Source organism: Clarias gariepinus, chromosome 22 (genome assembly GCF_024256425.1).
Source record: "Clarias gariepinus isolate MV-2021 ecotype Netherlands chromosome 22, CGAR_prim_01v2, whole genome shotgun sequence".
NCBI classification, from domain to species: Eukaryota; Metazoa; Chordata; class Actinopteri; order Siluriformes; family Clariidae; genus Clarias; species Clarias gariepinus.
The window spans coordinates 13,971,886-14,116,064 of record NC_071121.1 but is presented as its reverse complement, the minus strand read 5'-3'; the positions used below and the strand labels follow the sequence as shown (position 1 = coordinate 14,116,064).

The following is a 144,179-nucleotide window of genomic DNA, read 5'->3' as shown; positions in this document are numbered from 1 at the left end:
AATCATTAAATGATAAATCTTTTTTCATTGAAACTGTCATGCACACTCAATACGCGACCGGCACTAAGACCCGGGAGTAAGGCGGTCGCAAACAAACCACGGCTTAGCGCTCAGTCATTGAGTTTGGCCCATGTCGGTTCAGGCTGTTCGTCTACCAATTCGTGAGTACTCACCTTTTTGGGTTTTGCTTTTTGATTTAAGTGTGTGTTATAGGACGCGGGTTAAATTTGTGTTTTTCCCTTGCTCCCCTTTTGTGAGAGTCCTTAGACCAACTCGCGTGGTTATCCTGCCTACCGATTGCTTCCAGTTTAGGTTTACCAATCACGCTACAACAGTGGCGGCTGCTAGCTTTTGAAACAGGGGAAGCTCATATTAGGACTTCATCATAAAATTCATTATGTTATTTGTACGTAAATTCTGGCTAGTTTCCCCTTCCACGAGCTACTTTAATTATATGAACGAACTAACTTTACAATGCTGAAACACTGAGCAAAGTCAAGAAGGCTATAATATGTTTTTTAAAATTATTTAAAGAATGATTTGTACAAACAAAAATGGTTTATATCACCAGCAAACAATACAGAGTGCAGCAGTTCATCGTAGCACTTCACCTGCAAATCCGCATGGGCAGTGGCGGACTGGCCATCTGGAGTACCGGGAGTTTTCCCGGTGGGCCGCTGGCCAGTGTGGGCCGGCCCAGTCAGTACGCAAATATACTGTATAAAAAATGACGAAAACCATAATATTGCATCTTTTTCCTACTCATATGAATGAATGCGTCGAGCATATGAATGAGAGCCTGAGTTTTGTTTTCTTTTCAGTACTTTTTAGTTGGATTTAAGTGTGGGAGCCACCCGAAAGTTTGTACTATAACCTGACAATGGGACTGAACTTGAATCTCTGTAGTGCTGAATTATACTTAAGACCTGCTGTCAATCAAAAAAGGGGTTCCGCCCTTTAAACAGCTCCTCCAATCATCATGCAGCAGCCCAGCGTCCTGGCGGGACATAGTTTATCCAATGACCGTCTAGTTTCAAAGCACTGAAAAAAATACGTTTAAAGCAGCCGCATTGAAGTCAAGAAACGCTGGGCTTCAACGAGAAAATGCACTGTGACGCTACGGGAATGTATGAGAAGAAAATCAAGTCAGCCGACCTGCTATATCTAATTGATTCTGAACAAACATCGTCTTTGAGATGAACGTTTTCTAACGCATTTTTAGTCAATAAAGTGTTAATACAATAGTACATAATTTGACCATTAATTTTGTGACATTATGGGGGAAGCTAAGCTTCCCTTACAGTCTTAAAGAAATTGCCACTGCGCTACAAAGGGCTAACCGCTAAAGCTAAGTCTTCTGGTTACTTCAGGTTAGTTCACTGACAGAATGACTGACTGAGCCGACCGCGGTAAACCCAGCGGACCATGCGCGCCTCTGCGAGGTGGTGGACCAGCATGCCGAGCTTATCAATAAGCTAAGCGGAGAGATCGCTACTCTGCGCCAGGATGTCCAAGACGTCATGGCCTTGCGGTGCGAGGTCGCGGAGCTCAGACGGGAGAATGCGGATCTCCGCGCGGCTGTTGCTTGTGCGGCTAGCCGTCCTCCCCTCACAGTGGCCACGGCGCCGCACCAACCCCCCTCCCCCCTTCTGATGTTTTTCTTTCCTTACCAGAGAAGTGGAATGGCACGGACGGGAAGTGTAGTGTGTTTCTAACAGCGCTCGATCTGGTGTTTGAGTTTAATTTCACCAAGTACTCCACCGATTGGGTCTCGTTGCTATCAGGGCAGGCAGCTGGGCCACGGCAGTTCTTTGGTCAGATACAGACACCGCTCACTCATATAATGAGTTCACCTGCCAACTCAAGCTCACTTTTGAACACCCAGCGGGCGAGGTGGAGACCGATGCCAAGCTCTATCACCTGCGGCAGGGAGGATCGTCCGTGAGCCGTTACACAGCGGAATTTCAAACCCTCGCTGTGCAGACATCCTGGGGAGACGCCGCGCTCCGGACATCCTATTTCGAAGGGCTGGCGTCATGTATTAAAGACGAACTTGCCAGAAGAAAGCTTCCTCCCACCCTGGAGGGTCTGATCCAGCTAGCCCTCCGCATTGATCAGCGTCTTCTCTCTCGTCCGAAGCCAGCCCCAAGGACCCTGCCGCCTGCTTCCATCCACTACTGCACTGCACCTCAACCACCGTCCACGTTCACCACTGCTAACACCGGTTTTGTCAGATCTCCACCTCCTGCCGTGGTTGACACCGGAGTCAGGGAACCCATGCAATTAGGACGCGCCTCTTTGACCGCTGCAGAACGGGAGCGGCGATTTAAAGAGGGACTCTGCGCTCACTGCAGGTCGGCTACGCACCATCGAGCGATTTGTCCTCTTCAGCCGGGAAACGCGCAGGCCCGGTGAGAGATGGGAGTCACTCACCAGGTCAACAACTCCTCTGCACCGTCACAACCAACTCCTCCCGTCTCACGGTCCAAGTGCACCTCCAATTTGGCCACAAACGGGTCAGAAGTACCGCATGATGGGTTGAGTTTGGGTGGTGATGGGACTGGTGGATAGGGGCCGACCGTCGACAGATGTAATAGCGATGTAAACGCCGTAGCGATAGTCGACACATGGGCGGGGGTGGTACTGTGCCGGGTTGGAGATCTATGGCGAGGTCATATGGGCGATGTGGAGGAAGGTGTGTGGCTCGTCATTTGCAGAATACCTCTGCCAGGTCTCGATATGCCTCTGGAATGGCGTTGGTGTCGACGTCGGGGGCCTCGGACTCCCTAGAGCACGCCCAGCCGACGCCCTTAGGCATAGTTTGGTGCAGGTGGCGCCCCACTGTATAATATGGTTTTGTCTCCAGGAGATCATGGGTCATGTTGAAGAAGCCACGGATGTCCAAGGATAATGGGAGGAGAGGAGATGGTGGTGACGTGAAAACTGATGGGCATTTGCATATCTAGATGATATCCTCATCTACTCCCGTAGCGCTGAGGAACACACCCAGCACGTCAGGGCGGTCCTAAAGAGACTACTCGCCCATCAGCTGTACGGTAAGTTGGAAAGGTGCGCTTTTCACGAGCGCTCCACCCCATTCCTGGGTTTTGTAATGTCGTCCCAGGGTGTGGCTATGGACCCGTAGAAGCTAGAGGTTGTGCGTCATTGGCCCCTACCCAAGACTCTTAAACAACTTCAACGGTTTTTCGGGTTTGCCAATTTAAATCGTCGCTTTATCCGGGACTACAGTACAGTTGCCGCGCCCCTAACCGCCCTGACTCATCCCTCATCTCTCCCTTTTCACCTCAACCCTTCTGCCATCTCCGCCTTCAGAAGACTCTGCCACCGTTTCACCACCGCTCCCATTCTTCTTCATCCTGACGTCAGTAAACCATTCGTTGTGGAGGTGGAGGCTTCAGATGTGGGCGCTGGAGCTGTTCTCTCCCAACGAGGTCCAGATCAGAAACTACACCCATGTAGTTTCTTCTCCAAAAAATATGAGCCCACTCAGCAGCGATACGGGGTTGGGGACCGCGAGCTACTGGGCATAAAGTGGGCTTTGAAGGAATGGCGTCACTGGCTCCAGGGCGCCAGAGAGCTATTCATTATCTGGATGGAACCTCATAACCTCATCTCCATCAGGAACCTGAAGCAGCTAAATCCCCAACAGGAGCGGTTGGCGTTGTTTTTTGAAAATTATAATTTTCATTTCTCATACCGCCTGGGATCCAAAAACACTAAAGCTAATGCTCTCTCTCGGCAACTTGAGCTGAATCCTCCCCGGGCGGACCCCGCGCCTGTTTTTCCTTCATCCAAAATCATCGCACCACTTTAACTGGACTTGGAAACGAGGGTCCGCCAGGCGCAGACCACAGAGACCGAATCGGCAGGTGTACCGCCTGGACGACTCTACGTACCTGATACCATGAGATCCGAGGTCCTCCAATGGGGCCACTCCTCCCCCTCTTAGGACACCCAGGCACAAGACGCTCCCTTCAGTTTCTCCAGCAAGACTTCTGGTGGCCATCTATGGCTCGGGACGTCAAAGAGTTCGTTTAGGCGTGTCCAGTGTGCGCCAGGGCCAAGGACACTAACCAACCTACGCTAGGAGACCTTCAACCCCTTCCGGTTCCCCGTCGACCCTGGACGCACATTGCCGTCGAATTTGTCGTGGGCCTTCCGGTCTCCGAAGGAAAAGACACCATCATGACCATCGTCGATCGGTTCTCTAAGGCCATGCATCTGGTGGCCCTCGGCGGACTCCCGTCAGCCAAACGTACAGCCGAGCTAATATTAGAGCACGTAGTCCGTCTGCATGGGTTCCCTAAGGACATTGTCTCAGACAGAGGGCCCCAGTTTACTGCCAAATTCTGGAAGGCCTTCTGCCATCTGATCGACTCCACCTGCAGTCTATCGTCGGGATACCATCCACAGATTAATGGTCAGACGGAACGCTATCTGAGATGTTTTATCGCCGACTGTCAGCGCTCCTGGGCTCGCTACCTCATCTGGGCTGAACTTTCACACAATCTCAGCCACAAAGCTAAGCCCATTTGAGGTGTGCTACGGCTTCCAACCTTCAATGTTCAACCATCAAGAACCAGAGGTTGATGTGCCGTCAGCCCAACAGTTGGTCTGTCGACACCCTCCGGGACGATTGTACCACGTAGGTGACAAGGTATGGCTTTCCACGAAACATCTCCATCTTCACACTAAGTCAAAAAAACTATCACCCCGATTCATCATACCATACCGCATCACTCTCCGGATAAACCCAGTCACCTACTGGCTCCAGCTGCCTGCGGCGCATCCATCCGGTATTTCACCTCTCCCATGGTCCCCAGTTACGCTGGGATATAAGAAAAAGGAATTTCACTGTGATGTAATGTATATGTGATAAATAATGGCTTAACTTATATAAATAAATAAATATACACACATAAATACGCACACAAAAACACAGGGTCAGCCAAGAAATGTATATACACTTCAGGAAAAGAAAAATAGTACGATTTTTATGTTTAGGATATTTATTATATTATATGAAGTTTTAAAAATTGGATGGTTAGTATTGGAAGCAGGTTAGTCAATTTTATTTGATTTCATCTAAAATTTCAGATGTTGGTAACACAGTTTACATTTTTTACCCGAGGGTTACTCTCACAGTGATAACAGCTGAGACAGCTACAGATGTTACATCAGTCAGCTTAACATATTACATATGTCCATATTTATTTGAATTTACACTGTTATAAATGTTATAAATTGCCCTACATTACACGTGATGCAATCGTCATCATACGGTTACCAGACACTTTATTAGGACCACAATGTTAATAAATTACTCTCAGAACAGCATTAATAGGGGGATTTTCAATAAACAGACTGCTATAAACTTTAAAAGGTCTGTATTGTTCCCCATTAACAACTCTGTCATTGGGTTACTGTTATACAGTCTGCTCAGATTGTAATTTTTGTGTCTACCCACCAAGCCCCTTCTGCAATATATCTGATGGTCTAATTTAAAGAATGCTAAAAGTCATACATTTTATGAAGGTGACAATCAAATATATTTTTCAGATGTATTCTTCAGGCTTCTGATATCCTTCTGATGTGCCAGACCTGTATTCGGTGAGAATCCAGTGTCATAATTGGCCCTGGTCTCTGGGTAAAGAAAATAGTTTGCCATTATCACACTTTAAATAAAGTATGAATGCCTGCCAGCTAATGTGTTTGGAAGAGCACTGTTTAATCTCTTTACTAGGCACGTTCAGCTACAAGAGTTAAACGTTCTGATGAGAACTTAATAAAATAGTTCTTAAAAAAATAGGGATAAGAGGTTTATTGATGGCATTCTTCATTGTTTACATTCTTCAGTTCTTCTGGAGTCTTTAAATAATCTGAATTGTTTCCAGACTACTACAATAACAATAGGCTTTGAACCAGCCTGTAAGTTAATAAAATAAAAAGGTGTACAGGTGTACATGCTACAAAGCCTTTATAGCAGGCATGGTACTGCACTTAACAAAAAAAAATCAGCCACAGACAGACAACGCTCCTGTCGCCAACTAACAACGTCATAAACCTGAATGTTGCCATTGGTTATTTGATTGGTAAATAAACTCAAGGATTTTAACACTAAAATGCCAAAGTGGGCAAAGTTATAATCAGGTGGTCAGCAGTGGGGGGTTTTTCCCTGTATAATCAGGTGGTCAGCAGTGTTTTTTCACCAGAATGTTAAAGTTGCACCTGACGGTTTGTTCTGCATGTAAGGGTAAGAGCAGTGGCGGATTTAGCAATTTGGGAGCTCAAGGTAAACATGGATATGGGGCCCTCTGCATTCAGTCCTTTTTTTTTTTTTAAGTCTTACCTTAAACACCCATTCACTCATCATCCCACAGCAATCTTATCCAGCTGTCTAGAACAGCCCTGTAGAGAAAAAAACAACAACTAAACATTAACAGGTCAACTAATGCACAAACAATTTTCTACAATTAGAATGTAACACATTGTCAGTTTACATATCTGATACAGATAACTTTGTATTTCAACATGATCAGCAGATTAATAGTTGACAATTGGCCTCTTTATCCTTGCATTCCCGTCTTTGTCCTACTCTTCTTCACTCTGTTTGTCTTCTTTTATCCCTTTAATGCTTTTAATTTTATGTATTTCTTATGCTACTTGACTGCTTTCTTTTTCTCCTTCCAATCCTTTTAATGCATTTTACTGTTTCTCTTCATCATCACTATATTTACTTTCCTCTTTTTTTGTATTTTGTCTTTGCATCTCTCTCCTTCTCTTTTATTGATTTTCTTTAAATTGGAGGTCTCTCTTTCTTCTTTTTGCTTCTCCACCTAATGTTATTTTCATGTCTTTCCTTCTCTTCTCCCCTTTTAACACTGTATTTCTCTAGCTTTTATTCTTTCTTCCTGATTTTTTTTATTATTTACTTTTTAAAAATAGCTTAGTCTTCCGTCATCAAAAGAGATTTAGTGGGTGGGAAAACATGAATATTGGGGTGTTGGATTAAGAATAATGTGAAAATAATGTTAATTTAAAAAATATTTTAAATAATTAGTCTTATTGTGCGCAGGGCTGGGGTAAACAATATGGTGGAGAGAATAGCAAGGGCAGACAGCCTCTCTTGTGACATTGTTGACCTGATGTGACTATCTGCTGCACATGCGTGAAAATGTGTTATCTTTGCCAAAGATCCCATTAATTGACTGTTCTCCTCCCGTTATTTCCGTTTTTTTCTGCACCACTTGGGTAACTTTGTTTCATGGCTGTAGATGGAAGTCTCCCGCTCCTCTATTAAACTGCAGTGAATAAGCTTCCGCTTTCGTCACACGGAATGTACCATTGTATTGTGTGTTTGGTGGGGTGGGGGACTAAAACGCTTCAACTCAAATCGCGTGGCTTAATGGCGTTCTAATTTAATGTTCGAATCATTTTAGTGACTCGGTTCTTTGAATCTCGTTCATCAAAATGAACGAGTTATTTCGTTCATTTGATCAGAAATAAATTAAAATGTTACGTATTTAATAAAAAAATACGTCTACATGTCTACATACAAAAAATGTGGTATATACAAAAATATAGTTCCAGTTATAAAAAACATTACAATGCAACTAAGGACATATTTTAATAAGCAGAATGAGTAGCTCAACATCATATCTTCCAGTCTGAGTCGTTCGTTCTTTTGAATCAATTGCACCGCATAGCGTCTATGGGAGTCACGTGTCAAAAGGACGAACGAATCGGGACTCGAAGACTCACCAGCTGAATTGTTCAATACTGTTTTTTTTTTATTTTTTATTATTGAACAAAAACAGAACAAAATATACATTTATATTTATACAGTTGTGTAAACGTTGATCAAAAAAACAAGGCACACATAAATTATTCAAAAATAAGTATCGAAACAAGGAAATGATAGTAAAAAAATATATAACAAAAGAAATAGAGAAAAAAGAAAAAAAAGTAAATGAAAAAGGGTCTCTTTATTCTTCTTCTGATAAACCAAATTCTCTTATTATTTCAGCAAATTTTTTGGCCTTTTTACCTTTCATATGTTCCAATGATGGAACATAATTGCAAATAAAATCCTTTTTAAATACTGAAAAATAAGGTTTAGTTTTTATACACTTGCATTTATGAATAAAAAATTTGCCTAAAATCAGTATTATATTGATGAGAAAGTTATTATTCTTATCATCTAGTAGTATTCCAAATATAATATGTTATATTATTATTAATGTAATATATAATTCTTTCAAAAGCGGGCAGTGATTGCATCTTTGGCTCCAACCAATAAGACATGTTTTCCCAAAAGATAGCAGAGTACTCACAGGAAAAGAAAAGGTGATCAGTAGTCTCAATGTCAACTTTACAGAAAGTACAAGCATTTTGTTCAAAATTAAACCGGTGTCTTAAAAACTCAGATGATGGATAAATACCATTAAATATTTTGAAATGGGTTTCCTTTGCTTTAGGATCCACTGGAAAGGCAATATATTGTGTTCGTAGTATTTTAATAAGTTTGTAAATTATTGTTATAATATAATGAAGTTGGATATGGTTATTACCATTAAAAAGAAGTGATGGGAGATCACATGAACCATCTAAGATGTCAGTAAAGCTGTTTTGTACAAGGTTTATAAAACTTTTTGGAATAGCTTTTAATACTCGCTCAAATTGTTTGCGTTCACCATGCAAGTTGTATTTTAAGCAGAAACCACTGAATGATAACCAGCTCCCGTCCTCATTCATCAAGTGATGAACTGACCAAACACCTTTTTCAAGCCAATCAAGAATGCGCAAGGATTTATATCTAAATAAAACAAATCTATTGTTCCATATTGAGGTTTGGTGTGGAGTGAAGTTATGATTGTATAATAATTTCCAATATAGCAAAACCTGTTGGTGAAATAAAGATAATTTAATTGGTAGTCTAGAAACAGTAAAATCACATCCTAATAGAAAATCAATTCCACCCAATTTTTTAAATAAACCTCTAGGAACGTAAAACCAAAATTTATTTTTACTCCTTACAAAATATTTTAGCCATTTAATTTTTAACATACCATTTATACAGGTAACGTCGAAGGACTGTAATCCCCCATTTTCATAATCTTGTACAAGTTGTGCTTTCCTGATATAAAGCACACGTTTTTTCCATATGAAGTTAAAATTAATTTGGTTGGTAGTCTTAATGGCTTTATTAGAAATAGAAAGGCAAGATGCAGGATAGATGCATCTAGACAGACTTTCCATTTTAGTTAAATAAACTCTACCAAATAGATAAATCTCTCTGCATCCATACCTGAAATCTATTTTTACACTCATTCCATCTATCCCAGACATTTTGCTTCTCCATCTTGATCTCATCTTTAGAAATGTGTATGCCTAAATATTTAACATTTGATTTAATGGGGAGTTTATATGCAGTTGTAAGATGACATTCATGTATGGGAATAATTTCACATTTATTTAATATTAAGTTTTAAGCCCAAAAAGTAATCAACTATCTCAATTGCTTTAGGGATCTGATCAATGTTTTTTTAAATAATGTTGTATCATCAGCTAACTGACTAAGTACAATTTCCTGACCAAATACATTAAATTTCTCAATTTTGGATTTTTTGATAAGGAGGGCCAACATCTCGGTAGCCAAAATAAATAGTGAAGATGAGACGGGGCAGCCTTCAATACTGTTTGCTGTGTACTGCACTGCATAGCGTCTATGGGAGTCACGTGACAAAAGAACGAACGAATCGAAGACTCACTAGCTGAATTGTTCAATACTGTTACATGTGTACTGCACTGCATAGCGTCTATGAGAGTCACGTGACAAAAGAACGAACGAATCGAAGACTCACTAGCTGAATTGTGCAATACTGTTACATGTGTACTGCACTGCGTAGCGTCTATGGGAGTCACGTGACAAAAGAACGAACGACTCAGGACCGAAAAGACTCAAAGGTAACTACTTATTTCTGTTTCCTGTATATAACATATACATATGAGTTTTTGCGATGATTTGCGCATGCGCGCCCCATAGTAAATGAACGAATCACTCTCCGAGACTACTCGTTCATCTGAGTCATGTTAAAGATTCGTTCAAAAAGAACGAACCGTTCATAAACGACCCATCATTACTACATAGATAGTTTATATTTTTGTTTATAGCTACTTCTGTATCATTACACAAAGCGTATAAACGATTATAAATGTATGTGGCGGGATATTTTTGTATTTTAGTCTTTCCTGTATTTACACGCTGTGTTGTGCTAACTGCTCTTTGCTAAAACTGGTTAAGGTAATAAATTCCGCGTCCGGTAAAGCCGTCTATGCTGTCATGTTTCCCGGAAGAGACATGCTTAACACGTTTCGTATATAGTTTATATACGATTACCGTGTAATAGAAATAGAAACCGAAATATTCCGCGAACCTGTCCTTCTTGTTGTTACTTACAGTGAAGCCTGGGCTATAAACCGGTCCTACAGGAACACTTAGACTCGGGGCTATAAGTAACTAAGAACTTCTCAAGATGACTTCTCAGCCTCCAAAACACAGAAAAAAGGGTCAATCTAAAACCAGATCAACTGTGAGTCGATTTGTTTTCTCTTCTATTCCCCCTCATTATACTATTATTTTGTCACTTAATGTGATTATGTTACATGTGAGTGTGTGCGCTTGTGTGCCCTGCGATGGACTGTCACCCCAGCCCTCCAGGCTTTCCGTGACCCTGTACAGGATAAACGGTATGAAGAATGATTGGGTGAGTGAGTGTGACTAGGTTTTGGTAGTGATCAATGAAACAGCGTTTCCCAGAATATCTTCACCCCTTAGTGATTATTTCACTTTTCAATCTGTTGAAAAAAGTCAGATTTGAGTATGTTGGAATTAGATTCTCCACAGAATAAAAATGAACTTATTAATTGATGCTCACACAATGATTTAAAAAATGGAGAATGTTGGTAGATGGATTTTCAGGTCATGTTGCATGTTGTCATGTTTAGCTTTAATGTAAACTTCTAATTTCTGGCTGCGTTTCTGTTGCTTGACCAATGGCGGATTGATGGGTTTCCTCTGGGTGCACCAGTTTCATTGACACAGTCAGAAGACATGCAGATTAGCTAATTAGCATTTCCAAATGGCCTTTTTCTGTCCCAAATTGCCTAAAGACTGGCATCACATCCACTGGGTATTTCTGCTTTGTGTCCTGACTGTCCTGAGACAGGCACCATGCTGCTGGCAACCCTGTACAAAATAAGTGGCATAAAGAGTAAATTACAGTGAAACCTTGGAGTAATGTGGTTTGCGAGTGTTCTGCAAGACAAGCAAAGATTTTTAATAAATTCTGACTTGAAAAACAGGCAAGTCTTGGTTTACGAGTACCGAGTATCATGTATCAATGCATGCACTTCTTGTTTTGACGCTGAGCGTCACATGATCACGACCAAGTCAATGGTTTTTCTCCCTCTTGCGCTGCGGAATTGTGGATTATCGTTTCCCCTGCTGGGTCTTATTGCGCATCTCTTACTGGTATAATCAACATCCGTGCACGCGTGTACTGTTTACTATAACACTGTGACCACGTGTGTGTGTCTGTGTGTGTGTGTAAAACATATTTTATTTTGTGTTTGAAAGCGCATGTGTACAGCGCGCGTGTACTGGTTCTTATAACACACGTGTGTGCATGTGTGTAAAGCAAAAGAAAGTCTTATTAAAGGTTACAAATCTATTTTTTTCCTCTCTGTCGTTGTGTGTGTGCGTTACGTGTGCGCGCGCATAATTTGACTCCGTGCCGGTTCACACACTCTCTCTCTCTCTCTTGCCTTTAGTGTGTGTGAGTGTGTGTGTGTGTGTGAAGCACTCATATAACGCACACAGATAACGACAGGCTGAGGAGCAGAAAGTAAGCGTCTACTCTCACTTTAGCTTCACACACGCGCATAAACACATATCTGTCGGGATTTATTTTTACTTTTTTTAAAGGTAATGTGCAGGTTAGTTTGTTTTATTTTTACTTTATAGTTTGTATGAATTATTTTTATGTATTAATTTTTTTGGGCTGTGGAACGAATAATTTGAGTTTTCATCATTTCCAATGGGAAAATGCTTTGATTTATGAGTGTTTTCCAAAGTGAATTAACTATAAATCAGAAATATCTAAGCCTGCTTATATTGGCTCTATCCATGTTGCCCTTAATGGCAACAAGATTTTCTTTTTTCTCCTGCTGAAGACTGTAACCTCTTTCTTTAAATATTTTTTGGCTAAACTGTATGGTTAATCTTTGTTCCTCTGAAATATTATATTTTCCATGTTGTCCACAGTGTCCAGAACTTCCTCTTAATGTGGTTGAGGAAATTCTTCTAAACCTACCTGGTCAGCAGGTAATTTGTGTGTGCCGCCTGGTGTGTTATGCGTGGAAGTCGGTGGTGGACAGCACTGCATTTTGGAAAGAGCGATGCCGTAGGGAAGGATACAAGCCTCTCAATAACCACAGAGTCCCAAAAGATTGGCGGACCTTCTTTTTCCTATGTAAGAAACGCAGGAATCTGTTGAAGAACCCCAATGCGGAAGGTGAGTAAAAAAACTAATTAGACAGTTGTTTCCCTTAACAGGTCAGAGGTCACTGTGATGTGGCTTGGGAAACATTTGTAAAGGATATACAGTTTAAGATAAAAGATCTGAGTATGGGAGAATATGTATATCATTTTATAGTAATATATAGTTTATAACAATTACACTCGTTCTATATATACAATCACTTACTCGCTCATCTTCTACATAGCTTTATCCTGTATTCAGGGTCACGGGGGGTCTGGAGCCTATTACAGGAGGCTCAGGGCACGAGGCAGGGTACACATTTACATTTACATTTAGGCATTTAGCAGACGCTCTTATCCAGAGCGACTTACATTTTTATCTCATTACACATCTGAGCAGATGAGGGTTAAGGGCCTTGCTCAAGGGCCCACCAGTGGCAACTGGTGGTTGTGGGGTTTGAACCTGGGATCTTCCGAACCGTAGTCCAATGCCTTAACCACTAAGCTACCCCTGTCCCCCTGTACACACTGGACAGGGTGCCAGTTCATCGCAGGAGTCATATGTAACTGTATTTATGTTGCTTGTAAATTTGACCAAGGGCGGATTGATGGGTTTCCTTTGGGTGCGCCAGTTTTCTTCCCAAAGTCTGAAGACATGAGATAAGCATTTCCAAATTGCCTTTGGTGTCCCAAATTGTCTAAAGACCACATCCACAGTGTATTTCCTGCTTTGTGCCCTGGCTCCATGCTGTCGGCAACACTGTACAGGATAAACATTTTGGCATAGAGAGTAAATTTGACTATAAATCAGAAATATATACAGTGGTGTGAAAAACTATTTGCCCCCTTCCTGATTTCTTATTCTTTTGCATGTTTGTCACACAAAATGTTTCTGATCATCAAACACATTTAACTATTAGTCAAAAATAACATAATTGAACACAAAATGCAGTTTTTAAATGATGGTTTTTATTATTTAGGGAGAAAAAAAATCCAAACCTACATGGCCCTGTGTGAAAAAGTGATTGCCCCCCTTGTTAAAAAATAACTTAACTGTTGTTTATCACACCCGAGTTCAATTTCTGTAGTCACCCCCAGGCCTGATTACTGCCACACCTGTTTCAATCAAGAAATCACTTAAATAGGAGCTATCTGACACAGAGAAGTAGACCAAAAGCACCTCAAAAGCTAGACATCATGCCAAGATCCAAAGAAATTCAGGAACAAATGAGAACAAAAGTAATTGAGATCTATTAGTCTGGTAAAGGTTATAAAGCCATTTCTAAAGCTTTGGGACTCCAGCAAACCACAGTGAGAACCATTATCCACAAATGGCAAAAACATGGAACAGTGGTGAACCTTCCCAGGAGTGGCCGTCCGACCAAAATTACCCCAAGAGCGCAGAGACAACTCATCCGAGAGGCCACAAAAGACCCCAGGACAACATCTAAAGAACTGCAGGCCTCACTTGCCTCAATTAAGGTCAGTGTTCACGACTCCACCATAAGAAAGAGACTGGGCAAAAACGGCCTGCATGGCAGATTTCCAAGGCGCAAACCACTTAAGCAAAAAGAACATTAAGGCTCGTCTCAATTTTGCTAAAAAACATCTCAATGATTGCCAAGACTTTTGGGAAAATACCTTGTGGACCGACGAGACAAAAGTTGACCTTTTTGGAAGGTGCGTGTCCCGTTACATCTGGCGTAAAAGTAACAGCATTTCAGAAAAAGAACATTATACCAACAGTAAAATATGGTGGTGGTAGTGTGATGGTCTGGGGTTGTTTTGCTGCTTCAGGACCTGGAAAGCTTGCTGTGATAGATGGAACCATGAATTCTACTGTCTACCAAAAAATCCTGAAGGAGAATGTCCGGCCATCTGTTCGTCAACTCAAGCTGAAGCGATCTTGGGTGTTGCAGCAGGACAATGACCCAAAATACACCAGCAAATCCACCTCTGAACGGCTGAAGAAAAACAAAATGAAGACTTTGGAGTGGCCTAGTCAAAGTCCTGACCTGAGTCCTATTAAGATGTTGTGGCATGACGGTTCATGCTAGAAAACCCTCAAATAAGGCTGAATTACAACAATTCTGCAAAGATGAGTGGGCCAAAATTCCTCCAGAGCGCTATAAAGGACGTGTTGCAAGTTATCGCAAACGCTTGATTGCAGTTATTGCTGCTAAGGGTGGCCCAACCAGTTATTAGGTTCAGGGGGCAATTACTTTTTCACACAGGGCCATGTAGGTTTGAATTTTTTTCTCCCTAAATAATAAAAACCATCATTTAAAAACTGCATTTTGTGTTTACTTGTGTTATCTTTGACTAATAGTTAAATGTGTTTGATGATCAGAAACATTTTGTGTGACAAACATGCAAAAGAATAAGAAATCAGGAAGGGGGCAAATAGTTTTTCACACCACTGTAGTTTGCAGGAATACACTGGTTCTATACACATACACACATTCCATATATATTTGGATTTTCTGCATTAATAAGATCTTCATCTTAGTCAAGAATAATGTCTCTAAAATAGTAAGTTCACATACTTATTTGCTACTGTGTATATACAGTCAAACCTTGGTTAGCGAGCATAATTCATTCCAGAAGCATGCTTGTATATACACCCATATATCAAAGCAAATTTTCCCCTTAAGAAGTAATGGGAACTCAGATGATTCATTCCACAACCCAAAAATATTTATATAAAAATAATTAATATAAAATATAAAGTAAAAATAAAACAACTTAACCCGCACTTTACCTTTAAAAAGAATCCAGACAGAGTAGTGTTTCTGCCCGTGTGTATGTATGTGTGTACTGTATGTGTGTGTTTGTGTGCGCACGTGCATGTGTGAAGCTGAAGTAACAAGAGGACGGAGGGGGCTACTGTGTAGAACGACTCCCTCACTCCTGTCTCTCAGTAGCTCGCTTCACTCTATTTACAGTAAGAGAAGGGAAGAAGCCTACTGTGTTGGACGAGAGACAGGAGTGAGACACACATACACGCACACTCTAATAGAAACACTGCTCTGTCAGGAAACTGTAAGGTCCACAGTTTGTTTGTTTTTTTCTGAAGTTTTGACCGATTTCTTTGTGATTTTCCCATGATGTTAAACAAAGAGGCAGCTCCTTAAAGCCATGACATAATTTTCTGGAATTTTCTATGCTGTTTAAAGGCAGGGTCAACTGAGTGTAAACTGCTGTCCCACTGGAATTGTGATATAGTAAGTTATAAGTGAAATAATCAATTTGTAAACAATTGTTGGCAAAAATACTTGTCATGCATAAAGTAGATGTCTGAACCGAGTTGACAAATGTATATTTATTAACATGAAATCAGTGTATGTAAACTTCTGCCATCAACTGTAGCCTCAGCCTCATCAGCCTCATCCTGACAATAGTTGGTCTATTATGATAACGTTATTGCTAATTAATGTCAGAAATGTTCTTTCATGTAGAGGAATTCAAAGACTGGAAAATCATAGAAAATGGTGGTGACCGATGGGCTGTAGAGAACCTGTTCAAACCTCATCCAGATGAGACTGTAATAAAATGCTTTGTTACTTCTTATTGGTAAGATCATTGCATTTAATTTAGAACATGTTTCCGTACCACGTATCCTAATTATTTTATAATAAGGATACGCAGGTTTTTTTGTTTATTATTATCTTGACCTAGAGAGTTACAAAAGTAAGGAGATTACATATCCTACAACTTACTATGAATCTTTTTCATATCTTTATGTATGATTCATATCAGGCCATGCATAAAGGCACAACTGATCAACCTAGAGAAAGAAGGCTACAGCCCTGCGTTTATGGATGAAGTACAGCCTGACATTGTGATAACAGACTGGTGAGTATGTCTTAAGCTTTCCTCTATTATCTCTCTCCTGTAATTAGTAATCTGTAAATCTAATCGTCTTCTACTTCTCTATCAAATCCTTAATGTTTTCTTATTTGCTCAGGTATGCGCCACGGTGGGACTGTGGCAGTGTGTATCAAATTTGTGTTGAGTTACTTAATCACAAGAAGAAGGTAATCCAGGTCTTTCAGCCTGAACAAGTGACATTTCCACAATGGAATGATCAGGAATGGAACAAGGTGAGTTACATTTATTTGGTTGCATTTATATATTTTATGACAGTTTTCATGCTTGGGGCTGGGTTGAGAGGAACACCGTTACTGAACCTGTTTTTTAAATTTTCATTTTGCTTGGTATTTGAATATCAAATTTCACACTTAAATTAAAATTAAATGCTTCAGATAAGTATTACTAGTACTCTCTCAAATGTGAAAGAAGTATATAACCTTCTACTCTAAGGAAGCGAATGAATACAAAAAATATTTACCGAATATATAATAGAGGACTAACCTCACAGTAAAAATAGCAGAGGAAGCTATGATAATACATCAGTAAACCTTGCATATTAAAAATGTCATACATTTCTGTACATTACAAAGGATGCAAATGTCAGCATACCAGATGCTTTATCTAATGCTAATACTAGGGCTTCACCATCACTCCCAAAACAGCTTAAAAAGCAGTACTCAGACTATGACAGTTAAACCTTGCGTGATTTGAAACTAAGGGGCCCAGTATGTGTCAAAAATAATTTCTCACACCATTACACCTAGTGCTGGACAAAGTACACAAATCTGTACTTGACTAAAAGTGGAAATATCCCAGATGAAATATTACTCAAGCAAAAGTAAAAATTATATATTTACAGTATCCCTTAAGACCTAGTCTCTCTGTCTCTCTACCTTTCTCTCTCTCTCTTCCCCTCTCTCCCTCCCCCTTCTTACCAAATTGTTATCGTGCTGTTTTTATAAATGTAGTGAAGTAGAACAACTATTTGTTGTAGGATGTAGTGGAGCAAAAGTAAAAACTATCCACTAATAAAATCACTAAAGTATTGTATATATACAATAATAAAGTTACGGTGGCCCTGAAGTGCAAAACAAATTAACAAAACTGAAAACAAAATAACAAAACCCAAAACAAAATAACAAATTCAAAACCAAATTAACAAAACGGAAAACAAAATAACTAATACCTGACTGGCCGAGAAGTGCAATACAAATTAACAAAACGGAAAACAAATTAAAAACCAAATACCGTAATTTCCGGACTATAACCCGCACCTGGCTATAAGCCGCACCTAGTACATATTTTAAAGGAAAAACCATTTTGTACATACATAAACCGCACCTGACTATAAGCCGCATGTGCCCACATTGAAACATGGGATATTTACAAAGAAAGACGGTACACAAAAAGAGTTTTCAATGTTTTAATAACATAACTTAGCTTTTCTTTTTTTTTCGACTTTTTACATTGCTCCAGTTCTTCCCGCTGCCGTTTCCAGCGTCTCACCATCGACTCATCTATGCGAAATTCACGTGCTGCAGCTCTGTTTCCTTCTTTATCGGCCAGCTCGATTACTTTTAACTTGAAAGCTGCGTCATATGCTTTTCTTTTTGCATTTTCCATGATGAGGGTAGGCTTATGCTAATTTTATTCATGTACAAAGCGCGCGAAGTTACCGGACGTTAAATTTCTTCTTCTATGGTGTTTATTAGCGGTTGTGACTTGCGTCTTCCTCGACAACACATGTCTCACTCTTACCTTTTCTGCTCGAGCGCCCCTGGCGGCCGTTAGAAAAAATGCATACATTAGCCGCATCTCTGCATAAGCCGCAGGGTTGAAATAGTGTAACAAAAGTCGCGGCTTATAGTCCGGAAAGTACGGTAACAAAACCCAAAACTATTTTTTTGGAGGGGGGAGTTTTGTTTTTGTTTTTGTTATTTTGTTTTCGGATTTGTTAATTTGATTTTGAATTTGTTAATTTGTTTTCCGTTTTGTTAATTTGTATTGCACTTCTCGGCCAGTCCGATACAAACCGAAAAAAGGTAGGTATAGTTAGCAAATGAAATGCTTACCGCTAATTGGACGAGACATCTGTCACTCAAGATATACAGGAAGTACTGTAGTAGCAATAGATTTGTGTGTGTATGAATGTGCAAACATTATTGTGGTTTCAAATATGGCGTACTTACGGTGGCCCTGAAGTCAGTTTTGTTAATTTTTTGGCACTTCACGGCCATCATAGTTTAAAGTGAAGCAGAACACACAAGAAACAAAGATAGTGAAACAAGTTCCTACTTCCTGTATATCTTGAGTGACAGATGTCTCGTCCAATCAGTGGTAAGCTTTTCATTCGCTAACTATACCTACCTTTTCCGGTTTGTATCGGACTGGTCGAGAAGTGCAATACAAGATCACGTACAACCTCCGCAATTATTACAAATAACTAGTGGTCACCAGGTAATACTAATCCCATGCGAATAGGACTTTAGTCAAAATGAAAATTTCAGATCTTCACAATAACTCTCCTATCCACAACTGTTATTTCAGATATCCACAACATCATTCTTCGTAGGATGAATTACATCACTATTTCTATTTATGTCTATGGATTTACCCATGACAGATATCTTTACTGCAGTTGTAGATATTCATAATGTGAAATGTATCTTGAAGCCTAGTCAGTGAGTCTAACAAAGGGAGTCTTACACCAGTATCTCTACTACATAAAGTGAGCGCGTTTTTTCACAGTTCCTGTAACTGTAACCATTGGTGTTCTGGTTCCGCATTATAGTCTGCACCTTCAAATCACAAGAGAATCCTTCCTGCAGCGGGGTCATGCAGGAAGTTGGCGCAGGGGGGACAACACTGCATGATGTATATTTATCCATTAACTTACACACTCCCTGACAACCACAAATCATATACAGAATCCTTTGAATCAATGTTTTAAGACGGAATGAGCATGCATGTGCGAGAGAAAGAGAGAGTATATTGATTTATTTTGTGCTAAGTGAACTTATCACTGATCTTAGTGGGTGGGGCTTTACATTCAACCTCTCTGTCTCTGTCCATCCATCCATCAGTTATATGTCTCATGCAGCGCAGTGGCTAAAACGCGAAATCACACAAATCTACTCCTGCTTAGCAGTGAAAATAATGGCGGTTTTAGACACTGTATTTTTCTATTAACCATGAAGCGTTCAGTGGATGTAAAAGACATGTTAAAGTAAGCCTTATTCATTTTATACATTTGATATCTACCAGCTAGTCAGCTAGTTCAAATAACGCTATTCTGTATTCAGACCCTGTGTGATGAGATTAGACTTCCTGATTCTTATCACATTTTCTGCAGATCCAAAGGTGGTAAAATCACTAAACAAGGTATAGTATAATAAGTACACAATGAGGATACACTTTATTTTTTTAGGGAAAACAAAATATCAGGTGAGCTCAGTCATAGGGAAGCTGCTCAGGCATTTCATATTTTTCCTCCCACAGGTCACAAGAGCTAACATACTTTAGTTCTTTCATCTTCAAGCACATTCCAGGTGTAAGCCACGTACTATGTTTCAGTAAACAAATCAGTTTCCAAATTTTCATTTGTATGTGGGTGGGTTGTCAGGGGTTGTAGTGGTAGTTTTTAAAAGGTAGGATGTGTACTATCATTTTGTGAGCTGAAGAAAGTAGTTACCCATCTTTGTAGTCAAGACAATCAGGGATTGGGCGAATCACATGAGAATCAGATTTCTCTGGTGAAGTAAAACACATGTGGATGGATTCGGTGGATGGTACATTGTACACAACAAGTACTTTTGTATTTTTGCTCAATTACAATTATCAATGGAGGAATTCTACTTTTACTTGAGTAATATTTTACTGAAGGATTTGTGTACTCCTACTGCCTAATGCTGGTATTCACTCATCATCTAGCAAAGCACAGCTAAATATCTTTCTTGTAACTACGGCTCCAGTTCAAACCAGCGAGACTACACGAGTTCACCTTGTTACATTATGAAACAAGTTACTTTTGGCTCCTATAAATTGCATTTCTAAATTTAGTTTGGAGCCATGGTTTTGCTGTTGACTGTCTAACACATTCAATTCCAACACTGCTTTATAAAACTTGGTGTGATATCTATTTGTATGATATTCTATAAACATACCATTATGAACTTTACTTTGTTATTTTGTTTTTCCAGTGTGAACCCTTTATCATTTGCTCACACACTACAGTGTGTTTAGATTTATTATTTTTTTTTATCTTGATTTCAAGCTTTGGCTGTCAGTAGAAGCTTACAATAGCGTTGAGTTTGAGTTTCCACAATTCTGGAATAATAAAAAGATTCTTTAAATTAATATAAACGTAAAATGCAATGGGGATGTTCACTTATGTCCTGTTGACATTCTTAAGTGTTTCCAGACAGCTACAATAAGATTAGACACACACATAATAACACATTGAAACTATCTGTAAGATGAATAAAGTTTTACAGGTCCACATGCTAGGGGCATGTTACCACAGTTTTCTAAATTCTTTATAAGTAAAATCTTTTCTTATCTATCTTTATATGTCTTTTTTATTGTTATGTTTTTATTTTAGATGACTCATGTGTTTAAGGACTATGGACCAGGTGTTCGATTCATCCATTTTAAACATGGAGGGAAGGACACACAGTTCTGGGCCGGACACTATGGAATTAGGGTCACTAACAGTAGTGTGGAACTCTTTCCAGCAAATGAAGAATAATGCCTAAAATAGCCTTTACTGTATATAGGTAATTGCAAGAAATTTTTTCATGTCTTAAAATTTCTTTGTCTTGTTTTAAATATACATAACACATTTGATTATTTAATTGCCCATTACAAAATTTACAATTTAGAGTCTTTGTCTTACACATGATTGTTTCTAAATTTGTCTGTGGTTGAATAAAAAATAACATGTTTTTGATTACTGTCCAAAACAGAAGGAATTGTAACTGATATTCTTTACCTTGCATAATAAAGTGTTTTTGATTTAATTTCTTTCCTGTAATACGTGTTTCTTTTAAATACAGATCCTGCTTAAGTAGTTATAGTGCTCATTCTCTTTCCATCACTAGCGGACTAGAGCCGACCGACCAGAATAGGTGGCATGCCAAAAATACATGTCAAATTATTTTCTTTATTTACTTCTCTGTTGGCCTTGTTTGTTGGATCCACTGCAGCATAAGAAGTGCCAAAAGGTTCCTCCAGGTTCTCCATCAGGTCCATCTTTCCACACTTTCCTTATGGTCTCTGTCATGCCAGACTCTGATGCTACTGTATTTGTGTTTCACTGGATATTTTTTTCTGTGATGTTTGAACAAAACACAGAACAAAGTACCATTTACTTTATTTTACTTCAAATTTTTACCTTTAGTCATCGGCTTCAGTTCCAATTTTCAGCTGCCTATTGCTCCAAATATTAAAAATATTATAATATTATTATAGGGAAATAGCTCAGAGTAGCCTGAAAAGTCCAGCTGTCTGTTATTAGGGAAATTTCATCTGCTTTCCAGCTTTCCCTATCATTTCTCTGTGGAAAACCCAGTGTTTAGCAGCAACACTCTAAGCAACTTTCTAAACCCACTGATTTTGACTATAGAAATAGTTTCAAGGTTGGTTGCAGTGAAGAAGCAACCTGTTATGTCCAGATCTCTTGTTATTGCTGTATGGCTTGCATTGTAGCAGCAGCATATGGTCAGCTTCACCTGGCTGTGCAAAATGAAATGTAATTTATATTAAATACTCCTGTCGTGAAGGCTGGTAATGTATTTGTAAGCAACGATGCTGGGCCCAAGCATCCTGTGTCATCGCCAGACCAGGCGCACCGCACTACCTGTGTGTTATTTGAGTGTGTTAAAACCTTGAAAAAGTCATCGTCACCCGGTTTCAATGCACAATTTGCACAAGTCACACAAAATACAGGGCTAATGTCAGTTTGAGCCCTAAATATTTGTTAAGTGCAGTTAGAGTGTGTGAGGGTTAGTGTGAGTGAGAGAGAGATGTGTGTGTGTGTGTGTGACGTGTATATGTGTAAGTCTGTGTTTGACGAGTAAGTATGTTTGTGCATGTTTGTGTGTGTGTGGTGTTTGAGTCTGTGTGTTAACATTTGTATTTCTTAGTATGTGGGTGTGTGTGTTTCTGCGTGCTGGCGTGTGAGAGATGTGAGTGTTAAAATTTGTGATGTGTGATATATCAGTGTATTCGTGTGTGCGTCTGTGTAAGTGTGAGAGTGTACAACAATTGTAATATGTGTGTGATATAAGTGTGTTTGTGCATGTGTGTGTGTGTGTAAGTGTTAACATTTGTGATGTGTGTACAATAGGCTGCAGATGCTGGAAAATAAGCATCACACTATGATGTTACTTAATGTGGTGTCACTGAATACAATTTCACTCTATAAATGCCACACAGAAAGTTATTAATAATTTTTCAGCGTAAGTTTAAGACATTATTATGACTGACCCGTTTAAGATATCAAAAGTATCTGAAATTTTACATTTCCAATGTCTTTAGATCACATCGGCCCGGTTATTTGACGATCGTATAAATTCCCTAGGTGGAGTATATCAAAATCCATCAGGTGCATTTTGCGAAGGACCCAAAATAACTGGCCTCCTGTTAGGTTAAGCCCAGGACATGCAGTGCAAAAGTTGTTCGGCTCAATGAGCTCTAAATGTGTACTGAGTTTTGTGTGCCTATTTGAGCATGTTACAAAGGTGGAAAAAGGTGGATTTTTTTTTAATTATTATATACTGTGCACTTTCCATAGTGATGATGCCCAACACCAAGCGATTCACAACAGGCCTTACAGGATGCACCACCTTGCAAAACAAATGACATTTTAGCAAAAAAATATATATATATTAAATCTAGTCAAATTTACCTAATATTTCTTACTATAAGATTGCAGTATACCAAATATAACATAATGTATGTGTGAGGTATGTGTGTTTCTGCGTGTATGCGTGTGTGAGTGTTAACATTTGTGATGTGTGTGTGTGTGTGTGTGTGTGTGTGTGTGTGTGTGTGTGTGTGATATACTGTATGAGTGTGTTTGTGTTTGGTGGCGATCGTATAAGTTCCCTAGAAGGAGTATAACAAAATCCATTGTGTGCAGTTTTGTGAACTACCCAAAATAACTGACTTACTATTGAGTTGAGCCTAGGACATGCAGTGCAAAAGTTGGTTACCTCAATGAGCTCTAAATGTGTACTGAGTTTCATGTGTATACGTGAAAATCTCATTTGGGGGTCCTGAGGGCCTTGTGCAACGCGACTCTCAGGCATCCTAATGGCAGCAGATTCCAACCTGTCTGCCAATTTTCATGAGTGTTTGAGCATGTTGAGACCCCCAAAAAGCCAAAAAGGGTGGGAAAAAAATCCTTAGGAAAACAAGAGGGTCCTGCACACCCTATAGAGCTTGGGCCCTAATTACATACAGTCCATATTATAAAAAATATTTTGTTGTAAAATTTCAATTTTGGATCATTATAATTGGGAAACCATTCCTTACATTATTTGGCTCATAAATTTATCAATATGGACCAAAAAATCTCAAGCCATGCATATTCCATGCGCAAATGTGTGAAAGTGCCACTAGGTGTCCTTGCAATCTCTCTGAATGACAGTACTGTACAACCTTCTACAGTAAATCCAGAGCATTTTCAAACTATGCTATACTATAATTGCAACATGATTTAAAGAGTCTTTGTTACTTGAAATCAGTGAGAGGCTTATGTTAAACCATATGTCATACACTGCCATCTTTTTCATTGCTTCAACACATTTTCTTAGAGCTTTTCTTAAGGAATAGCTGCCATATCCTGAACACTATGACAATTTGAAGGGTACAGTGCTCCTTTTCACAGTTTAGTAGTTTGGTGGAAATATGTTGTCACTGTAAGTCTTTTACCACAACTCTTTCAGCTAGCATAATTACAAATTCATCATTTTCACTTGGTAATATTCTTCAACAAAGCCAAGAGAACTACTACAGTACTGGCCATATGGGGACATTTAGCTAAACCCTGCACAGTATGTTTTACACATTTCACATTTTTATGCAAAAAAATAATGCCTTCCTGTTTTATGTATGAAGAAAGTGCAATAAGATTGCACTACAGTGCATCCGGAAAGTATTCCCAGCGTATCACTTTTTCCACTTTTTATGTCATGTCACGGCCTTATTCTAAAATGGATTAAATTCATTTTTTTCCTCAGAATTTTACACACAAATAATAAAGTTTCCTTTAGATTTTTGCAAATTTATTAAAAATGACTAAGGCCCTTCTCCCCCGATCAATACGGATGATGGAGACCACTGTGCTCATTGGGATCTTCAAAGCAGCACAAATTATTCTGTAACCTTCCCCAGATTTATGCCTCGAGACAATTCTGTCTCGAAAGTCTACAGACAATTCCTTTGAGACTCATGCTTGGTTTGTGCTTTGACATGAATAGTGAATAGAACTGTGGGACCTTATATAGACAGGTGTGTGCCTTTCCAAATCATGTCAAATCAACTAAATTTACCACAGGTGGACCCCCATTAAGCTGTAGAAACATCTCAAAGATAATCAGGGGAAACAAGATGCACCGTTATGTACATGTGCTTGCTCAATTTTTAATAAATTTGCAAAAATCTCAAGTGAACTTTTTTCATGTTGTCATTATGGGGTGTTGTGCGTAGGAGTAAAAAATAAATGTAATCTATTTTAGAATAAGGCTGTGACATAACAAAAAGTGGAAAAATTGATGCGCTGTGAATACTTTCTGTATGCACTATATATAATTTTTATGTATACATAAAACAGAACTGAATATTTAGCACATGTAAATTGTGCGCTGTGCATTAGCATAATACAACATTCCTCGATGCTGTGTACTAGCCTAACACATGACATCCACTGACACTGCAAACTAGCTCTAAGGGTTTTTGGACATTGTGTGAACTTTTCCATGCCTGTATCTTCAATATCTCTCTTTGTACTTTGTCATATTTTAATACAACAACAACCTTGTTGCGTTTACTCATTCTTTATATGGTAATACTTTTCATGGCTTGCCAGAACCTTTTTGTCTACCTAGATCTTGCTACTGTGCTTCCTGTTGTATGTTTGTCTCTGGGTAATATACAACTTCCACTCTTTGTTCTCCCAGGTACATGTTAATATCTTTTGTTGTTTAGATGTAAGGGATGTACGTGACACAGGGCATTTGGCCAAAGGCTTATATATGCTCTCTTTGACAATAAACAGAGATTATCGGACACTGCCATAGTGCATGTTGTGTTGTACCTCTCCGGGCCGGTAACTTAAGCATATGGGAGTGTGGTGGACACATCAAGATATTCTCCTTCCTTCAATTAATGTTACTTAAGTTTAGTCTAACTCGTGACTTGCATTAAGGTGCATGTGTTCCCTATTCATTAAGTGCTTACCCATGTATTGTATATGCAGCAGGATATAGAATTTCATATCATTTTTATGTATACATAAAACAGAACTGACTATTTAACACATAAAATGTGTTGTGCATTAGCATAATACAACATTTCTCTATGCTGTGCACTTAATAAGTTGCCAAGTTGAATATCAGTGGGAATGTGTATGTCTGATCAAAATAAGTCAAAATTAAGACCTACATACATCCATTGGCCCACAATTTTCTACACCCAGCCAACCAGGATGCATACAGGATGTCTCTGAAGACACTACAAGAAATTCTTAATTTTTTTATAATAGCTAGGATATTCTGGGGCAGCTATAGAGAATTTCCTCATCTATCTGAATGAGTTGAATTTAGATCAGGGATAAAAGCAGGTTTTTAGATCATAAAAAGCTCTTTGGGTCCTCAGCACACTGTATGTAGCAATAGCAGGTATGGGTGGAATTTGACACACTAGCCACACCTGTCTCACCAAAGGTGCCATGAGTTTTCATGAGCAACATGACAAGAGCTGGAAATGTAAGAACTTCGAATCGGCAGTGTGGCATAAACTGGTTTGTGACTGCATTAGAATGAAGAGCCAGGAAGAAGACGATAGGGAAGACATGGACTCTATAGATTGCACACGATAGAGGAAGAGGAGTCTGCCAAATGACTAAATGTAGGAGTTGCAATAGGGAAAACTGCTTGTAGCTTGGATGGAAGCAAAAAGGTTGTTCATTTAAAGGTTGTGATGAAAGGAAGGTAAACATATCAGCCATAGCCTTATAACATTGTCTAAGGAACTGAAAAGAAACTTAGAGATGTGGAAGTGGCCAGGATTTTCAAGGAGCTTGTTGATAATACACAAAACAGAAGAACAGAGAAACAAACCAATGCATATTGAAAACATTTGCAAAAAAACCTTTATGTGAAAGAACAATTATCGGAGGAAATAAAGTGAGTCGGGGAGTGATCAAAAAAAAAATTTAGAACTCAAACAGATTATCAGGTAGGTGAGGTGAATAGAGTAAAGAAGTTTTAAAGAACCTAAATGGGCTGAAAGGTGAGCTTCTGGAATTTTAAAAGATGAATTCACAAGAGAAAGTTAAATGTATGATGTATGAGCCACCCAGTGAGACCCTACAGTCCCTTTCAAAAGTTTCCATACCCCTTGAACTTCTCCACTTTTCATGTTACAACCATTATTTTTTTGGGAAAGCGTATGGCACAGCTGCAAACATACCAAGACATGGTTTAATAAAGCAGAAATGAAGGCAAAAGCCTTTGCAAAAATTCACACCTCAAATAATATAAATGAAAAGGGACTAAAAGGAAGGGAAGCTACAATAGCAGAAAATCAAGAACTACTACACCAGGATGCAGATATTGATGATCTACTAAATATTCCATTTACAAAGACAGCAATAACTTGAGCTCTAAGCTGGAAAACAACGGTTTTATCACCAGGCAAAGACCAGATTTGTTATACAATTATAAACCATCTTAGTCATTTATTCACGGACACTTTGTTGGAGCTTTACATAACATAGGGTGTAATTTCATTTCTCTTTTCACAAAAGAAATTATTTTCGCAATAATTGATAGATTTAGATTTTTTTTACTACAAAACATAAATAAGCACATAATATTTATCAATTTATTTTTAGGACATACATGCTATATACAATTTTTACAAATATCTTACAAGTGAACGTGTCTGTCTACGTGCTGTCCAGCACATCAGGCGAAAGATACTCCCGTCCCTGGAGGTATATACGTCGTTTCTGTCATTTTTGTCAGTGTTATTCCGGTGGGGCAGGGGTAGCTTGTTGGTTAAGGTGTTGGACTACTGATCAGGAGGTCCCTGATTCAAGCCACGTCACCATCAAGCTGCTACTGTTGGAACCTTAAGCAAGGTCCTTCACCCCCAAGTACTCAGATACAGTTGAGCATCGAGCTAGGAACCTGACCTTGTAAGTACCACAAAAACTAAGGCTATTAAAGGATATTTAAGCATTGTGGAAGAAAACAGATTTAGTGCTGAAATGCTAATATGATCTGGTTAGACTTTGACTCTTTAACTCATTTTTCATCTTTTTTTGCTTTTTTATTAATGTTTTGCATTTGTTTCAATTTATAATTTGCATGGTCATTCATGTTGAACTTCTCCACTTTTCATGTTACAACCATTATTTTTTTGGGAAAGCGTATGGCACAGCTGCAAACATACCAAGACATGGTTTAATAAAGCAGAAATGAAGGCAAAAGCCTTTGCAAAAATTCACACCTCAAATAATATAAATGAAAAGGGACTAAAAGGAAGGGAAGCTACAATAGCAGAAAATCAAGAACTACTACACCAGGATGCAGATATTGATGATCTACTAAATATTCCATTTACAAAGACAGCAATAACTTGAGCTCTAAGCTGGAAAACAACGGTTTTATCACCAGGCAAAGACCAGATTTGTTATACAATTATAAACCATCTTAGTCATTTATTCACGGACACTTTGTTGGAGCTTTACATAACATAGGGTGTAATTTCATTTCTCTTTTCACAAAAGAAATTATTTTCGCAATAATTGATAGATTTAGATTTTTTTTACTACAAAACATAAATAAGCACATAATATTTATCAATTTATTTTTAGGACATACATGCTATATACAATTTTTACAAATATCTTACAAGTGAACGTGTCTGTCTACGTGCTGTCCAGCACATCAGGCGAAAGATACTCCCGTCCCTGGAGGTATATACGTCGTTTCTGTCATTTTTGTCAGTGTTATTCCGGTGGGGCAGGGGTAGCTTGTTGGTTAAGGTGTTGGACTACTGATCAGGAGGTCCCTGATTCAAGCCACGTCACCATCAAGCTGCTACTGTTGGAACCTTAAGCAAGGTCCTTCACCCCCAAGTACTCAGATACAGTTGAGCATCGAGCTAGGAACCTGACCTTGTAAGTACCACAAAAACTAAGGCTATTAAAGGATATTTAAGCATTGTGGAAGAAAACAGATTTAGTGCTGAAATGCTAATATGATCTGGTTAGACTTTGACTCTTTAACTCATTTTTCATCTTTTTTTGCTTTTTTATTTATGTTTTGCATTTGTTTCAATTTATAATTTGCATGGTCATTCATGTTGAATTCATTTTTTTTTTGCTTCAAACTTTTAGTGAGGAACGAGATGTTTGCGTGAGTGGTTAGCTGGTAGTGAAAACCAGCTGTTTTTTATGGCAGTGATTTCTTATATTCTTATATTTCTTATATTCTTATATTTCTTATATTCTTATATTGCCTATTATGCCTAGCTTGCCACTGCATGTGACAATGCTAACAGGGCTTTCATGTTAATTTCAATGAATGAAAATCGAAAGGTTCACAATGTTATTTGTGAAAACGCACTTTTTTAAGACATTTGAAGTTTTTTGCCATTTAAAAAATTTCTTGCCGTTTCTTGAAGTTGTCTGATAATTTAAAGCATGGATCTGTTGATTACATATCTTTTCCCTCAGATCCTTGTACACGGTATCATGGACACGATAATATATATATTCCATGATCTTGTAAAATGTCCCAATAAGACAGGAAATTTCAGTGGACGTTGGGAAGATTTTAAAAATGACATTTTACAGAGTGCGATATTAATTTACTTGATAGAAGCTTTTCTTTTGTTTCTTGGGCTCATTGTAAGCAAAACTATTTAAAAACACTGACTAAATGTAATACTCTCAATCTATTATAAACATACTTATATTATCTGGAAATTCTGTGGCTAAAACATGACCATACAGTTTGCAGAATGCTATCCAGTAAACTGGGCCAACAACTGGGCCGACCCACTCACTCTCTCTCTGGGTGGCTTGTTACCAAGTTCCTGAAGTGGCATAACCAGATTCTGGAGGAGAATGCCGTGAAGCTGTGTAAGATCCAGCCTGATGAGACGGTGTTAGAGCTGGGCCATGGTCCAGGCCTGGGTTTGCAGCAAGCTGTCCAGCAACTTACAGGTTCTGGCGGAAAGCTGCTCGGGGTGGATTACTCCACATACATGCACCACATGGCAAAAGAGAGGATGCAGGAGCACATTGCCCGTGGGAAGGTGGATCTGTACAACTGTAATATAGAAGCAATGCCATTCAAAGACAACAGTGTGGATAAAGTGTTTCACTGCAATTGCTACTACTACTGGCCTGACCTGAAGGTAGCAGCCTCGGAGATACATCGAGTGATGAAACCAGGTAAAGTATGGAAACATTCGAATAAAGCCTTTTATTTTATCTTAGCTTGGTAATGTACTGTATTGTAATATTTTTAGCTGATGTTTCTGTTATGATATTGTATAATAACATTCCTCATTGTTTTACTCCATCAGGTGCACTCATGGTGACGACCCTTAGACTGGATAGTGTCATTTTATTTGCATCTAAAAAAATCTTGTCTGGAGAGAACTGGAAACCTGAAGCCTACATGGAGGCGCTGCAGTTCTGTGGTTTTACAAATGTTCAAATGGAGAAGAGAACAGAGAACCGTATTCCATTTCAAGCAATTTATGCCACTGCTGCAAAGTAAAGCAGCTATCTATCATGTCTTTTACCACTTAAACACAAACACACACACACACACTCCTTCCCTCACTCACACTTAAATCACTTTTGCCTTTAAACAAGAATATTTAACTGCAACACTACTGTGTACTACCCATATGCAAACATATCATATAGACATGTATGGATTTGAAATATGTGCCATATATGGTGTATATACGTAATTGCACCTAAAAAAAAGAAAGAAAGAAAAACGATGTAAGAATGCATTTAATGTTATGGCTGATTAATATATAAACCTTATGTATGTATGTAACCTTAATATGTAAACCAAGCAACTTATATTCTGTGCCTCACAGAAATTCAAAATTTACCTTCAGCACTGGTCCAGAAGACGTAGGACACAAGGAAGGGTACACTCTGGATGGGGTGCTAATCCATCACAGGGCACACACATACATACAGTACATTCACACAATCATTTACACACTAGGGGCAAGTTGGGAATGTCAGTTATCCTAATCTGCATGACTTTGGAATGTGGGAGGAAACCGGAGCACCAAGAGAAGACCCCCAAGCACAGAGAGAACATGAAAATTTGCACACAGGCTCGAATCGAACACCCACCCAGATTTCCAGTAGTAAATAGCATACCACCTGTTGGGAAGAGATTTTTTTGTTGTTGACAAAATTGTTGGTGGGTCTTTTACTCTTCTTCTTTTCACTATAAGTTGATGTCACTATAAAGTGCCTTTGGTCTCCTCGGAATGTCCACCCTGTCATTTTTGGTTAATGTCTTCCTTGAGAAACTGGGAGATGCAATCAGGACCATCATTTTGTCTTTTTCCAATGGAGGTGAAATGAAATAACTGCGGTAGGGTCCTCTGCTAAAAAATCCAGTATAAACCAGCATGATCACACTGGTGAACCAGCATAACTGTGCTGATAAGTACTACCTGATAAGATACTTTTGTATTTGTGTATTGTTTGTGTCAGGAAGGGCATCCAACATAAAACATTTGCGAAATCAATGATGTGAATCACAAATATAATTCACATACCGGATCGGTCATGGCCTGGGGTTAACAATAGGACAGTAGTGAGACCAGCAATGCTCTACGGCTTAGAGACAGTGGCACTGAAGAAAAGACAGGAGGCAGAGCTAGAGGTAGCAGAGCTGAAGATGTTGAGGTTCTCTTTGGGAGTGACAAGGATGGATAGGATCAAGAATGAGTTCATCAAAGGGACAACCCATGTTAGATGTTTTGGAGATAAAGTCAGAGAGGCCAGATTAAGGTGGTTTGGACATGTTCAGAGGAGAGATTGTGAATATATCGGTAAAAGGATGCTGAGGTTGGAACTGCCAGGCAGGAGGTCTAGAGAAGGACCAAAAAGGAGATTTATGGATGCAGTGAGAGAGGGCATTAAGTTAGTTGGTGTAAGAGAAGAGAATGCAGAGGATAGGGTTAGATGGAGGCAGATGATTCGCTGTGGCGACCCCTGAAAGGGAACAGCCGAAAGACAAAGAAGAATGTGATAAACAGTACACAGGCACCTTCAACAGTGAACCATTTTGATAACCCATGTCCTGCCGTGTGTTTATTGAATGCAGTTATTTCATGTGATGCCTTCCATGACAGGGTGGGCATGTGTATAATCTTCTCATCTTCCCGATTTTCCCGATGCACAGTAAGAAACAGGAGAGATTTGGCTCAGATTTGGACACACCAGACCAAACAGCACACTACTGCTACTACTAGAGCGTGTCATGCTGCACTGTCAGTGTAATCAAACAAAAGGAAGGGAACTAATGTAAAAATTAAGACTAATTAAACAAAACTATGTTTTATTAGACATTACAGTATAAAGAAAGACTCAGGGCATGAGAGCAAGCTAAGGATATATGCTACAGGTTCCTAGATTCACCAATATAATAAAGAGAATATGATAAGGGTGTTTTTTTGTTTGTTTTAGGAAAGTAATGTACAGTAGGTAACACAATCTTGAGCCTACACCTTACCAGTTGGTGCCAGTAAAGAATAATCTTATTGGTTGGTAATGGGCAAAAAAACAAACAAAAAAAAAACCCAAAGGAGTAAAAGTTGTGTCAAGTATTCAGGTGTGCCACTAAGGAAGCGAAAGTAGGTGAGTACAACACTTATGTTAACATACCTTGCTGTGTCACTAGCTTACATAACATTGAGTGTAATTTCATATTTCTTTTTACAATTTCTTTAAAAACAAATCAGTTGTCTGCAATAACTGATAGTTACACTGTGAATACTGTGATTATTTTACTATAAAACTTAATAATATTAAAATATAAAAATAATAATAATAATAAATTTTTCGCTATTTAATTTGTTTTGCATTTGCTACTTTCGAATTTGCATGGTCATTCATGTTGAAAATTGTTATTTTGCTCCTAAACTCCAACCTGAAGACATTCAGTGAGAAACATAATGTCCACACTGAGTTGGTTAGCTGGGAGGGCTTTTGATAAGCTGTTGTTTTAATCACAGTAATTTTTTTAAAAATTGTTTATTGTGTGTTGCTTGACTGAATAAGCTGCATGAGTTAGTTTACTGCAGTGGTCTTTAAAAAAAATCAGTTGTCTGCAATAACTGATAGTTATACTGTGAACACTGTGATTATTTTACTATAAAACTTAGAAACCAAATGAGTAGCACATAATATTTACTAATTTATTTATTATACATACATGCTATATAAAATGATTACAAATATTATACAAGTTAAAGTTCCAGTTTATTCTAGGTTTTATACATTATGCACAAATCCACCAGTATATCAGCATTGTTGATGAAAAATTTAGCCTTGAAATGCAAATGTGATATGATTAGACTTTGACTCATAAATACTTTTTTTTATTATCATTTTTTGCTCTTTCATTCATGTTTTTGCTGCTATAAAATATGTATGGTCATTCATGTTGAAAATTGTTATTTTGCTCTTAAAATCCAACCTAAAGACCTAAGGAACCTAAGGAGCATGACGTCCACACCAAGTGGTTAGGTGGGAATGCTGTTAAAGCTGTTCTTTTATTTATTATTGAATCTTTGCTGCACATTAGTCATCTTATTATGCAAATAGGAGGGGAGTTGCATGGAATTTTGAAAAGTTTGTCAATAAATGCAAGCATTGGTATGTGCAGATGTGTTGCAGCAAGTTTTTGAGCATAAGAGCAAGTTTTGCAGAGCAAGCAGTGCAGAATTCTCTTTTCAAAATAGTTACAATGCAATGTTATTCGTTAACACAACAAGTTGGCTGGCCAATCACCCACAGTCATATGGTTATATGGTCAGCAAACCAGATAGTGGTAGTTTTGGCATTGTGGGCAGGTGCTGAGTCCTGCTGGAAACTGAAATCTCCATAAAACTTGTCAACAGACGAAGTGCTCTAAAAACCTCTGGTAGGTAGCTGCAATGACATTGGGCTTAATAAAACACAGATCACCATTAGGAGCATCCCAAATCGTCAATGACTGTGGAAACTTCACACTGGTCTACAAAGAAACTTATAGTCATCACTTTGCTTGACAATCTTCTTAAGTCTGCATTCATGCATGTTGCATGTGGACCTTTTCCTACCACATTTTTTCATTCCAGTCAAATTTTTTGCCAGTTTTACCCTCTTTTTGCATGCATGTACTGAACTAGACCGAAAGGTACACAGTAGAATAGGGCCTCCAATTGCATGTAATACATTTCTATTTAACCTATTTTTGAATATGAGACATTTTCCTATTGTAGATGTTGACATACAGTATGTTTATACTGCTAGGCATCTTAAAGTTGCCATCTCTGAATACAGCCCTTAGAGTATGAACTTACCATCAAGAAGAAAGCGTAAAGCTGTACACCTCAACTCACTTTTTTTCTGACTTTAAAAAGCCCTCAGGGTATTTATTATGGCCTTTATAGGCCACAATGTTTTTTATAAAGTGTGGGATCCATTGCAGCTCTTTTTAATTTTTGTTTCACTTGTAAGCTATTAGAAAAGCTCCGCTTTGGCTACATCATCTACCTCGCCCCTTAGTTGGTTAGCAGATTGGCTCAGTGATGAATTTGGACTTTTACCTTTCGCATCGATGTGATGCCAAATGACAGGGGATAACATAATATATGATCCCAGCTTCATATAAATTCAGCCACATAAACATAGGACATAGACCAGTAAGTGGTGGAGGTTTGGTGTCTGTGACCTTTTCCTAATCAGAGTTAGACAGAGTTGGCCCCTCCAGTTACACTCTACTTAGATATTGAACAGAGGGTAGTTTATTTCTGTTCTCTCCATCCTATTTTTTAGCTGAAGAAATAATAGTAAGTTTTGGTAAGTCTGGGTTCTTTTTCTTTCCAGCCAGTGTTGGGTAGGGGCAGGGGAGCATCATGGCAGGATTAGTGTAATTTTACTTTTTTTACCCATGCTGCATAAGAAAAGAGTCATGACAAATTTGTTACTTTTAATAACGTGATGTTTGATTTGATGTTATATAATTTCCAAGTTTGATGGTGTTGATTATACTTTGAGTGCATTTATACGCGTGATGCGAATAGGAAGTAAATAAACATGTATCAATGCAAAGAGAACAGAGCTGCGAATTATTAAAGTAATATAAATTCAACAAAGTGTGATTATAATGGTTGTTGTTGCTGTTGTTAAGGGAATTGATTCCATCATGTTAAGTGAAAACATTCGCCAATGCATTCTTTGAAGATTGCATAATGGGGGCAATTCATGGCAGGGGGGGCGTTTTAGGGCATAACAAAATGCAAGATTTACCTTCATCTGAATAGAAAACTTTGGACCACTGAGCAACGGGCCAGTACTTTTTCTTCTTAGCCCAGTTAAGATGTTTCTGATGTTATCTCTGGTTCAGGAGTGGGTTAATACTAGGTATGCAACAGTTGTAGGTCATTTTCTGAAGACATCTGTGCATAGTGGCTCTAGATGCTTTGACTCCAGGCGTGTAAAGCTCTTCCAAGTTCTTTGCTCTTCTATGCTTGCCAATCTCCTTAAGTCTGCATTCATGCCTGAGGCTTTTGCACCTTTTTCTACCAGACTTTTTCCTTTTAGTCAAACTGCTAGCCAGCCCTTTCAGTAATAACCTTCTGCAGTCTACTCTAGTTTTGGAGGGTGTCGATCATTTTCTGGATAACTGCTGTTTAGTCAGCAGTTTTTCCATGTGTGTACTGAACTAGACCAAGAGTAAAATAGTCATGCAATAGAAGACATGTAATATAGGGCACCACTACAATTTAACCTAGCTTTGAATATGAGAATTTTTTCCCATTCCATTGTAAATATTGACATATCTTTATGCTGCTAAGCATCTTAAAGTTGAAATCCCCAAATACCAGCTCTTAGAGTATTGTAATCAAAGGATGTATGTACTGTATCATGCACTGATAATTTCATGATCACATTTATAAATTTCTGTGTCCCTACCAGTTAAATTATTAAGCATTAAGCAAAAATTAAGCATATATTACAAGTCAATATATACATTTGTTAGATGACATAAGTACTTAAGCTTTATTTCTCTGATATTTATGTCTTAATGTGTTAAATGATTTGTTACATTTAGCTACAGTATATACTATGCTTTAAATATAGAGCTAAGCTCAGTCACAGATGTTAAATCGCTCTTGGTGAACTTAACTTGCAATATCACCATGGCTTTCTTTTAAATATATGAGAGAACATTTCAGTATGATGTAGTACGACATCTACAAGCTCTGCCCTTTCAGTGACACAAAAAGAATTACTTTTCCAATGTTGGACATGCAGATCTGTGGGTGATTTTTATGTTGATGAGTACTGAAGATTGCACACCTTCACTAAAATAAGCAGGAGTTCTACTCCGCACTTTTTGTGAGGGTATAACATGTTCGTTATTTTTAAAAGCAAAAAGAAATTCTGTAAATATTGTCTATGTCTGCTCAAGGGTGTGACAGCACCAAATTTGCATGTGTCAATTAATTTGTTGTTTTATGTGTTTCCCTCAGTTTACACCATTAACTTTAATTAGATGTCCACCTTTTTGAGTTTTGGATAATGTCCCCTCTGAGAAACTGGACGATGTAATCATTACCATTATTTTGTCTTTCTTCCATGGGAGGTTGAAACAACTGCTGTATGTACATTAAGTATTTACACTTTTATTTCCTAATTTCCATACACACGTATCTTCTTAGAAGTTCAGACAATATATCGTACATGTTAAAAAAAAAAGTGAAAAAAAAAAAAAAAAAAGTACACCGTCACCTTCAACAGTTATTAAATACTAACTTTATACTGTATCATGCTTTTCATGATAAGGTCAATTTGTGATGTACAGTATAAAATCTTTCTGTTTCTAACAATTCTTACATACTTAATTAAGGTAAACTCAGCTATTTTCATTTACATTTTATTTATTTACAGTAATTATACGTTATTTACAGTACTTTTTGGTGATTTGACCCTGTTTTAGCTGCAGTTACTGCGTGCATGAGGCGTAGTGGACGCAACCAAGTCTCTCACAGGCACGGGGGGGAATTGTATTCCCTGTTTGTCAAGTACATTCAATTGAGAAAGCCATGCACTTTATTATACCCTATAACAGGTTTTACATTTTCTTTATCGTTATTTGATATGACATTTGAGGGCTGAAGTTGTTGGATTGTATCGCTTTTGAGTATTGGAGGTGCTACAAATCCCCCTCCCACATGTCTACGCCTATGTGCTTACTCTAGATTTGGCGATTTGTGTGCAGTGCTACTGCAAACTCTATTCCAAAGTCCGCGCAACAAAACTCAAAACAAAACAGTTTTTGCTGTAAGTGCTAAAATTTAACTCTTCTTCAAATCAGCTTATTGTACAGGGTTATATAATTTTTTAGTGTATATACATCTTGGAGCATATCTTTGTACTGACGGATGTAGGGACCCTGGATCAAACACCTGGCCCAAAAGTCTGGTTTATTTCGATCAGTGAGAACATTCGCGTTGTGCGCTCGGGTCGAGTACAAGGGGGAAAGGTGCTCCCTGTTAAACGTGACGTCATCCGTGCCGTTTGTCTCCTCCGAATCTCCGTATGATGAAATCTCATCATCTGACCTACACAGCCATATTATAAAATAGGAAGACACGAGAGCTTTGCTATTGACATTTATATTCGAAATATCAGTAATATTAGGCAGTGTGGAGGTTTACCTTCTCGTTCTCTTAGTGCTGAATGGCGGCGCACAAACCAACCAAGGTGCATACTGCCACCTGTTGTATCAGAATGTAACGTGAAGGCGTCCCAAATTACACCAAATAAACAAAAGTATTTGAGCAAACCTGTAGATTCAGGTGTTTCAATCTGCCACATTATCCCTAGGAAAGAGCAGCTTGGACAATGCTATGCATCCATCTTTGTGGCAACACAAGGGGAGGTTTTGAGGAAGGCCCTTTTTTATTCCAACATGACTGTGCCCCAGTGCGCAAAGCAAAGACTAATGGTTTAATACGCTTGGTGTGGAAGAATTCAACTGGCCCGCATAGAATCCTGGCCTCAACCCCATTGAGCAACTTTGGGATGAACTGGACCAGATATTGCAAGCCAGGCCTCCTCATCCAACATCAGTGCCTGACCTCATAAACACCCTATAGAATAAATGGGCACAAATTTTTTCCGACAGAAACACTTCAAATTCTTGTGGACAGCCTTCCAAAAAGAGTGGAAGCTGTTTTAGTTGCAAAAAGGTAACCAACTCCATATTGAAGTATACGTATTTGGTTACAATGTCATTTTTTAGGTTTGTCCGAATACTTTTGTCCATAGTGTAGCTACAAAGTCGAGTCAAGTAGGCTTTGTACAGTGTAACTAAACAATTTTTCTCCACCCTTTAATGTTAAAATTGTTCCTTGATGTTAAGCATTTCACACATTCCTGATTATGTTTACTTGAGCTATGCAGTGTCATTGCACTAAAAAAAAATTATAATTGATTAATCTCGATTAATCAAGTTACAAATAGTATGTTTACTAATTTCAATTGCTCTTATTTAGCTTGTGGTTGTTTTGTCCATGTGGTAACTAAAAAGATAATAAAGATGATGACTTCATTACAAATATGCCTTTTAATGAACAATCTTGATGAAACTCCAAAGCCAAGGAAAGTAGCCAAAGTAACATAAATAAAATATAACTATGAAATAAAGCTTGGCAAAAAAAATTGACTGATGGCGTTTGGATGAGTTAAATTGAAATGTTAAGAAAAATTAAATTAAGTCTGTGGTGAAAGGTCTGAGAGTGAGGCGAGTGGGCGCAGGACAAACACCTACAGTGGTGTTTAAAAGTAAAGCTCCATATCCATATAATAACTTTTAATTTAAATCACATAAATGCATTGGACACCCTGTACATTCTATTCTGAATCACAACATGAAGAAAAATGTGCTAAATGTATTATTAGTTTAATGTAAGTAAAGAAAAACAAATATTAGCCTGTTCAAAAAATCACTTATGTCATCACTTATCTTGTATACACTTTATATATGCAAATAGTGTGTATGCCATATACAAATATAGAATTCATAAGATAGGATTAGAAGAATGTGGATCTGCAAACGTTTTTGATCCTATGAAATTCTGTAGCTTAATCATTAACCATACATATATTCCCTGACCATACAGTTGCAGAATGCTATCCAAAAAACTGGGCGAACAGCTGGGGCGACCCACTCAGTCCCTCTCTGGGTGGCTAATTAGCAAGTTCCTGAAGAAGCATAACCAGATCTTGGAGGAGAATACCGTGAAGCTGTGTAAAATCCAGCCTAATGAGACAGTGTTGGAGCTGGGTTATGGTCCAGGCCTGGGTTTGCAGCAAGCTGTCCAACAACTTACAGGGTCTGAAGGAAAGCTGCTAGGAGTGGATTACTCCACATACATGCACAGCATGGCGACAAAGAGGATGCAGGAGCACATTGCCCGTGGGAAAGTGGATCTTTACTGCTGTGATGTAGCAGCAATGCCATTTGAAGACAGCAGTGTGGATAAAGTGTTCCACTGCAATTGCTACTACTTCTGGCCTGACCTGAAGGCAGCAGCCTCAGAGATACATCGAGTGATGAAACCAGGTTTTTCCGCATTGCTGAGAATTTTCTGAGATGTCGTGTATTTTAGACGAGCTTAAGATTTTAGCTGGCTAAATTATAGAGTAACTGTGTTTACCTCCATCAGGTGCGCTCATGGTAACGACCCTCAGATTGGACCGTATTGCTAGCCTTGCATCCAGGAAAGTGTTTCCAGGAGAGAACTGGAGACCCGAAGCCTACATGGAGGCGCTGCAGTCCTGTGGGTTCGCAGATGTACAAATGGAGAACAGAGCAGAAAAACTCATCTCATTTCAAGCAATTTATGCCACTGCAGCAAAGTAAAGAAGGAACAGATCTACCTGTCTGTCTGTCTGTGCCTGTCTCTCATACACTAACCCCTATCCATTCCCTGTCTTTCTCCACACCCTCTAGTCACACATCTATCGCTTCTTTCAACCCCCCCATTTTACATTACACACTCAAACTCCTTACTTACATATTCCACCCTCACTAACACCACGTACTCTCACTTCCTCCTTCACTAAAACGAATTACAACTTTCACAAGAAAGTGATGATAAATCATAGTTAAGATTTTCTGAAAATTCATTTTGTTATTGTCATCCCACATGTTGTAACTCACTTTTCTCTTTTTAGATGATGGACAGGTGACCTGCTGTTATGCCCAGGGTTACCAGTAGAGGATCTGGATATGCAACAACCCTGACCAGGATTAAGGCCAAACAAATAATTGCGCAAAAACATAAAGCAAACTTTGAAAATTAATTAAAAGAAGCTGAGACGCAGAAGATTTTGCCTCGATCATTTTTAGTAATCGCATTACTCCAGGGATCGTTTCAGTCCTAATTAATATATAACAATATATTGAAAAATACATAAGGAATTGCTGTTTTTCATATATATATATATATATATATATATATATATATATATACTGAACAAAAATATAAACGCAACACTTTTGTTTTTGCTCTCATTTTTTATGAGATGAACTCAAAGATCTGAAACATTTTCTACATACACAAAATAACCATATCTTTCAAATATTGTTCACGAATCTGTCAAAATCTGTGATGGTGAGCACTTCTCCTTTGCCGAGATAATCCATCCCACCTCACAGGTGTGCCATATCAAGATGCTGATTAGACAGCATGATTATTGCACAGGTGTACCTTATACTGGCCACCTGTAAAAGGCCACTTTGAAAGGTTCAGTTGAATCTCACAGCACAATGCCACAGATGTCGCAATTGGCATGCTGACAGCAGGAATGTCCACCAGATCTGTTGCTCGTGAATTGAATGTTCGTTTCTCTACCATAATCCGTCTCCAAAGGTGTTTCAGAGGATTTGGCAGTACATCCAACCAGCCTCACAACCGCAGACGACTACACCAGCCCAGGACCTCCACATTCAGCATGTTCACCTCCATGATCGTCTGAGACCAGCCACTCGGACAGCTGCTGAAACAATAGGATTGCATAACCAAAGAATTTCTGCACAAACTGTCAGAAACAGCCCCAGGGAAGCTTATCTGCATGCTCGTCGTCCTCATTGGGGTCTCGACTTGACTCCAGTTCTTCATAGTAACAGATTTTGACAGATTTGTGAACAATATTTGAGAGATATGGTTATTTTGTTTATGTAGAAAACGTTTCAGATCTTTGAGTTCATCTCATTAAAAATGGGAGCAGAAACAAAAGTGTTGCGTTTGTATTTTTGTTCAGTGTATATATATATATATATATATATATATATATATATGCGTTTCTTTATTACATCACTTTTTCCACTTTGTTATGTCACAGCCTTATTCTAAAATGAATTAAATTACATTTTTTCCCTTAGATGTCTACACACAACACCCCATAATGACAACAGATTTTTGCAAATTTATTAAAAATAAAATATACCATATAGGCCTGAGTGATGGACTGCTGCAGAGATGGTTGTCCTTCTGGAAGGTTCTCCTCTCTCCACAGAGGACCTCTGGAGCTTTGACAGAATGACCATCGGGTTCTTGGTCACCTCCCTAAACTAATGCCCTTCTCCCCCCATCGCTCAGTTTAGCTCTAGGAAGAGTCCTGGTGGTTTCAAACTTCTTCCACTTACAGATGATGGAGGCCAATATGCTCATTGGGACCTTCAAAGCAGCACAAATTTTTCTGTAACCGTCCCCAGATTTGTGCCTCGAGAAAATCCTGTCTCGGAGGTCTACAGACAATTCCTTTGACTTCAATTCAATTTTATTTGTATAGCGCTTTTAACAATTGGCATTGTCCCAAAGCAGCTTTACACACTCAAAGAACTATTTAAGTTTGTATGGAATGTGAATGTGTATGAATCAAAATGGTCAGATAGTCCCTGGTGAGCAAGCCGAGGGCGACAGTGGCAAGGAAAAACTCCCTGAGATGGTATTAGGAAGAAACCTTGAGAGGAACCAGACTCAACAGGGAACCCGTCCACATTTGGGTAAAACAGAAAGCAGGAATTGATCTGCATTCATACTGTGTGTTAGTTGGCAGGCAGTTCAGCATAACAGTTGATGTTAATTGATGTTAATATGGAGTCTAGTTAGTTATTGAAAACTCAGGTAGACTTGTAGAAAATTCCAGTCCTGAACTATTGAACAGTCAAGTCCTCAGAGAAATAGCTGCCAACACCAGTCGAGGCCAGAACAATTTTCTAGGTAGAGAGAATCATCCCCAGACACCAGACGCATCCCAAAGAGACACACGGGGCATCCATGTGACGAGATCTTCAACCAGAAGCGGGGCACCAAGATGGGTCAGACAGGTCCGGAGGGCAGAGGGAGTCTGGTTCACTGGCAGCTCAGGAACAACATGTGTAGCTCGACAGAGAGAGAGGGAAGGAGAGAGAGAGAGGGAAGAGAAAGAGCAGGAGAGAGAGCAGAAGAGAAGAGATAACAGTTATACTTCATGCTTGGTTTGTGCTCTGACATGAACTGTCAACTATGGGACCTTATATAGACAGGTGTGTACCTTTCCAAATCATGTCAAGTCAACTTAATTTACCACAAGTGGACTCTAATTAAGCTGCAAAAACATCTCAGGGATGATCAGGGAAACAGGACGTGCCTGAGCTCAATTTTGAGCTTCATGGCAAAAGCTGTGAATACTGTACATGCACTTTCTCAATTTTTTTTATTTTTAATAAACTTGCAAAAATCTCAAGTTAACTTTTTTCATGTTGTCATTATGGGGTGTTGTGTGTAGGAGTCTGAGGAAAAAAAATAATTTAATCCATTTTAGAATGAGGTTGTGACATAACAAAATGTGGAAAAAGTGATGCGCTTTGAATTCTTTCCGGATGCACTGTACATAAAATCTTATCTTGGAATTTCCTTACTCAGAGCACACCGACAAAGTAAAAGTTTGTGTATTATTCTAAAACATGCATAAAGTTTCAATATTGTTTCAATAAAACAGTGATGTTTAAAAATATTGTTTTTGTCAGCATTGCAATATACATGGTCCATTCATGTATTGCAATATATTAACAAATATAAGCACTAGTTTCCTATATCTGGAAATTTATTATTTATTATATTGCATTATATTGTACAATATATCGCCATATTTTTTTTCCGTAAGGGCTTCTGTGGATGTTGGAGAGCCTGCACCTCTCCGTCATCGAGAACTTAAAGAAACAAAAACAGAAAGAGGAGGTACTATAGAGAAAGAGTTTCTCTAACCTAATGATATTAGGTGTGCGCGCATCATTTCTGTTGTAGTGCTTTGTGAGAGCTCATTGGTGTATTTGTATTACATGAGCTACACTAAACAGAATAAAGAACACCTGCAGACTTAATTAACATGGATTATCATGGTCATTGCTTTGTTTATTTAATTGCAAGCATGAGAGATTGACAATTGTCATATTACTGGACATGCCACTAAACTCATATAGGACTCAGTCTGTGTTACTTAGAAATTGGAAGGTGCAATCAGTTCTGTCCTGAAAACCCCAAACTTGTACGTTTCATAACATTAAACATTTCAAGTGTGAGATGTTCATTATTTAAAAAAATAAAATAAAATCATTTGTTGTTTACATAGCTCATAAAGTTGTTGCTGTTTTTATTATCATCTGACACAATATTCCTAGGAGGCCATCTATCAATTGTGTTATCCATAGTGATATTAATTACATTAATTTACAGAATAAATTGTAATCATACAGTATATGTAACTGAGTAATCCTTTTACAGTCTAAAACATAATTTTCACACACGCACACCGTTTCCATCATTTTATTTTAACACCCGCATCAAAGGCGTTTATTTTTAAGTACTTTGTTCATCCCTAACTCAGTTCACCCTAATGTTTCTTTACAGGATATGACCTACATTTTACTTTTATTTTGCAGCACCACGTTTTTGTTTAGTCCGCATTAAAACAGTACAGAATCCTTCCGGGGCTCTTATGCGCTCTTCGTCACAAATTCTTTAACACCCATGAGGCTTTGCGCTGGACGTAGGAACGCGCGTGCGCATGACGTACTAAATTTCAGCCGGGAAAAATCAAAGCAACGTTCAGCAAAACAACGTCCTGAAGCCCGGTAAAGTTAAATCAGAAACTAACAAACAAAATAATGTCTGTATTTATTAAGTAATAATTGAAACCAATTTAAACTACTAACAAAGGCTGTCAATGTTACTAGCTTGGAAGAGAGTTTAGTGGCGATATCATAACATCGCCGTAGACTCAACTCTCGCGATAACTACAGTCGTTACTTTATTTTGTCACGAATGTTTTAAGTTTTCAATCTTGTTTGTGTTGGTACTGTTCCTCCCAGACAACATGCAGAGAAGCAGTCGTCTAAAGCGTGAGCTGCAGATGTTGAGCACTGAGCCACCGCCTGGGGTTTCCTGCTGGCAGCTGGAGGACAGAGTGGAGGAGCTGCAGGCCCGTCAGTTCTCACCTCACATTTATTGCAGCACTAGTGTCTCTAGTTCCTCTGTCCCTGTGCAGTTTTTCTGTAGTACACTATTGACCAGATTAATATTTATTTTGCATGACAGATTCAACAAACTGTGTTGCACTGGTAAGAGTGCATCAGCCAGGGGATTCATCCACTCAAAGATAATTGAAATTACGCACTTCAAACAGCACACATAGCATCATGCCTGTGTTTCCCAGCTCTTCCCTATTTACTTACTGGACATCTAGTAAACACAGTGATGTACAGTACACTACTGGTTCAAAGTTTGGACACACCTTCCTAATTCTATGGCCGTTCCTGATATATATATATTCTTTCTACATTACAACTTTTTTTTTGGATAAATGCATCCAAAATATGCACTAATCTATTTTGAACAGTTGATATTAAGATGTGTCTACTTCTTAAGATCTAAATGAATTACTTCTCTGCAGAAGAGGTACAATTTGGTTTTGCTTTCCTGGGCAGGTCTTCATGAGGGCCCGTTTTATCCTGGTACTTGATGGCTTTTCCATTTTTACTTGACAATACTGTTTTTGCAGGATCTGTCCCCGGACAGCTGAACTCCCTGTCTTAAGATAACAAATAATTGTTGTTACTTAACTACCTAATGCCATTTGTGTTATTTCATATTGTTTGAAAGAATCTAGTGTTGTTCTAGAATGTAGAAATAGATCCCTTAAAAAAATTATAATTAGAAGCTGTGTTCTAACGTTTAGTACTTTATAGTGCATACTCCCTGAAAGGTAATTGCAGCATTTTGCAATGAACTATTTGATCATTGACATATTGTAATTTAGATTTTATTGTGATTGTGCAGCACTATTCTGTAACTTTTACAAGAGAGGGTAGCTATTTAGCATTCATTTTAGATGCATGAGGACAAGTAAGAATTAAGTAAGCCTGGTCATCACTGTGTTTAATAATACAGTACCATTAAATAGAATTAGGGGATAATGATAGAATGGTGGCATAATATTCTTGTAATTTTTCTATCTTCTTAATGTGATTACTATTGTAGGATTTACTATGTTCCTCTGTTTAAATAATGCAGTGCAGATGACAAAGTACAGTCAAGTAAATTTTTATGATTGCTGATTTTACTAAATCCTTCATGTTGTGCAGAAATCGTTGGGGGCGCCAACACTCCGTATGATGGTGGGCTGTTTACACTGGAGATAAAGATCCCTGACAGGTGAGTGTTTGTGATTTTTTATTTTTTGTGATAATGACATTAGATTTGTCATGTACTGAGTTCTCATAAGTACATAATCTTTTTGTTTGAAGGTATCCATTTGAACCTCCCAAAATGCGCTTCCTGACACCTATCTACCACCCCAATATTGATAATGCTGGCCGGATTTGTCTTGATGTGCTGAAATTGCCACCCAAAGTGAGTGTGTGATTAAAAAAAGGTTTTACTAATTTAATTTATTATTATTTTTTAAGATTTTCTTAATTTCTTAACAACTTATCTCAGGTCAGTTTTACTTTCCAGATAAGCTAACAAGCTTCGTTTAAACTCTTGTAATTTATTTACTAAAATATTTTCCTGAAAAACTTTCTAAATAAACAAGACATGTTAGATGAATAATCACTCAGAAGCCATGGCATTGGGCCACTGCTCAAATACGAATTTTAAAAATCCTGCCCAACAAGACAAATGCTGGGATAATATTTAAATAATATAATAATATTAATCTATTTATTTCAATTGTAATAGTTTTTTTAGCTGGTTGTACTGAATATCAAGACAACCTGATATACAGTACATGCTAAATTTGTGAGCTGCAAATTTCTAGGGAGCATGGAGGCCATCGCTGAACATCTCCACAGTGCTAAGCTCAGTACAGCTTCTTATGGCAGAGCCAAATCCAGATGACCCATTAATGGCAGATATTGTGAGTTTGGAGACTTACTTCTCCCCTTTTTTTTTTTTTACCCAGTTTTTTTTTTCTTTGTTAAAAATGTTTTTTTTTTTTTTTTTTTCAGTCGTCAGAATTTAAATACAACAAAGCATTGTATATGGAGAAGGCACAAAGATGGACGGCAAAATATGCAACACAAAAGAACAAGGTTAGTATTTATTTACTTAAACACACTTTTTGGTTTAAATAATATTAGAATAGACAATAAAAATAAGATTTGCTCTTTTGCTTAGTTAAAGAGACAGTTAAAACGTCTGTCTTATACAGCTCCAGAGTTAAAAGCCTAAACTCTGGCTGTCTCTCTACCAATAGGATATGGCTTAGCCTTGTGGCCATTGAAACTCGGAAGAAGAATAGCAATTTTGGGAAAAACGTCTGTTCAGTTCCTTTTTTGTAAGAACAAAGAAGTTTTGTCTAAACGGTGAGTTTTCTTTCCTGTACTTGTAGGGTCATGTGGAAGCAGAACAGAAGATTCCTGAAGACAGAAAAGATAAAACTGCACCAAAGAGAGAAGCACTTTCAGAAAAAGAGAATTCAGAACCCCCCAAGAGAGTGTGCATGTAAAGGTGTTAGTCTACTAGTTGTCTTAAGATCACTATTTGCGTTCATGTTTTATTTTCACATTAATAAAGTCTTTCAAACCATATTTACTCTGATAGTTGCAGTGGGTGTCCATAATAGAAATGAGTGTTGATAAATTTGGTTTAAAGGTGACACATTTTGTACAATAAGGATTTGCTTCACACACAAAATTGTGTTAAACATTGAAAATGTTTATTTTGAGGTAATATTCACATGTGATAACTTTCTGTAACGAAACAGTCCACCATATAAAAATATATATTAAAAAACAAAACCTAGAATGTATTCGAATGGCAAAAGACCAACTTCACACACAATTATGATAAACTCAGTCAGGTGATGGAAAAAACACTAAAACAAGGTTATTAGGGACAACTGGCATTTGTAATATCAGATTAAATTTAGGATTGATAATGTAATACATAAGGTAAAAAGTACAACCTGGTCTGCAATGAATCCAAATGTAATCGGTCATCACACTTATGTAAATAGTTTTGTTTGTTTTTTAAAATATTTTGGAATGAAGGTTTTGTTTTGTGTAACCACATGTGACTGTCAAATTACTTTTTTTTTTTTTTTTCTTTTTGTATGGCTAAACAAGCCTTTGTGGTAAAAATAAACAGAATGGTATCAGTGGGTAATTAACTTAACTATGCTGTGGCTAGTTGAAAGCAAATGGATTTAAGGAAAAAAGCGAGCTTTGGTTCACCTGTTGCTTGTATTTTTAGCCTATTAAGCCATTTTTCTTCAGGTCCGGCAGTTAGAGCTACAGCACAGCCAACAGTTAAGGATGCTCTGATAGATCAGTTATGCCTCTAAATGAAATCATATGCAATAACACTGTCCTGGTTTTCTGTCGAAAAGAAAAAACCTAATATTTTACAGATACATGACAATTTGTACAAAATAACACCATTTCAATAGTTTTAAATTCATTAGTTACTCTTATGATTTTGTGTTTATCTATTTCAGCAAACTAAACAGGTTAATATTGTCACAATATTGAGCAGGAATAAATAACTGAATTTAAAAGTCTTCGGTAGCCGTAACGATGTCTTCTTATTACCATTTGAGATAAATATACTAATGAAATATAACCTTAAATTAAGATAACCTTTGTGACAAATTTCTCTCTTAACTTACGCTTATTCTATTAATTTTTCTTAATTCAGATGACAATTCAAGGCAAAAAAAGACAGAAAAAGCATAATAGTTGCTATAGTTAGTCCTTTCCTCAATGCAAACTAGAACTGATTTAGATCCAGATAGATAAATGGTCATAGAGACGGTTTATGCCTGAAAGGACCTATGGCAAAGTTGAACTCATAAAAGAACACATTTGGGCTTCTTCTTGGGCTCTGGCGGCTCCAGCGCAGCGAGTATGGCTTCATCAAACACATTCTTTAGCCCTTTCTACAAATAAAAAAGAGGAAATAAACTGTTAGAAATTTCACTGTCTAATAAAGAACTGAAGAAGGTCAGAATAAAGCTTGCATTAGGGCTGTACAGCAAATCGTAGTGGTACGATATGAAAGTTTTGTTTCAGTGCTGATATCTTTATGAACGTTACTTCTTAAAGTAACTTATTACATTACAAAATTATTGTATTTAAAAAGTAATCAGTTACATTAACTAGTAAGTAACTAGTTAGAGTACTTTTCTATTGCAGAAAATGAAAACTTCTTTGTGCTCTCATGTATTCTCAGGCATGTTGTTTTAGTCAAGACCTTTAAAATTATTCTACCATCATCACTCAGTGATGTTTGGCCCATGATCTGTTAACTACTAATATTCCTATCTTACCTACGCGGTTTGGCGATGTGATTAGGTTTCCATCTTTCAGCGCGTCGGCCCTCGCAAAGTCGAACCGCATAGGTGAGATAGGGGTATAACAGCAGGAATAACAAAGGAGGACAGCCTTGTAGGACGACTTACACACACACACTAACGGATTGAGGATGACTGCTGTCTGGCTCAGGTAATTCATTACATGAATTGTCTAAATAACGGATTAAATAAAATCGATCTAACGATCTAACGCATTAAATTACTCGCTACATCAAAAAAGTAGTCCAAGTACCCTTTATTTATATTTATAACGCTTTATCTTGTTCATGAATTTAGCACTTCAATGCATTCTCTAAAAGGAAGGCACTAACTGCCAAAAAGTATGTTGAGTTATACACTAAATGCTGCATCGGTAAGCTATTGCATTGAGGCCTGTGGCAATGCTGACGCATTATTAAAGACCAGCCTACAGCTCATCTGTATTGTTGGATCAGGTGTTTCTCTTCTTCCTCAACAATACCCCCCTAGATTCTCTATTGGGTCTTAGGTCAGTTGACTTGGCTGGCTAATCAAGCACAGTAAAATCACGGACAGTTAGTGGTAGTTTTGCCACTCTGGGCAGGTGCTAAGTCCTGCTGCTAGAAAAAGCATTAAGTTAGTCAACAAGAAGATAAAACACAGTGAACCAACACCAGCAGATGACATGGCACCTCAAATGATCACAGACTGAAACCTCACACTGAACTTGGATTCTGCACCTATCGACTCTTCCTGCAGACTTTACATAACTACAGAATTTACTTTGGACGACTTAGCAATGGTCCCGTTTTTTTATTCTCCTTAGCCCAGGTAAGACCCTACTGACATTGTCTGTGGTTCAGAAGTGTCTAGGAATAGGACAGATGTAACCCCTTCCCTGAAGATGTCTATGCATATAGGCTCTTGATGCACTGACTCCAGCCTCACTCAACTATAAGCTGTAAGCAGTCATCAAATTTTATACTAAAAAGGCATGAAATATTTCACTTCACACATAATGACTCTAGAATATGTGTGACGTTCACTTTTTTTTTTTGGATGCAGTTGTACTTGTTCAGGGTTTTTCCCCATAAAATATGATCAAAACGTTTTGAAAAAGGACATGGAAATTATTTATCATACAGAATTGTTTCCCTTTTGACCCAAATGAAATATGTTCAAAATAATTATGTCTAATTTTGTACTTTTTGTGAGTATAATAGCTAAATAACGTCAAACAACTAACACCAGCCAAGGGTGACTAAATCACACTGCAGTTCCGGTGGAAAATTAAATACATTTTTAAGACGCCATTTAGTTTGGTAAAACTCACTTGTGTTAAAGCAGAACATTCTACGTATTTCACTGCTTTTAAATCCTTGGCAAGTTTCTCGGCAGTCTCTGGAGTTATAGGCTTCTGCTTGTTCTTGGCAAGCTTCTCAATGGTTGAGGGATCGTCTCGTAAGTCAATCTGAGTTCCAACCAAAAGGAATGGAGTCTTTGGACAGTGATGAGTAATCTCAGGCACCCACTGTATGCAAGAGGAAGAAAAGAAATGCTTAGAAACAATTTCTTTAATTATTATCAATATATTAAAATAAAATTTTGTATTTTGAAACCATGATTTTGTTTTTGCTGAAAGAAAACATACTTTTTCCTTGACATTTTCAAAGGATGATGGTGAAACTACAGAGAAACAAACTAAGAAGACATCAGTTTGGGGATAGCTGAGGGGTCGCAACCGATCATAGTCTTCCTGACCTGAAAAAAGAAAAGACATCTAGATTTTCAGTCTTTTGCTTTAGGTGCTCCTCTCTAACCTCTATGAAACTGTAACTGTAGAAATATAAATTTCTACATATATTACCTTTAATATGACCTTCTATTAGTTTTGAGCAGTTAATTGTTTTTAAAAAGTAAATCACAAGCAGGAAAAGAATATTGAGCCAAGTGGGATACACAAAGACAACACGATACCTGCAGTGTCAAATAATCCAAGAGTGTAAGGTTCGCCGCCAATCATTACAGTAACAGCATAGTTATCAAACACCTGAAAATGAAAAGAAAACCATTACATAAGAAACATTTTTTGTTTCATTTAGATGTTAAAGTTGTGGAAGTTTAATATTAGAATCTATAGATAATTACCTATTTGCGGGCACAAATACAATACTAGTAATACTACACAGAGAGGAGGAAGAAGAGGAGAAAACCGCTCACATACTTACTGTTGGTACGTACTCCGATGGGAACTTGTTTGTGGTGTATGAAATCAAGAGGCAGGTTTTACCCACAGCACCATCACCAACTACTACACATTTAATTGTCTGCATTGTTGCACTAGGTTATCTATAAAATTCAAATGAAGGAAAAAACAAACTTAATTTAGGATTAGGCTTAAATAACAAACTCATTCATAAGCTCATTCAATTGACATAAGACGTTGAAAACCATGAATTAAAAATAAGAGGCGACAACCACTAACCTAGAATACAGCATTATATCATTAAGACAGTGATGGAAAAAAAAACAGAAATTGGGGAAAAAACTGACTCCATGTGAGGCAGTGAAGTGTAATTCTCCTGGAGCAGTGGGAGTGATGGGGTGAAACACGATCTGTGTGAAAAGGGAGAACCCCATTGCTGAACTGAGGTCTGACATTTTGAGATGTGTCATATGTACTGTAAATGACACACCTTTGGGAGTTTAAACAAAAGTAAACTGTTAACGGATATCTAGGGCTGCACAATAGGATAAAAAAATTCACATTGTGAATATTTTGACACATGTTGCAATTGTGATTTACACACACACCATGTGCGATGGAATATTTAAATAAACAATTATCTGTTTAATTAAGGTCGATTTTCAGTCAGTCTATGATTCATTTTCCTCCATACAGTCCTGTTGATCACCGCTTCTTCTAGTTTATTTTAGTTTATGTTGGTATTTGATTTGCTTGTACAGTAGCAAGCCAGCCAGTTCCTGGGCAACCTTTTCTTTTACTTCCAGTACCCATTCTTGAGTCAATTGTTGCACATGACAGTCAAAATAGGATAATTTCTGCTTAGTGTTCTTGGCCTCCGGCAAGGTGTTTGGCTTGATACGCATCAAAACATCTTTGTTGATTTTTTTTTGTCAGGATGCGCAACAGTTTCTCCTAGCATCACACTTTAAAAATCTTTCTTTTGTCTGTCCTCTTGAGTCTTGCAACCATAGACACCTATGGGGAAGACCATTATGCTGACTAGCCAGACTTTAGGTGCAGTGCTGATATGCATTTTCAACTTTTCCAGATGACCTCATGCTCACCATTGCATTCTGTCCGATGGCAAGCCAGCACTTAATTTCAGCTGTATATAATTTACTCAACCTTAAACCAAAGGAATATAAAGTCTCTGTTTCTTCATTGTGGAATTTTATGCTGCATCTTATAGTCTGTCATTATCTTCGTTTTTTTCTTGACATTTAGGCATAACAGTCCCTCTGCTCTTTCAGGATGAGTTGCTCCATATCGTCTCAGCCCTTAGCTTGTAGGGTCGTATTGCCAGGAAAGACTTCTGATATTCCTAACTGTAATTTTCACTTTAAATTTGCTGTCTTCTGGTATTTCTTTTGACTCCTTCTGCAAACAGGTAGAAACGTGGTGGCGATAGAATGTAGCCCTGTCTTGTTCACTTTCCTAAGTTAAATTCATGCCGTATCACCATACTCCGTTCTCAGTGTGAGTTCTTGAACCACATAAAGCGATCTAATTAGTTGGACATGATGAGCAGGTGTTTCCATTTCTAGGAGGCGGAACCACAGTTTTTCAAGTTCAATATAATCGAAGGCCTTTCTATCATCGACGATGTGTATATGTTTTTTTTCTGATATTCTCATGTCTTTACCATGAGGCATCTGGGGTTGGCAATGTGATGTTTAGTGCCTGAAAATCAGCATGTACATCTGGCATTTCTCCACCAACGACTGTACTCAGGATTGTTGAATTATCTGCAGGAGGATCTTACTAGCGTGTGGTATAAAGGCGGTATTGCAATAATTACAGCAGCCTTTAGGCCAGCTTTTTTGGTATTGGGACAAACACTGGCCTTTTCCACTTCTTTGGCCACAGACATGTTTTTTTAGATGCATTAACAGTGTTAGTGCCGCAGTTGATACTCAACTCCTGGTGCCTTTGGGATGACTATGCAGAAATTAATAAACACATGATACAGGAAACAAGTTTCCCTCATGCAACTGCTTTTAGTGCCATTAAAAGCAAATACCAGTAGTAAAATTATGTGCATGAAGGCAGCTTATTTCCGGTTTCATGTGTCTTTTAGTTCCTGAAATCCCTCTTTCACAACATGGCCACCATGTCTTTGCTAAATAAACTGTGACAGAATCTGTGGTTTTCTTCTCTTTGACATTTTCTTTTTTGACATGGTGTCTGGCGGTTGCTTAGTAATTGTTGCCTTGCACCTCAAGGGTCAGGGTTCAATTCCTGCTTCGAGATCTGTGTGCATTGAGTTTGCATGCTCTTTCCGTGCTTTATAGGTTACTTCCAGGTTCTCCGGTTTCCTCCCACAGTCCAAAGATGTGCAGATAAGTTTAATTGGCGTTCCCAAATTGCGTGTAGTGTGGTAGTGTGTGATGGATTGGCACCCTGTGGGGGGATAGACCTCCCAGGACTGTGTATAAAGGATAAAGTGGTATAGACAATAAGTGAGTAAGATTAATTGTGCAGCACTGCTAACATCTTATAGGAAGTAGGGCAGACATACCCCTTGCATATAATTAGTGCTAAAGCTCTAAAGCTTTAAGAAAACTTAACTGAAGTATCAGCTAAAATAGGCAGCAATGGGCTCATTCTATAATTAACAGATGCAGTATGATTTATTTAAAAACAATTTTAAAAAATGGCTTCTTAAATTCATAAATTTGGTTAGATCACCACAGCTCTAACACAGGTAGCTCAGGGTTAGTCCACATGAAGCCGGTGCGTTCCCTATCCGATAATTTTTTTTTTCGTAAACACGGCATTGTTTTAAGAAATATCTGCATACACACGAAACCACTGAAAACGGTGTATTATATATGCCAGACCAGTATGGGGCGCTGTAATTCTGCCATAGAGATACACTATACAAGGAGAAGAAGACTTTGAGCATGCGCATAACCTTCGCGCTGTATATGAACCAAGGTGGTGTTGTCCATTATCGCTTGTTGCTCATAACAGTTGCATAGAAGCAATAGATTTTGCTGTAATAAGACTAGTAGGTTTTGTAGCAACACGAACACAATCATGTAGTCCGCCATTATTGTTGTTGCTGTTACGTGTGATGCAGCCAACACGTGATGTGATGACATCATCGTTTCACAAAATATACGGATTGGCCGTACACACGAAACCGCAAGGGTGTCGTTTTCAGATTTATCCACTTTGGGACCCGGTTTCAAAAAATAGCGGTTTCAGTTCTCCTAAAACGACAGATCCGTGTGGACGGAACGGCAATACGATAACAAATTTATATGTTTACAGCGAAACGCGTCTCCATGTGGACAGGCCCTCAGTTAAGTGCCTCTGAGAAAGGGCAGTGCACTAGGGACTGCAAGCAGATTGTTGCTTTTGGTGAGTGATGACGTCACAGCCCACATTTACAATACTCAGCTCACTTGCCCTTATTGTTTTAAAAGCATTGGTATGCACAGTATTTCCGACACGTGGTACAGCTCACACTACATGCCGAAACTGTTGTGGTAAACACCACGCCTGCTGTAAAAGCTAAATGCTGAATTTGTAATTTCTGTTTATTTATAAAACGTAAAGGGACGTGCAAGCTTGAGGTGGGTCTATTATTGTCTGTAAATGTCTGATTTCTCGTGATGCATATAGACAAAACCTCCTTCTTCAACACATTCCTGACTGTTTTTCATCCTCAAAACCTTCTACAAAGGGACAATAGAAAGTGTGCTGACCAGCTGACTCACTGTGGTCTTTGACCACAAGACCTCAGAGTGTATTGTGAGACCAATTGAAAGATCCCTAAGGTCTCTTTACCCACCACTGTTGCCTCGAACACCAAATGCTTAATCCGGAATCACAGGTGACCAATCCCACCTCTCTTAATAGCTCTTTATCCTCCTGATATATTGAAGGTGCGAGAGCATCTGTCTCACCACCACCAGAAGATTAAAACAGTTTTTGCTCCAAGGCAGTCAGAATACTACTCCCCCCCTCCCCCCCATGTTTATTTTTATGGTCTCGTTTCGCACTGTTGTCCATTTCTACTTGACGAATACTGCAGTCTTGTGTACTTTACCTGAATTGTTAAGTGTTGCACAGTCTTGTAGAATTTTTTTCCTATATGTACTTATTAGCAAGCCATTTTAGGCAGACTGTTACCATAGTAACATGGAATGCATTAAGACCATTATTTCCATGGTCATACTTGTCATTACCAATACTCACTATTAAAGATGTTCCCCTTGATTTTTTTCAGAGACATATTTTAAATTTGATTATTCCAGAGTACACAAACCACACACTACCACATGTAGGACTGGATACAGAACTTTGATACTTTTATGGCACTGACTGACGTGCTTTGATAACACTGAGGTTCGAAAAGTGCCCCGTCATTCATTACCAAATTTCGATAGCTAAGGAGTAAGTTTAATCATTATCAGAAAGCCAGTAAGCATGCAGCATGCTGCGTAAAAGGCCAAGAGACGGGGATCTTATGTGTTCTATTTTGAGAGGGTTGACTACAGTGTGCATCATATAACAGGTGTAAAAATGTCTGCGAGATCAAAAGTGCAGTTCTATGTTTTTCCATCCTTGATCCAACTTATACAAAAAGAACATCATTGTCCAGACAACACTATAAAATGAACAAAACACCTGGATTTAATTAAAGTTTTACAATCTACAGCAGCTGTCTTATAATACGAAGGTTTCCAACTCAATTCTGGCTTTTACAGACTTTTATTCATTGATGCTAACCGAGTGTGTTGCACATCAACGCTTACCAGATTGTGCCAGCCTACACTGACCCTTTTGACAACATTTTAATATCGAGCTCTTTCACAAAACTGATTGTTGTTGTTCTAAAACACTTTCAGCATGAACTGATGTTCACAAGCATTTCACATGCACAAACAGTGTGTGTGTGCAAGGAAGGGCAGGGCTATTCACAGGCAGGGCCTTGTGGTTGTGTGTTGGAGAAAGAGGTTGAGAAAATAATAATGAGAAAATAGAAAACTTATATGTTGAGGTCAGTGTTTATATTACCACCAACGATGACAATAATGACACCAATAACACAATAGCGTTGTATTACGCTTTTACCAATGGTCATTTAAAGAAAACTTGTACTGGGAAGGAAATGTGTTTTTTATAATGATTTTTTATATATCATTAAAAAAATCTCTAAAACCTGCCATATCGTATGTTTCTTTTTCTGCACACCAAGCCAACTGCTGTGTAGCGGAAATGCGCGTGTATAATGCCAGTGACTGCATATACCCACAACAGATGTATGGCTAACCAGAACTAGCCGTATGGCAAACTTCAAGGTAACTGCATGGCCATATGCCTAACCAGGAAAAAAGAATGTCTCATTTGTACTAAATACACTGTAACTTTAAAAGATACCAACCCGATTTAGATCAGTGGGACTGCAGAATCTTTATAAAAGCCTAAAATGCAGTTTTGCGCAGAATGTGGGTTGCAGAATTTGGCACTGTTGACTAACATCGTACACACTTTCCGAGTGACAAACTTCATGGTTAGTGTGCAGAACAGGAAAACGTAAAACGACGAAGACCTATGGTAACGCAATAGTTTGAGGTATGTACCTCAATTCTTATTTGTTTTAATTGACAGACTTGATGTACTGTGCGACTATTAAATGATCAAACGTTTACTCAAACCAAGACAGATTACTGACTGGTTAACGACTCCCATCACCAATTCGGCTTTTTAAACGGCTTCCACATTAGTGATGTGATGACACCGAAGCTCCAAAGCTTGTGTCAAGCAAAAGGGGCGCTTACAAATAAAGCCTCGCCTCGAGGCACGCGTCTCACGTTCCCCTGAGTCATGTGACCAATGACAACCGTTTGCCAGAATCACGTGACTGACTCATACTGCGCTCCATTCACATGGACGTCTCACTTCTCCGTCCAGTCAGCACACTGTGTACCTCGTAGCTCAATACTTAGAACAGCGATTATATGTGAATGGAGCCACAGAACAAGAGAAGGAGTTCCCCTATTTTGGGAACTAATTTCTCCCCATAGTGTAACTGCTGTTAAAGAAAATGCTAGAACGTAGTCACGGGCTCTCTCTCTCGGTTTTATTTTGTTCTTCATTTAATTTTCACAGATTCTGGGATTGTGATAACATTTTCTTTGCACAGTGGACTTCTAAAACATTATATAGACGCAGACGCGCGTCCATATTAACTGTGATGTTACGATCATTATGCTACATAAAATCTGTCCACTAGATGTCAGTACAACAAGCTCTTAAATGAAGCTTTATAAAAACGTACCTTTTGTTGAAACTATTGGCTGGGAAGGCTTGACACCTAAATGAGCTGTCATTACAATAGCACCACTTAGCACACTTTTGTGGGGACCATGGCTTAGTCCAGGAGAATATTATGTTATAATTAAAGGTTATTAGCACAAATAAGGTATCTGTGTGTAAAGATAGATTACTGCATTATTAATAAATTAAGAAGACCTGACCATGCCTGTGTGCCTTCCCTTGTCCTGTCAGGTTATGCAAGCCACAGCATGTACATGATGAAATCTGGGTTAATGGTGACCCAAGAGCTGAAATGAATTATACTACTTTTTAGGTACCCAGTCAGCAAACCACTCTTAGGGTTTATTAGTAAACTAAAGTACTATATTAATGCAGACGCACTCCTGACTACTGAAGCTGTTTTACAACAGACCTTGGTTAATTGAAGTGCCGAGACTTCCTAGTGAAGGTACTGCGCATGCGCACTTCAATTCTGCATCCCCATAAAAAAAATATATATATTTTTTTTTTAAAGCAGGAGAATTTTCTGATGTCATACACAAGCACGCGCGCGCATTTATATATATATATATATATATATATATATATATATATACACACACACACCCGTATGTGGTACAAAACTAACAAAGATTTATAATATAATAAAATGAATAAATTTGCTACTTGTAGATTGAGTCGATTTCTGATCAGAATAAAATAAAGAAGGCAATAACAAAATATGTAGGCATTTTATATAAATTGACGGTAAGGGAGAGCATTACGGGAAGTCAGGACGCAGGCCAAAATTGCTAAACCAGCTAAATGCGCGAACAAGCCGTTAAAGTTGGAAAAATGACCAGCTAATACAGTTATAAGGCTAGCCAGATTACCACGATCACGTTATTGTGACAGTTAACGTTATATAACCAACTTTACCTCAAAATTACCATCATCACTATTACTGTCTCTTAGCTTTAAACGGGTAACGTTATTTTCCACCAGCACTGAGCTTGTAAGCTAGCCTGATGCCAGGAACGTCTTCGCTAAACACTGACAAGTCTCAAATTCTGAAGAAAGTCAGTAATTAGATGTAGTATTATTTGTCCATTGTTAAGGAGCTCAATAGACGAATAAATTATTTAATCTCTTACCAAAGCTGTTTATGCGACGAGCTATAAAACAGAGAGGAAATAGAGAAACCAGCGTCCAGGAAATCTTTACGGTAGCCGCCCAAACACGCCACTTCCTTTTTACATAATAAAAGTCTGCAACGCACCCTTAGAAAATTAGCAAATACGCCTTAAGCAGTACTTTTACTACCAGTGGGGCATTCATACTACAACACCAGTTTAATGATGGTAGAGCATGTCAATAAAACAAATATTGCTCAAATATATTGATGCATTGAGTTAAAAATAAAAGGCATATTTTAAAAATATTTTATTATATTTTGTTGTATTTCTGTTTTCATGCTTTAACCTGGACAGGATGACAGTGTAGAACCATATCTAAAAAAAATTCTACTACAAGCACACCTGATACAACTAATCAAACAGTCCATTCCAAAATGAAGCAGATATGAAAACAGGGAAAACACTAAGATGAGGGTTAAAAACCATTGGTCTAGTATGTCTTTCTATGCTGTAACATTAACTAACATAAACTAGAACTAAGGGGGTGGCACAGTGGTTTAGTGTACTGTTGCGACGCACCTCTAGGTTGGTTTGAATCTCCCATCTAGTTTGTGTGTGGAGTTTGCATGTTCTCCCAATGCTTGGTGGATTTTCTCCCATAGTCCAAAGACAGGTGTTGGTGCTTTCAAACTGCCGATACTGTGCAAGTACCCTGCCTTCTGCACAGGCTGCCTGCAATGGTTCTGCTGCAAGTTACCTGGGACAAGCTCTAACCTCCAACAGTTAACTGGTATTGATAATGGGTGCATAGAACTAAGAGGCCCAAACGCACTTGTTTGCACTTGTAACTAAATGAGCACAAATCTTGGGGGGAAAAAAGAACGGAGAACATTATGAAAGCAAAGAGAGGTCATACACATATGATTGTGAACAGTTAGGTTTCCATAAGCCTTTGACCATATAGTATATATTAATTATTGAATCAGACTTAATTGTGCCACAGATTAAATGCTTTAAATTAAATGTGTTTCACATATTAGTACCAGAAACATTGCCAAAAAAGAATGTCTGACTATTTGTTCAGTAAACAAAACCAAGACTCGTTTAAAATTTGAATGTGTAAAGATTTATTGTGGCATTCTGCTGTACTACATTCTAAGACATCATGTAACCTCCTACAAAAAATCCAATTGGACCGTCTGTCATTAAAACCTGTACACTAAGACATGGAAAATTAAAAGGAAAATCTAAATTGCCTAAAGGATTATTAAAAAGAATTAATTTTAGGGTATTTAATGTGTGTAAACGAACATAGAAAAACAATCAAATTAATATAAAACCTACCAAGAGCCTAGGTCTTTTATTAAAAATGTGCATCAGTTCATTTCCTTTGGCAATTATAAAAACTCTAACAATTTAAAAAATAACCTGTTACAGAAGATAAACCCAAAATTGTGTCTGTGACAATCATGATTTAACCCTACACTCAGTAAAAGAAGATCGTCAAAGTCACTTTAGAGGGACGACTTCACAGGAAAAGTAATCCTTTAGGGGAGCAAAGAGATGCCTGATCACCGGGACACTCCACGATTTACCCAACACTTTCTGTCTGTTCATGCGACCCATGTTCTTCACATCTGTGTAATGCTTTGGAAATCCAAAAATCCTGACAGGGAAAGTGGTGAAATTGTGGATTAAATATCAATATACTTACATACATACAAACAGCTGTGATCCAAAGTTTTCATGCGCTCGTCATGAACATGAATGCGATGGCAATATTGTGTTTGTGATTAATTTTTTTAACTGATCTTTTCCTTGGAACACAGGTCTAAATTTATTTTGGGTTTTGATACCAGCATACGTCCAAAATTAAACAGTTTAATTGTTACGTGGATGAAAACCAAACATATTAAATCTGCACCCTGTCATACTACAGAAACCTTAACCCTTTCCTCATGCCTTGTGTCTCATTCTGCAGCTAAACAGTTAAAAATCTATTCCAAGTTCTTCTAGTTGGCACACCTCGTCAAGTCTGTCACTCCTTTATTACCAACATTATTTTCTCTGTCATTAGCATTCTTTTATTGTCCTGAGTAATAATATTTAATTTGATAAAATATCCAACACAACTGCAAAACCTCATTTATTCACCTCAAGAACTACTCTCTCTTGCTAGGTCTCCAGGCAAATGCCCTCCAATACAACTCAAAACAATGCTGCTAGAATCCTGCTTAGTGCAAGGAAATTTGATCACATCACCCCTGTTCTGCAATCTCTTTACTTGCTCCGTTTCCTACTTTCCCACCAATGCATCCATGGGACTTCACCCACCGAGGACCAACCTGTGTTCAATGGGAGATTCTGCTGCTTCTCATCTGTGGAATTACCTTCCACTTTCGCTTTCTGCAGTTTGTCTGCTTATCTGCTTTTAAATCAGGCTTGAAATCTTACCAGTTTACTAAGGGTTTTAGCTAATTGTTTTTTACTTTCCACAAATTAAGGCTAGAGAAGCTTAAAGTTAGCCTTCGTTATCTATTTCACAACCAGCTTTAATGTGTATTCGGTGTGATTGGGTCCATTTACAAGGACCCTATTATTTGTCTAATAATGGGGAAATAATAGCTAAATCAGAAAAAAAGTGCTTAATGTAAACTCTTTGATCAGAACGATCTGACCCAATGCGCTTTGTTCGGAATTAATTTTTAATTGAAATGAGAGGGGTGTGTAAACCTTTAATTATCCATTCTATAGGAAAATATTTGCCATGTAAAAATTATTTGTACATTTCTTTCTAGTTGAAATTAAATATTATTTCTATAAATAATAAAGCATCTAATTATTCACCAATAAGACTCAAAAGGAGGGATTTATCAGAAAAGATAAGAAACCCTTACCCTACTCGGAAAAAATATATATATATATTGAATACTAGGAGCAACCTAAAGGATCAGAATCCATGTAAAACAGTCAGTTGAGAGAAAGTTAAGAATCTCTATTGAAATTATTTATATTCGGACTAAATAATACATAAATGTGACCAGGTTTCAATCATTAGGGCCCAAGCACTATGACATCAGCACTATGTGTCATAGTGTGTGACAGGCCTTATTGTTTTCCTAAGGATTTTTAGGACCCAACCACTATGGCATCAGCCCTATGTCCTCATAGTGTGTGAAGGATGCCTGAGAGTCTGAATTCATAAGATGCTTTTTATGACCCTTTCAAAGGCATGTGTCTTTCTGGTGTGCCTGGGAGGTGCATGGCGTAGGGTGGCGATGTCACATGGTGCTTGGGCCTGCTCGTTGTTGCTTGCACAAGTTTTACTGACAGTAAAATAGCCTCAAAGCATGCATAATCACCATGCGTAACATCCACAAATGTTATTCTTTGTTCATATTCACAGTTGAAAATTTTAGTTAGTAGAGGTGTCCATTTGTGAGCCTTTCAACCCATGGTGATGTAAAACTTGCTTGAGTATAGAAAGTGGCAATGGTTCTCCGGCAGCTTGATTGACTTGGTGGTTTCTGGGTTGTCCCTGACCATTAAACAAATTTCCTCTCAGCTGTCATTTTCTTCTTTAAGACCTTCTATCTAGAAAACTGCAGTTCTTTAATAATGGCTGCAAGATACACTCCCGATTTGTATAGATCTACCATCGCCTTTCTCTGATTCCCGTACTTTCTACTGCACCGTGTGTTGTTCAATTCAGTGGTTGCACAGAGATGCAACCATCTGGAATTAATTATAACATCCAACAGAACAGACATTGGGCTTCGCAAATAAGACTTTCAGTACCACTGGATTAATAATCTTAGTTGGCAGATTCATAGTTTTGACACTGTGCTGATATTAGAAAACCCAAAATAAATTAAACCTCGTGGTCCAAATCTTGCTATTTTTCTATGAAATATATTAATGTAAATCATTCTTTTCTAGAAAGAAAACCTCGTAAATGTATGCAAACCTTTTGTTTATTACATTATGCAGATGAATAGGAAAAAAATTACTAACTTCTCCAGCTCGGTGATCCATAAACTGTCATCCTTTCCATTCATGGAGACGGGGAAATGCTGGTCATTGGATCCCTGCTTAATGGAGTTTGTGCGTGTGGTGATAGTCCGCACTTTAACATACTAAAAATGATTGCACACATGCAAAAAAGGTAAATTATCCCAAGTTAGTTTTATAAAATGATAGTAGAAGTGACACTTCCATGTTTTGCTCAATCAATCCCAAACCTAAACTATACCTAAATTATATCAAACTTGCCACAAAAGAACAAATGTGTTTAATTATATTACTAATTTTAATGTTTTGTAATATATGATGAGGAAACAGAAGCTTGTCAGACCTTAGCAGTGCGGCCAGCTTCAAGGCAGTCTTGGAGGGCCAGTTTGTCATTTTGAGAAGCGATGATTGGTCTAGACATGAATAAGACAGTAGTTTAAAATCTATTTTACTTCATTTATTTACTTTTATATCAATAAACAATAATAATCATACAATTATATCAGACAAATAAAAATAAAATATAACGAAAAATGAATAAAATAGGCCATTACAAAGTTCATGTAGGGAATTTATAAGTGAAATGCATCCTCCTTTGCCTTTTATAAGATGTTAATACGCTGTTAATTTATTTGCCCATTACTGTTATACAAAGTGGATCCAGAAACCAGCAATTGTGCTTCAAATTTAAAGCAAAGTTTCTTATTTAGAGTTTAAGTGATAACATTTTTAACATATCCAGGCTATGGTGGTATGAGTATAATTGTCATTAATGCGTCCCTGTATGAAAAAACAAACCAATTACTCAAAGTCTAAGGGCAGCTTTTTAGGCCGTTAACCTTTTATGTGTAACTTTTATTTAATGGGTTTTCGGTAAAAAAAATTTTGTCTCTGCTCAATAATCACTATTATGCTATGGATACAAGAGATTGGCTTAGGTTTAAAAGAGCCATTTTTTTTGTATTAAATATTATATTAATAAATATATACCTGCTCATGCCTGGGAGATTCCCCCAGAAATACCGTGCTCTGTGGGCTGGGCTCACTTTCACAGCATCTACAAGCACCGGGTTACACTGTGCACAGAACAGACATAAAACATTTATGGTAATATCAATCAATTTAATTCATGGTAATAAAGATTCTAAAAGCAGAAAAACAAGATAAATGAAAGAATAATTTACAAAGGATTTCAAATGTGTCTTTTTAAAAAATTACCACAGATTATTATGAATTATCTTAAATGGTTGCAATTAATAATATATAATTAATTAACAATAACGAGCTTACAAGTATTGTGTCAATTCTAGATTATTGAAGGATGTGACCCCAGCTAAGAATTTATCTCTGCAGAACTCCACTAATTGCCTCAGGAAAGCACATAAAGTCGTGGGCCGAAGATAAACTCCAATGGTTTCCTGACACACTGTTTAACAAATTCAAACAATTGTACTCCTGAAGTGCAAGATCATGGTTACTCTCATGCCCGGTCAGTGATCAGCTTAAATCTTTTGCTATAATATACACTATTAGCCAAAAATCTGTAAATATTTATAATTTAGCCTCCACTTATGAGAAACATGCTAAAGACACTCAAGACAACACTGCACAAACAAGTCAGGTTCACATAAACAGCACAAAATTCTAAAAAGCCTTACTTCTAGAAAACGACAGATATCAACTTTGTCCCTGATGTTCATGAACACGACATTCTCAAAAAGCCAGAAGAATGGTCGAGGGTCATCCTCCTTGGGCTTCATGATGTGCAGCAGCCGATAGAACTCAAAGAATAGCCGTCCTGTGCCCTCTGCAAGTGAAAAAGGTTTGCCATTAGGAAAGAGCTTGCAGAGTGTTTAAAATAACCTCCTACCTTTATTATTAATGAATTACAAAGAGAATAAAAAAATAAAATAAACTTTGTACTGTTCTGTACATGTAATTTACCACAAGTTCTTCTGTGTTTGACTGTCCTGACTTATTGACCATAAAAACATTTAAGTGTTTTTTTTACATCCCATTTACTGTATATTACTGTGATTATGCTCAAGTAGTCATAACCAAAAAAGTTTCAAAGCAGAATACCATACCAAACAAGCCTTTTCGAGCAGGATTCACTATGGACAGGTCATTACATGGGCTGCCACCAATAAGAAGATCAAATGGACCCCATTCCTCAATCTGAAAAACACAGTGCAACAGGTTGACAGTAAACTTTCATAGTGACATGGATTACTGTGGTAGCCATATCTGTTCTTTCCTCATAACGTCTAGCCAAAACCTCTCATCAGACTGGAAACAGTTTTTTTATATTTTTAAACATTTACATGTTTTGTCTTTCTTTCAGACATAAACAAAAACGAGTAACTGAGTGAAGAAACATGTCCAAAAACGAATTTACATACATGCTGCTTAGTAATTAAACGGACATCATCCACGTGTGTGATTTTTCCAGCATGGTTCACCATTGAGACCGTGATGGACTCCTCATCTATTTCCGATGCAACGTATTTTTCTACTTTAAAGCCCAGATCCTTCAGTACCAGGTATCCTGAAATGTACATACACAAAACACATTACCATCATAGATATGACCAGTTGTACATCACAGTTGTAGGCAATAAAACATCACTGTATCCATGTGCTGCTGGTCCCAATGCACATTAATAGTCCCTTCCCTATACAGTGCTGCAGAATATTTTATACGTAAATGTACATGTAGGTGATCTGTTTCTCATTAGAATATTATCACTATACATTGTGTTTCTATCAGAGTGGAAATACTGTTCTGGAGTTAAAAAATGTATCACCATTCCTGTGGACATCAAGTATTACAGCTGTCCCCATTCACAGATTGTGTTCTACACTTTAGTGTCAATAGCTCCCTCTGGTGGAAAATAATCAGCAGAACTTACCTGTACCTATACCATCAAATAAGGAGAGGACCCTGATTGGACGTCGTTGGTTGGGAGGGATTGATGGGTAAACTCGATGCGGCTCCTGAGAAAAAATAATTAAGTGAACCACAACAAGGTATACATTGTCTCTTTGTGCAAAGATTTTCTTTATTTCAATACCTTACATCATTATAATGCATATTTTTTTCCAATAAAATTATGTAGGTCTGTCATGAAAAGCAAAAAGTTAGGATACATAGGTTACAGAATGGCAATGTATTCATCAGACTTTAGGAAGAGAAAATATAAAGTGACTAGAAAGTTTAGACTTGGTCAGAAGGTGTAAATTGTTCCGGGGGGTTTTATATGAATCCATAAGGATCCATTAAGAATTGACAAATCTGCTAAATATTAGCAAAACTGCTGTGAGTTAAACAACTAAAACAAATGTGAAACACTATACTTTAGATACAGTTGTGACATTGATCTTTAATTTTATTTGTCTGCTTTTGTATAACAAGAACACAAGGCATGACTACTGTTGATATTCAGTATTTTATATTAATATAGGCTAAATTATATATAACAAGGTAAACTGAGGAACTTTATGCGTACGAATTCCATGGCACTGTTGTTGGCGAAGAATTCCTGGACACGCAGACTCCAATCATGTCTGGGTCTCAAAGCTCCGGAGCTCTTTTCTGGTGCACACAGGTAACAGATCCATGGGTCCAAATCTTTTAGCTGGTTAAACGTGCCTTTACCAATCAGGATTTCCAAACAGTCCAAACAGTAGGAGCTATACATAGGAAACAATAACAAGAACAGCTTCTGTTTATAGAAGCAAGGTTGCTATTGTAATAATATAACAAGGATCATATAAAATATGTATGAAAATCAGTTGAAATTGATATGATGCATATACAGTTTCATATACTGCGCGTTTCATATTCAGCACTGGTGTGCAACGTCTTTCAGGACAGTGAGAGGGACCATTGCTAGAAACTGGGAACGGTGGCAAATTAGGTCCCTGTGATACCTATTCTGGTGTGACAGAAGTAAAACCGAATAGAACCAAACCCCCCCCTGCTCTCAGGACATGGCCAATCCATGCTGATGACCTACATCTGGTTAAACTTTGCATCGGGGTAAAACAGATTTGTCATAACCCAACAATGTACACGTTTGAGAGGTGTGCCAAGTATACAGTGAGAGGTCCTGGCATTCATTTACTGGCTAACATCATACTGATTATACAATGGTAAATGTACGGCACAAAAACTAACTCGGGTACATGTACTCAAGTACAGTTCATGGTGCATGCACCTTGGTTATCATTAAAAAAAAAGAGGACTAGACAGTTGGTGCATAAATCCCTTCACTTTAATCATCACTTGCCTCTTAAACACTGCCATAACGAATGATCATTTAATTTAAATGTACTTACCGGGAGCAGCTGTCATGTCCACACAGAATTATTTCCTGCCCAGCACAGCAAACAGTGCAGTATGACTGATATCCATCTTCATCATATCGATATAAGGTCTCTGTGAAATTATCCTACACACAGTACACACTCAGATTAAAAAAAAAACAGAATTAAATTTATCATAGTCCCCAAATGTACACCATTTACAAACCAGGTGAAAAAAAAGAAGTATACCCCCCCCCCCATACTTTCTAAATCGTTGAAGAAATTAGCAGATGTTAAATAAGCAAAACGTAGAGCCTTAAAAATTGCAATAGGTACACTTGCTCTGCCATACTGATAATAGCGATACTAGCCAGTAATAAGCCTCCATGAACTCGCACGTAAGAAAACAATTTGCTAACGGTCTTTCTACCGCTTACTAAATTGGAGGGTATACTTGTTTCTACCGACCTGATTTCTGAAAAATGACAATATACTTTATTATTATTATTATTATTATTATGATTCGTCATTATATTATTTAGCCAATGACAATTTAAACAGAATTTAACTTTCTTTTTTATATGCACGTATGTCAGCCAACAAAATCATAAAATGTATTTGATCCTGTTAAGCTATGAAAAGTCATTACTGCACTGTAAATAGCATTCTACTAAAATGTAGTATGTAGAACAACCATTTCCAATAGTACCTTGCATTTCAAGCACAAACCTCCCTCAAACAGTGGATGGAAGATGACAACATTTGTGGTTCCACATGATAAGCAGAAATCTTAAGAATTCAAAACAAAAGTTAAGTTATAAAACTAAAAGTGTTGAAACAAATCATGCTACATACATATTTTTTAACAAATAGTTTTCCCACCTTCAATTTTCTTCCCTTTAACCAAAACTTCATTTGCCATTTGATCTATAAAAGAAAAGCCAAAATATTTTTTTAGAAGCTCAAATGCAAAAAAATTATAAGTGACGTTGTAGTTAAACCAGGACTTTAGATTGTACAGAATAACAGAACAGAGTTTAAAAACTACCCTTCTTTTTAAAAAAAATAAATAAATATATATATATATATATATATATATTAATTTTTCCTTATTTATATATATATATATAAATTATAGCAAGCCGTTTAGGAAAATATTAATTAAAGAATAGAATGAAAACTCTCTATTTTGAATGGATCCTGAATATATTGAATGGATAGTCTGAATATATTGAACGAAAAGTCTGAATATATAGATTGAAACATGACATCATCGAAACACACCGCCGTCTTTAGAAAGGATGAGTGAGTTAGCGAAAAACTTGATTGCTGCAATTCTGAGAAATGAAGAGATGGTCAACACGCGTTTCATCATGAAGTAGGCTGTTATGGTCAGTTTCTTTGTGGCTGGCTCTAATTAATTTCGCCCTCTGTGAATGTTTTTGGCTATGAGCTCGCCTTATGCCTAATTCTGTTGTTTGCACATCAACTGGACTCTTAACCGCTTTGGCTTGATTGTCTTTGTTTTTGGTTTAAATACGTGTAACCGTCTTCACGCTCGCTACCAAACATCACTTTATACAACACTAGGTAAGTACTCGGACGTGGAAAAAAGGAAGAAATGGACTTTGGGCCGTACACAAACTCGCTAACGTGTTGACCGTCTCTTCATTTCTCAGAATAGCAGCAACCATGTTTCTCGCGGACTCGCTCATTCTTCGTAAAGATGCCGCTGTGTTTCGATGACGTCATGTTTTAATTAATATATTCAGACTTTTCATTCAATATATCCAGTTATGGTGAGGTCAGGGCTGTACAGGGGATGTGGCAGTAAATCCCAGCCGAGTTCCAGTAATGTGGAAGTGGTGTCCATGAATGATTGTGTGTACAGTTCGACAGACATATGCATCTCTTCTGTAAGTTGGTGACAAGTTAAATGTTAATTGTTAAAGATCACACAGGAACAGTTCCACCTCAATTAGAACTGTCACAGACAGATGCATGGCATTCTTTAAAAAGTTCGCACCATTCGAATGTTTTACTGCAGTTAAGAGTATCATTACTGTGCTGTGATCAAAGCTTCTGTATGTCAATCAATTTTACACCATTGTCTTTCAAATTTCAACACAAATCCTGGTTTGACTTGAAAGACTCTCGTAAATAATAATAATTATTAATATTATTATTATTATTATTTAAAAAAAGTATACATACACCTGTTGTGGACTTGCTTTCTCTGAACAATTGAGCTCTGGTCTTTGACTTGATCCTTATTCTTCGAAATATATTTGTGTCTTCTGGGAGTTGGCTGGCTCTGAGACAATTTCTTTTCTGTCTGTATGGAAGCCTGTTTTGATTTTGCATCTGAAAGCTTTTCATTCACATTTTCATCCCTTAAATCAAAGTGGCCATTATGGAGGTCCAAAGACAGTCTCTTCAAGCACACAGACACTTCTTTCAATTTGTATAACTTTTTCGCTTGGTCTTTCTGAGTCTCACCAACAATGTTTTTACCCCATTTTTGCAAGTTGCAATTAAATGTGTTAAGGCAATCTGAAAATGGAAACAATGCACACAACACATCAAATTACATTTAATGTTTTAAAGTTTTTCACGAAACAGCTTTGAAAATTCGAGGTGCTATTAATTTTTTTTTTCAAATAATGTTTCATACCATCTTCGCTTGATCGTGGTTTGTGTCCATTCGGCCCAGATGGTTTAAAGCCTCCAAAGGCCCAGTCTAACATTGCCTTAAACAGATCTTCCTTTGAATCCGAGTTAAGAGAAAAGACAACTTGAGCACGCTTAGCAGCCACCTGAGACACACAGGAACAAACGACACAAATATTACTGTAAGTGCGGTGCTATGGGCTGAAGGTCCACTAGAAACATAAAGAAACATAGCTGCTGGCATGAATTCAGCATAAATTCTGAATCTGACCTTCAAAGAATGGAAAATGCTGTCCTTGTATGTTGTCATGGTAGCAAACAATTTAGGGCAGAAGTGCTGTGCAAATGCAGAGTAAGGCCGCAGATCATCTGAATGAACCTGCAGGAAAGTAAAGGGCATGCCGATCCTGAATGACTTAAAGAGTTACTGTATCCCAGGACAAATCAACTGTTTGTTATCTTACCTCAGAGACCGTACTATCCCCAAACCACATCACTTTTCGAATATACTTTTTGGGTTTCCCACCAGTCCATCTTTGCACCAGGCCCGGGCACAAGGCAAAGTCTCCCATCGTTCCCCATACCATCTCCCCGGCTGCAAAAGGTTTTCCATCCTACAGGTGTGGACAAACCCAAAGTAAAAATGGTTCAAAGTTTTACGTTAATTTTCCTCTGGGAAAACCTTAACTCTTGTACATGCATTAATAATTCTAAATAATTCAATTTTAAAGCTAGGATTATATGTTAAATTTGGGGTTCAACTACCCAATTAATTTTTGAGAACCTCTTTTTAAAAAATGTGTTCTGTGGCATCAAACATGTACCAAACTTCATCTCTTATTGTTACTTGGGTGGCAAATACATGTACATTGTCATTCTTATATATGGACCTTCTTAGCTTTTACCTTGAAAGGTGCATTTGGTGTAATTATGCCCATTAATCTTGGTCTAATTCTGTACCTTAAATCTTCTTAATAAGGTACCACTCCAGTAACAAGGAAAGTTACAGGTTGTAGAGTGTATACAGTATAGTATATAAAGAACAGGTCATCAATATATAATATCAAGGTATACAAACTGATATTGGTAGTTAACAGTACTCAGTTTCTACCCAGAACCTTTTAAGAAGGAAAAGCCTCATGTAGTGGGCTCAACAGTGGATAGAAAATGTTTACACACCCCGTGCTGTACGAGAAGTAACCAAGTGCTGTATAAACGTTTAAAAACAAATCTATCAAAATCTCTATCAAAATCTCACCCATATAATACATTGTTTGGCCAACAAAAAAATGCACACACTATACTTTTTGCTTCTTTAGCTTTGACTATGATGTGGAACGTGGTGGCCAAATCACACGTCATGAACCATTCTTTCAAAATTTGAGTCCTGGATTATGATCTCCACAATATTTTTATCATAGCTTCAGGGTATGAAACTACATAGATAGTATTGCATAGATAGATAGGGAATTTAATACATTCAGGTAGTCATTGACTTTAATTTATTGCTACAATGTTGCTGAGACTAGACCTGACTAACTCAACAACTTCAGATCATAACACTGCCTCCAGAAGTTTGTACAGTGGGCACTAGCTATTAAGGGTGGATTGCTTTATGCACTTCTCTTCCTACCCTGATGCATCCACCTGGACTCATCAGACCACATGACCTTTTTTCATTTCTCCAAAGTCTAATCTTTATGTTCCCTAGCAAACTGGAGCCTTAGTCTCAATTAGTCTCAATAACAAATAGTTTTATTATGGTCACACAAATGTTTAGTCCCAACCTTGTGCAGAGGAGGAAGGTAACTAAGTAAATGTACTTTACCTGTTCATAAGCAAATATTTCACATATCTGTGCAAGAGCATTTTTATTAGAATCTATGTTTTACTTTTACTTGACTACATCGTACACCTTTTACTTGTATACATTTCTACATGGTGCTTCAGTGGTGTGTAGCATCTGAAGCTAGAAATCCAACACCTGCTGACCATTATGTATAGCTGCGTTTCTTTTCTGACACGCTTAATAACGTTACAGGTGATTGAAATCAGAGGAGGAGCTGGGTGTAGACAGTGACATGACACGTTCACAGTCGGCAAGCAAGAAGAGAAAGAGAGCAAAAAAGATTTTTTTTCTAAAAAAGAGGCTACATTGAGCTAATACAAGCTTAGTAGTTTTAATACTTAAGTCAATTTGAAAGCGAGTACTTCTGAAATTTTACTCAAGTAGACATTTAAATGTTGGACAATTCTTAACCTCCATCCAGTAGTTTCTGCAACCTACTTAGTGGTTTTCTTTGTTGATACAATCCAGTGATTTGACACTTCTGAAATAGCAACTTATTTTTTAGCCAGACAGTGCATTATCTTATTAATAAATAATATTGTATTTATTATTATATTTATTATTATATTTATTGTATTTATTATACAATAAGATTGTATTTATTATTTATTTATATAAATAAATAATTTCAATAAATAATAATCATGATAGTTTTGTGCTTCATTGGCTTGTGATTTGTCAAATTACACTGAATTGCCTTAAGTAACTTAAAATTAATATTAATATTACACTATTAATACAATAATGCTCAATTTGAAAAGTTATTTCAACATGTCAGACTATATGACCTGTGGAAATATCAATGAAGATTTACAATAATTAGATTTTACTGGCTTACCTGGTATGAACAGTCAATTTCTTTATTAAATGTTGAGGAAATATTGTCTTTCATTTTCTGAAAAATGAATTGTCAAATATTAATGTATTTAAATCAATAAGCACACTTCCTTTTACGTATTTTGTAAATTTACAAAATAGGTACCTCTGGATATAAAGTCTCAGTCCATAACACATCATCATCTGTGTCATCATCATCGTCATCTATAACTATTGATTCCAAAATATTTTTCGCTGTGGACATATCAAATAAAAAAAAAAGCAAAAATTTAGTTTATATTTAAAGTAAACCAAATTAGTAAGAAATTATCTGCTAAAAATGTTATTAACCTGGGCTTTCCTTTTTCCTCTTCAAGTCTGTCCTCGAGGGACTGGCATTCGTCTCCATAAAAATAACATCCTCAGCTTCAGTCAGATCAATAACATCTGAGAATCATAATAGGTCTCAGTTTAAAGCAAGTGGTTTAAGATGATCAGTGCAGTATTTAAGGTTATGCTATGTTTATTTATTTATTTATTTTTAAATGTGCATGAGTAAATGGAGAAATGATGGGGCATGTAACTTTTTAATACGTCTTCAATAACTGCTCAATCCTGGTCAGAGCCACAGTCTCACACACAATGTGAATATGAGGACATTACTACCTGATACTGAATTTTCCTGTGTCTCAGGGCTGAGAGGGTGGGAAGGGGCACTTTTGTAGGAGCTGGTGTCTGTGATATCATCATCGTCATCGCCATCAACTATGTCTATGTCATCAGAAATGTGCATTTTTCTCTCTTCCACATTGCTTTCAACACTCTCAAACACCTGAAATCACCAAAAACATGTAGATAAATACAATATCCTTCAATGTTCAAGACCAAATATTCCTGGTCTAGGTGCACAAAAGCTACCATGTTAAACACTTTTACAAATAGTTACTATAGATAACTAAAACAGTCAGAAATCAGTAACTCATTAGTAACTCACTTTTTCAAAAACCCTTTCCATTTTCAGTGTCTTGGGCAAAACCAATATGCTTAGGATCAACTTTCGAAAGAGAGAATTCTTTCCCATAATCCTTAGCTCCGCCTTCCAATACTGCTCCAATGACTGTACAGCCGGAGCAGCCAGTATATCGTCTTCCTCAGCAAACTGACACTCGAGAAATTCATCAATTAACAAGCTCGAGTCATCTCCACCCGTACAAAGACCAAACTGGTTACCTAAATCGGATACGGACTTTAAGGTGACTTTCAGCTTGCCTTCTGGACTTAAGAGGTCAGCCATGTTTCTCAGAGCAGAGACGGGCATAGGTAAACTCTCGATAATACTGGTACTGGTAGCTGTGTAGAATGAAATAGCACTCTTGTAAAAGAGGTCTACAGAGCCCGTTAGCTCTGCATCATTTTCAAGAAGATATTCAACCACCTCTTCACCAACTTTTACCTGGCCTCTCGGGAGATGCTCCAACATATCCTTCATTGGTAAGTTCAAGTTACCTTTCCTAAGAACGCGGTCGACAGCTTTGGGAATAAGGAAGTTAGATATGTAAAGGTGAACTAAATTACAGGCATCTTGGAGCAATTCTCTCACATCGGTACCACAATCCAAACTCTCCTGAAATTTGCAGAGAGGCCGCAGAGAATGGCTCAAAAACAAGAAACTCATTTCTAATGTCTTATTATTGAGGAGGCAACATATTTTCCTATTTAAATCGCTGTTGTCATTCTGAGAATTAAAGTATTGCACCAAGTCTGACCATGCTATGGCTATTTTGTAAACTATTGTCCTGAGGCTGAGACAATCAGATGTCAAAGAGGAGGTGAGCTTAAACTCATGAATATTGGTAAGCTGGTCCTTTAGAAAGTCTGGTAGAGAGGGAAAGTGCTGGTGGACTTCCTTGATCAGTTCCTGGATCTGTGCTGACATCTCCATTGCTGCAATGCCATTGTGACATGCTTGTTCTGCAACACCAGGAAGGCTACACAAAAAAAATGTGCCAGGATTCAAGGCTCTCAGGCCTACAATCATCTCTGAAAGATTGGATGCATTGGAATAAAATACTGCGAGGTTAGCCAGAGGTATCTTAAACTTTTTAAGGCTCTCCAAAACACAGTTCAGTAAGGTAGAATGTATCTCCTCAATAACATCAAGCAGCCTCACTTTGTTTTCTCCAGCAGTTTGGTCGAAATAACCAATCAAGATCACATGAGCTTTTTCTCCTTCATGGTACAAATACAGGCAATATGGGACTTGGTTACAGAAAGCTACAATGTCTTTTGGGTATGTTTTGCCCAGCAATTGCTTGGCATCGCTACATGTAATAGTTGAATAGATGCTTGCTGAGGCAGAGGGACAGTATTTTCTAATAAAAGAAAGCACAGCCTGGTTGGAGTAAAACATCTCCGGAACTTCTGTCTTCACTTTTGAGTCAGCATTTTCACTAATCCTGTCTGGCGCCGCTGCTGCAAAGAAAAAGAATGCATGAGAAATGACCAGATGTTTATGTAATCTGAGATATTTTATAGTACCAAAGGAAATTTAAAGTCTCACAATGTTCCAGCTGCATGAGATCCCTTGGTTGCCTAGGGACATAGGGTTCCAGAATTTGTCCATCTCGAGCCACTATAGGGTCGTAACTATGTCCTGCATAAGAGCTTTCATAAAACACTTTAAACCACCTCAGCAGATTTAACATCTCTGTGAAATTGCCACTGATCAACTTTTTAATCTCCTGTGTCTGTAGGAAAAAAAGGAATTTATGAAAAATATTATTATTCAGAATGGATTAGTTTAGAACTGCAAACATAATACTCCAAACATTCCACTTTCTATGAAAGCATAAATAGAAACTATTTTATATATAATAAATAGGGTTGCACAGATACCACTTTTTGCAAGTACGAGTACCTCCATTTGTGTACAAATGTGGCTATTAAGAATGCATGTTTTTTCCCCGTGGAAGCCTGCAATTTATCTCGCAGAGTGTCGCTAAATCCCGCAAGCACCATTTTATAATTTCAATAACTGAAGTCTAATTTATAATGTCTGATTTAATTGTCACCATTAAGTTTTGGTATATTAAAAACATGAAGTTGTACGATAAAACAAAAACTCAAAAGTAAAAAAAACATAGCTATGTTTAACAGTAAGAGTAAGAGCATTAAAATACACACATGTGATGAGAACTCACAGGATTAGGACTAAACATGTCTAATGAGGCTAATCAGAAAAAAAGGATTTAGTTTGATAGGGAGGATAAGGATTGGAAGCTGGAGCAAAGCAAAAAAGGCCATGTGGTCTGATGAGTTCAGATTGATCAGACCTATTTCAGAATAATGGATGTGTCAGGTTAAGCAGGGAAGCACTTATGATCTGGGGTTGCTTCAGTTGGTCAGGTCTAGGCTCGGCAATGTTATGGGTCAATAAAATGAAGTAAGATGATGACATCAATGTACTTAACAACCAGACTATCCAATCATTGGAGGTTTTCTTCCATAATAGCACCGGCATATTCCAGAATTAAAACCACGAAAGTTAGGCTCTGGGAGCATGAGAAATCATTTACACACATGAACTGGCCACTACAAAAGTGTTTGCTAATTGGCAGCTTTTCTATTGATTTACTAGCCCACAGGTTCAGTTTCCTGTTATCTATTGGCTCGCAAGACCTAGGCTTAAAAATTCAACATTTAAAGTTCACCTAGATAAAATCAACACTTGGAAAAATACCTGCCACCTGAAACAAATGCTTCTTTTATGTTCTGTATCCTTTCCTCTTCTGCTTTTATACCAGGTGAACTGTAATAGTCCTCAAAATCACCACAGCAAGGGAGAAAAAAGTATATATGGTGCAGCTAAACCACCACCAGAAGCGCAAGTTATACTGAAATAAAAGCTGCACAAATGGGTAATCTAAAGGGTATGGCATGCATTTCTACAACTTACTTTATTAATAGAAGTCTTCGTGAAGGCACTCTCAAGCAGCTTGTAATTGTTTAAAACATCTGTTTCATCCTTTACTTTGAACTTTACATTTCGCAGGTCAATACAGCCAGGATTAATCAGCTCCATTAACTGGCAGTAGGCAGCACCTGGAAAACAAACATACACAACCGAACAGTTCTAAAGTCAAAAAACAGGGCAATCACAAACAATGAAATTTCACATGCAACAGCAAGCTTACACTACTAAGACAAAAAGTAGAGTAATGAAAGACAAATTACACTCAATTTTAAACACACGCTAGACAAAAATAGCAGTTCTATATTAATTACATTTGTACACTATATGGCAAACTGTTTATGAATGCCTGACCATCACACACACACAAGCCTCACCCAAACTGTTGCCACAATGTTAGAAGCACAGAATTATTTTAAATGACTTTATTACTGCTGACCATTTTGAAATGGTGCCCTTTTTGGCCAGACAGTGTTTGTGTTTATGTAGGTATACACACACAATTGCTTTGTGTACACTTGTGTAGGTATCACAAGATTAGTCAATCTACATAGCAAAAAAAGGTCTGGCTGGATGACATTATCTTTCTCAGTTTTCCTTCACTGGAATTGAGAGGCCCAAACCAAAGGTTGTTCAAGACTCCACAAAACTTTGAGTTTATACAAGTAAATCTACAAAATTTCAATGGAAAAAATAAAAAAAAACTTTTCATGGAAAAGTGTTTTTCTCCCAGGATAAAAAAAAGAAAAAAGAAACGCTAGGGTGAATAGTGGTAAAGTGGGACAATAGGTAAAGTGGGACAGTTAAGCTTAATAATTTATATCTTTGCATGGATATGTTTTTATTACTAAAAATCAACAATGATTTTATCATTAGCAAGTATGTGATAAAAATAAAAAAATCTGTGGCTATGACATCACTTCCGGGGTGTGGCACATCATATTTAACAACCATTTTCAGAAAGTGTCCCACTTTACCACTATTCACCCTATATAATGATATTTTAGATTCATTACACCTAAAGAAAAATATTTTAAGGCTTTCTTTATAAAAAAAAAAAAAAGATTATTTAGCAGTGGTCTCTTTTTTTATTCCCAGAGCTGTATATTGATTTTTAAGTTTTAGCTAAAAACTATATTCTACTTTATTGAAATATACTTCTGTAGTTGTGCTATGAAATGACTGTAAGAGAAAGGTTTGAAAAGTTATTAAATGTAGTTGCGTCAACTTACTACTCTGAGTATCATCACAATTTCTAGAACATTAACCCACTTCAATATTACTAAAAGTGGTACAAATAAGGGATCAGACATTTCAAAAACACTGAAATGTAAAAAAGCATACAAGGCATAAATTTCATAATTTTACACAATGACTCCTGTTATTCACCTACAAATGGGGCAAACCTTAATATTGTTGATTATTAAATAACTTTGTGCAAGATTGTTCTTCGCTAATTTGTATATACACCCATAGCATTAAAATGCTAAACATTAAGCTCACTATTGTGTAGGTTCTCCTCGTTCATGACTCCACAAGATCTCTGGGAGTGTGGCTGATAATTGTAAGTATTGGGCAGCCCCAAGATCTTGGCTGAATTCTTTGTTTACAGAAAACCTAAGTAAATACCTGAGCATGTTTCTTCCACAGTGTTGAAACCAGACTGCAAAGTCTGATTGAGCCAGGCCAGCACCTCAGAGTCATTACATTTGCCATCAGATTCAAGTGTCACACTCGCCACCATCTTTCCATAACCTGGAGGAAATTTCATGTCACATGAATGCAGTCAACTGTTTACTGTAATAGACATAATGCAGTGTAATGTTAATATGATAAATAGGCTTTGAAGAAACAAATTACCCACCAATATTATTAATATATAGTACACATAAAAAAAATTATAAGTCCATAAGTAGTGACACAATGTACACTGCTAAAATGGATTTTAAATGAAACAAGAAATGTAACAAAAATATTGCACTAATCCTAATTATTAGTCATACATAACTTAGTCATACATAATAATTATGCATTTTCCCTTGCAGCATGGAGGTGTAGTAGTTAGCACTGTGGCCTCGCACCTCCAGCATTGAGCGTTCGTTCATGGAGTTTGCATGTTCTGCCAGAGTATGTGTATGTGTGTTGCCCCCATTACCCTGTACACAGGATAAAGTGGTATAGAAGATGAATGAATAAATGTATGATGTATTTTCCCGGCAACCATAACCTTGGCAAAACCATTACTAATAAAAGTAATAAATTACATCCAGTGAAACCTCAAATTGCGAGTGTTCCCTAAGATGAGCAAAGATTTTTAATACATTTTTACCTAGAAAATGAACAAGTCTTGGTTTACAAGTACTGGGTATCATGTATCATGAATGCGCTTTTTGTTTTGACATCGATCATCACATGATCACAACTGAGCCAACGGTTTTTCTCTCTCTCTTGCGCTGTGGAATTGTGGGTAATCGTCTTCCCTGCTGGGTCTTAGTGCGCGTCTCTTACTGGTGTAATCCGTGCACACGTATACATTTACATTTAGTCATTTGGCAGACGCTCTTATCCAGAGCGACTAACATTTTTTTTTTTATCTCATTACACATCTGAGCAGTTGAGGGTTAAGGGACTTGCTCAAGGGCCCAACTTGGTGGTTGTGGGGTTTGAACCTGGGATCTTCCGAACCGTAGTCCAATGCCTTAACCACTGAGCTACCCCTGGCCACGTATACTGTTTACAATAACACTGACCACATGTTCTGCTCTAAACAGAAACACTGCTCTGTCGCGATTCTTTTCAAAGGTAAATGCAGATTAATTTGTTTTATTTTTACTTTATGGCAGTGATTCAGTTAGCGTGTCACTCAATCGCGTGTCATTAGAGTGTTTCCGTTGTGTGCACGCGCGTGTAAAAATGGTGGAGGAAGGGTAACTGTGTAAGACGAGAACGGGAAGAGGGGAGCTTACTTTAGCTTCACACACACACACACACACACACACACACACACACACACACACAGTGCCTGTGCGCACAAACGGAAACACTGTCGGGATTTATTTTACTTTTTTTAAAGGTAAAGTGCAGGTTAATTTGTTTTATTTTTACTTTATATTTTGTGTAAATTATTTTTGTATTTTAGGGCTGTGGAACAAATAATTTGAGTTTACATTATTTCTTATGGGAATTATTATTTCTTATTTGGTTTACAAGTGTTTTGGAATAAGAGCCCGCTTCCAAACACATAAAAATAAGAAGCCAAAAAATGTAAATTTTAAACTACTGTATTGGAAGTTATCTTGTATGGTGTTGACTATAACTAACTGTTTAATATTATAAGAAATGGACTATGTTTATTTACTTCATGTTCGATTTAGCTTAATAAAGCTTTCAAACTTTAGAGCTTAACTGTTGTGTTTACTAATGGTTCCAGTTTTTAAAACTATAAGAAAATCAGGAGGAAAATATTGAAATGGGACACTTATAAATTTGTCATACTAAAAGAATCAAAATATAGATCGAATTGGCACCTAGGTATCATGATAATATCGTATCAAGTGGTCCTTGGTGATTCCTACCTTAACTTATCTTAGTCACTTACTTTGACTTTGACTGCAAGATTTAAGTTAGCTAATATAACACAGAATTGTGATAAATAAAAATGCTTTTCACGGAATAGTAATTATTATTTGCAGTATGTATACATATATACACATCATATATAGTATGTTTAATCAAACACTGTGCAGCATCGCTGGCCCGCGACCTGGCTTCCCCCTTTTGCACAGAGTATGCTCAGCACCAAAGTTGTGCAAGTTCTTCAATGTACAGTATGCATAGATTTTCTCTATGTTCTCTGGACTCCTGGCATTTTCCACTGAATTTATTTAATCTAAAATGGCCCTATAAGTGTGTTAATATGTATTGCCTGTTTCTGTCACATGTAATTTCATGTAGTTTCTTACAACGGCTCATTTAACATGTTTCTTTTTGTGTCATTCCAAGCATTTTCCCCTTTCTTATATTCTGCTTCCCTGCCTCTCCACTCCTCCATTAGTGTAGGCATCACTAAATGGCAAACCACGGTCCAGATCTGGACAGAATGACAGTTCTATCTGGACCCTAATGCCTTTCTGATGAATTAGAATAATTAATATACCAGTAATCTGCGCTTTTTTCCTTGAGGTAGGCTTAGCAATATGCATCACTCAAAAGAGCTGATCAACACGATAGTTTACCTTGTATAGACAAAGTGTGCTAAAGAAACAGAAACCAAAAGCATGACACAGCATGGCTTACTTCAAGAAAAGTAAACAAATTTAACTTTAAAGATAAACAATATGATCAATGCTCAAACTTTGGAATTCAAGCATAATTTGTTCCAGTAACATACTTTGATGTACAAGTATTTTTATATACAAGTGAATTTCCCCATAAGAAATAATGGAAATCCAGATGATTCGTTCCACAGCCCAAAAGTATAAAGAAATAAAAATAAACCTGCACTTTACCTTTGAAAAAAATCAAGACTGGTATTAGAAGAGAGCAAAAGCAGGAGCAGGGGGGGCTACGGTGTAGGTCTTACACACACACGCGCCTACTACTGGAATCACTCCTTTAAACAGATTCATCTCCCACACTGCTACAGCCTTTCAAACTTTTTTTTTTCTTCACTGGGGCCGTTGTTGCAGTACAGTTACTAAAGAACAGTCACTACACTTGGACACAACATTAAAAACTGTTTATGCGCATGCACACGTGTGGTTACAATGTTATAGTAAACAGTACACACTTTGACTATATAAGTGACACACGCCCGCTAAGACTGAGCATGGGAGAAGATTACCCAAAACAAAACAGCACAAGAGAGAGAAGAACCATTAGTTCAGTTGTGATCATGTGACGCTCGGCAAATAAACCGAATGCATACCACAGTATTGGTATATCAAGACCTCGCTTGTTTAACAAGGTTTTTTTTGCTTGTCTTGCAAAACACCCGCAGACCAAGTTACTCGCAATCCAAGGTTCGACTGTATGTTTATTCTTCCTGTGGAAAGTTTAAAACCAGTTTGTCTCATATTTTTGGAAACATTGGAACATTTTTCTTGGTGAGAATAAAAAGCAATGGTGTGAAGCGCCACCATGAAACACGAGTCATTTGAGAAAACATATCCGTAGCAGTCCAAGGTGAGGGCACATAAATAACCGAAGAGCAAAGAGAGTCCTTTCACATTCATTTCTACAAACAGTTCTGTACCTGAACCCCGGAAGTGGACTCCATATTAACTTATACACCTCTCCTGTTATATTTAAGTTCCAGCCTCCTAACACACAGCATGACTGCAGATCGATTGCTGCTATCTGACATCACCCAAATGAGGATGGGTTCCCTGTTAAGTGTGGTCCTTCTCAATGTTTCTTCCTATTGCCATCTCAGGGAGTTTTTCCTTGACAACGATATTATTTTGGTTTACACATATTTCATACTAATTTCAATAATTTACTTTTAATTATGAAAAGCTGTTTTGCAACAATAACCAGTGTTAAAAGCACTATATTAATAAAATTTAATTGAATTCATTTACAGCCAAGCAGCAGGCAAACAAAGATTCAATAAAGATTGCCTAAAGACTGTTGTTTGTTTTCCATACAAATTCATGGAAATATACAAGCCATCAAAGTTCAAACATGGTTGCCATATTTATTGAAAATCGAATATAATTATAAATTCCTTATTTTGATAGACTTACAATGACTGCATATACAATATATAGAGATCTGAACCCTAACACAAACATAAAATTTTGACCTCTGCTCTAAGATAATGGTATTGACCGGACCTTATTAAACTTTCATTTTGAACTCCTTCATTAGTGTATTAAATGTTTTGTTTGTTTTTTGTGCCTTAATATAAAAGTGAGCACCAGCTGTTTATTTAACCTGATACATAAACACGTCGCTTTTATGGTCTCTAAATAAATATGACATGTTTTTATGCCATTTATGACAATGTTTTCTGCAGTCTTGATGCCGTTAACGCTTGAAGCTCTCGCGGTGAATCAGTGCAGTAACGTTACTAACGGCAGATGAGGACGCGACATCGAGTGACTTCGGAAGTTTTCGAACAACAAACTTGTAAGAAACTAAAAAAACTGGATAAGTACTAATTAACATAACATTTTAGGGTATCTGAACTTCGGTATTAAGTTTAATCCCATTCTTCTCCAGATGTGACCATTGGTTTAAGTATAAGTTGACCGAGTGTTTGTAAACCAACAATAGCAGCCAAAGAAACTAGTTGTAACTAGTTGTTCTTCCTCATACAAAATAAGGGGAAAACCGATTAGCACTGAGAATTCGACACCGAACAACGCCGATGTGTTAGAAATCGGATTGGCACGACTCACTTTAATCGAACAGACCGCCTTTAAAATGTCTCCCCGGTTAAGCTATCTAGCTACCCGAAGCCGACTTGTTTTACACTCGCATAGCTGAACACACGCGTCTACACCAAACTTATTTACACTGCGTAGCTGCTACACATGTCTATTTCCCAACTGCTTCGAAATAACCGGAGTTTACCAACTATTACAAAAAAAAACCTGCGGTTTTTTTTTTTAAACGGAGATGTTTTCTTAACTTACCAGCAGGCGCGCGCACTACCACCTTGTTAATTGTTGCGATTCGGCGTGGCTCCTCCCCTGGCGTGGGCTACCATTGGTCAGCGTACACGGCGAGCGGAAAGGCAAAGGATCAGCGCGGGGGTCGCGGCCACGTCGAACCAAGCAGTAACGAATATCGGTGTGCAAACTGCTTTAAAACAAAAATAAAACTAGTTGGAAACTTATTACATGCGTTCGAGGTCTATAGATTGTTGCAGTACAGTTTCGCACGCAGAGCGGTTACAAACACGATATGTAACGTTATATGAGTGTGTGTTGGTTAGCACACGTCACGACTGAACAAACGAGCGAAAGTTCCTGTTTTTTTTAATGTTATAATTAATTTACCTGTTAAATGTTTTAATTCTAAACGTTTATGAAGCAAAGCCATTGAACTTATATTTAAAACCAAAGTCCACAGTATCTATGAAAAAAAACATCAGAGTGGTTAATCGTTAGCAAGTTTAACTGTATAACAATGAACGTCGTAAACTAAAGACAGTTTAGACAAATTTTAATGAACACATAAACAATTAGAGGACAGAGTCTCAAGAATATTGTCAGTTTAAAACCAAAAAATATGGTTGGTTACTGTGTGTAGTTATTGATGCTACCTGATATACTAGCACATAGGAATACATACTGTATTATGTATGATAATACATTATTAACTATACCTTACTTCACTAAATATTTCCACTGTAGCTACATTTTCAATATCTTCTTACAAAGGTGGCTGGAAGTGGGTGGGATATATTAGGCAGCAAGTGAACCTTACTTCCTGAAGTTGATGTGTTGGAGGCTGAAAAAAATGGACAACCATAAGGATTTGAGTGACTTTGGCAAGGGCCAAAGTATGATGGCTGTAGTACTGAGTCACTGCATCTCTTGTGGGATGTTTCTGGTCTGCAGTAGTCAGAATCTACCAGGCACATAGGGAGTAGTGATGGGTCGTTCATGAACGATTCATTCTTTTTGAGTCTTTAACATGACGAGTAGAACAAGTAGTCTCAGAGGTTGATTCATTAATTTTCTACTGGGCATGCATGCAAGAATTGCAAAACCCCTGTAGGTTACAGGGGTGTACAGGAAACAAAAATGTCACTCTTTATCGCCATGGTAAACAGAAAATCAGAAAATCATCTCAATGCACAATAAATCATAGCTTGTAAAAAGCAATGTGTGAATTATTATAAGTACTGCTTCTCTGCCATATATTGGCTGATTTTGGTGAGGCTGATTAAAAAAAAAAGTTGAAGTTTCAAGAGTCAAATTATTTGCCCTCACCAAGCAAAGAAAACAACTAAAAAGATCTGAAATTACCACGAATGGTTTAGGTATTGTCTAATACATTATTAAACTTAGGATAGTGCTGAACCATCAACTTAAATAAAAATCATGAATCAAGATCATTTAAACACTTGGTTAAATTGGATAATAGAAATTGACAGAAGAAATTACAGCTTTGTTTAATAGTATAAGTGAGAATATTTCTTCATGGGCAATAAGAAGTCACAGGTATGGCAATAAACAGCTGTAAGAAACCACTTATTAGTGAGACTAATTAGAAAAAAAAAGCTAAAGTTAGTTAGGAAGCGTAAAGATTGGATTTTGGAGCAATGGAAAAAGGTCATGTGATCTAATGAGTTCAGATCAACCCTATTACAAAGTGTCTGGTACTGTACGTCAGGGTAACAAGGAAAGCACATGAAGCAATGCACCCATATTCCCTAGTACTGTGTACTGGGGTTGTTTCGGTTGGTCAGTCTGACAGCACGAGGAATCATTTTTACACATTAATTGACAACATTCTATATATATTTTTCTCTTTTGACCAGGTAGTATTTAACTGTGTGAAAAAGCATTTGTACAGGTGTTCCATTGACCACAGACACATGCCAAACATGTGACAAAAGTACAGTTTATAAAATCATGCACATAACCTCTAAGAGCTTCAGGTATTTTATAGTGACGTGGTAGCTGGACTTGTTTTCACATTCCAGTAGCTTGGTCCTGGTATAACCATGCACTAAAGTCTCTAACGTTTATACATATAGGTCCAAAAAGTATGCCTTGTTGAGGAGAGTTCAGAGGTGAATGGCACCTGGTCTTTTTCCAATCACCTTTCCATTTGATAATCCTATCCTCAATAAAGCCTCATATCTGTAATTGGAAAATGAGAGTTAAACCTGATAAGGTCTTCTCCTATTGTAGACTATTTACCTGAAAGTTTGACATCACATCCTGTCAGCTCAAAACAGTTTAGTAATTCTCCTTTGACTTCTCTTACCAACAACTGCAGAGATACTGCTCACTTAATAAAAAAAAAAAATCTGTTTTTTATATACATTACAGTATATATAGTTTAATAAACTCTGCAGACTTCACCTTTCTCCATCTGATCGAGTTGTTCATGTCTATCTTAAAATATTCTCTTGGCTGTGTTGTTATCTTTTCAGGTGTTTGACATTCCATGTTCCTTGTCCTGTATTAAGTTGTTCCTTCTCATTAAGTTGTTTTTCTCTGTGTCCCTGTGTGAATGCAAGTGGTCATGTTTATGTGTATTTGTGTGTCTGAAAGTGAGTTATTAGTTGTCATGGTGTTGTTCCAACAACTATTTTGCATTCTCTCTGGTTGGATGGAAATGTTGCAATTGAGCACTTGTATCACTGTGTGCATTAACTTCACCAAATAAATAACAGTCAGTGAAAGGATTCACATTTTAGTACTGTGCAGTGAAGGTCATATATGGGCATTGGCATTTCCTTCCATGCAAAAGGCCCGAGTTCAGTTCTCACCCAAACCCCATCCACTGGATACAGTGCCGGTCCCAAGCACAGATAAAATGAGAGGGTTGGTCTGCTGTGACGACCCTGAACTGGAGCAGCCGAAAGATCAGCAGCAACAACAGTAAAGGTCATATCATCTTTAATGATGTCAATGTCACTAACAACTCTTTGTTACATATAGTTATGAATAAAAAACAATAACAAATAAAAAAAGGTATACAAAAACATACAAATGAGTACAAAAGTATAAAAATAAAGTCATGGAGTACTTATCAAAAATGCTCCAAAATGGACTTTATATAAAAAAAAATGTAAAAAAAAGTATTGTTAATATGTAAGTTTTCAGTGCCACTGTGTTTTAATTTTTACCAAATATCAAGCCAATGACAAACATTTATGTAACACATTTAAAGAACTACTATAAAATGTTAGAACTTTAAAAAGAAATATTAAAACACTACAATATAAAGTCTACAAAATGTGAAAAGTAGGCAGTACTTTGTGCTATTTTTTACATAGACCTATAGTTTGGGCTATTAGTTTGTAGTTGTCGTTTTTGCAAATATAAGTCATAGAAAACTTCTATCTTACATGAGATACTAAAACAAGGAGATTTCAGCATACTGTCTTAAAAAGACTAACGTCATATTCAAGCTTTAATTCCAGACAGTAGTCGTTCTGAAGCATGTCTATCTAGAGTTTAAGTATTACTTTCTATTGTAACGCACTCAGAAAGGCTCCAAGGAGTACTGTACTTTAGAAGGCACCATACGTTTAAAACATTTGAAAATGATACTTAAAAAGAATGTAAAAGGAAGAATACGCAACCTGTTATGACAGAGCACAGAATACAACAAAGAAACAGTAGTAAAGATAGTAGTAGTAAAGAAGGTACTGTTTAGTTTAAAGTCAGTCCTTTTTTTTTTTAGACAGGTGCTTTCATAATACAGTTCCAGTGAAGGTCTAAGTAAAGACCATAAAACCTGTTAGGAATGTAAACATATAAAAAACAGTACCCTGTGTTTTACTAGTAATTACTGTATTTAGGTTTCTTTTCAAAAAAGCTCTTAATGTTTTTTGTATCCATGATATTACTGGTAATAAAGACATGTAATATCAGATAAACCACTGATATAGTAATTGTACACTTGGCTTTGTTTTACAATGGTTTATCTTTTAACGATTTCTCCCCCCTGGAATGCAAAATTTCTTTTGCAAATATATATAATGTGGTCTCACAGCTTAGCTTTTTGCACTGATGCACTTATTTCAAGTATTTCTTTGTGTAAAAAGACCTGTGGCGCATCACAAATGCTTGTCAAAGGTCACGCAATCCAAAGTCACTGCATAAACAAAACAACAACAACAAAAAAATATACGAAGTGTTAAGCTGTCCCTTTCTGTAAAAAGTCCAAACTGAAAGGAATCCTGAAATTAAGACTCAGTCTGTGTGTTTTGATCTTTGGCATGACTAACTGATTTAAAAAAAAAAAAGAAATTATGCGTCCTATAATTAAATACCTGACATTCTAAAATAAGTCACTTTACGTGTAAACAACTCTGACATTTTGGTAAGTAATCAATGTTTCCATTATTTGAAAAGCAACATAAAAAGGTTAAGGGTTATGAATTCTTAGTACTTCTTTCTACTAGAAAAAAAAACTAAACTGAACTGGCAAAAAAAAAAATCATCTTTAAAGATGCACAGATGCACATTATGATGTTACAGAGCTCACAGGAAAACACAAAACAAAACATGGGACTTCAATAAAAAAAAAATCACAAAACTGTTAAGTGAGATATAATAATGTTAATCTGCACCAGAATGTCAACGTTGCCTGTCAAGATCTTTCAACCTGTCCACCAGCATTTCTGTCCATAAAGGCGGAAAAGGCATCATTAGGTAAAACAAGATCCCTGAAAATCAAGTACTTTTAAGTAAAGATTTTATGAGTTCAAATGTATACGGCCATCAGTTGAAGGTATACGGTCAAACAGCCAGTTCTTGTCGTAACTGAAGTAGGCTGTTAAAAACCCAGCAACATGACTTCTTGTTGTCAAAGCAAAAGCATCACCTGCTGGACACAATCTTATTTGGAGTCTCTAAGACGAAAACAACTGAACCTCTGAAGTTGCCCTTGTGTCTCGTGAAGCCGTTCGGTGCTCTGTTGCTGTAGATATTGTGCCAGTGTGACTTTGGCCTGAGAGGACTGGACACTTTTTTAAGCTGCTATTCACAGGCAAAGTAGTCCTTCAAAGGGGCAAAGAGATGTCGGATGACTGGCACACTCCATGAGCGACCTAGCAGTTTCTGTCTGGCACCACGTCCCATGTTGGACACGTCTGTGTAGTGCACAGGAAACCCGAAAATCCTAAGATAAAAGAGAAGACGTCTAAGTGGCAGTATATTTTAGAAGCTAAAACAGTAACAGTCCCTTATAATTTTTTATACCTTCTTCCTGTAGTCAAGCTTGGAAATTGTATCTTACTGTGATTTTTTAAATATATTTAAAAGTGTATGGATAGGACATAAATGAATAAAGGCTACCAATTTAATGTCCCCTGAATTACTCCTGCTGCCACAACCTCTATCTATAGTACAGATAGATTAAAATAACATGTTTTGCAGCAGTTAGATCTAACGATATAAAACTCAATCTGAAAATTGCATATGGAATTGCATATGTATACATTTACTCAAAATAATTAATTCATTAATTTAAAGGCTTTTGTTTTCTCTTTTACAGTCACCCTAACCCCTGCATTTCTGTAATTAGACTTTTTTAGGGGAACTAATTTATTAAAATTAAATTTTCAGATTTTGCAATTTGTTTCAAGTCACTGACTATCCAATACAGAAATATAGTGATCATGACTGTGATGTATTCTGTCTGGGTATAAAATATAAAGTTAATTTGATCTAAATCAGTGCTTACCTCTCAAGCTCTGTACACCACAGAATGTCCTCTTTGCCATTCATGATGACAGGGAAATGCTGGTCTTTACCCTGCTTGATGGAGTTGGAGCGGGTTGTGATAGTACGCACCTTTCCAAACTTGAGACAAGAGATAAAGAATAACTTCACAAACAGTTTTTAGAAAAGTCAAAGTTCATAGATATACACTTTAAAGTACTAGGCTGGTAAATAATGCAATAAATAAAAAGAGAAGCCAGTGAGGGCCTGTGCAGGCCCTTGCTCTTTAACCAAATCTTTAGTATGTTCGTTATACAATTTTGAAAGGTGCTAAAAGTGGAAGCTTACCTTTGCCAGACGGCCATGCTCCAAGCAGTCCTGTAGTTCTAGCTTATCCATGCCAGAGGCACAGAGAGGCCTACAAAAGAGGAGTTTCTCACAATAAGCTTTGTAGTACTGTATCATATACTGTATATGTACAAAATGATTCAGTGTTGAAAATGGCTGGTCAAAAATAAGAAAATAATTCATCTTCTTTTGAATTATTCTTCATAATTGATGATGTCAAAGACACAGAATATCGGGCTCTGTTTCAATTTTTTTTTATTTTGTCTTGTTACTGTTACAATTTGCAGAGAGTGTATATTGAGACACTCTGCAAGTGTTAAAAGTAGTACTTTGACAGTTCATTTTGCTTCAGTACACAATGTACATGACTGCTTGTATTGCTGAAACAATAGTTCCTAGGTCTTGTTAGGTTAGCATGGACCAGCATGGGCACCCCCAGGCAAAAAACCTAGCCTTAGAATCATATCACAGTGCACAAGTTTAAAGCTTCTGTCAGTGGTTGAGCGTGTTAACTGTCCCAAAACCTTGAATATTTCAGGGCAAGTCTTTGCTTTGCCATGCTCTGATGGAGTTGATGATAGACATGACATGCAGAGCCCTGTCATAACCTCAGCGTACTGCAGTTAATACACAAGGCATGGCTCCCAGCCTATGGCAATACTGCTGTCTTTTGATTACCTCCTACTGGCACTGTGTGGCCCAAGATCATGAGTGATGTTGAAGTGTGCGAACAAGCTCTAACAGGATGCACACCTATTCTTTTTGCTTTTTTTGTCTGATTAGTTTGTATTGATTGTTTATCCTAATGATGGCTTACTTTACTGACGGTGAAAGCTCTTTGGACTTCATATAAAGGCAATAGATTCAAAATGCATACTTGTCATACTTGAAATCATCTCTGGACATTTCACCTGCCTACTTGTACTTTAAGCTGCATAATAAGTGAATAACACTAACCTTTGCCATGGAACGGTTGAGCCAATTGTTCTTACTTGATACTTTTTGGCCCTTAAAAAGGGTCGACCACATACATGCTATTGTTCTAACACTGTTCAGTGTCTGTACTTTTTGATCACATTTGTTATTTAATTACAACTAAATATCTAATGTCTTACAGCAAGCCTATATGTAGAAACTGACAAATCGATTTGGATACCTATAGCAAAGTGGAAGATGACTAGTTTGCGACCAGAGACACAATCAATTGGCCAGTGCAGTTCATGGCCAGAGCAAAGAGACAGGCTTTGGACCAAAATGCATTGTCATATACTTGCCTACATTCGTGGCCAAAGGTTTTGAGAATTACATAAATATTGGAAATTGGAAAGGTTGCTGCTTAAGTTTTTATAATAGCAATTTGCATATACTCCAGAATGTTATGAAGAGTGATCAGATGAATTGCATAGTCCTTCTTTGCCATGAAAATTAACTTAATCCCAAAAAACCTTTCCACTGCTTTTCATTGCTGTCATTAAAGGACCTGCTGAGATCATTTCAGTAATCGTCTTGTTAACTCAGGTGAGAATGTTGACAAGCGCAAGGCTGGAGATCATTATTTTAGGCTGATTGGGTTAGAATGGCAGACATCTGGGAATATACACTATACACTGTCACATTGACACCACTGCAGTGCATTCACTGGAACACACAACCAGTGCAGGTGCCCTGTTCTGCCAGGACAGACTATAGTTCCACTTGATGTTACCCAAACCCGGCATACTCTCCCAGTGAAGATGTCACTCATACATTTTGAAATGATGGGTATGGCCCTTAAAAAGCTAGCCCAGTATGCTGTCTTGTTCAAAACAGCCAAGATACGCTCTTTTTATATGCAAGCAAGTGAAATATTTTGGAAAATGGAAAATTTATATAATTTTGTCATAATTCTTTAAAAATAAAAGTGCAAAACTTATCAAAACTTTTCTGAAGTCAAGATCTACAAATCTTAAAATTTGGGTGCTCAATTGGTCTGGCATCTGTGGATTTTAAATGCTAATTGGGCTCTTTACCACCACTCTGGTGCACTGGGTGTTCTGGTGCCCTTCAGGTTTGGCCAGCATTTTTTTTTTTTTTTCTGAGATTTGTGCTGCGTTGACTTTTCTGTGGGATTTGCTTTGAGCGGATTAGATTAGATTCGATTCGATTAGATTAGAGGATGGTCTGATTTTTGGTCTGATCCTTGTGGGAATGGGTGAGCTTTGGGTGCTCATGATCCTGATACCAGTTTACATATATATAATTGATATTAATAATTTAATGCTATATGGTGTTAATGTTACAGCTGATCGGTTTATTAATAAATCCCTCAATTTGTCAGATCTTGCAGGTGAGAATGTGCTCTGGCCAAGCCTCTGTTTAGTTCTATGAGGAACTCACTGCCATGTGGCCGGTCACTTACCAGCTGTTTACATGCCTTACTGAGCAGTATAAAGGAGCCCTGATGAAGACACGTTAGCCCGTTCAGTATAAAAATAAATAAATATATTTTATATATAGAGTACTGGAGTACTACTAGAGTACAGGCCAGAACGTGTCTTCTTCCATTAACCGCCACATGATGTGCCATGTAACCATCTGCATGGTATGGCATGTGTCTTGCAGACATTTTGAAATTGTGAAAAGGAATTGGCATAGAGTTCATCTTCATCCTTCACCAGATTTTACTATATTGCAATATTGCTTTGTCACAACCCATGTGTTCTGTGGTGAGTTTGAATAATACTCGACTTTAATACAATAAATTATACAAATTCTTCATTTGTTCTTAGTCTCAATAGGGAATGGAAGTTATGTAAATTTTGGGCATTCACTAGTAATAAAGGAAATCCGCTCTGGTGGTCTAGAATTAAAATATGTAGAAGGTTGTTGAAATAACTAAAACCACTCTGGCAGAGTAATTCTGGTAATTTAAATACTACAGGTAAACTAAAGAAATAAGAAACAATGTCCGAATGTATATTACCTATTCATTCCTGGCAGGTTGCCCCAGAAATATCTTGCTCTGTGCGCTGCTGAGACTTCAATCGCGTCAATCATCACTGGATTACACTAGATTATAAAAAATATGCACAATAAGCACAAACCCTTTAATATGTATTAAGTACATAAATGCATCTTAAGTACATAAACAATCTATTACTACTCTGTTATGAAGAAATAGTACGCCAGTTTACTATAGACTACCTGCACTCCAGCGTCAATTGTTAAATTAATCGTTAGATTAATCGTTTAATCGTTATAATCTGAGCAGATCCGTTTGACTTTGAACAAGCAAAATATTTTGAGGGAAACATTCGAGGGGAACACAAACCTCAAGGAAGCGGGAAATGTCGCGTTTATCATTGACGCCCATCGCAACCACGTTTTCAAACATCCAGAAGAAGGGCCGGTCTTCTCCCTCCTTTGGCTTGGCTTCACTCAGCAGCCGATAGAACTCAAAGAACAGACGTCCAGTACCTTCTGCAAACAGGACACACGCAATGTGTTTTGAGTGGTGATTTAAAAAAAGAAGAAGAAAGTAGAAAAGTCTACTTTGGCTGGGCAGTGTAGACAGACAGACAGACAGACAGATGTCTTACCATAAAGGCCCTTCCTGGCTGGATTGACGATTGACAGATCATTACACGGGCTTCCACCAATCACCAAGTCAAACGGTCCCCACTCTGCAATCTGTGGAGGACAAAGCATAGTGTTCATCAGCCAATTACACCTTCACCTCTCTTGACTCAATATTCCAGATAATGCTGATGCAATTCTGATGCATGCTACCCATAGTGAAAGAAGTACACAAATCCTGTGTTTGAGTAAAAGTAGAGTAAAATAATACTCCAGTAAAAGTTGAAGACCTTCATTAATATTTCCACTTCAGTAAAAGTATAAACTATAATATCTGAACTACATGCCATGTGACATGCATTTTTAATCTTTTTGTTCCACCCATAAGTAATGAAAGCAAGAATGCTAGATTTCTCATAATGTAGTGGAGTACAAATTATGATATTTTACTTTGAATTGTAGCGGAGCAAATGTCCCCTTAATAAAAATATTTAAATACGGTATAGATACTTAAAAATGTACAGTAACAAATTACATTTTCTTTCATTTCTGTTTGCCACTGACGTTCAACAATTGTTAGTTTTTTTTTTTAAGCAAAGCCTAACCACAAATGCAATTCAAACTCATTGTGTACTAAAAGCTACTGTATATCATTCATAGGTCTTAGCATTTCAAACATCAGGTCTTGCACTGACAAGCAGCACAAAGCCTCTGACTAACAGGAAATCCCTGCATGTCAGTGAACACATGCACATAAATTGTGATCACACTTTGTGTGATTAGAGGTCACTGGGGTGTGGAAAACACAGATACATCTCGAGTGTGTGCACAAACACAGAAATTAAGAAACACAAACAGACAGCTCCAAAGCACCCTGTCTGTGAGAACTCGAGATATCGCAGGCACATCTGTGTGTCTATGTGTGTGTGTGTGAAAGAGTGTGTATGCAGCTGGAATCTATTCAGCCTCTTTTCATGCTTTCCACATCCAGCTCCAGGCTCCTGCCCTCCCCTTCTCTTTACTGCCCTTTTCATTCTTTCTCTCTCCCCCTCAATCCAGGCTCTGCCGAATGACAATGGGGTGAACTGGTGACTGAGCATGGAGATCAATGAATGGATGAAAGGGTGGACGGTGAAGTGAAGGGGTGAATGTGTAAAGGAGGGATTTAGAATTCCTTTGTGCTCTGCTTTTAAGGAGTGTGTGTGTGTGTGTGTGTGCGTGTATATGTGTGTGTGTATGTGAATGACAGTGGACAAGAGAAAGGGGGAGCCAGAAACTGAAAGCCAAACAGGGAGGAAGTAAAGGGGAGGAGGAACTACAAAAGCCAGACTCCTCTCCAGTGGACCGATTGCTCTTATCAAGAGCTGTTGCAACATGCAACTCACAACAAAGCAAATAACAGGTTTATACCAGGTGTGTGTGTGTAAGAGAGAGAGAGAGAGCGAGAGACAGATAGAGAATGACTGCAGTTAACATTCTAATCTCGAGGTGATAGTGGGACACGGTTTAGAATAGCAGAAACTCAACACAGCTGAAGGAAAACATTGCCAAAGGCATGTTGACTTCTTTGCTTACATTTTTCCGGGTGATGTTTCGAACGTCGTTCACATATTGGATTCTTCCTTCATGTCGGACGACTCCCACGGATATGGAGTCCTCGCACACCTCTGAGGCAATATATGCATCAATCTTAAAGCCCAAATCCTTCAGCACCAGGTAACCTACAAGCGACAGGCCAGAAAACAGATATACATTTACAACATTTCCTGAAATCTGAATTATAAAGCATGTTCTTAAAGGAATACTCCAGCATTTATCACCTAACCTACCCCACGCCCCCAAAACAGTAAAGTCTTTTTGAAAGACTCTATAATCATGCACAAATCATGGGACTGTCTTGACAAAGCTGTAATTATATCAAAGCAGTCAAAAGCATCTTTGATTGCTAGAGCCCACCAAACAATTCCCTTCGAAAAAAGGCGGCTCATAATTTCACACCTGAAACTACATTCCCAACAACAACCCCACCCCCCCAGCTTGCTAACACAAAACACCATTTTTTCCTCGCAATAAAAATATAATAAATACAAATATTTCGCAAAGGATGATTATACAAATTTAGAACTATAAGTTAGTAACTATAAGAGCAAATTGTTTCACTAAAAAGAAGGTCTTCCACTGACAATATTTATTATACATGATCTTACATTATAAGTGTGTGTAAATCTGTCAGTAAAGAGAACTGTATCAAAGTTCTTATCTGCTGTAATTGTACTTTCTTCAAATGAAGCTGCTAGACATCATGTTAAGACAAATTAAAAGATTCCTGTAATGCAAGTTAAAACATAACACGTGCAGACAATCGTACCTGTGGCAATGCCATCAAACAGTGACAGAACTCTAATTGGACGCCTTTGCTCTGCTGGAACTGCTGGGAAAATTTTGGGGCTTTCCTTCAAGGACAAAATGACACAAGAATGATTAGTCAAAGTTAACATTAAACATGCAGAACAGTGCATTCTTCACAAGTTCAAAGTACGACATATATGGTGCATTTCAAACACTTAGACTATTGTGGAAGTCTTCTTCGTAGTTTAATTCAAAAAGTGAAACCTTGTATATTCTAGATTTATTATACATTCAATTATACTTAAAACTATTTATTGTAATGATTGTGGCTTACAGCTCATGAAAAAAAAAAAATAGAATAGAATATTGGGATATTTCATTTGAAGCATATTCATAGGAAGTTGACTGGAAGCGAAAAAGTGTGGTAGGGAAAAGTGTACAAGCGTCAGTGATAACTGGAGCCTTCACAGAGGCAGGAGTCAGTGCATCAAGAGCCAACATACATAGATATCTTCAGAAAGTGGGATCCAACTGTGGCATTTTTGGTATTATGCTCCTCCTGAACCAGAGACTAAGGTCATAAGCATCTTCATCTAAAAAGAACAATAAGTGGACCATTGTTTAGTGGTCCAAAGTCCTTTTTTCAGTTTAAAGCATATTTTGCATTTCATTTGGAAACCAAGCTCCCAGAGTCTGGAGAAACAGAGGAGAGGCACAGAATCCAAGTTGCTTGAAGTCCAGTGCGTAGTTTCCATAGTCATTGATGATTGGAGGTACCATGTCATCTGCTGGTCTTCGTTCACTTTATCAAGTCCAAAGTCAAGGCAGCTTGGCAAATTTACAGCACTTTATGAGCTGACTATCTGCCAACACTAACACCACTGGCAGGTGAATTGAGTAACACTTACAATCAATTATATACCAATAAACTGGTGACTGGACCATGCACACCAAAGGCTCATCTGTTTCTGTGGGGACCAAAGGCTTACTCTTCTATACCGCTTTATCCTATATTCAGGGTCGTGGGGGGCCTGTAGCCTATCACAGCCTGCCATGTATGGGGCTTATCAGACAAAGCGTTCAAGGTTGTTGATCAGGCCTCCAAATTTCCCAAATGCCGATCCGAACAAGCATTCATGGAAGGCACCGTATAAACAAGTCCGATCCATGGAGGCTCGACCCAGTAACCCACAGCACCCAAAGAATCCGCTGCTAATAACCTACTGCCAGACACCACAGCACCCCACCCCATCCCCCCTCCCCCCCACCGGATTTTTTCCTGCCCAAGGGGCCAGAGCTACACAACACTGGGCTTATTATTTTGCATTTTATTTTATATGTTATGGTTGACATACGAGGAAATGTAAATATTTTTTTTATCATTATGTAGTAACCCAGAACTCACAAACTCCTGTCCATTGTCGTTGACAAAAAACTCCTGTAGTTTAAGGCTCCAATCATGACGTCTCTTCAGCACTCCATACTGCTGCAAGGGCTGACACATATAACACAGCCACGGGTCCAAATCCCGTGCACTGTTTGACGCTCCTGCACCCACCAGCAGGTCCAAACAATCCACACAGAAACACCTAAGGAGAGGGAAGGAGGCAGAGAAAGAAAGGCGAGAAATAAAACAACAGGACACGCAAGAAAACAAGGGACACATGAAATATGACTGAATATACAAAAATAAGAATGAAGGGTGCATGGAGTATGATATGGGCATGCGTATAGCAGGGCTCTACATTAATGATTATTGTGTCATCCAAGAATGATTTTCATAACTCTATCCAAATATGTTTTCAAAGCCTAGTGCTTATGATTATTGTTCTAAATTGTTCTATTGTTGTGCTTCGGATATTCTATTCTATTTGTTTTACTACTCTGCAAGTCCTCGTGCTAGACAGAAACTAGGTCGTGTCAGTGCTTGTCTTAAAAAAAAAAAAAAAAAATTAACAGTTTTGTTTTGAAAACCAAGAAGTCATGCAAGAGTTGCGAAAATGGGAAGAAAAAAAAAACTAATAACATCCGTCATATGAGTCATGACTAATTTCATTTTATTAAAATAATAACTAATATTGATTATTTAATTAATATATTCAATACATAATAATTACCAACACACATTTGCCTTTAATTTCTATAAAAAAGACAAAGCATTATATCAGTTGAAGTTTTTTTTTGAATGCTTTATTTTAAACGCAGAATATCACTGACTTTTTCAGGTATTGTAGTTCTTGCCACTGCTTTCATTATCTTCCATTCTTATCCGCAGAGATTTTATTCTGGCACAGGTTTTTACGAGAGATGTCTTTCTGCTGCATCCATTCTGTTTTTCTATTCCTGGTCCACTTTTTTTTTTTTTTGATTGAATGGTTCAGATGTTCAATTATGTTTCTATCCTACTGTATCTTACTTTAGTTAGCTTCTATGGTAATGAATTGATATTTGACAGAAACGTTTAAACTCTCATCTACTACTGTCCTGAGCTTTTATATTAGATTCAAATCTGTCTGTGTGTGCATGTGTGTGTGGGTGGGTGGGTGCTTGTATGGGAGTGTGTGTGGGTGTGTGATGCTGAACCTGCAGCAGTTGGCATTGCCACAAAGTAGCACTTCTCGGCCTCCACAGCACACGGTGCAGTACGACTGATAGCCATCGTCATCATACATATAGGAGATCTCTAAATATACATCCTAACACACATACACACACACACACGGGGGACAGAAAAAGAAAGAGAGAGAAAAAAATGAAACAAGTTATGATGACAACCAGTCATAAAATCCAAGGGCTAGTTCTAATCCAATCGATTAAAATACACCGAACGTACACCCTAACATGCCGTTCTGTCCCTTAATGAGATATAAAAGCTTTTTTGTTCTAATGAGCTGAAACTATTTGCACTGCCATGTACATGTCCACACATGGCGTAGTCACTCAGACGATGAGTAAATCAGACTGATGGAGTTTTTACCTTGCATGCTTGACAAAGGCCTCCTTCAAACAGGGGGTGAAAGGTTGCTGCTCTCGTCTTGCCACAAGACACGCAGAACTCTACAAGTATTGGAGAAAGAGAGGCGGTGGCGGTCACAGGAGGAAATAAAATCAGGATCATCATATGGTGAAGTAAAGAAGGAAATGTATATGTATAAACTGCGCAAACATCATACCTTCTATACTTCTGTGATTCTTCAAGACTTCATGAACCATTTGTTCTGAAAAGGAAAATAAAAACGAAATAAAATATGCTAAGAAAACTAACTGAAGAAGAATGAATTCCTGTTCCATAAAATTCTTTTTTTTTTTTTTTTTACACCAGATTATTCCTCTTAGGTCAAAATCACCAGAATAAACACGAACACAGGCGCTCAAAATAACTGCTCATGTTCATTAGCGATCCAGAGCTTTTATCTACCCATAACATGTCAGCCCTACTAAACGGCATATACTGACCTCTACTGTAGATGTCCTCACTGGCTGACTTGGCTTTGCACATGCTGAGTCTGGCCCTCTTAGCAGACGGTGCGAGCTCCGGTGGATTGGACTCCAGAAGTTTAGCCTGCAGCATTGTACTCTCCGAAACTGCTGGGAACAAACAGCACTCAGCTGTGAGAGACAAACCACTATGTTACTCAATAATTACATACACTCCCATACACACACACACACACACACACACACACACAAACAGGCCCATAAAACCCTGAAGTTTCTCTGGCAGGGCATGTGAGAGAGATCTCATACAGTATACGTCAAGAGTGCGTTTTTACATTTGAACAGCTTCCCGTAGCCTGAGAGGCAAACTGCTATTATAGAAATAGAGCAGAAAAGAAATTATTATGCAAACTTTGACAATACGTAGCATTTCTTCAACCCATTGAAAGTGTAACAAATTGGATCAGGTGACAATCGAGATTTACAGCAGACTGGTAGCAGACGGATGGTGGTCCCCTTTTTTTATTATTATTTTTTTTAATGAGACCAAATAATGTTTTCCCTTAGAGCAGTATTATACTCCGAAGTCTCCCAGTAAAGGTCAGTCCTAGAGTTCTAGAGATCATGGTATTGTCCCTTTACTTTGAGATACTGCACAAGTACAAGTACAGTTTGTTCATTTGTGCCGTCCAGTCTTTGTGTGAGCGCAGTAAGAGGTGTCTTTGGCATTAAGTAAAAAAAAAAAAACAACAACACAAAAAACACACATTTAAGGTGGGTATTGGACTTAAGGGTGTGTCTTGTTCTCACTCCTGTTTGTTGTTTCTATGGACAGTCAAGCATGGAGTGCTGGAGGCAGGGCTCTTTCAGAAGTTGCTCTCTTGTCATCGTCCAAAGAAGCCCTCTGATACGCACTCAAGCATTTTGTTACCGAGTTTGAAGTGGAAAGGGTGACAATCAACACCTCCGAGCCAGGGGCCATGGCTGTCTCCCAGGAAAAGCGGGGGGGGGGGGTATTTCTGCAGCTGGCTGGAGAGACACTGCCTCTGGTGGAGGAGTTTACAAATACCAAAGGACAGTATATGTAGGTGATGGAAAAAAGTTTCATTGAATATGAATAAATAAGTAAATGGATCAGGTCAGCTGCAAGATCATTAAAATCGCTATACTGGTCTGTGGTGAGGAATTAGGAACTCGGTCTTTGGGCAGAGCTCTCTGTTTACATTGTCTTTATTATAAACTGTGATCAATGGCTGTGAGTTCAAACCAACAGAACCAAACCTACGGGCAGATTCAGGCCTCACTGGAGGGATCATATTTCACAGTAACCTTGGGGATTTCCAGGAGGAGCTGAATTCAGGGCTGGTTATACAGATTTCTGGACTGGTCTTCTCTGTCTGTTACCACCATGATCCGCAAAGGAAAAGGAATAAATAAACGTATGCACAGTTGAGTGAATAACTGGTTTAAAACCATTCCAGTGTTACTTGAGACAGCTTACAGGAAAGCAGAAGGCAAGAATAGTGAAAAGAGTTTATATCTGTACCATTTTCAGGAGATGATGAGAGTCAAGTGACGAGGAATTTTTGAACAGATGCCAGTTTGGCAATAACTGCGTCAACTGACGAGTCGTCATTTTAGGGTTCACCAGCTGAATGTGTTTTAGTGTCCAATAACTTAGGGTGATTTCACCATGTGAAGTGCAGCTCTAGGTCACTGGTTTGCGTCGGTTTGTTGCTTGTTCCAATTACTACCATAATCAAGCCACGCTGAAGCACAGCGTGTTGTTTTTGATTTCAGACATGTTTTCAAGAGCATGTGTCCTTTATATAATATTCAAACTTGAGTGTATTTTGTGACCCACTGAGCAAAATATGACAGTTTGTAGACATGAAGCAGGACATTCAGCATGGAAAGTTACATCATTTTCATGGCTTACCAATTAAATGGTGTTGTGTCCACTTCCAGACACAATTCCAATTGATGATGAGTGCTGTGAAGGGCTGAGTAAACAGTAGAGGAGTGTAAGAAGCAGCGAGAGGGACTGGGCATGTAAAGGGCTAGGCAGAGCTGAGAAAGTCAATCGATTTTTTTTTTTTATTCACTTTCTATATGTGTATATATGAGTGTGTGGAACTATCCCATCTGGTGTCAATTCATCAGCCTTGCACCCAGTGTTTCTCTGGAAGCACCACAACTCATATCAAATAGTAACTAAATATGAATGAATAAATAACACGTCTCCGTATTTACCGCTCCTTTGCTGAAATCCCGGGACACAATTTTCTCCTATAGTGTTAAGAGTAAGAAATCTATAATCATTCCTCGTTACACTACATTACATTACAGTCATCTCTCCTGGTCCTCCAGGGTCCTCTGTTGAAGCCTTTCCACTTCAGCTCACTCTACTTGTGTTTAATGGAGTTTAGGTCAGTGAACGAGGATGACCGTGGCAAATGCTCGATTCTCAGGTCATTGACCATTTTTGTGTAGACTTGAATTCATTTTAGGGTCACTGTCCTGCTGGAAGGGCCAACCACAACTCAGCTTACATGCAGTTAATGATGTTGTTTCTTAAGATGGTTTGCAGGGCCTTTGGAGTCCCACATGATCAGAGTACTTTCAAGCTAAATATGAGTGGGGATTATATTCTTTGTATTTGTACATAAATCACCCTTTGTTGACAAACTCTATTTTTGTCATGTATGAACCCAGTGACCTATGGGGCTTTCGTTTGTGGTTTATTGACAGAACCCATCTCCCTGCTTTACTAGACCCTGGCAGATCCTGACAGTCGGTCAACATATACACACACATACAGCCACATTTAGAGGGAGGAATCCGGGCACATAGAAGGAGAAAGTGTAAGACTTGGCACACAGTAACCTGAGCACGGGATCAAACAGGGACCCTGCAGAACCGGCAATGGTACTCTCAGCGCCACCATGACAAATATGTTGATGGATAACTAGGGGGAATTTGACCTCTGTATGACACTTGGATAAATAGCAACAAAAAAAAAAGAAAGAAAGAAATGGGAACATGCTTTTCACATGGTTATATGAATTTTTTAAATATGGTTCTGTTTAAATATGTTTTTGGTAACATTTAAAAATTACATTACAAAACACTGACTCCCATTAAAGGTTAGATTTTTTTCATATATTCGGTTTACAGTTAAGCTCTGAAATTACATACTCTTCTAATGTTTAGATGTATCCAGGCAACTCATTTTATCTCCATTAATAAGGTAACAATAAATAAAGAAAGTTTTAGTTGTTGTTGTTGTTTTAAAAATATGCAGTCGATGATAAACACGTAATTTCTCTTCCCAATCGGAATGTAAGCACTCTGTCAAATAGCATGTAGGAAAATGTCTTGACAAGTATTCGAATGAGTATTATCTCATGTTTCTGCCCTGAATCATGTGTTGTAAGTACACTAAACAAACACAAAACCATGTGAGGTAAATCACCATCACAGAGAAGGCTTATAGTCTTTGAAAGTGCAAAAATCTCATATTTCAGCTATGAGTTATGTGTTTTAAGAGCACTAAATAAACAAAAATCTCCCCCCTTGTTGGAGTTTCCTTCTTTACACTAATCATGATCAGCATAGCTGCGGCATAAACGAAGAAACTCCATTTAGTGTGTATGTTGAACGACTACATTTGAAAAAAAAAAAAAAATATATATATATATATATATATATATATATATATATATTATTTTATTTATTTATTTTTTAAAGATGCACAAATTCTAAAGAGGACTTTCTCAGTTCTCTGTTAGTGGTGTAAGGATTAATTAGGAGGAACCTCGAGTATTCTGGGATATTCCTACTTACAGGAGTTTTCTTTGGGTTTGAGTCCCTCTTTGCCCTTGGGAAGGAAGCCACTGTGAGCCCAGTCCAGCATGGGTTTCACCTGGTCCTCTGGATTATCCGAATCACACAGAGGAAATGTCTTCTCAGCACGTATGCTCGCCATCTAGTGAAAATGAACATTTTGATGACGTATTTTAATTGCATATTTCCTTCTTCAGTCAAATTAAGCAAGCCAAATATGGAATGTAGTACGTAAAGCCATGTGTATGGTAAAATCTTAATTCGCTGATGCCAAAATGGTTTCCGAAACAGTCTGATGCAGCTTAATAATGGAGTGTCATTTCCATGGAGGCAGCATAAGCCCAATAAACAAAAGATGCTATGCTGTTGGTGTTTTGGGGGGCTTGCTGGTATTCATTACTAAACAGTGAGTGTCTTGTTAGGAACATCCTAGGATGCAGTGTCTACATATGATGGTGAAGTGTAACACTTTGTGTCAGAGCTCAACTGTGGAAGCTCTGGTCATTACCATACTGGCGGGGGCCAACTCAGTCGAAACGCTGCTTAATCTATAAATGGGCAACCAGGCGGAACAAATGGAGCTGGGCAGTTGGTTGCAATGCGCCTACTTACCTCAACCTAGCTAGTAGGAGAGAACCACCAGGGCTCACCCAATACGATATTATCACGTCACCTAGGTGCCGATCCGATTTATATTAAAATTTTGATTCTATTCAATTCCTGACTCTAGATGCATTTTATTTTTTTTAGATTTTGTTAACATAGTAAACTATTCACTCCTACAACACAGAATGTTGTACTGCTTTCCAGTGTGAGAATTGCCACTTTTGCCACAAAAGAATTTCGGTACGTCACTGGATACATTTTTTTCCCCATTTTTCTTAGCTAGCTTTGGGTTAGTGACCGCAGACAGTTAGCCATTCGACAACATTCAAACTTTTCTTTGCTTTTCTAACTCCCCTTGAAGTACCTCTAAAGGGACAAATAAAGCCAAACCAGGCCAACAAAATGGCATAACAGACACATTATCTGGTATTTAACATAAAGAGCTAACATTGTTTTATCCAATAGTTTACAAATTTCTTAAATTCTCAAACTCCGATTTCTTAAACTAGCTTATTAGTTTATTATAATATTATAAATTATACATTATTATGATACAGTTTATAGTATTATGATAGTCTCGAGTATAATATGAATACATAGTGTTCTGAATACTATAATATGAATACATAGTGTTCTGTAATGCATTACAGAAAAAAGCTGTACTGGCAGCAAATAAAGGTTAGGTAATGTTTTAATTATTGATTACTTTTTTGATTTGCATTTTCTTGCTCTGAAAACAGTTTCTCTTACTTTACCTAGCAGTCTCAACTGAATTTACTTAATTACTCAGTATCAACTACTGCCTTTGCTTAATTATTGACATGATGTTTGCACCAACCTATTTTCTATTTACATTAATAACTCAAAGACACTATATTAATGCATAAAGAGTTTAATAAATTATGTTAAAGGATGTGGAATTGCTTTTTAAAAGTCTAGCATTAATCAAACTTAGTCAAACACAGGTGATGAAATGGAGAACAATTATCCATAGTACATCACACGAAAGGTGGGAAATCTGCAGGAAGAACACGGCAAGAAGTGCAGACATGTAGGGCTCCGGTTCTCGAGCGTGCCTGGACTTGCTGACCTTTGTGTCGTTTTAGTAGTACACCTTATTCACTAAAGGAAGGCAATTAGGGGAGCTTTCGGGGGAATTCCACAAAGCTTTCAGATAAATGTTTACCTAGACTCTTATCTTTCAGTCTTTTAAATATACACAGTCGCTGGTTTATACTCAGCTGGACAAACAGAATGCAGATGTTGCAATGTGTCTGCTACCTTCCTTGCATTAAACACTGCGTGTGCACGGGTCCATCAAGTTTCCATTAAAACTACATTACTTGAAACCTTATGTGCCATGATCATCAATGTCAGCATTCAGCCAATAAAACGTCTTACCTCCAGGGCCTGGAATATGGCTCTGCGGTAGGAAGCCAGCTTTGTATATGAGGATTGATTGAAGAATTTAGAGAAAGCTGTGATGGAATCCAGTTTGTCTGCAGACACCTGCAAGCCAACCACACATATACCTCGCACTTTATTCACCACATAATTACATTTCTTTGTTAGTGTTGAGTTGTTCAGCTTTGTTGTAAAATGTTTTCCAGAGTCCGACTCACCTCAGAGAACTTGCCATCACCAAACCACTGAAGCCAGCGCATGCCATGTGATGCCTGTCTCTTCCCTGTGGCTCTCCAGGTCACCACCATGCCAGGCCACCATGAGAATCCCTTAATTTTGCCCCATACCAGCTCTCCAATTCCAAAGCCCTTATTGTCCTACAGGGGACGGATGATTAAAAAAGAAAACGGACAACAATTAAATTTTTTTATAAATATTGTACAATACTATAATATAATATAATAAAATAACATATGACGATCATTAAATAACAGAATATCATCAGGCTACAGACGATTTAACGAACAATATTCTATACTGAAAAAGCTAAAAAAGCATACAAAAAGCATGAAAGAACATCCAGTTTAGCATGGTCATCCTGTTTATCATTACAGATATGAAGACCGCAACTACAGGACTTGTCTGAGCATGACATTCATTATCAATTTAGTAACTGTGCACTTTTATTTCTTGTTTGTTTCCGAGAGCTTTTCTACACATACAGTTACAGTCAATAGAGACTCTCTGTTAAAATCTCTGACTCACAATGGCAGAATTCAAAAACTAACGGTCTCTTTGAGGATGTTGCTATTGAGCTCTATAAAGATGTATCTGATGGGCTTTGTAAAGTTTAACCCTCAGGCTTGACAATGACACAAAGATGTCTGTCTGCAGTTGAAAAAAGGGGCTCTTTTGTAAAAGAGACTCTTGTTACTTTTAAAGGACAGGTGGACAAACATAACTGAAGTCGAAGGTAAAAGAAAAAAAGGGGGACAAGACAAGACAAGACAGGAGGACATGCGGTGTACATGGCCGCACTGAGCCGGTGTGTGGGTGTGGGTGTGGAAGTGTGTACATTGTATTCAGGCTGGCTGGTCGTGTCGGTAGTGGAGGTGGATGTAGTGCTGCTTTGAGCCGAGTCTTTAGAGTCCTGCTCCATCAGCTCTAGCTGGGGGCCTTCAGGAAAACTAGGAACCTACACACACACACACAAAGGTACAAGTCTGTTAGTTTGGAGAACAAAAAAACTCTATACTTTTGTACTAAGCTAAGTGCTAACCCCTTCACTTACTGCACCTGCAGGATATTTGTGATGGCCAACACATTTCAACACATTTCTTGTTCAGGGAATAGGACTCAATAACCTGATCCTTACTTTCTTTTTTGTGAAAGGCGGTTGGGATGGCTACGACAACAACAAGGACAAGCAAACATACTGTCTACTGTTCTTTTACCACTTTATTATTTAGTTAGTACAAAAAACATTCCTGATGTTCAACACAAAATTGAAAATGATGTGAAAATATTTGTATGCCAGAAAAGAAAGCAGCATATTATATAAGCACCCACTTTTTTAGGCAAAAAACAAACTGAAAGCTACTGGATAAGTTTTCATCAGCTTTGGTTAAGTTCATGAAAAAAAGAAGCAGGTGCAACAGTCAAAGTGCTCAGTGGAACTCTGGCTGGTTCTGCAGGATGCTCAGTAAAAACTTAAGTTTATTTGTCAAATACAGTCATACACAGTACAACATGCAGTGAAATGCTTATACGACCGCTCGTGACCTTAATCAATCAAAAATAAATTATGGAATCGAATAAGAATCAAATATAGAAAAACTTGGTTGTAGAAAACAAATAGAACAAAATATAAAATATGAAAAATATATTTTATAATTAGCTGTAAAAGAATATAGAGAATATGGCTGTACAAATATGGAAAATATTGTTGTAGAAATTGACATGTATTCAAATGATATATTATGTATTTAAATAGAAATGGTCGGGGAGTGTGCAAATATGCATAATTGTGAAGATGTAATAGCCATTAATATGCAAAATGCAAAAGTGTGCAGAGTGTACCTGAGACTAAAGCGTCCTCGTTGTCGCACCAAATACAGACTTTGTTTCATTAATTACTGTTTACTGGTCTTAATGTTATGTTTACTCGTCTGTTATGCATGTTTATTTATGTTTGTTTGAATGAATCTTTGCTCTAGAGACAGTACTGTAGGTTTGAAAAAAGAAAAATACAGAGAAAATACTGTAGTAATTAGCCATACTTACTTACTAACAGTCTTGGAAAGTTGGATAAATCTCAAAATATAATATGTCACCTTTTAAATCTGTGTTTTATTAATATTTAATGTCAACCTTTAGACTATCATTTTGTAATTTTCCAAAGAACAGACTTTTTGGAATCTATTAAGAACACCGCTCACACACACCCACCCACCCACACACACACACACCCACCCACACACACGCACCCACACACAGTAGACATAATTCCGTTACAATTACTTCCTGTTATTAATTCCTGTTCCTAAGATATTAATCCGATGAGGGTCAATACTAAAACACCTGCAGTGGAAGGAAAAAAAAGGAGAACCCGCATGTGGGGAAATAGACTCAAAGCATCAAAAACAAAGCATGAAAGCTGGAAAGAGGTAAAAACCTATAAATGTGGGCCTGATGAAATGGAAATTCAGCTTAAGAAATAGAGCGTCTTAAAAAAAAAAAAAAAAAAGAAAGTCTACTTAAGAGCCGGACAAACAACTTCTAAGTCTAAGTGAGAGTCATGAGATATTTAGAGTATAATTCCTGCCTCAGAGTCAAAAAAAGGTTAGGTTTCATATTGTAATAAACAAGAAGTAGCACTGGAAGGCTTGCATAATTAACCTGCGTGAACTATATTTTCCTTTTTGTACAAATTGTCTAGTGCAAAACAGTTACCTTACAGTATATACATAAAGGAAGGGATTCCTAGTTAAATCACGCATTTAAAAAAAAATGATCAAGTATAATTGATAAATGTATAGGTCTTATACATAGTTTTTCATACATGAGGAAACAACAACAAATAAAATGCAACGAGAATTTGCTTTTTTACCAATATTTCTCTACACAAAGGAATTATTTGCTCCAAATGCACACTGCTTGTACTTTGCGTGATCGAGCATGATTCACAAAACAGCCCGAGCTGTGCTTCAGCATCAACAGCATCACGAGCTGGACCACAAAGCCTCAATGAAAAGGCATTGAAGGAGATGTCTATTCATTTGCCTTTCCTAAGAACTTGAGATGGCTGGAGCTCTGCTAATTGTGGTTTGTCATAATAGTGGCTTAGTCGGTGCCAACCCGCATGGCTGGGTAATATTTGCTTTTAAATTGCTATTGTTGCTTTTTAAGAAACAGTTGTTTGAACACGAGGTAAAAAAGGAGAAAACAACGCAAGGGCAGTTGTATTAAACCTCCCACGAATGTCATCTAGCAAGGAGATGCTTGAAGGCTGACATGAAAACAGATGGACTGTATAAGAGCTAACAGAGAAAGGACGGGCTCATAACCCTGTGACAGATCTGATGAGGAATGCTTGAACAAAGCTGACAAGCAGACCAAAGCGAAGTGCACATGCAGTTACTGTGCAATGAGCTGGGAAAGGTTTCGCTTTATTTTAGTTTTGCTTCTTATAGAAGATGTATGCATGTTTATTCATTCATTCATTTTCAGATCATGCCCCGAATCAGGCAAAGTCTGTGTGTAAAATTGTAATTCACGCTGGCATTGATTAACTTTAACAAAGCGGCCCATAGACATTCATTTCATCTGACAAAATTGTGCCTATGAATGAGTTGCCACCATATAAGCAATAAGAACAAGTACAAGAACTATTATCTACTACTATCAGACTCGAGAATTCAATATACAATGCTGTAGTATAAGCAAAGCCAATCCATCGCGGAGCACATGCACAGTCTTTGGACTGTGGGAGGAAACCGGAGTACCCGGAGGAAACCCACTAAGCACGAGGAGAACATGCAGACTCACAGAACACGCACACAGTAAGGAAAATTGAGTCTGGCCGGGAATCAAACCCAGACGCTGTAGGTGCTGTAATTTTTTCTTATTGTAAATATTAGCTTTTTTTAAATCATATAAGAATCAATACTTGTTTGTTGACTGCTTATCAATAAATAAATAATTTCTATAAAAAATTGTGAAATAGCTGCCAATGAACATATTGTAGAGTAGCTCTGGATGCATCAAGATGTTATGTTTACTTGTACAGTATGTATATACAGTATATGCAATGTTGCCACTCTCATATACAGTACATGCATCCTATGAATGATAGTTACAAGCAATCACTCACAATCACAATGTTACAGTGGAATTAGTGTTATCTGTGTTGATATTCATAGATCTCTATGTATTATCTTTATTACTGTCTAGCACTTGTTTTTTGCTTTGCCTTTATTTTCGTACAATTATATAACCAGCTATATGTACTGAGCTGCTGCTGGTTGCACTGCACGTGTGCAAAATCATATGATGATGATGATAACGATGTCTTTAAAAGGATAGGTTGGGGTTTCGCAAGTCTGTCTTATAAACATTTTTTAACTGAGGTGCCTATCAGCGTATTACCACAGGTCTTGGTTGTTATAACTTTTTATGCTCGGCACACTGACTATGAAGTTTGTTCTATGGAATGCAAATAAAAAGCATGCATATAATTGAAGCCAAAATTCCACAACCCTCATTTAGTACAAAAGTACTCATTTGAAGCTTCTGCAGTCCCACTAAGCTAAATCTCGTTGGTATCTTTCAAAGTTGCGGTGTATTTAGTGCAAATTTATGTCTTTTTTCCCTGGAACTAGCAAACCATCCATTTAATATGCAGGGATTTGCATTTGTGTGTTCTGACATTACCAAACTGCCGGGCTCCTGCTTGCTGCGACCCCTCTCTCTGTTACGGGGTTTTGCCTGAGCTGCTAGTCCAGCCTGGAAGATGGTCCTGGGACGAGGCCTCTGTCTAAGCCCGGAATCACAACCTGAGCCCAGATCAGACTTCTCCTGCAATGACAAAGAAGATTATTTACTGCTACTATACAGTTTTTTTTTTCTTTTTAGAACACTCACATGCACACACATGTAATTTCTCAGTGCTGACTTATCTGATTAACTGACTTCTTTTTTTTTTCGAGAAAAAATTTCCTACCCATGACCGAATTGCAGTGGGAACCTGTTTGGCTACCTCTCTGGCTGAGAATCTCGAACATGCACATACACACACAGACAGGCTTGGGGGAAAGCAACCTAAGCTATACAGTTCATTGCATAAGAAGTGATGTTTGTTTTCCTAGCAAAATTTCTAAATTCCTTCTGCTATCAGACCGCAAACCAATTTCTTTGACACATAGAATGTTACTTTTAAAAAAAAAAAAGGGTTAATAAACACATCTTTATTTTAAATCCCAGTATAAATATACCAATGAACACAAGTAAATTTACATTTCTTTTTTAATTGGATAGAAATAATAAGTGTCTCCTGCTTAATGTAGTAATGACAAACACAGGACCAAAAGCATCCTAGTGAACATCTATGATTCTGAAATCTCAGAGTGGTGTAGTGAGCACAGACCTCACTGCATGAGTCCCAGGCACTCTCGTAATCTGTTTCTGAACGCTGCCGAGATCTTTTCCTCCTCAGGCTGTTCACACTCTCATCTTAGAGAGAGAGAGAGAGAGAGAGAGAGAGAGAGTCGGGGAGGAATAAATTATTTAAAAAATACAAAGTCATATTTGCACATGTCATAGTTTTCCCTGTTGGACAGAATCCAAACAGGGACAAGTCAGTATTGTCAGAGGTATTAGTGTGTATCTGTGCTATGTAATGTGCATTTCAATGTGCTATGCAATGTTATTACGAGGTATTTGGTATCGGTGCATATTTACCTGCAGGTGATGCTGCGCCCCCGTTCTGTTTGGGGCTAAACGGTGAAGGTGGTTCTGCCCCGGTTAAGGGGCTGTTCTCGTTGGTCATCTCCAGCCTGCTGTCATTCTCTGACAAACCCTCCACTGTGGACATGTCACCGTTTACTGCAGCCTGGGAAAAGAATTCGAGAGAAAAAGAGAGTTGGGGTTCAAATGTTACAAAAAAGTTTGGGTTAAAACGACTCATATTTCAAAAGACTGCCGGCGTTGAGTCTTGGAGGAACTTCAACAATCGTACTGTATTTAAAGGAGCGTAACAAGGTGAGATAAAAGTGACAAAATTACTCATATTTGTAAAGATGACACCATAAAGTAATTTTACATCCTGTCCATCACCCAGAATAACCTTTATTATAAGTATCTTTCGAGGGCTGTTCAAGCCAAACCGGGATTGATTTTGTACAAAATAACACAAATGGAAAAGTAAATATTTATTTCCCTTTATAATATTACTGATGATGGTAGAATAACTCATCCTAGAGTTTCACTAGTGCTTGGATACCATCAAGGTAGAAATTTTCTGGAGACATGATCAGACTGCCTGTAACATGTTGGGTGTAACACGTTACAAAGAGTACTTGGATTACTTTTTTGATCTTACGAGTAATCTAACGCGTTAGGTCCGCCATTTAAGCACTTAGTTATTTACTCATTTATTTAAATTTTTTTCCGTTATTCAAACAATTTATGTAATCCGTGAGCCAGACAGCAGTCCCCAATCCGTTAGTGTGTGTGTGTGTGTGCATGTGTGTGTGAAAGTCGTCCTACAAGCCCCGTCCCGATAACCCGCCCCTCCGTTATTCCTGCTGTATCTCACCTATGCGGTTTGACTATGCGAGGACCGACGCGCGGCATGATGGAAACCTAATCACAGCACCAAAACTCGCAGTGAATCATGATAAACCGTACTTACAGCCACCGTACGAAACTGCGTAGGTGAGAAAGGGGTATTAGTAGTTAACAGATTATGAGCTGAACTTCGCTGAGTGATGATGGTAGAATAATTATAAAGGTCTTGACTGAAACAACATACATTAGGAATCACAAAGGAGTTTTCACAATGGAAAAGTCCTCTAACTAGTTACTTTTATCAGAAAGTAAGGCTGTAATATAACTGGTTACTTTTTAATGACAGTAATTCTGTGATGTAATTAGTTACTTTAAAAAGTAACGTCCTCCAACACTGCTGCCTGCTTCACGTCTGAAACTCTGACCTCCACGGAAATCCTTTAATGGCCCAAACATGTCGACATGGCTCGGAGCAAGGCCAGGACTCTATGAGGGATGTGGCAATGACTTCCAGCTTAGTATCTGATATGTGCAAGTGGTGTTGTTGAATAATTGCATAAGCATGTCCCACAGACAGGTACGTCCCTTTTGCAAGTTGGCGACAAATTATCTCATGTATCAGGTGTTCCACTTGCTGAAGTGGTCTGAGTCACCTTACGCGGAATCAATCATGTCAAGCAGTTTTATGCCTTTATTCATGATACATTTCATCACGGTTTGACTTGAACACGCCTCGTACTGTATACAGTATGCACCGTTATTAAATTCCATGTTTTGGGAACATTGTAGGAACGTTCATTTTGCCTTAGAACATTGTTGCTTAACCATCATAAAGCTAGAGCAAAAAGTTCATAACATTCTCCATTAGATTGAGTCAAAAAAAATCCTCCACAACTGAGCGCATATAGCCTATAGTTTACTTTGGGCCTGATCACTTATAGCAAGTATTACTCAGTTTCACTTTTCTGTATGCCACCGGCATCGAAACCAAACATTCCAGTTCTGTCCACCGAATCCGTCAAGCTCTCATTAGCTTGCCTTCAATAATCAGGCTTATGGAACCTGCTTTAAGAACTAGACATGGGATTTCTTCATAGTGCATATCTAAACAACAGCTTAACTGTGCATTATCATTCGTTTAAATTTTAGCCAATTCCTGGAACACTGGGTGTGATGCATACACGTCCAAACACCTGTTCACACCTGGGGGGGATTTAACAGAACCGAGCCACCTATATGCATACTTTAGGGAGTTGAAGGGAAGCTGGAACTCCCAAAGGAAACCCACATGGAGGAGATGTGCAACTGTGCACAGACCATGACCCAAGTTCCATATTCATTTGCTCCTAAACAGAAAGTTTACCGGCTGTCGCATAAACCACATTTGCTGGTGTAAGTGCAGTGGTGTGTTGGGTCATTTTATTTATTCATGGAGAATCTCCTCCACCTATAATCCAGACACCCAGGAACCTTTAAACAATCAAATGTAAGCAGAATCATATCAATATTATACAAATGTAAATGCAAGCTCTCCAAAAACATGCAAGACACAGACTGGCAACTTGGAGATCCAGTACATTTATCTTCAAACTAAACATATTTACTCAGAAAGCAACTGATACAACCCGAATACAAGATATATGACAGAACTAAGCATAAAAGTGCTCAAACTGTCGACATGAATATGCAGTTACAGATCAGCTATGTTTGCGATCTTGCAACACGGCACCAGCATTCGGCTTTATTCAAACAAGATAAAAGTTAGGGCAGGTCTGAACATCAACACTTCTTCCTTTTCCCAGAGATAAATCACATGCCGGGTCACACACAGTGTTCGGAATATGACAGCCTCTTATAAAGGAACTGAAACTGAGAGACTGGCTGTGTTATGCTGGGATAAAAAAAAGGGAGCCAGACAAGCAGGAAAGGGGTTCTACTAGCCTGCTGCGATGGCAGAACAGGATGTAGGCATGCAAGTGAAAACACAGCAGTGACCTTAGGGAGTACAGATGGTCAAAACATAAATCCAGAGTTTTATTTTCCTTGGGTGAAAGGAAAATTCTCTTTATGTAGATGTTAACTTCTAAAGATTATAGTATATCATTTTTTATTAGCTAGTCAAAATGTGCTTTTTTCATGAATAAAGCACATACTAGTCAAGTAGTCAAGTAGGCTACAAAAGCTGTAGGACAAAGACATACAGTACTCTTGCTCTTCTCTTTATTTCACTTACTTACTCATCGTCTATACCACTTTACCCTGTATTCATGGTCGCGGAGGGGCCTGGAGCCTATCCCAGGAGACTTAGGGCACGAGGCGGAGTACACCCTGGACAGGGTGCCAATCCATCGAGTGCACATACATACCCACACTCATTCACACACTAAAGACAATTTGGGAATGCCAATTAGCCCAATCTGCAGGTCTTTGGACTGTGGGAGGAAACCGGAGTACATGGAGGAAACCCACCAAGCATGGGGAAAACATGCAAACCCAATGGAGACAGAGAGGGGAATTGAACCCAGACCCTTGAGGTGCAAGGCAACAGTGCTAAACACTACACCACCGTGCCCTACCCTTGATTTCTTAATTTAAATTCAATTTAATTTAATTCTGAAAACTAAAGAAATGGGAACAAATGTTTTACTGCAACAGTCTGCAATGTGCCTAATGATACAATTTAATACTCTGTTGTTTATGTAACAACCTCGGCAGTAATCTCATTTCCTCTCTCGTCTGTTCCAACCACTTAGCCTTCAGCATCGGTGTTCTACTAAACATTGGCCTGACCATCTGATGTTTTTTAATGCTTGAAGGATTCCTGGGTCACTGTGTGGCTTTACACACAAAAAACATTTCTCTGAACCTGGTCTGGTACAGGAACTGGACTAAAAATGGAAGCTTTGAAATGCCTCTGCCTCTGTAAACATCTTACTCTGCTGAAATGAATTTCTTGCTTTGGTAGATGGCATTTATGTGAAATAGGAAAACAAACAAATTGTTTTAAGATGGTCATTGCAATTTCTGTATTTGAACTCTAGTAAAACCCTGTGGTCTGAGTTTAAGACTGACGTCCATGTGCACAGACCTAAGAAACTAAAGGGCCATTAAATACTGCCTATAAACATGTAGACTTTTTAAGTATCTTCATTTAAAATTAGAATATGCTTATTGTAGTTGCGTAAACTATAAATAAACATACTACTAAAGATTTATCAACTTTATACTTGTCACTAAGATGTCAGCATCTATGGGAAACAAAGAAGTAGATGTATATTCTATATATAGTAGAAAACAATGTATATTTTTATCAGCCAGTGACACTAATGAGGGGGTCTGGTCAAAGGAAGCACTGGTGGATCCCTTTAACAGATTTACCAAAAATGGTGCACTTACTATATATCAACATTGTTCTGAATACTCATCCACTTGGCCCTGCCATCTGCCGATGATGGGCGGCTACATCTAGCAGCATGACCTACTGATGACCAGCTCTGTCCACACTTACGGCTTTATCAGTGGGAATATGGATTTAGCCTTTGACTCCGAAGAACAACAGAGTAACTGGGTTAGAAAAGTGAATTAGAAAAACTATGATAGAGATGTATAAAGAGAACAGAGCAACCAGAGGCAGAAACATAAAACTAATAAAAGTGAAAACCCAGATGGAACTGGTAAAACATTCTGTTTGCCCATTAATGCACAATATTAAAGAACTTATGATTGGTTGGTAGCCAACAAGTTTCAGTTGTAAAGAAACCAGTGATCTGTGCTATATAAGTAGTCAGCTCATGCAATTCAGCGGTACAGTCTTTCTTCTATTTGGGTACTCTTATTATACACAACACTTCAGGAAATACGTGCCTATAATAAATCATTACGAAGAAACGGCCTTCAAAAATACAGGATTATCTCTTAATAAAATCGTAACCTGGACTGTTTTCTTGTTGGTGATGTGGCACTGATTGAGCGCACGGCATGTCTAGCTCTCCATTCATCGACTCATTATATACAGACTAAATCAAGTAACTCGCCACATTGTTGCAGTGCAGCAGTGCAGTGGAGCAGCACATAAAGCAGTAATTCAAATTTATATAGTTTTCTCACTGACAACAATATGCGAAAACATTTTTGATGCACTTTCAATTGCTTTAAAAAAAAATAAGAACTTGCTCTCGGTTATTATCTGGACCTGAGAACATATATTTAAAATAGAACATAAAGGACAAGATCGCAGAAACAAGTGACCGAAATGAATAACTAATTCTCCCTTGTAGAGAGGATGAAAAGCACAGTCATCCGTTGGAAACTCAGAGTGGAATCGCTGCTCTTTTGCGTAAAAAGGAGTCAATTGAGGTGGTTCGGGCATATGGTAAGAATGCTACCAGTACACCTCCCTAGGGAGGTGTTCTTGGCATGTCCAGCTGGTAGGAGGCCACAGGGCAGACCAAGGAGGAGGTAGAAAGATTATATCTCCACACTGGCCTGGGAATGCCTCGGGATCCCCAGTCAGAGTTGGCTGAGGTGGCCAGGAAAAGGGAAATTGGGGTTCCCTGCTGGAACTGCTACCCCTACAACCGAACAGGGGAGCCGTTTAATGAAATGTAAATAAGTTAGAACACAGTGATGTAGGCATATGCTGGTAATCATCTTCTTAAACTAACTACACTAATCAGCCATAGCATTACAACGCAAAACATTATGACTAGTATTCTGTGAGTTCCCTTTGTGCCACCTGGGCAGCTGTCGGGCCATGACTCCACATAACCTTTGGGGGTATACTGTGGTGCTTGACGCCAGGATCTTTTGGATGCAGTCGGTTGCCAGATGGGACCTCTGTGGTTTAGACTGTGGTTTGTCCGGCACATCCCATGGGTGCTCGATCAGATTGGGATTTGGGAAAATTGGAGGCCGGGTCAGAGACCTTGAACTCTTTGCCTGCTCTTTGGGGCTGTGGTGTACTGGATGTTTTCCTTTCTATTATTGCCAGCATCGACTGTGCTGCATTGGTTTTTCTGTGGGATCAGACCAGACAGGCACACTTTTGTCGTCTGTGGGCATGTGTTAGCCGTGGGTGCTCAAGAACCTGTCACCAGATTATTAGTCTATGATTGATAATCAATGGTAATGCGTTTAGTGGTGTTAATGTTATGACTAATCGGTGTATGTGGAAAATAACTTCGATTAACAGTTAAACTGGGCAACCCAGACTACAAATGGCAGTTAACGCCAAGAGTTTGGACATATTGTGATAATTATAATGTTAATAACAAAAAAAAAGTAGTAAATAGTTCTTACAAGTGGTGAAAAGAGTCATAAAACACACAATTTAAGTGAATTTAAGTTTTTAACCTTATATTAATACACTAATTCCCCAAATAGTAACAAATGAATGAAATTATTCTTTACAGTAGGACTTGGCTTTGAAGTATATTTTAACTATTTTTAAGGCATAACAAATCAGAAACAAGAAGGGCTAGACATGGTGGAGGTGGAGGCATTCCCATTGATACTGCTGGCTTATTACTGTAAGGTAGCGCAACATCCAAAATGTAAAAAAACATGTTGGATTGCTGGAGTCTTGGAATGAGTTACACCATTAAATAAATTAATAAATTAAAAAGATTCTTTTTATTAGGAAGCTATTTTTTTTTAACCATCACTGGGTACTGTTACCGTAGTAACCACTTAAATTTCTTTATAATGAAGTACATACAATTATAATAATATTCAAATGAAATAGGAAATAATAAAACATAAATTCAACAATAAATAATTTTTAAGTTCTCTAAATAGTTAAACTGCTTTCAGACAGACCTAATATGAAGTAAAATAAAAATAAGATTTAGTAGTGACTTGTATCCCATGCTACGCGAAAACACACCAGACAGAGAAGCAGACAGGGAGCAAGCAACAGATGGACAGTGAGTATGCTAGGGTGTGTAAGTCAGAGAGGAACCAAAAGAGGGTACAGTTGGATATTTCCCATTAGAGCAATTAAAAAAGCGACTGAAAAAGACAGCCCCTCCCTTCCTTGCTCCTCTGCTCTGCCTCTCTCTACATGAAAGGTCTGCTGTGTGGGTAAATGGCCCCTCTCACCTCAGTATGCACCCGTTAACCCTGTAACCACACACACACACGTGCGCGCACACACTCCTTAACTCCACATGCCACTGCATCTAGTCATCTGAACTGCACACATACCATTCAGTCGAAGGGATGACTTATAAGCACTGTAGGACATGCCTGTCACGTTACACAAGTGAAAGAGTCTTCAAAGCTTCACACAAAAGATGTCTTCAAACTAAAATTAAAATAAAAAATAGATTATTATTCACTATGTTATAAGGTTGCTGAGCAGCAAGCTGATCTTCATGTGGAATCTCATGATAAAGAAAAATAATGGTACAACATTAAAGCGTACCTCCTACAGTTGGAAGGAAACAAATTCCTGGTGATGTCACCTAAAGCTTATCTTTTATAAGGCGCTTCTAGTGCTTATGGTGTCTGGGTTGGAAAGATGGCATAGTTTTGCTCCTCTTTCTGTGACACAAGCAACTCAGGGTGTCAGTGTGCTGAAGTATGCAGAAAAGGGGGGAAAGAACTTTCCCTCTTCCTTCTGAGGCACCATGAGTAGTCAAGTTAGTCAGCTTTACATGGACAGTATGGAAAACAGAAAGTAAACTAGCAGATGGGCAAAACCAAATAAGTGAGAGAATTAGCAAGAACAAGTGTTGATTGGCCAGCAGGTAAAGATTATTTTCCAAAAAATAGGGCTGGGCGGTATACCTTTTCATACCAAATACCGGTGTTTTTTTTTTTTTTTTCAATGATATAAATTTTTTATATACCCTAATTCCGTTGAGTGTGTGCGTACAAAGCGTCGGGAACACACAGCGGTGGAACCTTCCGCTGCGGGACATTGTTTGAAAGGGGGATTGTTTTGCAGTGCTACCAAACAAGCTGTATGCGTCTGCATGAGAGCGGTGGAAGCACGGCCTGTGAAAAGAGGAGCCATGTTGGTTGTGTGGAAGTACTTCGGCTTAAAAAAATCTGACGTTGATCAAACAACCATCATATGTAAATGTTGTAGAGCTAAAGTTGTAGTCGCAGGAGGCAACACAAGCAATTTGCTTCACCACCTCCGCCACAAACATGTCCTGGAATATGAAGAATGCATAAAACTAAGATCTGCATCCTCTTCCACATGTGCAGGTAACGATAAAGTTGGCACTGCAACACAAAACGCGACAAAGACGTCACTCAAAGACATGTTTACTAAGGGGACTGCCTACGACAAGAAAAGCAAATGGTGGAGCGATATTACTGTACCAACGCTATTACTTTCCCTTTAGCTAAAGACATGGTACCGCTTAATACTGTTGAGAAAGTTGGCTTCAAGGAGATGATTAAAGTACTGAATCTCAGATATGTTTTACCAAGTCGAAATGACTTTAGCCGAACAGCAATCCCTAACTTGGACCAAAAGCACAGAGCCAAGGTAGAAGCAGACTTGCAAGTCATGAATTCTGATTTCTTTACCTCATTACAATTATGAGTGCCACTGTCACCTCTTTGTAAACAGCAGCATTTTGTAAGACCAATCAAACCTGGTTTAATACTAGTCTGGTCAATGTAAGCCAATATACTGCAGTAATTATTCTCTAATTTATTAGGAAATGGGATTAACACCTAATCATGCATGGAAAAAAAATAATACCGTCAAATACCGTGACATGGATATAATTTTGAAAAATACTGTGATATAAATTTTTGGTCATACCGCCTAGCTCTACCAGTAACTGTGACTGAAGGCTTAAAGGTTTGGGGTTGAAGGCTTAAAGAGGTTTACTTTATACTCTCGCTTGCTCTGGGACTGGATTGGGCCCCTTTGGGTAAAAACATAGAGAGAGAGAGAGAGAGAGAGAGAGAGAGAGAGAGACTTATGGGCTAAAGACCAAATGGCACTCCCTTAGAACTCTCAGAGTTCCTTGATTGTTCACAGCCATTTCTTTCAACAGTACACCCGTACTATACACACCCATAGTCATTTCTTCCTTACAGAGTGATACATTTGATACGATTCATTTCCATAGGACATATGGGTGAAGTAAAAAAAAGAAAAAGCGACAATGCGAAGGAAACTTAGACCTTTCTGATTCCCCCATAAATTTCACCAAGGACATTAGATATTCTGAAGAGCGAAATGGACTACGATCCTCATCAAAGTGTCCTCAAGGGTGTTAAGAAATTACAAGAAGAAGCTCTGCGCTTTTTTTCTCTTTAGAAATGCTACACTAATTACTAATTCGTAGCGCTGTAGCTATCGAATATTTTAGTAATCGAGTATTTTACCAAAAATGTAATCAATTAATCGAGTAATCGGATAAAATGCTGTTTAGCTTAATTAAACAGCAATGTAAAATATATAAGAGAAACAAAGGTTAATTGCTTTTCTTTTTTAAAAAAAAAAATCTACTTTTATTCTTTAAATGCATACAGCATTTTATCAAAAATAAAACACTGTCATTATTCACAATACAAGGAATAGCTTAAAGTTGACTGAGATGAATTAAGTATTACAGTGCCATACATTCTTATTTTTAAGCCTTTTCTCAGATGCGAAAACAAAAAAAAAGTATAAAAAAAACTAAGGCAAACATTAAAGTAAATAATTATACAAAAACACTAAGTTGTGCAACTTATACCCCTATCTCACCCACGCGGTTTCGCACGGTGCCCGTAAGTACTTGTCAGTGCTTACTTACGACAGGTGAAGCCAGCTAATCAATTCATTTCCGCATAAGCTGCTGCTGACGCTCTATCACAGGATAGCAAAACACACTTGGACTCAAAGGATCACTACATCACTTACACTTCCAGATGTACTCATAGATATCCATGACAAAACAGTATCGCTATTACTGACAAGAGTCAGCCATTCCTCCCACCCAGACAGCATGGCCAATTTGGCTCACTCGGCTCGCAGCCAGAGATGGTTATGGTCAGGATTTAAACTCTCCTGACGTGTAGAAGAAGGCTTTTCTTTGGTAACACTATGAAAACTTTGTTTGCAATTTATGAAATGAAAACTGTTCTTGTTAGTAGATTCAAAGATAGCATGTTCGTTGTAAGTGTTTCTGTTGCCAATAGCTACACTCAAATGAGCATGCATGGTTGGACCACTCACTGACCTGAATGTAATGAGGCATTCATTAATATTGCCGTCACAGCACAAAGAGCCAAGATTCCCCTCAATGAACAGAAGAAAGATGCGAGAGTCTACACTCCTAATGGTAAGAATAAAATAACCAATATATAACCAATAAAAAAAACCTTAAGGCCATATAAATTGGGAGTGTTAGTGTGTTTGCTTCAACTTTTTAAAAACAAAATACCTTTCTTTTGTCTATAGTACTATGGTAAATTCATGCGCTATATGTCCTTGGGTAGGTAAACAGTCTAATGATTAACTTATAGCAGTTATCAACTGCTTAACCTGATTTTCAGTAAAGACTGCTTCAAGTCACACATTAATTGAGAAAAACACTCGTGAATACACTAAATGAACAAAACAATAAATCTGCATCACACATTACACTATTTGTACACTAAGGCTGTACCAAGTCTTAAACCACACCCGAGAGTTTGAGCATCTTAGCTGAAGTTTTTGATTCTGAGCCCTTAGAGGTACGCTGTGGATTTGATTAGACTTTGTTTGGCATTGTCATTTGATCAATTCGTTTCATAAGCACTACATTTTACTGTCTTGTTTTAATCTACTGAACTACTGAAACGATTCAAAAAGCATTGACATGCTGTGTAACTTGCGATCTTATTTGTTTTAATGTCATGTCATGACAAAGCGATTATCTTTTTTTTCCCCACGCTCCATACTCCGTTCCAGTAGGTGGCGGTGTTGCACCAACCACCCATAAACTCAAACAGGGAAGAAGCGATACTCAGTAACAGTTTGTGTTTTAAAGCATTTTGTTTGAAAATGTAGCACAGTGTGTTTAGTACAGCATGCACAATCTTTATATCTATATATCTTTATAAAGGTTTTTCCACCTTGTCCCACTCAGTAGCATCTGAAAACAAGTCTAGCTAGTAGAGTTGGATTTAATACTGTAGTTCCAAACAATCTTTAATACCTGTCTGTTCATTCATAGTAATTCAACATTGCCGCAGAGCAAGGATTATTATCAAATTTCATTTAGATTCGAAGGACAACATAAAAAAAGCTAAATTTCAGTCAGGAGAAGATTTTTAAATATTTGGGCACACCTCTCCACTTCACCTACATGGTTATAAAGTGTTAAAGGTTCATTAGAGCAAAAGTGTAGTCTTGTTTAGACAGTTAAGAAATTCTAAATGATCATGTTTCATGTTATTATACATTAGCAATGTATAATAACATGATAGCAAATGTATAATAGCAAATCAATCAACTTTTCATTACTGACAGATTTATTTCAACATTAATTCCATATATCAAAATTCAAATAGGGTAAAAGTTTACACCTTGTGGACTGTCCTGGAAGATTCTGGAAAATTCCAGATCCATATCTTATAGAATTAGGAGTATATTGAAAGAGCTTCTGTAGCTACAAAAATGCCTCATTACATTTACCTTTACATTTATGGCATTTAGCAGAAGCCCTCATCCAGAGCGACATGCATTTTATCTTATTACACACATAAGCAATTGAGAGTGGCCAGCTCAAGGGCCCAACAGAATAAATGTGAGTCTTCCGTGGAGGACATGTGCCACTTGCCCACTGAACGTGCTACATCTTTTAATACTGTAAAGAAGAAAGTGATTTTATTAGAAAATGTTAGTAAAAAATAGCTAGTGCACATCTAAAATTCCTAATAAAGGTTCTGTTAAGGTTGGGTCAAATTCCCATAAATTGTTTAAGAGGAAGCATAAGTGAACTTGAAGCGATGAATAAACTTTGGTCCCAAGGTTCAACTGAATGAAAACGCCAACAACTAATGAAGTGAAAACCCAGAGTAAAGTTTACACCCCTCTTTTACAAACAAAACCAAACAGCTGTCATGACCATAAATGTGGCTATAATAAAAATCAAATAATGGCTTGAACACAATACATAGAGGAATATGTGTGAAACACTATGCTAGCTGAGAAGCATGTGGTGACAACAATAATAGTGTATGGGACTACCCCAAGATTTTGATTGCAGTTTAATAATGAAAGGGCTAATCCATGAAATACTGACAAAGTGTACATGAACTTTTGACTCACTAAACATCGTACACTGATCAGTCATAATATTAACACTGCATAACGTTAACACCTTAAAATTGCTTATCAATTATATACCAGTAAACTGGTGACAGGATCATGGGTAACCGAGGGTCACCCATGAATACGGAGACTAATGACCAGCCTGTTTCGTCCAATCTTGTCCAAACAGAAAAGCCAATGCAGCACAAATTGCTAAAAAAAAATCAATGCTGGCCATGATAAAAAGGCACCAGATCACCCAGTATAGTACAGCCCACCATTCATGGGACACAGCAGGAAAAGAGTTCAAGGGCACCAACCTGGCCTCTAAACCCCCCAGATCCCAATCTAATCGAGCAACCATGGGATGCGCCAGACAAAGACAATCAATCCACAGACGCCCCACCCCACAGCACCCAAAGGATCCCCTGATAACGTCCCGGTGCCAGACACCAAATGACTTGTGGGGTTGCATCTAGAGCCAAAGCTGCCAAGGGGGCAGTAGGGCAACCTACATAATACTGTTTTTTAATGTTATGGCTGATATGTGTATATAATCTGTAAAATCAGTTGATCGCTTAGCTATTATTTATATTATATACCCTAGTTGATTTAACATGGAAAATGTACGGTTGCATAAAATGTGTGAATTTAGTTGAAATGTTTTTACCCTAAGTGTATTTACACTTTTGGCCTCAACTAGATAATTCATTTAATCCGTGTAACCCCTACTTCGTACAAGCTTGGCCATAGTTCAGCTGGGTGCATCATGACTAGTGCTTGTAGCACCATCATCCCTCATGTTTAACTTGGCACACTCTATTATTCCTGCACACTTGTTTCAAATCAGTTGGTGGAAACTAGCAGTACTTGTAGCACTTGTCATATGAACTTGCAATTTTCCGCTGAGCACAAAAATGAACGATTTTCTGTCGTGCCAAGAACCACACACGCACACACTCACTCACACACAGACACTTTCCCCTACCTGTCAGCTTGTTAACACAGCAAGTATGGTGCAGGATGTCCAAAATCAGTAGTGTGCATGATTGAGTGCTGTAGAATACCAAATACCTACAGGGGAATTTTTGTGCTGATCTGACACATTCACTTCTACAGTATTATACAACAAACAAATAAGTGGCTAGTACTTATCCTCCATCTCCCTGTCTGTCTGTCTGAGGTTGATATGAGAGACTTAAAGACACCGTGTCCTTGCAGGTATACCTCTACCTTTTATTATGAGTGCTGCACAGACATGCAACAGGAATCCACAGTAACCGTGTATGATATGTGTTTGCGTGTCTTTGACATGTACTTTATACTGAGAGCTGGGGATCAGGAATTCTTACCGTGGCTGTCATCTTGTCACTTTCCGCCATGATAGCGGAGGAATACTTGTTGGATGGCATCGCTGCTTGGGTCGTATCGCCGTCTCTGTTTTATTGTCTGCTAAGCTGTAATAAAATCAAATGCATGTTAATAACAATGAATTTATAATAAACAAACAATGAGAGAATAGGATTTTTTTTATTTTAGAAAAAGTTGGTTGATAAATATCTTATCTCCCTGATCCTCAACAGAATTGAGAAAGTTTCAATTCTAAACATTGTTTACAAGCATTTTAATGAACACACTTACCATATTTCAGCAACAAGACATGATGCACTAATAAACCTGGTATTAAAATGGAGCTTATTGAATCAGGAATCTGAAAATATGCATAACTCAAAAATCGGCCAGGAATGCGACAGAATATCTGATTCGATGTGGTGGGCGCGCAAATAAGAAGAAATTGTGCCATAAAACCTCTAGTGCAGATTTACAATTGCGACTTCATAGCAAAAACCATGAGAAGGAATTCACATTCTAAATGCACTGTGAAAGTGGCAAATCCCTCAAAGTCATTGACATGTGACAGGTAGAAAGGGTGATCAATCAAACACAAAAAACAGACAATGACTTCTACATACTTAAAAAAAAAGCCTAATTATAAAGAAAAACCTAAACCGTAACTCAGTCATCTCCGGATTTTTTACAGGTATGTAGAGGTCACTGAGCCCACAGACCTTTAATGGTGCATGTCCCCTCTAGGAATGTTGATGGTAATGATTTGCCTAGGTGAGTGTATCCTTACATCACCTTGTCTTATTTGAATAAACACTACTTAAAGGTACTTACTTATTCATGCATGTTAGCTGGCAGACAGACATCTGTATAGACTCAGGACATACATAACAATTGACTGTATAAACAGTTGTTTATACGAGTGTTTCAGCTTCTCAAATGACTTCGGGTGTTGCTTTGCTCCACGACTGAATAACAATCATTGCCTTGTAAATACAACGAGGTTTACACCTCGTTCTAAACAAGTGGAGTGTTAGTCCCGCCACCTTAGTGTAGCATAACAATAGGTATTTAATGGATCACAGGTTCATGTCGTACTGTAGCTCACTAAATTAGGTCGAATTGATTGGCTTGCAGTTATTTAAACAGCACTGTAAGCACCTGAAGTGTAAAAATATTTTTTTTTTTTTTAAAAAAAAAGGTTACTAAAACTTTTCCTCTGTCTTTCACACATTCTCTTAGGCTGGCTTTCCTTTTATTAAACAGGAGCAAAGCTGTACAAATACAAACACACTAGCGTAGCCCCTGTTGGCAGGTCCGGGCTTACACATTCTTCATTCTCGTAACCGCATACTTATCCTAGAGACTGAATTGATTTCTGTAGTTCCGGAATCACCAATAATGATGTTTAGGAGAAGAACAAACCTCTTCTACACACTTTTTCCACAGAACAAGCAACACAGGGTATCCAGGTGTATTCTGCATATACAGGCAATGTACACTGACAAACTAATAGTTTGTGTTCGCTTGAGTGTACACACACACACACACACACACACAGCTGGCGCAGATGTACCTCATTACATCCCTCTGTATCCTGAGTTATGATGTTTAAGACTTCTTTATGTGGTTCCATAAACACAGACATGTGCTACAGGGCATGTGCGCGCACACACACATACACACACACACACACACAAGGCCACACCAAGGGAGTGTCTGTGAAGGTGAATAAGTGAATGAATGAGACTGAATGTGAGAATACAAAGAAAGGCTACATCAAAGGTGAAAGCCTGAGCAAGGAGATTAGGGACTAAACCTAATGGGAGGGGTTTTTCTGTAAACGTAGTGTGTGTGCACATGAGACAGAAAGCGGCAAGGCGAGAGAAAGAAAGCGAGAGAAATGTATAAGAAAGAGAAAATTCGATGGAAAGAACCGTTGTGTGCTGTATGACTGTTAAAATTCTGTTGTATGATACTGAATGGATCCGAATGATCCCATTCCTGAACGGTTCTCTTCGAGTACGCCAGTATAATTTAACATTTATTGGCCTTGACCATGAAGTATTACTAAAAGCACTTTATCACTAACACCTCATTAGATCCGAACATCAACCTTCAGTCTTTGAAAAAAAAAAAAAAAAACAGAAAACACTTAAAAAGTGCTTAAAAAGTATATTCCATAAATTCTTGTCTGTTACATGATACATGATGTAATTTCCCAGGTCTGTGTGCATATAAGGGTTCCCAGAATATACTATTTTCTAATATCTTAACTATTTTATTTGTTCAGATTTATTAATTAAGCTTCTTTAAATCACATCTAGAATGAGAATAGCCTGGAACGATTGAACAGGGTTTTTTGTTAGACTAGTGGCATCAGATTCCAATTTTGGAGGGGCTATAGCACTTGACGGTGGAGTATTTTACCTCATTTAGCACAAGACATTCCACTTCATAGGTAATTACTGAGGCTGTATTTGAGGCATGTGGACTTTCAGAACCTCTTTTTGCTAATGAAAATGTTCTTCGTTGGCCTGAATACTGCTACTAATACTTCTACTACTACTACTACTACTAATAATAAATTGGGTCAATTTTGTTACTTTAAAAAAATTGCCATGAATAGTTGCACTGTGTGTCATCACATCCTGTCTCATGCCTTAATCCACTTTGACAATGACCAGAAACTGAAAATAAATGAATGAAAGTGATAATATTGCATTTCTGTGTTTGTAGGTGTTAACGAGGTTTATTCAGAGTTGCATATGAATCATGAATCAACTTATGTTTGTTTATAGCTGATTTGCAATGGCAACACTTGATGGTTAAGCTTTAGGTCACAAATTAATATTCAATTTCTGGCCAACTACGGCCAAGTTGATTTGCCTAGACATGCTCAGTTGGATCAGTCTATAGGCATAATAGTATAGCTAAATAAAAATTATTACAAAGATTTACCTAATAAAAAAAATGATCCCCAATGTCCCAATTTGTCCCCAGTAACAATCACTGATTGCCACTATCCTCATTGATCAATCACTGATTGCTACTGTCCGCAATGACCGATCACTGATCGCCATAGTTTTCACTGACCGATCACTGACCACTGACTGTTCTCCCTAACCACTTACAGATGAACATTGTTTTAAACAATGGCAAGTTGTGTGCGGATCAGATGGTCCGCTGTGGGGACCTCTTGACAGAAGAAGCCAAAATAAAGTTTATTGTTTTAAATAACAGCCACAAATCACTATTATCTGTCTCACCTGTGCACTTAATTGTTCTTTGCTTTAAACCGAATTCTTTGGAATATCTACAATAATTAAATGCAAAGCCTTCCCCTTTGTTTACTCACTAATACTAATTTTATTGTATGCATCCTTGACAGAGGAGATTTTGTGTAAATACACAAGTATTTTTTCCCTTTCTAACTGAAATAAATTAAAATCTATTATATTCTTTATTCTATATTCTTTATTCGAGGTATATGCAAAACTAGCAGTTCCCAGTGTCTTTTGCAAGCATGCATTAACTACCTTTTCCTGTAAAGATTTGGTAACACTGTTCTAATGTGTCCTGCGCTCATCAGGAAGGCACGTGCACAGTCTACAATAAATGGGTAAAAGTTATCCACGCTGGAAAAGTTTTTTTTTATGAATTAAAATCGTTCTTTATATTAAAAACAACTGAAAGCACTTTAGTCGGTAAGTGTTGGCAAGTCGTTCCTGTGCGGGGGCCTGTGGGAATTTCGCGCGCGCCGTCGCCAAAACGCCAATTAGTCACACTCCGTAAAACGCGACAGAGCAGAAAATGCATCTGCCGCGCGCCACACTTTTACACACTTCATTCCATTACTTTTTATTTATTTCTATTCAAACATGTGCAACATCATTATTTAAAAACATTTTTAACTTATTATATAGTATAATTCTCTGGAATCTTTTACACTACAGTGTGAATATAACCCTGAAATCAGATCAACGCGCAACATCGAGTGCAACAGAAAAGCGATTACAGTATTTTGCAAACTACAGCACGCGCTTCCTGCGTGCTCTGGAAAACTAGAAAATCCTAGAAGTAGCAGTTTCCTTTCGATTTGGGCAGTGAACTACAACGTGAAGCCAAACCCAAATTCATTGCTCAATACAAAAAAAATATTTAAAAAATAATAACTTAAAAAGCAAGGCCGTGTGTGTGTGTGTGTGTTTGTGTGTGTGTGGTGCACATGCAATAACCGCACAGTGGAGTTTGGTGACCCTTCTAAAATAATAAACCTTATAAATTTGTAGTTGTTGCTTAAGTTCGCATTATTAAATAGAAACAGAAGCGTGGAGCATGCAGGTGAGCTGTACTACCTTCAATACGTGTGGAGTTAAAATGTGACCGAGCGCGCGCTCCGAGTAGCTCCATGCAGAAGAAGATTGAAACTTACCTGTTGCAGGAATGCTGGTGTTCAAGGCGCGGGACTGCACAACACTGCCGGATCCTTTGCACTAACTCCTGATGTTGCCAAGCCGTCGCGGTGAGTCACACTTCACCTCGATCTCACCCACGCAACCCTTAAACCCTTGGGGTGAATATGTAAATCTGGTCTCGTTCTTGCTCGGTGGCTGCTGGCGCGCCCAGGCGTGACTTTTTTCCCGGGTCTCGAATCACACCAATGCAAAATGGAAGTTACATTTACTTCATCATATTCGTGCCTCCTCCTAAGTAGTCTTTGTTTGTATAAGCGCACCTGTCTGTACTGTAGCTCTCAAACTGTATGGAGTTAGGCACACATTTAAACTCTTATATATATATATATATATTGTAGAGTTTTTTTTATATTAGTAATAATTCTTAACTTCTGAGGTTTCTTTAGATTCCAGTTCTTTTAAAATCATAAACTAATAATAATAGGTTTTCATGCAGAAACATGGCTGTACAGTAGCCGATATCTAAATTTAAATCTTTTTTATACATTACTTTTACTCCTAGTACTTAGAATTTTAATAATATTTTACAAAATATTGTAACTACAAAATTTCCTCCATAAATCATTTCCATTGAAACTGTATTTACTGTAAAAAAAAAAAAAATGTGGCAAAGCGTATATACGTCTGTTTATTTTCCAAAGCAAGTCAAACCATACCAAGTCATTTTCAACTATTTTTATTTATTTATTTTACATTTTATACTACATAGAATACAGTAAATCACTTTACATTTTCAAGTAAAGAAACAGAAGTAAGAACCAGGCAAAACCACCGAGCACGTTGTGCGACAATGTCGAAAGTGCTGAAACGAATCTCACGCTAGTTTTTATGTATAAGCGGAAATGTGGAAACAGCTGTGAAGCTGGGTTACTGGATTAAAAAAAAAAAAAAAAAAAAACACGCGCGATTTTAATAATGTTGCAGTTGCATTTTGCTAAAGACACGCTGCCCGACAGTGTGAGCAGTGATTTTCAGACCCTGAATAAATTCAGTGAGCAGGTAAGGAGTTAATATCCTAAGAAACGACACTCAATCTGTTGTCTGTTGACGGATATGTGTAGCTTCTGGCTAACTTACTAGCATATGTGCTGTGCTGTTATGTGGGTTATTGCTGTCATCCCTTTTACTGCTTTCTGAATGAAAAATGGAGACATGGTGTTGTTTAGTATCTTCACAATTTATTTAATAACAACATTGTCTAAACTGTGCTGATATTCGGTGTATCAGCATACATGGTTGTACACTAAGTTATTGCTGAATCATGATCACAAGACACTAGACGTTGGTGGAAATGCATTAAGGAAATACCAACAGAATAAAACACACAGTGCAACTGCTTCAGCTCAACCCTACTTTGGCCCTATGCTGCCCTTGGAATTTGCTGTCATTAACAGATAGTAACTCTTCATTAAACGATAATTACAAATGTATCTCATTACTGTAGGTTCCAATTAAATTTTGTTTTTAATCATCATGTTTAAATTTTTTAAAGTTGATTATTTGCCTGATTGTTGAGTTTTCTGCATCCTGTATGTTACATCTTATTTACTTGCTAAAACTGTCACAGTCCAAAGTTCAGGAAGAGAAGACGTTAATGGCCACCCAGAGACCTACAGTGTGAATTTTTTTCATTTCCTGCAGACTTTAACCAGCTGAAAAGTTTCATAAAATTGGATATTTTCATTATGGTTAAATTATCATGGTGTACTGCCTGGTAAAAAAAAAACCCGATAATTTCAGGAGAATCAAATTATTGGGCTGTGTCAAGCAAAGAAAACAACTAAGGAGATTTAAAGTTAGTGGAACTGGGTTTGGAATCCTACAACACATTAACAAAATCTGGAAGGAGAGTGCTGAACTATCACCTTTGTGGAAGACATATGGTAAGGGGGGAAGAAATCATGAATGGAGATCCCTTAACCACTTGGTGAAGCTGCATGGAGAAAAAAAACATAAAAAAAAAACAATGCTGTGCTTAATAGTAAAAGTAAGAGCATTTTCACACACACAGTGCGATGAGAACTCACATAATTGGGACTAGACGGCTTTGTGGTGATAATCTTCTTACTCTTATGTCTCCATCATGCATAGTGGCCACTGTATAAGTCTCTGGATGCAGCGTTATGTTCTATGGAGTTTTCCTTCCCTGATAGCACAGATAATACAGGGTATGGAGGGGGAGCTGGTGGTTTAGTGGTGTGCACTGTCACCTCACTTGTCCAAGGTTAGGGGGCCAAATTTGGCCTGTGGTCTGTGTGTCCGGAGTTTGCATGGTTACCCTGTGCTTAGTGAGATTGATTGGTGTTTCCAATTGTGTTTGTACTGTTGGAATGATTGTGTAAATGTCTGTGTAACGTTTGTTTGTCTTCTTCGATGGGTTGACCTTAGATTTATCTCCGATGTCTCCTGTCTTGTGCCCTGTGGTCCCCTGGATAGGCACCAGGCCCCTGAGATCTTACACAGTGTAGTGGTATGGAATATAAACGAAATACAGGATATCCCAAAAGCCTTTATACACAGTAAAATCTCTAGTGTTGATCTGAACCGTTCAGAGTTCATTAGAGTCCAACTGGACCCATATAAGTGCTATACAGTGTTAGTTAACCCTCTGGGTATTAGTTACTTCATTATTTTACTGTGTACAGAAAATGAACCCTTTTTATTGAAAAATAAGTTTATTTACAAAACATTGTCTATATGATTATCATTTCTTGGTCAGCACACAGTCGTTTCTTGCACTTTTGCGAAACTCATGGCAACTGTGTTGTGTGTTTAATGTGGTCAACATCACAACGTTGTTTTAGCTCCCAGTACAGCTACTGGAAAATATTTTGCGAAAAGTATTGGTTTTCCCGAAGTATGGAGGCGTTTGTGACACCTTGTGTATATTTAATACACTGCTCATCCAAAAAAAAAAAAAAAGTTACGTTCCAGTATTTCATTGGACTGCCTTTTATTTTGATCATGGCATGCGTTCACTAAGCTTATGCTCATAACATCTTCAATGCTCCACAGTCAGTTTTTCATACTCCATAGCAAAATTAAGTCTGTGCTTCTGATTATCCTCACTGATGATTAGTTTTTATTAAGGCTACACAGCTGTTTAGTCCCAATCCCTTGAGTTGTACATAAGGAGATTTCTCTATTAGACATAGCTGTAAGTTCTGCTGTTGTTTTTTATGATTTATGATTTAATTTCCCCAAATGTTTCACCAAGTTATTGAAAAAAAAAACATCCTTCCAGGTTTTAATAATGCATTTTAGATTTTTAACCCAATTTTAGAAGTTTCAGCAATCTCCTTAGATGTTAACTTTTTTTGATGCAGGCCAATGATTAAAACCTTCTGAAACAGAGTAATATCTTTGCCATGACCAGAGGATATGTTTTTTGACATGTTTATTAAATAAATAAGAATCTACTTACTGCATTAGTTAGGATTAAATAACTTTTTGGGAGCTGAAACATATTAATCACTGCAGTAATTATCTAATGAAAGGCTCTCACTTATTTACTTAGTTAAATCCAAGCGGTGACAGTTTTTTTTTTTTTTTGGTCAGGCAATTTATAATATTTAATATTATAATCAGCTTCTGCTGGTTAAAAGCTTTTAATGTATTCATTAATCATGTTGTCAGTTTTGTAAGCAAGCAGCCTTACAGACACGGCAGGATTTAGTAAAATAGCATTTTAAACTTTAATCTGTGTTTGTGTGTTAATTTCTGATCATTGTGGTATGATTAATTACCTAACTTTCTGTTCTTTACAGCAGTTTCTGAGTTTGACTGATTTATTGTACCAGTTTCTGCTGGAGCCTAAAGAGGTGAGAAAGCCCTTCCTGTAGAGAATATATTTCAGTGCATTTGGGTTTCTGTGTTGTGTGAGATTAAACATTGAGGTTGTGTGTGTGCGTGTGTGTGTGCGTGCGTGTGTGTGTGCGCGCACTTCAGTCGGAGCGGTTTCTGACCCAGCTGAGTGAATTTGCAGGAGAGAACGGCATGGCCGCAGGTCCACTTAGGAGCTTGATGAAGAGCATCCTGTTGCTTCCACATGGTAAACCCAGAACACACTCTTACTTTGTTCACTGACAAATGACCTCCAGCTAAATTCTACTTCTGGTGTGAACAGGCATTGACACTACCGAAAGAAATACAGAGGTGTGTATTCTGGTCATTTTTTTATAGGGCAAACACACAGTAGACAAAATAAGTAAATCTACTGGAGCTGATCACAGCTTAAGATACCAAAGAGCTCGCTTTTAAGAAACTTGCTCTGTTTATACCGTCTACAAAACCTACGTAACAACATCAGCAATAACTGTTTTGTTTAACCCAAGCTCCATTTAGACTGACAATATTTCTGCAACCCAATTGAAATCATTCCAGTACCTGATTTCAAGTTTACCTGCTCACAAAGAACAAAAATTTTGTAATTTTGATTCTGAACACCACAAAACAGTGAAATAAAACAATCAAAAGTAATCGGACACACTAATTTGGTTGTAAATATAGGGATTATTTATAATACTCAGGTGTAAACCCTTTGCACACAACGACTACTAATACCAAGAACTCTTGGACATTACCAGATGCAGTGTTTTTTTTCTTGAGCTGCTTTGCCTCACCTTTAGAGCATGTTAGTTTCTTTGCCTTAAGAAAAATTTGGGTTGCTTTCACATTATATTTTGGGTCATCATCCATCTGTACTTTGGAGCACTGGTGTATTAGTTTTGCACCATTTGACAGAATTTGAGCAGAATCAAAGTCCACAGCCAGCCATACATGTCCATGCCATAACACTGCCAAAATGATGTAGTATGCCTTGAATCATGAGCCCTTCCTTTCCTTTTTCTTGTTATTCTTTTCCCATCATTTTGCCGCAAGGTAATCTTGGTTTATTTCGTCCATGATTCTGTTTCAGGATTCAGCAGGCTATTGCAGATGTTTTTTGTGAAGTTTAATCTGTTTTAAAGTGTTACTACTGGTTTGCCTTTATGAAGATGTCCCTTAATTGTAGACTTTGACAATAATACACCTACCACTTCACAAAAGAGTGTTTAAGGCTGGCTAGATGCTCTGAAGAGTTTTTTTCCTCACTAACTAAAGAATTCCACTATAATCCACTTTAGGTGTCTTTTAAAGTTTGCGCTATCTCTCTGATAGGCTTCTCCCCCCCCCCCCGCCCAGGCTAAGGAACGGCCCCCTTCCTTGCACCAACACCAACACCTAAAAACAAGACACACATGGTCATAAAAATTCTTATCAGTCATTTGTCCAATTACTGAATATGCATGTGAAAGTAAAGGGACTATTTAATAAATTGCTTTAATTTATGATTTTTTAAACTTTAATTTAGCTCCTTAAATTGAAGTTAAAAGTTATATACTGTATCTTTATTGCAAATCTGTTGTAGTGGTGTTACAAAAGATATGAAAATTGTGACCATGTCCCAATACCTATGGCCCCGATTCTATAGTGTACACACGGTATACTTGTAATATATCATACCCCGTCCTGCAGTGTAGTTTTTAACTAATTTATAACATAGAAATGCAGAGTAAGATTTTTACTGTACACTGTAACTGCCTGTTTTACTGTGCTGATAAAACACTCTTGGATCCCAAATGAAATGGTTTATTCAACATGTTGTGCTGAGCAGTTCAGATGTCTGTTTGCTGGCTCAAAATGATTCTGTAGAAATTTGTGTAAAACAGCTTTTACAACAAAAGAGTTTTTAAATCATAACCATATGTGCTGCAGTTTTGTAAGACATTATTATGACACAGACCTATTAAGACAAATAAATCACCATTACCTTTGTAGTTTTTCACTGCTGCGGTAAAAGCAGATTTAAAAAGCAAAGCTATTTTCATTGGTTTATCATTTATTTCCTGGAAAAGTTCCTGCCACTAACTGCTTTCTAAGATTATACATTTCCAAGATCTGGTTATTAGTGTTGCTTTGCTTTTTGATAAAATCAGAGATTGTATAGTTTGTTACATATTTTATGAAATGCGCTGTAATTGCTCTTGATTATAATTTGGACTCGGTGTCAAAGTTAGAAAACAGTCAATGTACTCTAATTACATTAACATATAGAAAAGGCCTTTATACTCACTATAATAGGACTTTAAATTACATTTATAAAAGCATCCAAATGTCTTTTTTCAATAATCCTTATTTACTTTAAATAAAAGGACGGTAAGACAGTGTAGAAATAAGTAATCCATCAGGGACTAATCCATGAAGCTGGCATGATTGAGCACAGCTTAGTCAATATTGTTGTTGAAGTTAAGAACATTTCTGTTATAAGCCAAGGAAAACATGAACTTTGTGTTTCTCTCAGGTGCTATAAAGAAGAACCTGACAGCCGAGCAGGTGAAAGAGGATCTGCTCTCACTTGGTATGATTTATTTTATTTTTTTTACTTAGTAATTAATAACAGCTTAGATCTGGATCTACTTGTTTCAGATCAATAAGAAAAAAATGACTTTGTTTAAAAGCTTTAGATAGTTGCAAGTAGAATTTGCCTCATTTGTCTTATTATTGGCTATATTCAGTAATGCTCACTACTCTTTAAAAATTGATATGAGAAACTATATTTAAAACATATTATTCTGTGGTTTTAAGTAGTTCACACATATAGTGATTTACACAGTGAACTCGCTCCCCTCCAACTTTTTCCAAACTGTAATCTTTGCAAAATATTTCACAGTACAGTATAGAAGTGGAGAGGAAACATATAGAGTGAAAATATATACAATTTATATTATATTATATTAGAATATATATATAATTTATATTGTTTATATAAATATAAACATATATACAGTGAAAAAAATATTTATAGATATGAAATTAATGATGTTAATGAACAGAAAGTGTCCCAACTATTAATAGGATGTTAAATTAGTTTGTTTGTTTGAGGACAAATATAGCCAGGACACACTGCCAAGGTGTTCTTTATTGAAGAACAGAATCCTGTTTGGCGTATGTCTAAAGACGTCTTGAAGCATATATTCTATTCTAATCAGAGCAGAATTTATCTTGGACATATGGCAGAAAGCCGTTTTTTTTGTAAAAAAAAAAAAAATTGTCCATGCAATGACACATGGTGATAGAAACACAATGGGGTCAAGCAGAGGGCAAGATAGATGAAGCCAGTGCATTAGGACACTAGAGTAAAATCTGTTTCAGTCTGCAATGGATTTTATAATGTGTCACCTTGCAACATAGCAACCATAAGAATACTGCCTGCGGTACACTGGAGTACCTTACAACCTGCATGTTTTAGTCAAAGGCCAGACCTCAAAAAATATTTACCCAGAGTTTCTAAGCAATGTTTACCAAGAAGAATCAGTGCAAATATAAAATAGATATATCTCCAAAGATCTACAGCTATAATTTTAGACAAAGTTGGTTGTACCTAGAATTGCCCAAGAAGGTCAATGTTGGCTTTTGTTTAATTAACCTTTGCATCACAATGTAATAAACAAATTGCACATTCAAAAACTGAACCAGATGGCGAACAACTAGGTTGATTTCAGATTGTAAAACTACAGCACAAAAAAACAATGTGAATGCAAGCATTGCAGGCTAAATAATGCTAATCTCTGATTCATGTGTGACTGTATAGGGTTGACTGAGGACAAGGCCAATTACTTCTCTGATCAGGTAATACATTTGCAAAGGAATGTGTCACATGTGTCACTTGTGTCTAGTGGTCACAAATGGCACCACTAAAGATTTTTTCCTTTTCCATACTCCGATCAGCCATAACATTAATACCACCGGCAGGTGAATTAAATAACATTGATTACCAATCATATACCAGTAAACTGGTTAAGGGTTCTGGGATGGCTGAGATGGCTCAAGACCCATCTACACCTGCGGGTACCAAAGGCCAGCCTGTCCGGTCCGACCTCACAGAAAAGCTTCCCAAAGATCTTAAAAAAAAAAATGTTGCGAACTACCAAAAAAAATAAGTGCTGGCCATGACAGAAAGGTTTCAGAACACCCAGTGCATCACAAGCTGCTTCAACCGAGCATCCATGAGATCCCTGCAGCCTTCAGCACCCAAAGAATCTGTTGCCAACATCCTGGTTAGCAACAACACAACCCCAGAACTCCAGCGGAGAAACACTCTGAGGGGCCGGAGCCAACCTGGTGGTATAAGGAGAACCCAAAATCTAGGTGTTTGTAATGTTAATGGTTTTCAAGTTGTGGCTGATCTGTTTATAGGAAATGTAAAGTGAAAAATAAAATGGTACCACAGACCGCAGTTATTCAGCAAAACCAAATATCAAATAGTGATCTGGGTTGTATATTGTCTCTTATCTTAGTGGAGGATCCATTACCCAGTGTTATCCAGATTGGCAGTTGCACAAACACTGATGGTCAATCAACTAGTGGATATGGAATGGAAATTTGGTGGTAAGTTATTATAGATTGTGAGATAAATTTAAAATGCTATTCTTTTAAGCGATGTGGTGTATAAATTTTTAATCTTTTATCAAACTTTAATCAGTTCTGTATAATGATAGTTTTTACTTCAAAAACTAAATTGCGATTTTTGTGCTTAAAGGATACTTATAAATGTTTTCACCTACCTTTGTAGTTACTGTAGGAACAAGTGAACTGCAGAAAGCTGGAAACATCTTTTTGCAGGTAATTATCACACTTGCTTTCAAAACCAAGCACACCAAAATTTTATCCTGTAATCAACTCTCTGTGGATAAAGGATGAATTACAAAGGAAAGAAAAAAATTTGTCCTTGTCTTGTAAAAAAAAAACAGAAAAGGGATGGTATTCACAATAAAAAGAACAAAAAGAGAACTAGCTCTTATTGCAGTGTCTGTTAGAATGGCCTTTCAGTTCTCAAGGCTCTTAAGACACATACAGTGGGGCAAAAAAGTATTTAGTCAGCCACCAATTGTGCAAGTTCTCTCACTTAAAAAGATGTGAGAGGCCTGTCATTTTCATCATATACCTCAACTATGAGAGACAAAATAAGAAAAAACAATCCGGAAAATCACATTGTAGGATTTTTTTATGAATTTATTGGTAAATTCCTCTGTAAAAAAAGTATTTGGTCACATACAAACAAGCTAGATTTCTTACAACTTCTTTAAGAGTCTCCTCTGTCCTACACCCATTACCTGTATTAATGCCATATGTTTTAACTTCAGTAGAAAATCAGTATAAAAGACACAACCTCAAACAGTCACTCTCCAAACTCCACTATGGCAAAGACCAAAGAGCTGTCAAAGGACTCCAGAAACAAGATTGTAGACTTGCACCAGGCTGGGAAGAGTGAATCTGCAATAGGTAAGCAGCTTGGTTTGTAGAAATCAACTGTGTGAGCAATTATTAGAAAATGGAAGACATACAAGACCACTGATAATCTCCCTCGATCTGGGGCTCCAAATAATAATCTCCACTGATAATCTCCCACGATCGTGGGGTCAAAAAGATCACAAGAACGGTGAGCAAAAATCCCAGAACCACACAGGGGGACCTAGTGAATCACCTGCAGAGAGCTGGGACCAAAGTAAAGAAGGCTACCATCAGTAACACACTGCGCCGCCAGGGACTCAAATCTTGCAGTGCCAGACGTGACCCCCTGCTTAAGCCAGTACATGTTCAGGCCTGTCTGAAGTTTGCTAGAGTGCATTTGGATGATCCAGAAGAGGATTGGGAGAATGGTCATATGGTCCAATGAAACCAAAATAGAACTTTTTGGTAAAAGCTCAACTTGCCATGTTTGGAGGAGAAAGCATGCCGAGTTGCATCCAAAGAACACCATACCTACTGTGAAGCATGGGGGTGGAAACATCATGCTTTGGGGCTGTTTTTTTGCAAAGGGACCAGGGAGACTGATCCGTTTAAAGAAAAAAATGAATGGGGAAATGTATCATGAGATTTTAAATAAAAGGGGATTGAAGATGAAATGTAGCTGGGTCTTTCAGCATGACAATGATCCTAAACACACCGCACAGGCAACGAAGGAGTGGCTTCGTAAGAAGCACTTTAAGGTCCTGGAGTGGCCTAGATCCCCAGATATCAACCCCATAGAAAATCTTTAGAGGTCCGTGTTGCCCAGCGACAGCCTTTAACCATCACTGCTCGATAGGAGATCTGCATGGAGGAATGGGCCAAAATACCAGAACAGTGTGTGAAAATCTTGTTTGACCTCTGTCATTGCCAACAAAGTTTATATAACAAAGTATTGAGATGAAATTCTGTAGGTGACCAAATACTTATTTTCCACCATAATTTGCAAATAAGTTTGCAATTTTCATGTGATTTTCTGGATTTTTTCCCCCTTATTTTGTCTCTCATATTTGAGATATACCTATGGTGAAAATTACAGGCCTCTCTTATCTTTTTAAGTGGGAGAACTTGCACAATTGGTGGCTGACTAAATACTTTTTTGCCCCACTGTACATATTACAAATGTCTGTTTTTTATGTGATTAATCACTGCACAGGCTGCGCTTATGTTATTTCTCCTGACCCCAGGACAGTCTTTCACTTCTAAGTCTGTTTTCAGCCTGTTCACATAAATATCCTTCCAACGCCCCAAATGAAAATGCTCAAAGCCGACATAAACAAGACTGTTAGCCTAAGGGCATGCTTTGAACATTTTTCTTTTTTAAATAGAATGGAGCCTGAAACTGACGATGAGCATAATGTCAGCCTGCTTACAGATTTGTTTGTCTGTCTATGTACACACTTCCCTGACTTTATTAAACCTGTTTCCTGGGTAACTTTTATTATTCTTTACAGCTTAAGCTAGTGCTCAGGAAGGGCAACGCAACTGAAAGTGTGTATATGGGTAAGATCATCCTTTTTTTTTTTTTTTTTGGAAGTTGGTATATCGCAAAAAAAAAAAAATTGCATCTAAATATATTATATAATGATGGCTTACGAACAGACCTGTTTTATTCTTAATACTTATTCTGATCAGCCATAACATTCCAACACAAAACATTATGCCCAGTTTAGTATAGGTTCCTCTTGTCCTAGCACTAGCCCTATGGGCATGATGACACAAGACCTCTGTGGGTGTGCTGTGGTGTCTGGCACTAGGTCACTGGCAGCGGATCCTTTTGGGGCTATGTGCTGTGGGGTGGAACCTCCGTGGTTTAGACTTATTTGTCCGGTGTATACAATGAGTTTGGAGGCTGGGTAAGTGGCTGCAGTTTCTTTGCCTGCAGGACTCCATGGATGGTGAGAAGTGGTGCACTGGGTACTTTGGTGTCTTTCTGTCGTGGCCAGCAAATTGTGCTGCATTGGTTATTCTGTGAGATCTGACCAGACAGGATGGGCTTTGGTCCCTGCGGGTATGGGTGAGCCTTGGGTGTCCATGATCCTGTCACCAGTTTACTAATATATTTATATATTTGATAATCAATGATAAATGATAAATCTGTGTACATGCTGTGTAACTTATACAGTTTATATATTTACAATTTTCTATTGTACATTTATCCAATGTGCAATTGTGCAATATATATATATTTTTCTATTGGAGTAAAATCTTTGTACTTTTCAATTCTATCCTATCTTTCTTTTTTTTTTTAGGCCATGAACAGTTGTATGAGCATGTCACTGCATATAATACAGTATATCATCGTGTGTGTGATTTTGGGAATCACACACACAAAAAAATGGGATTGATATGTTATGTGATGTTAATGTTATGGCTGATAATCAGTTCCTGGTTGTTGTTATTATTATTAGTATTATAAGACCTAGATCTTTTTCTTTGTTTTTTGCTCCTTCAGAACTGACTCTACCTCAGTTCTACAACTTCCTTCATGAGATGGAAAGAGCCAAAGCCAATATGGACTGCTTTAGCTGAGGCCCTGTACCTGTTCACATTTGACTCCTCTAGGATTGTGTACAGTATAGGTGAATCACAGAAGCTATTGAATGTGTGTGTGAGCATGAATGGATATATGTGTTTGTGTGATTTAAGGTATGACTGTAATGTTTCCATACACAGCAAATCTTAGGTGCACTTTGATCTCTTTGATTCACAAGTTTTTTTATGTCCTCTTTTATACAATGAAATTTGCTTAATCATACTGATACAAGTTATTCAGTACATGACCAGTTTTTTTTTTTTTTTTTTTTACTACATGATTAAAACTTTCAAAAATAAAAGTATAAAAGTTATAGTCTGGATTTTTTCTTGTCATTTTGGTGCTGTTATCAGGGGGGCATGCTTTGTATATTTTGCATAGATAATTAAAAAATATATTTAAAAGTAATCATATATATCAAAGCATAAAATTAAACTTTAAATGTCCCATATCTTACTATTTCATTAAGAAGTTAATTCAGGTATTTTTCCACAAAGTGTGTCTGTTAAACCTCCAGCTAAAATACCCCTCAGGTAATTTCCATCATCAAACCTCTTTAATTTATTCCTCCTCCAAATTTCATTGTCTGTGAACATGAACAACTTCTAAATCACACACCAATAGAGAACAGCAGAGCTGGGCGAGGATGTTATGTTCTTCAAGATCACAGTAGGGGAACATTTAATTGCGTTATTTTGAGCCCCAAACAATGCAAAATTGGAAAAGAACAAAAAAATAAAAAACATGGAATAACCCATCTAAATGTTTGTTTAAAAGTGCATTTTTACTTTAACAGCTAATTAACCATGAACTATATGCACTTTGCTGGCTAAAAAATGTATAGTTTCGTACCTTACTTTCTTCGAGAAAAGTAACTAATGTGGATGCTCAAATAAACTTTATTTTTGTGCTTAAAAGCAGTTATCATCCAATTAAGTCAGGTACTTTAAACTTAATAATCTCTTTCTCTCATCTGTGTGTCTGCCTCACCTCTTGCTTGTCCGTGCTTGTTCCACTCAACAAATTGCAGGATCACGTGTAAGGGATCAGGACCCTGCAAGAGTAAGAAAGCAAACCGCTGTGCCCTTTTTTCTTTTGTTCTGCTTCTTTACCCCTCCCTCTTCCCCATGCAGGAATCCATGATTTGTATTCGGTCTCTCTTGAGAACATTTATTAGATTGAATTCATTTTAGGTTTTGTTGTCTTATCTAAAGGCAATTAAGTGATCAGGCCAGGTAATAAGCTCACAGTTATATAATCACAATATGAGCGCATGTGTGGTTGCCTGCATAAAAAAAGGAAATGGATAAAACAGAAAGAAACCTACCGTTACACTAGAGAGTAAAAAGGGGAAGTCGCATTTCAACTGGATTTAAGTAGAGACCACCGCCACCCTCAGTTACCACGAATTCTGTCACATGCATCTGGGGAGTTCCAAGAAGAATGAGTAAGATAACAGCTTTATGCCTACATGTACATGTGTAGGTCTATTTCGGTCAAATCTAAAATAATTGGCACCATGTAATAAGTGATTTTTTTTTGTTTGTATTGTAAATATAAAGGCGTAATGTACAGTTTCATCCTATTTTTTGTAACGAGCAATTTGTGTAAAAATAATTTTATCCTTAAAATTAATACATGATGAAGCCACTCCTGAAGAGAATAGTATGTGTGTTCAGTTTTTGAAAAGTTTATTGAGATGTTGCACTATGTTGTTTGAAGGCTCTTCTGGCAGAGGCAAACAAGTTTGGTGCCAAGATATCCTGGCAGTTAAGAGGATTAATTATGCCATCAATCTTCATAATAGCGCCTGAACCACCCATCCACAAAGCGGGCCTAAAACATCAACGATCCACCACCACATTCTATAAAGTTACCAGTGATGTACAGTTCTGTGCAAAGGTTCATATTTCGCAGTTTTATATTTTGCTTTACAAAAGCCAGACTTTTTATATTTTAAATAAGGTCTTAAGGAAAAGTACATACCGTGGTTCTACATAAAAAGCATTTACCTTATTGTATAAACCAGTGAAACACTGGTGCAGATGATGGCGGATGATCAGGCCACTGATTTGTATACTGGTGATGCTGAATGAGGGGGAAAATAGGGTTGCTGCTGAGGTTGTAAAAAAAAAAGTTTTAAATTGTAACTTTCGGCACTTTGCAGCTCATTACAGTAAATAATTTGTTCCCATTTTCTTATTTTAATCTATATCATTTAATGTAATTGAATTTAATATTAAGAAATGAGGGGTTGCTCAAGGCTTTGGCATAGCACTGTAATAGCCAGTAGCTAGTACTGTACTTCTAATGACCCTTAGTGAAGTTTAGGTCATTTTTTACTCCTCCAGTCTTTTTAAACATATTAAATATATATCTGTCCTTAGAGGTCATTTTTACTGGGTATGTATTTTATATATAATGTAAAAGTAATGTATATATCAGGTGAATGCTCACTGTCCAAGACAGCCTGTTTGTCTAGTGACCAGTGGGTAGAACAAATATATAATAATCAACAAGCCAATAATCAACAGGACATTTTATTTATAGTTAAAATGATATTATTTTTACAATATTAATCTTGTCTGACAGGAAAAAAAATATCCTGGTATGGAGGATATCCATAAAAAGGGAATAGAGAGAAAGAGAGAGAGAGAGAGAGAGAGAGCGAGAGAGCATGCTCAGGTTATGTCAGATGTGTATTAATTGACCTGATCTGATGTATGTAGTAATATGTAATTTTACATATTTTGTTTATAATTTTAGATTGTTTTTGGTTATGAGGTTGTGACTAGGCTGGAGAGCAGCGCGCTCAGGCCTGCAGTTTGTCAAGGGAAGGCAAAACGATCCTCTGGCTACTCACCAGACTCAAACAGACAGGAGAGACAGATGTACAGTAGTGTGATGTACCTCCTTGAACTCCTCTCACCCTGGAGGTAAGTTAACTGATTTAAAGCACAAGACTAATCATTGAAACATACACAGGGAATCACGATCAATAGACTAATGATTCCTTGGACATTTTTGTATTCTTTCTCTCTCTCTCTGTCTGCTCTTACATGCTCATGTAAAATTCTGATGGGTTAGTAATAAAAGAATTATTATTGGGATTGATATTAGTACTAAACTGTGTCTTCTGTTTTTACCCACAAAAACAATTATACATCAATCAGCTATAACACTAAAACCACATCCCTTTTATTGCATCAGTCCTCCTCGTGTTGCCAAAACAGCTCTTTGTCAAGGCATGGGTACCACAGTATCGCTGAAGGTGCGCTGTGGTTTCCGGCATTGAGATCTGGGGAAATTTGAGACCAAGTCAACACCTTAAACTCTGTCATGTTCCTAAAACCATATATTTACAACATTTTTTTTGCAGTGTTGCAGGGTGCATAATCCTGCTGTAAGAGGTCACTGCGACTTGCCATCAAGGGGTGTACTTGTTTAGGTTGGTGATACGTCAAAAGCAAAGCAAACACATACGTCAAAAGCATACGTCAAAAGCATACGTCAAAAGCATACGTCAAAAGGTGATACATCAAAAGCAAAGCACATTTAAAAACATTACCATTGACCAAAGTGCTATACAATCATAAAAAGCAGCACAATAAAAAGAAACTGGTTTACACTGAGGTAAATGCCAAGGGGGTATAAAAGTTGTTGTGAGATGTGATTTTAAGATAGGAGAAGTAGATTCTATTTTGATATACAGAGGCAGCTTATTCCAGAGTTTAGAAGCTGCGTCTGAAAAGGCATGATCACTTCTAATCTTCAGCCTTGATTTGGGAACTGTGGCTAATCAATAGACCTGAGAGGCAGTGCTGGATTAAAGAAGTCCAAAATGTTTAATGATGCTATATTATTTAAGGATGTAGAAGCCATTAATAAGAACTTGGAATTAATCCTTAACTGAGCTGGGAGACAGAGTATGGAAGCCAGAACAGGTGTTGTGTGTTCCCGCTTACGTGTTCCTGTTAAAAGACATGCAGCAACATTTTGGACCAAGTACAAACATATAAGAGAACCCTGGCCCGTTCCAGTATAAAGGAGCGTTACACCAAACCAAGAGCAGGTATAACCATTTCAATATCCTTGTTAGTATTTATTTACTAATTTCTGCTTTTATTTATTATAAAAAACTGCTTGACCTTGAAAAGTAGCTTGAGCTAAACACAGCTAATTTAAATTACTGTTTATATTTGTCTGTCTACTATAAAATCATTGTCCATTAAAATAGCCAAGTGTTTGACAGTTTTTTTTGCACACAATTTATACGCACACATATCTATTAACAGATCATGACAGAGGTCTTTAGTTTTGTTCTTATTAAATCTTAAAAATCTAATAGTCATTCACATTTTGACATCCCCAGAGAGATTAGCTGTGGTTTTGTATTGCTTATATCCCTTTGTTTTAAAGAAAGATACATTAGGATATTCTGCATAAC

At 37.7% G+C, this 144,179-nt stretch overlaps 8 protein-coding genes across 14 annotated transcripts; 5 read left to right on the top strand and 3 right to left on the bottom strand.

Annotated features, from left to right (window-relative positions):
• The first annotated feature begins 9,848 nt into the window (after nt 1-9,848).
• LOC128510816 (F-box only protein 6-like) lies at nt 9,849-21,447 on the top strand. Of its 4 annotated transcripts, none has more exons than XM_053483333.1 (7): nt 9,873-9,987; nt 10,483-10,613; nt 12,347-12,596; nt 16,021-16,135; nt 16,322-16,417; nt 16,530-16,665; nt 21,036-21,447. In XM_053483333.1, the coding sequence occupies exons 2-7, from the start codon at nt 10,557-10,559 to the stop codon at nt 21,180-21,182; spliced, it is 801 nt and encodes a 266-aa protein (XP_053339308.1). In that variant the 5' UTR covers nt 9,873-9,987; nt 10,483-10,556; the 3' UTR covers nt 21,183-21,447. The 4 variants fall into 4 exon arrangements, with proteins under 4 accessions (XP_053339306.1, XP_053339308.1, XP_053339307.1 ...); XM_053483334.1 differs by lacking the exon at nt 9,873-9,987 and adding an exon at nt 10,126-10,237; XM_053483331.1 differs by lacking the exon at nt 10,483-10,613 and having other exon boundaries at nt 9,849-9,987.
• A 7,282-nt stretch (nt 21,448-28,729) lies between these two features.
• On the top strand, nt 28,730-30,459 carry LOC128509903 (2-phytyl-1,4-naphtoquinone methyltransferase-like). Its single transcript, XM_053481772.1, has 3 exons — nt 28,730-28,847; nt 29,685-30,128; nt 30,263-30,459. Exons 2-3 carry the CDS (start codon nt 29,693-29,695, stop codon nt 30,457-30,459), a joined length of 633 nt encoding a protein of 210 aa, XP_053337747.1. The 5' UTR covers nt 28,730-28,847; nt 29,685-29,692.
• A 6,721-nt stretch (nt 30,460-37,180) lies between these two features.
• zgc:194242 (uncharacterized protein LOC100005854 homolog) lies at nt 37,181-40,470 on the top strand. Of its 2 annotated transcripts, XM_053482989.1 has the most exons (4): nt 38,044-38,185; nt 39,119-39,561; nt 39,665-39,857; nt 40,176-40,470. In XM_053482989.1, exons 2-4 carry the CDS (start codon nt 39,126-39,128, stop codon nt 40,177-40,179), a joined length of 633 nt encoding a protein of 210 aa, XP_053338964.1. In that variant the 5' UTR covers nt 38,044-38,185; nt 39,119-39,125; the 3' UTR covers nt 40,180-40,470. The 2 variants fall into 2 exon arrangements, with proteins under 2 accessions (XP_053338965.1, XP_053338964.1); XM_053482990.1 differs by lacking the exons at nt 38,044-38,185; nt 40,176-40,470 and adding an exon at nt 37,181-37,274 and having other exon boundaries at nt 39,665-39,861.
• Nucleotides 40,471-43,985: 3,515 nt separating this feature from the next.
• ube2t (ubiquitin-conjugating enzyme E2T (putative)) lies at nt 43,986-47,076 on the top strand. The gene is made up of 7 exons (XM_053481824.1): nt 43,986-44,118; nt 44,356-44,469; nt 45,628-45,697; nt 45,790-45,895; nt 46,305-46,403; nt 46,495-46,578; nt 46,878-47,076. Exons 2-7 carry the CDS (start codon nt 44,361-44,363, stop codon nt 46,992-46,994), a joined length of 585 nt encoding a protein of 194 aa, XP_053337799.1. The 5' UTR covers nt 43,986-44,118; nt 44,356-44,360; the 3' UTR covers nt 46,995-47,076.
• A 106-nt stretch (nt 47,077-47,182) lies between these two features.
• Nucleotides 47,183-58,579, bottom strand: cdc42l2 (cell division cycle 42 like 2). The gene is made up of 6 exons (XM_053481825.1): nt 58,491-58,579; nt 51,047-51,167; nt 50,796-50,868; nt 50,470-50,579; nt 50,152-50,349; nt 47,183-48,425 (listed from the first exon to the last, which is right to left on the bottom strand). The coding sequence occupies exons 2-6, from the start codon at nt 51,149-51,151 to the stop codon at nt 48,336-48,338; spliced, it is 576 nt and encodes a 191-aa protein (XP_053337800.1). The 5' UTR covers nt 51,152-51,167; nt 58,491-58,579; the 3' UTR covers nt 47,183-48,335.
• Nucleotides 58,580-59,575: 996 nt separating this feature from the next.
• On the bottom strand, nt 59,576-82,812 carry LOC128510712 (uncharacterized). The gene is made up of 25 exons (XM_053483182.1): nt 82,738-82,812; nt 77,726-77,851; nt 76,082-76,227; nt 74,687-74,873; nt 73,121-74,598; nt 72,793-72,958; nt 72,478-72,573; nt 72,293-72,381; nt 72,149-72,205; nt 69,926-70,075; nt 69,733-69,840; nt 69,466-69,607; nt 69,006-69,344; nt 67,674-67,718; nt 67,501-67,580; nt 66,825-66,937; nt 65,993-66,176; nt 65,396-65,480; nt 64,886-65,031; nt 64,571-64,661; nt 64,142-64,290; nt 63,474-63,559; nt 62,827-62,896; nt 62,487-62,608; nt 59,576-60,138 (listed from the first exon to the last, which is right to left on the bottom strand). Exons 2-25 carry the CDS (start codon nt 77,838-77,840, stop codon nt 59,982-59,984), a joined length of 4,401 nt encoding a protein of 1,466 aa, XP_053339157.1. The 5' UTR covers nt 77,841-77,851; nt 82,738-82,812; the 3' UTR covers nt 59,576-59,981.
• A 2,949-nt stretch (nt 82,813-85,761) lies between these two features.
• On the bottom strand, nt 85,762-127,981 carry dnmt3bb.1 (DNA (cytosine-5-)-methyltransferase 3 beta, duplicate b.1). 3 transcript variants are annotated; one of them, XM_053482125.1, is made up of 22 exons: nt 127,824-127,981; nt 123,394-123,498; nt 109,963-110,113; nt 109,649-109,734; nt 108,937-109,080; nt 105,080-105,199; nt 104,223-104,381; nt 104,002-104,109; nt 101,995-102,136; nt 98,167-98,319; nt 97,884-97,928; nt 97,688-97,767; nt 97,294-97,406; nt 96,116-96,299; nt 94,730-94,814; nt 93,937-94,082; nt 92,385-92,475; nt 92,117-92,265; nt 91,769-91,854; nt 88,807-88,876; nt 88,481-88,599; nt 85,762-87,916 (listed from the first exon to the last, which is right to left on the bottom strand). In XM_053482125.1, exons 2-22 carry the CDS (start codon nt 123,451-123,453, stop codon nt 87,775-87,777), a joined length of 2,433 nt encoding a protein of 810 aa, XP_053338100.1. In that variant the 5' UTR covers nt 123,454-123,498; nt 127,824-127,981; the 3' UTR covers nt 85,762-87,774. The 3 variants fall into 3 exon arrangements, with proteins under 3 accessions (XP_053338100.1, XP_053338102.1, XP_053338103.1); XM_053482127.1 differs by having other exon boundaries at nt 85,763-87,916; nt 98,167-98,298; XM_053482128.1 differs by having other exon boundaries at nt 85,763-87,916; nt 98,167-98,295.
• A 710-nt stretch (nt 127,982-128,691) lies between these two features.
• Nucleotides 128,692-140,029, top strand: commd7 (COMM domain containing 7). Its single transcript, XM_053482142.1, has 9 exons — nt 128,692-128,865; nt 131,634-131,687; nt 131,815-131,917; nt 134,210-134,266; nt 135,500-135,537; nt 136,206-136,296; nt 136,481-136,530; nt 138,651-138,699; nt 139,652-140,029. The coding sequence occupies exons 1-9, from the start codon at nt 128,782-128,784 to the stop codon at nt 139,726-139,728; spliced, it is 603 nt and encodes a 200-aa protein (XP_053338117.1). The 5' UTR covers nt 128,692-128,781; the 3' UTR covers nt 139,729-140,029.
• The last annotated feature ends 4,150 nt before the right edge of the window (nt 140,030-144,179 follow it).

Coding starts and splice junctions, on each gene's coding strand:
- LOC128510712 (XM_053483182.1), bottom strand. CDS start 77,840: ATGGTGGCGAGTGTGACACTTGAATCTGATGGCAAATGTAATGACTCT. Junction 74,874..76,081: donor CGAAGACTTCTATTAATAAA/GTAAGTTGTAGA, acceptor TTTTTCCTACAG/ACACAGGAGATTAAAAAGTT. Junction 66,177..66,824: donor GGACATGACAGCTGCTCCCG/GTAAGTACATTT, acceptor TCCTATGTATAG/CTCCTACTGTTTGGACTGTT.
- zgc:194242 (XM_053482989.1), top strand. CDS start 39,126: ATGCTATCCAAAAAACTGGGCGAACAGCTGGGGCGACCCACTCAGTCC. Junction 39,562..39,664: donor ACATCGAGTGATGAAACCAG/GTTTTTCCGCAT, acceptor TACCTCCATCAG/GTGCGCTCATGGTAACGACC.
- commd7 (XM_053482142.1), top strand. CDS start 128,782: ATGTTGCAGTTGCATTTTGCTAAAGACACGCTGCCCGACAGTGTGAGC. Junction 128,866..131,633: donor TGAATAAATTCAGTGAGCAG/GTAAGGAGTTAA, acceptor TGTTCTTTACAG/CAGTTTCTGAGTTTGACTGA. Junction 135,538..136,205: donor CCAATTACTTCTCTGATCAG/GTAATACATTTG, acceptor CTCTTATCTTAG/TGGAGGATCCATTACCCAGT.
- dnmt3bb.1 (XM_053482125.1), bottom strand. CDS start 123,453: ATGCCATCCAACAAGTATTCCTCCGCTATCATGGCGGAAAGTGACAAG. Junction 102,137..104,001: donor CCATATTCCAGGCCCTGGAG/GTAAGACGTTTT, acceptor CATTTTCACTAG/ATGGCGAGCATACGTGCTGA. Junction 97,929..98,166: donor TGAGGACATCTACAGTAGAG/GTCAGTATATGC, acceptor TTTCCTTTTCAG/AACAAATGGTTCATGAAGTC.
- LOC128509903 (XM_053481772.1), top strand. CDS start 29,693: ATGCTATCCAGTAAACTGGGCCAACAACTGGGCCGACCCACTCACTCT. Junction 30,129..30,262: donor ACATCGAGTGATGAAACCAG/GTAAAGTATGGA, acceptor TTACTCCATCAG/GTGCACTCATGGTGACGACC.
- LOC128510816 (XM_053483331.1), top strand. CDS start 9,910: ATGTGTACTGCACTGCGTAGCGTCTATGGGAGTCACGTGACAAAAGAA. Junction 12,597..16,020: donor GAAGAACCCCAATGCGGAAG/GTGAGTAAAAAA, acceptor TCTTTCATGTAG/AGGAATTCAAAGACTGGAAA. Junction 16,136..16,321: donor TGCTTTGTTACTTCTTATTG/GTAAGATCATTG, acceptor GATTCATATCAG/GCCATGCATAAAGGCACAAC.
- ube2t (XM_053481824.1), top strand. CDS start 44,361: ATGCAGAGAAGCAGTCGTCTAAAGCGTGAGCTGCAGATGTTGAGCACT. Junction 44,470..45,627: donor AGTGGAGGAGCTGCAGGCCC/GTCAGTTCTCAC, acceptor CATGTTGTGCAG/AAATCGTTGGGGGCGCCAAC. Junction 45,698..45,789: donor GAGATAAAGATCCCTGACAG/GTGAGTGTTTGT, acceptor TTTTGTTTGAAG/GTATCCATTTGAACCTCCCA.
- cdc42l2 (XM_053481825.1), bottom strand. CDS start 51,151: ATGCAGACAATTAAATGTGTAGTAGTTGGTGATGGTGCTGTGGGTAAA. Junction 50,869..51,046: donor CATCGGAGTACGTACCAACA/GTAAGTATGTGA, acceptor TTTCATTTTCAG/GTGTTTGATAACTATGCTGT. Junction 48,426..50,151: donor AATGTTCTGCTTTAACACAA/GTGAGTTTTACC, acceptor TTTTATTTGTAG/AAAGGGCTAAAGAATGTGTT.